At 50.4% G+C, this 105,995-nt stretch overlaps 5 protein-coding genes across 18 annotated transcripts; 2 read left to right on the top strand and 3 right to left on the bottom strand.

Annotated features, from left to right (window-relative positions):
- Positions 1–8,482: 8,482 nt before the first annotated feature.
- Positions 8,483–26,733, top strand: SLC16A5 (solute carrier family 16 member 5). 7 transcript variants are annotated; one of them, XM_055388986.2, is made up of 7 exons: positions 8,483–8,672; positions 9,927–10,080; positions 14,331–14,577; positions 18,799–18,942; positions 20,772–21,581; positions 24,566–24,776; positions 26,452–26,733. In XM_055388986.2, exons 3-7 carry the CDS (start codon positions 14,379–14,381, stop codon positions 26,603–26,605), a joined length of 1,518 nt encoding a protein of 505 aa, XP_055244961.1. In that variant the 5' UTR covers positions 8,483–8,672; positions 9,927–10,080; positions 14,331–14,378; the 3' UTR covers positions 26,606–26,733. The 7 variants fall into 7 exon arrangements, with proteins under 7 accessions (XP_055244961.1, XP_055244965.1, XP_055244963.1 ...); XM_055388990.2 differs by having other exon boundaries at positions 20,722–21,581; XM_055388988.2 differs by having other exon boundaries at positions 9,890–10,080.
- A 3,578-nt stretch (positions 26,734–30,311) lies between these two features.
- Positions 30,312–50,161, top strand: ARMC7 (armadillo repeat containing 7). Of its 5 annotated transcripts, XM_055388997.2 has the most exons (4): positions 30,312–30,979; positions 31,063–31,206; positions 34,741–34,745; positions 34,999–40,101. In XM_055388997.2, exons 1-4 carry the CDS (start codon positions 30,889–30,891, stop codon positions 35,062–35,064), a joined length of 306 nt encoding a protein of 101 aa, XP_055244972.1. In that variant the 5' UTR covers positions 30,312–30,888; the 3' UTR covers positions 35,065–40,101. The 5 variants fall into 5 exon arrangements, with proteins under 5 accessions (XP_055244972.1, XP_055244968.1, XP_055244973.1 ...); XM_055388993.2 differs by lacking the exons at positions 34,741–34,745; positions 34,999–40,101 and adding an exon at positions 48,555–50,161; XM_055388998.1 differs by lacking the exons at positions 34,741–34,745; positions 34,999–40,101 and adding an exon at positions 48,555–48,695 and having other exon boundaries at positions 30,467–30,979; positions 31,063–31,142.
- NT5C (5', 3'-nucleotidase, cytosolic) lies at positions 50,156–51,962 on the bottom strand. The gene is made up of 5 exons (XM_004040963.5): positions 51,462–51,962; positions 51,109–51,209; positions 50,972–51,032; positions 50,680–50,794; positions 50,156–50,570 (listed from the first exon to the last, which is right to left on the bottom strand). Exons 1-5 carry the CDS (start codon positions 51,633–51,635, stop codon positions 50,416–50,418), a joined length of 606 nt encoding a protein of 201 aa, XP_004041011.3. The 5' UTR covers positions 51,636–51,962; the 3' UTR covers positions 50,156–50,415.
- A 3,965-nt stretch (positions 51,963–55,927) lies between these two features.
- JPT1 (Jupiter microtubule associated homolog 1) lies at positions 55,928–74,688 on the bottom strand. Of its 4 annotated transcripts, none has more exons than XM_004040966.5 (5): positions 74,370–74,688; positions 68,555–68,697; positions 67,577–67,674; positions 66,687–66,705; positions 55,928–56,190 (listed from the first exon to the last, which is right to left on the bottom strand). In XM_004040966.5, the coding sequence occupies exons 1-5, from the start codon at positions 74,423–74,425 to the stop codon at positions 56,042–56,044; spliced, it is 465 nt and encodes a 154-aa protein (XP_004041014.1). In that variant the 5' UTR covers positions 74,426–74,688; the 3' UTR covers positions 55,928–56,041. The 4 variants fall into 4 exon arrangements, with proteins under 4 accessions (XP_004041014.1, XP_004041022.4, XP_063562180.1 ...); XM_004040974.5 differs by lacking the exon at positions 74,370–74,688 and adding an exon at positions 73,798–74,209; XM_063706110.1 differs by lacking the exon at positions 74,370–74,688 and adding an exon at positions 73,857–73,876.
- A 14,928-nt stretch (positions 74,689–89,616) lies between these two features.
- Positions 89,617–104,900, bottom strand: SUMO2 (small ubiquitin like modifier 2). The gene is made up of 4 exons (XM_004040976.5): positions 104,597–104,900; positions 102,846–102,977; positions 96,662–96,733; positions 89,617–90,291 (listed from the first exon to the last, which is right to left on the bottom strand). Exons 1-4 carry the CDS (start codon positions 104,810–104,812, stop codon positions 90,229–90,231), a joined length of 483 nt encoding a protein of 160 aa, XP_004041024.2. The 5' UTR covers positions 104,813–104,900; the 3' UTR covers positions 89,617–90,228.
- Between the last annotated feature and the right edge of the window lie 1,095 nt (positions 104,901–105,995).

Raw genomic sequence — 105,995 nt, 5'->3', positions numbered from 1 at the left:
GCTCTGAAAGACACTTGGTGGCAGGATGGTGTGTGACACCCTCAGGCACACATCCAAATGTCCCGGGGATGATACTTGCTCTCAAACAGCTGTTCCTTATTTGGGGGAGTCCTGGGCCCCCCTAGGTCCACAATGGTGGTCCTGAGGGTCCTGAAACTCTTTTCAGTATTTCCACGAGCCATATGGCAAGCAGGCCTGTGCTTTCAAGGAGGCAGGTTAGCAAACCGAATGTCAGGGTGTCTGGTCTCTGCCTGGCCTGTTCCTGGAGAAATTAGTGACCCAGGTTTCAGCCTGTGCTTCATGGGGGAAAACATCAGAGGGCAGCCAGGCGTGGTGGCGCATGCCTCTAATCTCAGCATTTTGGGAAGCTGAAGCAAGAGGATCACTTGAGCCTAGGAGTTCCAGACCAGCCTGGGCAATTAGCTGGGTGTGATCACACATCTGTGACCAGGCCAGGCTGGTCTTGAACTCCTGACGTCGTGATCCACCCGCCTCGGCCTCCCAAAGTGCTGGGATTACAGGTGTAAGCCATCACACCCGGCCGGAAACGTTTTTCAAATAATCCTTGGAGGCAGATTTGTTTACAGCCTGTTTGGATTTAGCCTGAGTGCTAAAGCAGGACCGGAAGAGTGAGTGGGTGGCATTCAGGGACAGTCCCTGCCCTGGGCCCCACAGTGGGGGAAAAGGGAGGGGCAGGGTCCACTGATGTGGGTTATTCATGAGCACTGGCTGAACTTGCTGCCCCCAAAGAGCCCTTCTGTGATTTTTTTTTTTTTTTTAAGCAGGCTCTCCCTCTGTCACCCAGGCTGGAGTGCAGTGGCATGATTACAGCTCACTGCAGTCTCAACCTCCCGGGCTCAAGCGATCCTCCCACCTCAGCCTCCTGAGTAGCTGGGACCACAGGCGCAGGTCACCATGCCAGGCTAATTTTTCATTTGTTGTAGAGATGGGGTATCACTGTGTTACCCAGGCTGGTCTACACTTTCTGACTATAAAAGTAATTCTGCATTTATGTAATGTACTTCCATAGTGCCTACAATGTGCCAGCCACTGTTCGTAGCAAATAGAATGTTAATAAGTATGAACTTGCCAGGCAAGGTGGTTCACGCCTATAATCCCAGCACTTTGGGAGGCCAAGGCGGGCAGATCACCTGAGGTCAGGAGTTCAAGACCACCCTGGCCAACATGGTGAAACCATATCCCTACTAAAAATACAAAAATTACCCGGGCGTGGTGGCGTGCGCCTGTAATTCCAGCTACTCGGGAGGCTGAGGTAGGAGAATCGCTTGAACCCAGGAGGTGGAGGTTGCAGTGAGCCAAGATCACGCCACTGTACTCCAGCCTGGGGATAGAGGGAGACTCCAGCTCAAAAAAAAAAAAAAAGTACGAACTCATTCAATTCTCATAACCCTACGAATATGTATCATTAATTATCCCCATTTGTATGGATGAGGAAACTGAGGGATGAGAGGATAAAGGACTTGCCCGGGGTCATGAAGGTATGCAAGTTAGGAAGCCAGGATTCAAACCCAGGCAGTCTGCTTTTTTAATCACCGTACTACACCACTTCTCTTATAATGCATACATTGTAGAAAATCTACACAACATAGAAACACATAAAATAAAACCTGCTGGGCATGGTGGCTCATGCCTGTGACCCCAGCACTTTGGGAGGCCGAGGCAAGTGGATCACTTGAGGCCAGGAGTTCAAGACCATCCTGGCCAACATGACAAAACCCCATCTCTACTAAAAATACAAAAAATTAGCTGGGTGTGGTGATGTGCACCTGTAGTCCCAGCTACTCAGGAGGCTGAGGCAGGAGAATGGCGTCAACCCGGAAGGCAGAGGTTGCAGTGAGCAGAGATTACAACACTGCACTCCAGCTTGCGCAACAGAGTGAGACTCCCGTCTCAAAAAAGGAAAAAAAACACTCATAATCCTACCCCCAAAAGATAGCCTCTCCTGCAGTATTTCCTTCCAGTCTATAATAGACAGAGCAATGTATCAGCTGCAAATGTAGGAAGCTAGAAGACAGAGTAACAGGTCATATGGTACTTTTTTTTTTTTTTAAAGAGATGAAGTCTCACTATGTTGCCTAGGCTGGTCTCGAACTCCTGAGCTCAAGTGATCCCCCTCAGCCTCCCTAAGTACTAGGATTACAGGCATGAGCCGCCATACCCAGCCTGAGCCACCACACCATATGGTACATTTTCACCAGTATCCATACTGTGCATATTTTCCCAAATTACTGTCAAAATAGAAAAAGGCCTTGTTTATTTTAATCATGAGACAAAAACGGGCTTGTTCACTGGCAGCATATTATTAATACATCCTACAAATCTGTCCAATAGCTTTGTTTTGTCCTTAATTTCTTCCCTGGTTCCCACTACAAGTGGGTGACAAGAGGCAACCCAGTCAAAGCCATATATGTTGCTTCCTAGATGTTACTCCAAGTTTGACCCAGACTCGGGAGGGTCCAAGTAGAGCCAAAGAACCTGGAGGCATCCCATCATCCCATTTTCACAGGCGGGAGGAAGCAGGGAGCAAGACCAGATGGCAGGAGACTGGGGAAGGAGCCTTTAACCCTTCCCTCCCCACAAGGGCAGTGTGCTCAGGGCTGGGCTGGAAGGGAGAGGGTGTCTGTGGGAACCTCAACAGAGGCCCTGCCTGGCATACCATGGGTACCCTATGACTGTCAGGAGCATCTTTCCCAAGAGAACATAAGCTCACCTCTGCACTTTTCCTGGGATGGAAGGCAGCTGATGGCAACCCGGACCAGGCTCCACCAGCTAAGGAGAGGTGGGCCATCTTCAGCCCGCCCTGCCAGCCCAGTCCTTCCCCCATTTCTTTCCAGCTCCCTACCATGAACACCTGTCTCCATAACTCCCATTGTCCTCATCACCAGCCCCCTTCATCCCCACTCTTACCCCACTCCATTCCACCCCCAAAGCATCCCACCTCCTGGCCTTTTTGCTCATGCCGTCCTCTCTGCCTGAAGCACCCTTCACACCCACCCCCTGCTTGTGTTATTCCCACTCATTCCCTAAGACTCAGCTAAGTGTTCCAGGAAGTCTCAGTCTCCACTCTCCAAGCCAGGCGGGTTTCCCTCGCATCTGCTCCATAATACCCTTTGCACATGTGCCCCCTGACACCCACGTTGTCCTGTTTCATGTGTGAATTCACCATCAGACTCAGGGGTCAGCTGGGTATGTCATGCCTATGACTCCAATGCTTCACGCGTGCCTGACACACAGCAGATGCTTAATAGTAGTGGACCCGAGAACTAAGGAACCCTTCCAGAGGTTGGAGGTTGGGGACCACTGCAGATCCCTTCCTGGGCCAGGCTGGGTGTGGATGGCCCAGGCATGCTTGCTTCCCTCCTTCCTTCCCCTCTCGTGCCATCCCCGTCGTCCCTTCTGAAGCTGAGTCCCTGTACCCACTGCATCTAGGCAGGACAAAGAAACTGCCTGTCTCCTTCTGTGTCCATTTTGACCTCCCTGTAGCCTGAAGATTCTTGAGCCTGAGGACCCTCCTGAGCAGGTGGGTCAGGGGAGAGACACGTGCCTCTCCCAGCCTGTTGCCTGATGTGTAAAACGGCATGCATAGGGATGCCATTCATATTGACTGAGGCTTATATGACTCCAGGGCTTCTCAGATGACTAGGGGGTTGGGAAACACAGGGCGTTGTGAGCGGGGCAGTGACCAGAGTGAGGGAAGTGAGACAGTCACCTGGAGTGCAACATTTAAGGGAAGGCATCAAAAACTTAGCAATCAAGATAAATTAAATAATATTGGCCAGGCGTGGTGGCTCATGCCTGTAATCCCAGCACTTTGGGAGGCCGAGGCAGGCAGATCTCCTGAGGTCAGGAGTTTGAGACCAGCCTGGCCAACATGGTGAAACCCTGTCTCTACTAAAAATACAAAAATTAGGGAGGCTGAGACAGGAGACTCACTTGAACCCGGAAGGCAGAGGTTGCAGTGAGCCAAGATCACGTCATTGCACTCCAGCCTGGGCAACAGGAGTGAAACTCCCTCTAAGAAAAAAAAAGAAAAAATTAGCCAGATGTGGTGGCGCATGCCTGTAATTCCAGCTACTGGGGAGGTTGAGACAGGAGAATTGCTTGAATCCAGGAGGCAGAGGTTGCAGTGAGCCAAGATCATGCCACTTCACTCCAGCCAGGGCAACGGAGCAAAACTCGGTCTCAAAAACATAAATAAAAAAATAAAATAAAATAAAATAAAATAAGAACAGATCGCCGGGCGCAGTGGCTCACGCCTGTAATCCCAGCACTTTGGGAGGCTGAGGCGGGTGGATCACAAGGTCAGGAGATCGAGACCATCCTGGCTAACACACTGAAACCCCGTCTCTACTAAAAAATACAAAAAATTAGCCGGGCGTGGTGGTGGGTGCTTGTAGTCCCAGCTACTCGGGAGGCTGAGGCAGGAGAATGGCGTGAACCTGGGAGGCGGAGCTTGCAGTGAGCGGAGATCGCGCCACTGCACTCCAGCCTGGGCGACAGAGCGAGAATCTGTCTCAAAAAAAAAAAAAGAACAGATCTGACCTGACCTGACCTGACCTGACACTTGCACTCCCTGCCAAACTCCTCTCAAAGGAATTCTCTCGCTGGTTCCAATGAAATTTTATTCACAAAGCCAGGTAACTGCCCCAAGGCCCATGGATTGCTGATGGGATTTTCTATCAATATTGCATTAACTTTTTGTCTTAATTACTGAGCTTTTTTGGTGTCCCCTAATATTCTGAGCCGGAGGTGAGTGGCTCAGTCACCTCATCCTAGCAGGGGATGTCACAGACAAGGAGGGGGTGTCAGGGATGCCAAATGTTCTGCAATGCTCAAGTCCTGCCCCCAACACAGATAGCGCCCCTGTTGTTGGTAATGTGTAGGTATAGCAACACTGCGTGAAAAGTGATGAAAAGTGAAATAACATTCCTGGAGCCAGTTGCTCACTCTTGCCAAAGTAAATTAGAATCAAAGTGTCAGAAGTCAGTGTCAGGGGCACTGGTTAAAAGGCTTTTGGGTCCTTGCCAAGTGTTTCTGGAAGCTGCATCTTTCTCGTTGACATTTCCTGTCTGGAGGTCAAAGGCCTTGTTGCCTTTGAGTTTCACACAGCGAACCACACAGCTGGAGATGGTTCGATTTCTGCCCGGTTTGCTTCAGTGCTCTGTTAAGTGTCCCATGAGTGGCTCCTGTGGGCCAGGCACAAGGCTCCGCAGGGTGGGTGCGGTGGGGAGCAACGTAGATCCATTCCCTGCCCCCACCGCAGCTCAGGGGTTTGGGGGAACAGACCCTAAGGCTGGTCACAGTGGTGCCCACACTAAGCTACACACTGAGATACAGGCTTTTCCGGGCTGGGCGTGGTGGCTCACACCTGCAATCTCAGCACTTTGGGAGGCCGATGCAGGCGGATCACTTGAGGCCTGGAGTTTGAGACCAGACTGACCAACATGGTGAAACCCTGTCTCTACTAAAAATACAAAAATTAGCCAGGTGTGGAGGCGGGCGCCTGTAATTCCAGCTACTTGGGAGGCTGAGGCTGGAGAATTGCTTGAACCTGGGAGGTAGAGGTTGCAGTGAGCTGAGATTGTGTGGTTCCACTCCAGCCTGGGCGACTGACCGAGACTCCGTCTCAAAAAAAAAAAAAAAAAAAAAAAATCTTTCCAACCTTAAAGTAAACAAAGATAGGACACAAAAAGAACGAACTGTAGAAAAAAATATATAAACTGGACTTCATCAAAACTAAAAACTTTTGCTCTTCAAAAGATACTGTTAAGAAAATTGTGCTGATGCGGTGGCTCACACCTGTAATCCCAGCACTCTGGGAGTCCAAGGCAGGCGGATCATGAGGTCAAGAGATCGAGACCATCCTGGCCAACATGGTGAAACCCTGTCTCTACTAAAAATACAAACATTAGCTGGGCATGGTGGCACGCACCTGTAGTCCCAGCTACTCAGGAGGCTGAGGCAGGAGAATCGCTTGAACCTTGGAGGCGGAGGTTGCAGTGAGCCGAGATTGTGCCACTGCACTCCAGCCTGGTGACGGAGCAAGACTCCATCTCAAAAAAAAAAAAAAAAAAAATTGGTTGGGCGCAGTGGCTCACACCTGTAATCCCAGCACTTTGGGAGGCTGAGGTGGGTGGATCACTTGAGGTCAGGAGTTCAAGATCAGCCTGGCCAACACGGTGAAACCCTGTCTCTACTAAAAATACAAAAATTAGCCGGGCGTGGTGGCATGAGCCTGTAATCCCAGCTACTCAGGAGGCTGAGGCAGGAGAATCGCTTGAACCTGGGACACGAAGGTTGCAGTGAGCTGAGATTGTGCCACGGCACTCCAGCCTGAGGGACAGAGTGAGACTCTGTCTCAAAAAAAAAAAAGAAAGAAAGAAATTGCGGTTTAGGGGTCATGCAGCCCCTGGCTGCAGGAGTCTGAATCTTCCCAGATTGCTCCTGGGGATAACATCACTATTGCAAAATCTAAGATCAGTGCTTGAGATATTTTGTAGACTCTGAACTTCATGGATCAGCTGACACCACCCAGACTGGTAATCTGGCTCAGCCACTTCTGCCATCCAACCCAGGAACAGAGGACAGCAAGAAAACCTCACTTCAACCCCTTATGATTCCATCTCCAACCTGACCAATCAGCACTCCCCACTTCCCCAGCACCTACCCACCAAATTATCTTTAAAAACTCTGATCCCCAAATACTCAGGGAGACTGATTTGAGTAGTAATAAAACTCCCGTCTTCCACACAGCCAGCTCTGCGTGAATTAGTCTTTCTCTATTGCAATCCCCGTTTTGATAAATCGGGTTTGTCTAGGCAGTGGGCAAGGTGAACCCACTGGGTGGTTACAGTGGCTGAGGTCAGTGAGTGAGGAAGAATGATTTGAGGCCAGAAAGATGGGTAAGCGCCAGGCTTGGAAGGGCCCTGTAGCCACCCCAGGGACTCACCTTCATCTCCAGGGCCTGCAGGGTTTCAGTTTTTTGTTTTTTTTTTTTGAGACCAAGTTTCGCTCTCATCACCCAGGCTAGAGTGCAATGGCGCAATCTCAGCTCACTGCAACCTCCACCTCCTGGGTTCAAGTGATTCTCTTGCCTCAGTCTCCCGAGTAGCTGGGATTACAGGCATGCGCCACCACACCCGGCTAATTTTTGTATTTTTGGTAGAGACCGAGTTTCACCATGTTAGCCAGGCTGGTCTCGAACTTCTGACCTCAGATGCTCCTCCCGCCTCAGCCTCCCAAAGTGCTGGGATTACAGGCATGAGCCACCGCGCCCGGCCAAGGCCTGCAGGGTTTTAAGCAGGGTTGGCAGTAGGGCAAGATCAGGCTTAATGGATCTGAAAGATCAGTCACCTACAGTGTTGAAAAGGAATCTGAGGTCTGAGCTGGACAACAGGTGGCGGTGGATGGTGTGGGGATGGAGATGAGGGTAAAGGGTCAGGTTTGAGAAACAGTAAGGGGTAAAGTGAGCGGGACTTGGTTGTGGATTGGTTGTGAAAGAGGCGAAGGTCAAAGAGACTCATGGGATTTGTCCCAGGCACCTAAGTAGATGTGGTGCTGTAATTTGCTCAAGCATGGAGCACATAAGGTATCCCAGGTTTAGCAGGGGGCGGCAGAGGACAGTGTCAATGGCAAGTTCCGGTCATTGTTGAGTTTTAAAGGCCTTTGAGGCACACAAGGATAGGTTCCAGTTTGAATATCTGGACTGGACATAAAAGGCACCGGATCGTGAGTATACAGGGTGTGGTTGGAGTCACCATGTGGAGTGAGAAGAGGGAGGGGGAAGGTCTGAGGCTGTGAAACTCCACCGTCCACAGATCAAAAATAAACAAGGCCGGGTGCGGTGCTCATGCCTGTAATCCCAGCACTTTGAGAAGCCGAGGCGAGTGGATCACCTGAGGTCAGGAGTTCAAGACCAGCCTGGCCAACATGGTGAAACCCCATCTCTACTAAAAATACAAAAATTACCCGGGTGCCGTGGTGTGCACTTGCAATCCTAGCTACTCAGGAGGCTGAGGCAGGAGAATTGCTTGAACCCAGAAGGCGGAGGCTGCAGTGAGCTGAGATCGCGCCGCTGCACTCCAGCGTGGGCAACCGAGCGAGACTCCCGGCCAACTGAGTACATTTCAACTAATGCACATCAAGGGCTACCCAGGTAGGGGAAGAGGGAAAAACCTGAAAAGGGCCTGTAGTTCTGAGGGCCACATGCAGAAGTGGTGGGTGTCCTCTCACCTGCTCCCAGGGCTGAGGGGTCTGCCTGCTCCCCTACAAGGGACTGCCTGGACTCCCACCCGCAGGCGCAGCCCTCAAAGCTCGAGGCTTTCATTGGAAGGGCTCCCGGGCAGGGAAAACGCAGAAAGAAGGGATCCTCAACCTCGGGCTCTGCGCCTTCCCCACCCCACTTCCTGGGAGGTGTGGTCTCTTTATGGCATGTTATCTCCGCCCCAAGCCCGGGGCCCTAGACCCTGAGCCGGGAAAACCAGAAGCTAGAAAGAGGGCATCCGGGTTGTGCAAATTTCAGACACACGGATATCCCGCGGCGCCTGCGTCCGGAGCCCGGCCCTGCTGCTGGACTGTCCTCGGCCACGCCCGCCGCCCCTCCCGCGTCCTGGCCCCTTCCCCACCCGACGGAATCCCGGGGAGGCTGGAAGGTGGGTCCCCGCCCACGCCGCCCTGGGCCCGCCCTGCCTGGCCGCGGCGCTTGGCCCAGTCCCGTGGTCCTCGTCGCGACCGGCCCGGGCCGCAGGACGCCGCGCTCGGGGGAGCTGAGCCACCTCTCCGCCAGGCCCGTGCGAGCGGGTGAGCGGGCTCCCCGGGCCCCACTGCCTCGGACGCGTCCCCTCCTCGCCCAGTCCCCTCTAGCGCTGTCGCAGACCTCCTGCCAGGGCCCCAGGTCTCTTCCCGCCTGGGCGGGCTCAGTGGCGGTGAGGATCTAGAAAAGTCTTCCTGTCCTGGTTCTGAGCAGCCCTGGGGCCTGGGGTGATGACCCGCAAGCCCGAGGGCGCTCGGACTCCTGGCCCGAAATTCCAGGGCGGACACAGCCCGGGATCCCAGCAGCCCCAACTCGGAGGAGCTCTGCCCCGGGGAGGGAGGGACAGCGGAGTGGAAACCAGATTCCGGGGCAGCACTGCGGGGATGGGCAGGCCGAGAGTACGGCATGAGGTCCCAGTTGCCTGTCCCAAACCCTTGCTGGTTTTGCAGTGAATATGGGGGGATAAAGGGAAGGGAGAGAGTGATTTGCCCCAGCCACCCCACCTCTGGGGCTGCCTCCCTCCTCCCTAGGCCAACCACAGGGTTGAGGGTTCCTCAGCCCCAAGCTCAAGCCTGCCCTTGCTGCTCTCTGCTGGACGGGAGCCCTTCTGCTGCCTGCCTGGGTCCTGGGCTACAGCCCAGGAGCCTACTTAATATGGGAAGGAGGGAGGGGTCCCCAGGGCCTGCCTCATTTCCAGCCCGGGGCTCTGCCACCATGGGAGGAGAGCTGGGAAGAAGAAGAGGAGGCCCCCTCGACTCTGGACACCAAGCCCCTAACACGAGACCCCTGGATGAGAGCATCCGCTCTCCCGTGACCAGGCGTTCGAGCTCCAGGGGCAGGGAAAGGATTCCCAGGGCCTAGTGAGGCCCCTGTTATCAGATGAGGCGCCCTGAAAACATAGGCTGGGCTTGTGTGAGATGGGAGAAAGACCAGAAGTGTCATCTAAACTTCTCCCTGCCCACACATCCAGCTTCATGGCACTGGGCTACGAAGCTGGTCTCATTGGGCCTAGGGGTCTTTGACAGCTGAGCTTGGCAGCCCCTGGGGCCCAACCTCACCCCTAGTCCCAGCAAGTGAGAGCGAAGCATCTTGCCCTGTCTACCTCCTTGCCCAAAGCACACACCTGGCAGTGACCATGACTCATGGTTCCCAGTACAAAGAAAAGAGCACTTCCCTGCTGGGGCAGAGGCCAAGCCAGAGCCCTGGCGCCATCACCTCTCTGCCCTGCTTGAGTCTGGAATGGACCTCCCTGCCTGGAAGCTGCATTGCCCTTGGTCCTGGGCCTGCCTGCCCCCTGGGGAACACAGGTGGGTCACATTCATCTCTTTTGTGCTCAGCCAGAGGCTGGGTGAGGGTTCATGAACAGGTTCTTGCTTATAGTGTGGAAGGGGGTAGCAGGGTGGGAGGTGATAATAAAGAAGGGGGTGATCCACTCCAGTGTGGTGTGAAGACCACTATTAAGGTGAGAAAACAGGCCAGGTGCGGTGTCTCACAACTGTAATCCCAGCACTTTGGGAGGCTGAGGCAGGCGGATCACTTGAGGTCAAGAGTTCGAGACCACCTGGCCGATACCGTGAAACCCCGTCTCTACTAAAAATACAAAAATTAGCCAGGCATAGTGGCGTGGGCCTGTAATCCCAGCTACTTCGGAGGCTGAGGCAGGAGAATTGCTTGAACCCAGGAGGCAGAGATTGCAGTGAGCTGAGATTGTACCACTGCACTCCAGCCTGGGAGACAGAGCGAGACTTCATCTCAGAAAAAAAAAAAAAAAAGGCGAGAAAACAGGAAGGAGGTGTAGCCCAGCCTGGGGTGGGAGTCAGGTTAGTTCCCAGGGATGCTGCTAGGGCTGAATCTTCTTTTAAGACTACTCAGGAGCGGTAGTAAGAAGGAGGGAAAGAGTAGAACAAGGAGATCGATCTGTATCTGCCTGTGAACAATTAACTGAAATTACTCACTACCTTTGCACCAGCCTAAGGGGTGAATTTTTTCTTTTTTTTTTCTTTTGAGACAGAGTCTCACCGTCACCCAGGCTGGAGTGCAGTGACGTGATCTCAGCTCAGTGCAAACTCCGCCTCCTGGGTTCAAGCGATTCTCCTGCCTCAGCCTAGTTTTTTATTTGTAGTAGAGACAGGGTGTCACCATGTTGGCCAGGCTAGTCTTGAACTCCTGACCCCAGGTGAGCCGCCTGCCTCGGCCTCCCAAAATGCTGGGATTACAGGTGTGAGCCACCGTGCCTGGCAGGGCTGAATTTTGAAAGACCAGTTGACTGGAGAAACCGCTCGATGGGAGGGGAGGCTGGAGAGCCGACTGGGCATCCACACGGTGTATGTGACCTGGGACTTACTGGGAGTGGGAGAGGAGACAGGGAAGGCCATGTCTGCAGTGGGAGTCCCAGAGAGGCGGGGGAAGGGGGTCCTCAGACCTTGGTGGCAGGGTTTCTTTTTTTTTTTTTTTTTTTTTGAGACGGGAGTCTCACTCTGTTGCCCAGGCTGGAGTGTAGTGACGCGATCTTGACTCACCACAACCTCCAACCTCCGCCTCCCGGGTTCAAGCGATTCTCCTGCCTCAACCTCCCGAGTAGCTGCGACTACAGGCGAGCCCCACCACGCCCGGCTAATTATTGTATTTTTAGTAGAGACGGGGTTTCACTATGTTGGCCAGGCTGGTCTCGAACTCCTGACCTCGTGATCCGCCTGCCTCAGTCTCCCAAAGTGCTGGGATTGCAGGTGTGAGCCACCGCACCCGGCCTGGCAGCAGAGCTTCTAGTGTGCAAAGGTGCATAAGGGTTCCTGGGCTCGGATTGGCCTGGGGCCTGGAGAGAGGATATGTTCAGGAACAGCCAGCTCCACTGAAAGGTTCCGGAGGGAAGGTGGGATTCAGAGTGAAGGTCACAGGAGCCTGGGCAAAGTCCCCAAAAACACTGCCCCAAAAAGTGGATGCTGAGAGCTCTTCTCATAGAAAGAGACTTCTCCATAGACTTCTTCCTGGCAGAGCAAGAAGGGACCAGAGCCAGGCAGTGGGGAGAGGGAGCAGGGCTGGGGTCCAGCCTCCAGGCCTCCCAAATGCCACCAGGGCCTCGGGGCCTGGGAGTGCCAGGGCTAGGTGGCAGGGAACAGGGAAAGGCAGGAGGAAGCCAGGAAGGCTGTAGCCTTCCCGGGAGGAAGAGGTGAGAGTATCAAGTGGGAGAGCAGAAGAGCTGGGGAGGAGAGGCGAGCTATGGAGCAGGGCTGGAACCTTGACATTGGGGCAACACAGAGGATCAGGTGGCGCCTGTGGCCTTTCCGTTTGCTGAGGGAACAGAAATCCTGGGAGAGGCCAGGGCTAGTTTGCTGGAGAAGCCTCATCTGCGATATTGCCTGGCCTGGAGCTGGGCCAGGAGGAGGGCCAGGCTGGGAGGATCTCTAGCCAGAGGTCGCATTCAGAGGGCACGAGGGCAGGCAGTGCTCCGCCCTGCACATGGGTCACACACCCTCACACCCTGAGGCTGCGATGAATGGGACGGTCACCTTGGTGGGGCTCCCAGGGTCCTCTGGGAGGGCGGAGGATTGGAGACAGCAAAGGAGGCAGTTCAGAGTGGAGCCGGCTTAGGTGCTGCTTTAAAACTCCTAGGCCTGGAGGGAAGCAGTGGGGTGCTGGGCTTGGCAGGAAGAGGGGGTTTCATATTTCTGGTAGTTGTCTGAGTTTCCCCAGAGCTTCCCAGGACCTGGGGTGAAAGGGAGGGAGGCTGTGGGAACAGCAGCTCCGGGATGCGTGGGCTTCACTGAGGTGGAGGCTGCTCCCTCGCAGTGCCTGCTGCAGCCTAGAGCCCCCAGGCGGTGAGGTCTGAGGGGGTTGGGGGGCCAGGGCGCAGGAGGCAGGACAGGAGGGGGTTGAAAAAGGGGTCCAAACTTGGTGAGGGGACCTTGGGACTTTGGAGGCCTGGTTATGGCAGCTTCTGTGATGAGGGGAGTGGCCTGGGTGGTGTTGAATTAAGATAGGACTGGCTGCACCTTGCTAAGCCAAAGATGTGAGGGGGGTGTGTGTGTGCATGCATGCGCACACGCAGATGTGCATGTCTGCACTGTGTGTGTCCGTATGTCTGTAGCATGTGTGACTCTGGGCATGTATGCATGTGTGTACCTATGTGTGTGTCTCTCTGTGTTTGTGTGTAACTGTGTGTCTGCTAGTGTGTCTTGTGTACCTGTTTGTATGCCTCTGTGTGTGTTTGTATGTTTGCATTGTGTGTGACGGTACATATCTCTGTGTTTGTGTGAGTGTCTACGCATCTGTGTAGTATGTGTCTGTCAGTGTCCCTTCGTGTCTCTGGACTTTTTTGGGTATCTAAGTGTGTGTCTTTTTTTTTTTTTTTTGAGACAGAGTCTTGCTATGTCACTAGGCTGGAGTGCAGTGGCACGATCTCAGCTCACTGCAACCTCCGCCTCCTGGGTTCAAGCGATTCTCCTGCCTCAGCCTCCCGAGTAGCTGGGATTTTTGTATGTTTAGTAGAGACGGGGTTTCACCACGTTGGCCAGGATGGTCTCGATCTTCTGACCTCATGATCTGCCTGCCTCGGCCTCCCAAAGTGCTGGGATTACAGGCGTGAGCCATCGTGCCTGGCCAAGTGTGTGTCTTTATATGAGTTTGTGTGCCCATGTGGTCTTTGTGTGGGTCAGTGGATCTCTGTGTGTGTGACTATCCAAGTGTGTGTCTCCGTGTGTGTGCGTGTGTCTGTATGTTTCTGTGCTTGTCTGTGTGAGTGTGCGCTGTGACTGTGTTCGTGTGCGACTGGGTATGTGTGTGTGTGTGCCGCTGCGTGTGTGTGTGTGTGTGTGTGTGTGTGTGTTTATTATTCAGTGTGATTGCGGAACTTGAGTCTTGGCCTTGAGCTCTGTTTGAAAGGAGTGTTGCAGGGTGACTGCAAAGGGGCCGATGGGAAAGGCCTGGGGGCATGGGGGTGGATGAGGCCCATGCTTTCTCCAAAGCTGCTGGTTGGGTGCTTGTGAAACTCTTTTGTGTATGCTCTGTGGCTGCTCCTAGCACCGGCCTGCTCACTCGGGCCTTCACAACAGCACCAATAGTAACTTTGCTGCTTCTGAGGCATTGCGAAAGTCTGTGTTTGTATGCAGGAACCCTGGGCAGGAGTGTCTGAAATGTATCCTTGGGTGCATTTGGGGGGCGTTGGGACCACACTGACCCCAGAGGTCTGCTGCATTCTACAAGCAGTGACTGAGTGGGCTAGGAGGTCCCCCTGTTGACTTCTAAGTGATGTAACAATTAGAGACAATTGTACCCCATTGCCTGGTGCCACGTGCCCTGCCCCGTCCTGTCCCTCCTATCCCTCCTGTCCCTCCTGTCCTTCCTGCCACCTCCTGCCAGGCTGGCTCTGGGAAGTGGGTGAAAGGAGATGCCAAGGCCAACGCGTGGGCCTCTGGCCACCTCCCAGGGGCGGTGCCCCTCTGTGACACCTGGTACTTGGGTATGAGGAAGGGATGGCTTAGCTGCCCAGAGAAGGTGACAGGTGGGCCAGGAGAGACGGACAGCCTGCTGACCACCAGGCTCCATTCTGTCCCCTCCCCAGGCAGCAGCCACATTGGCAGTGAGGCCGTGGCAGCGTTGGCAGCAGAGGATGCCCCAGGCCCTGGAGCGTGCAGATGGCAGCTGGGCCTGGGTGGTGCTGCTGGCCACCATGGTGACCCAGGGCCTCACCCTGGGCTTCCCCACGTGTATCGGCATCTTCTTCACTGAACTGCAATGGGAGTTCCAGGCCAGCAACAGCGAGACCTCTTGGTTCCCCTCCATCCTCACGGCTGTGCTCCACATGGCAGGTGAGCGGCCTAGGGAGGGGCCGATGAGAAAGTCCTAGGGGTTGCGGGGAAGCCACAACCTCCCTGGCCTTCTGATTCCCTCTCTCTGAGGCCACAGTCTTTGCCTCCTGGGTGAATTCCTAAGGTTTCACCAGATTTCACCAGGGGCCCCTGGCTGGAATCCAGCTGGACTGGGCTGGAGCCGGGGAGAGAGTGGGGAGGTGCCTGGGTTGCAAAGCCAGGCGGAGCCTTGCGTCCTTTCTGTGGAATCCATTCCGACACAGGCATAGGTGTGCTGGGGCGCTCAGTGCCAGGCTGGGAAGAGCGCTGGGGCCAGGCCACCAAGACTCTCCTGCTTTCCAGCTGGCCGGTCTCTCTGAACCTTGGTTGCTTCCTCTGCAATCTGAGGGTGATGCCCGGCATCCTGCCCAGCTCCCACATGGAATAGCAGGGAAGACCACTGTCTTCCCTGGAGGTGCTGGGAGCTGGGAAATGTATGCGGCTGTGAATTATTAATATTTTGGAGACCCTCACTAGGGCAGGGAGTGGCTTCAGGATAGGAAAGGGGATGCAAGGAAGACACCAGGAATGGCCGGGCGCGATGGCTCACGCCTGTAATCCCAGCACTTTGGGAGGCCGAGGCGGGCAGATCACCTGAGGTCGGGAGTTTGAGACCAGCCTGACCAACATGGAGAAACCCTGTCTCTACTAAAAATACAAAATTAGCTGGGCGTGGTGGCGGGTGCCTGTAATCCCAGCTACTCGGGAGGCTGAGGCAGGAGAATCTCTTGAACCCAGGAGGCAGAGGTTGCGGTGAGCCAAGATGGTGCCATTGTACTCCAGCCTGGGCAACAAGAGTGAAACTGTCTCAAAAAAAAAAAAAAAAAAGACACCAGGAACAAGAGGGGGACAAGGCAGGAGCCCCAGCTCTCCCGGGACTCCCTGCAGAGAGGAGGTTGCTAAGTGGGGATGAGGGAGGAAGGCAGCCCCTGTCTGCCCCTTCTCCTGGCTCTGTCACCATAGGCCTCAGAGGCCCGTGTTCCTGGCTGGCTTTTCCAGGAGTGTGACTGCCTCACCCTGACCCCAGCGTTGGGAGCAGGGCAGAGGGAGGGTTCTCTGCAGTCGCCGTGGACACAGGGACCTGCCCTCGGCTCCTGGGAGCTCTCCAGGGAGACTGCATAGACCCCGGCCTTGGAGGGGCCCGGTGGACAGGAGCCTGAGCTGATGGCCCACAGGCCTCTGCAGGCGTGTGTCTGCTGGCCGCAGCTGCCCATCTCCCCGGCTACCTCCTGGCTACTCCCTCCACTTGCCACCAGCAGCCTGCCTATTATTCCAGGTCCTGCCCTCAAACTGGGAGGGAGGTGAGGCTCGGAGAAAGCGCCACCCTCCTGGGTGAGCTCTGAATCTGCCACATGGCCTCTGGCCTGCAGGGTTGGGGCAGGGAGTGGGAATCCCAGAGGGCTGCTTCTCACACAAGCAGAGCAGGGTTCCTGGGCCAGGGGCTAGGAACCGGGCACCCGGTGGGGAACCTACTCCCCAGCTGACTTGTGGCTCACCACCCCCAGCAGGCATCTCAGCGTCTCCATCAGCATGGGATTCCTGTCTGGCCATCTCTATCACGTACACATACACGTGTATGAGCCTGTGCTCATTCAGAGTACTGTAGACATTTTATTTTGTTTATGTTTATTTATTTATTTGCTTATTTTTGAGACAGAGTCTCACTCTGTCACCTGGGCTGGAGTGCAGTGGCATGATCACAGCCTGTTGCAGCCTTGACCTCTCAAGCTCAAGTGATCCTCCCACCTCAGTCTCCCGAGTAGCTGGGACCACAGGTGTGCACCACCACACCCAGCTAATTTTTTTTTTTTTTTGAGATGGAGTCTCGCTCTGTTGCCCAGGCTGGAGTGCAGTGGTGCAATCTCAGCTTGCTGCAACCTCCGCCTCCCAGGTTCAAGCGATTCTCCTGCCTCAGCCTCCTGAGTAGCTGGGACTACAGGTGCGCACCACCACGCCTGGCTAATTTTTTGTATTTTTAGTAGAGACGGGGTTTCACCGTGTTAGCCAGGATGGTCTCGATCTCCTGACCTCATGATCTGCCGGCCTTGGCCTCCCAAAGTGCTGGGATTACAGGTGTGAGCCACCGCGCCCAGCCCATACCCAGCTAATTTTTTTACTTTTTGTAGAGACGGGGTCTCACTATGTTGCTCAGGCTGGTCTCAAACTCCTGGGCTCAAGTGATCTACCTGCCTGGGCCTCTCAAAGTGCTGGGATTACAGACATGAGCCACGGCACCTGACCACAGTATTATAGAAATTTTTAAACACGATGAATCATGGATACTTTCACTGATCCTTTCAAGTGCCCCTGCCCCTACCTACGCCTTTTAGAGGTAAGGAAAGCAAGCAGGCACAGAACACAAGACCTGCCCAAGGCTGAAGAGTGAGTTCACGGCAGAGGAAACACCCTGCGTCCCGCCCGGCCACACCACCCTCAGCTATGCAGCTCTGGCCTGCAGCCCAGTCCCCACCCCCAACCCTGTGACTCAGGGCTTTCCCCAATGTCACCTTCCTTAAGTCAGGCCAGAGTCTCTGGCGTGAGGAAGATCTGTGGGTCAGTCCTCTCCAGAGCCACCTCCCCCTCTACAGGGGCAGAGACGCCGGGCCACCAGCCTCTGCTTGATTATGTCTGCGACGGGCTGCTCACTTAGTCTGTCACTCTCTTTTTTCTTTTTTTTTTTTTTGGAGACGGAGCCTCCCTCTCTCACCCAGGCTGGAGTGTAGTGGCACAATCTCGGCTCACTGCAACCTCCACCTCCCGGGTTCAAGCGATTCTCCTGCCTCAGCCTCCCTAGTAGCTGGGAATTACAGGCATGTGCCACCACACCCAGCTAATTTTTGTATTTTTAGTAGAGACGGGGTTTTACAATGTTACCCAGGCTGGTCTCGAACTCCTGACTTCAGGCGATCCACCTGCCTCGGCCTCCCAAAGTGCTGGGATTACAGGCGTGAGCCACCACGCATGGCCACTCCATCACTTTTTTTTTTTTTTTTTTTTTGAGATGTAGTTTCACTCTGTCGCCCAGGATGGAGCGCATCGGGTTCTGCCTCCCAGGTTCAAGCGATTCTCCTGCCTCAGCCTCCCAAGTAGCTGGGATTACAGGCACGCACCACCACGCCTGGCTAATTTTTGTATTTTTAGTAGAGATGGGGTTTCACCATGTTGGCCAGGCTGGTCTTGAACTCCTGACCTTAAGTGATCCACCCACCTCAGCCTCCCAAAGTACTGGGATTACAGGCGTGAGCCACCACACCCGGCCTACTCTGTCACTTTTATACTTACACTGGCTCACACCACACATCCCCCCTCCACCGCAGGCACACACAAGCACCTCATGCGCACACACTTCCCTGTCCCTTTAGTTGCACTCTCGGAGAGTAAGTTAGAGAAGCTCCACATGTGCTTGGGTGAATGGGGCCCCTGTGAGGTGCCAAGGAGCAGTCTGCAGCTCTTTTCTATTTTTGGGGGGTGTGGATTGGTGAGAAAGCAGCTGGGAGCCAGGCAAGGAACAGGCCCCCCTCCACATTGAGCCAAACCTCTCGGTGCAGACTTTGGTGGTGCTGGAGGTGGTGTGGGAGGGGAGAACCTACCCTGCCTGATTGTCTGCAGAACACTCTAGAGGCCAGTGCAAGGAGGCGCAGAGGGGCCCAGGGTTCCCCTCAGCTGTAGGGCTGGGAAGGTGGTGGAAGGGTGGGAGGGATCTAGCCAGTCTTCCTGAGGATGTTGGGGGTGGGGGCGGGGCAGGTAAAACAGGATCTGAAGGTGCACACTGTAGTCTAGATGTCCTGGAACACTGCCCCGACTCCTCCCACCAACAGACCCCCAGTGAAGTGGAGGAGGTAAACTCATGAACCAATCCTGTTTCACCCGGATAGAATGAGTAGCCTCAGGTCTGTGTAGTTCAGGGTCTTGCTCCACCTTTCAGGGAATCCTCATCAGGGTCAAACATCGCCCAGTCTGAATCCTCACTTTGCAGGGGAAAAAATTGAGGCACGGAGAGGGATCAGGCTTTGCTCAGGCCACATGGCCAGTCCGTGGCAGGTGGGTATCAGAATCCAGGCCTGCTCGTGCCCTTGAAACCACCTGGCTAGTTCCAGCTGGAACTGCCCTCTCCCAGCCACTCTCCTCCTCTCCCGCCACCTCCTCATTCAGCTGCTACCTGCTGGCTGTCTTCTCCCACAGGGCCCCTGTGCAGCATCCTGGTGGGACGCTTCGGCTGCAGAGTGACCGTGATGCTGGGGGGCGTGCTGGCCAGCCTGGGCATGGTGGCCAGCTCCTTCTCTCACAACCTCAGCCAGCTCTACTTCACAGCAGGATTCATCACAGGTGACTATCACTTCATCTCCAGAATTTATAGGCACCCGCTAGAAAGTGCCAGGCACAAGTGTACAGGGCAGGCAGGCCTCTTAATCTTCTGGAACTGCTGGCTGGGTGTGGTGGCTCACACCTGTTATCCCAGCACTTTGGGAGGCTGAGGCGGGCAGATCACCTGAGGTCAGGGGTTCGAGACTAGCCCGGCCAACATGGTGAAACCCTGTCTATACTAAAAAAAATACAAAAATTAGCCAGGCTTGGTGGCGGGCCCCTGTAGTCCCAGCTACTCGAGGCTGAGGCAGGAGAATCGCCCGGGAAGTGGAGGTTGCAGTGAGCCATGATCACACCACTGTACTCCAGCCTGGGCAACAGAGCAAGAGCCCATCTCAAAAACACAAAAAACAAAGTGCTGGGATTACAGGTGTGAGCCCATCATGCCCAGCCCTTCCACGGCATTTTGTTTTAAGGGGACTGGAGGAACAGACTATACCCGGAAGTGGTTATGAGGTCAAGAGAGGTTTTTTTGTTTGTTTGTTTGTTTGTTGTTTGTTTTTAATGGGAGAAATAACGAAGGAGAAGGATCTAGGAAAGAAGAGAAAAAGGATGATGCAGGCGAGAGGGGACTTGCTAGAGGGGTGCCTCTGAGTGGAGAGGATGCAGGGCAGAAGGGAGGGACAGCCACTGGGGGAATGGGCAAGCCATTGTCACTGGCTAGCAGGCATGTGGGCAGCTGAGCATAAGGATGGGGAGGAGGTGTTGGGGTGCACAGAGGAAGACACCGGTAGTTACCTAGCAGGGCAGGCAAGGCATGACTGAGGGAGCTGTAGTGGCATCACAGGCAGCCTGAGGGCCCGCCTGAGGCCACGGTCACACATGATGGAGAACTTTTTCTCCAGCATGCTCAGGTGTGCAGGTGCAGACACTGAGTGGGTGGGGAGCTGGGAAGGCCCCTCTGGAGAGGTGGCGTCTGAACTGAGAGGAGAGTGGAAAGTCTGGAGGAAGCAGATTCCAAGAAGAAGGAACAGCAGCTACAAATAACCCAAGGTAGGGGCAGCTTCATGTCCAGAGGCAGAGAAAGAAGCTCCTGTGGCTTGATCCTAGTGAGTGACAGGGAGCAGCCTGAGATGGCATCTGAGAGGCGGGCTGCAGCCAGCCCACAGAGAGCCTTCCAGGGCATTGTGGAGACTGGATTTTTTGTCAAGTGTGATGGGAAGTCTTTGGAAGGTGTTAAGCCAAGAGAGACTTAATCCAATTTGGGGTTTGTTTGTTTGTTTCTGAGACAGAGTCTCGCTCTGTTGCCCAGGCTGGAGTGCAGTGGCACAATCTCAGCTCACTGCAACCTCCTCAGCTCACTGCAACCTCCACTTCCCGGGTTCAAGTGATTCTCCTGACTCAGCCTCCTAGGTAGCTATTACAGACTACAGGCGCCTGCCACTAAGCCTGGCTAATTTTTTGTATTTTTAGTAGAGATGGGGTTTCACCATGTTGGTCTCAAACTCCTGACCTCAAGTGATCCGCCAACCTTGGCCTCCCAAAGTGCTGGGATTACAGGCGTGAGCCACCGCGCCTGGCCCAATTTGGGTTTTTAAAAGATAACTCTTGTGCTACACCTAGGGGAACAGGGATGCCCTGGCAGCCTTGGGAGGGCAGATCTGGGGTGGGGTGCCTACAGGGAGGTGGCAAGGCCAGCTGATTCCATGGTCAGTCCCCGGGGACTTGGAGCTGGGTATGGACTAGAACCAGAGGAGGGCAGGTGTGTGAAATGACCGCCGACCCCACCCCCGGGTGCAGGTGGAAGGCCCCAGTGCGCCTCCAGGCTGGTTTCCCCTCTTGCCCCGCAGGCCTGGGCATGTGCTTCAGCTTCCAGTCAAGCATCACGGTGCTGGGCTTCTACTTTGTCCGCCGGCGGGTGCTGGCCAACGCGCTGGCCTCGATGGGCGTCTCCCTGGGCATCACCCTCTGGCCGCTGCTCTCCCGCTACCTTCTGGAGAACCTGGGCTGGAGGGGTACCTTCCTTGTCTTCGGCGGGGTCTTTCTCCACTGCTGCATCTGCGGGGCCATCATAAGGCCTGTGGCCACCAGTGTGGCCCCTGAGACCAAAGAATGTCCCCCGCCACCTCCCGAGACACCTGCACTCGGCTGCCTGGCCACATGCGGCCGGACCATCCAGCGCCACCTGGCCTTCGACATCCTGCAGCACAACACAGGCTACTGCGTGTACATACTGGGTGTGATGTGGTCCGTCCTGGGCTTCCCACTGCCACAAGTCTTCCTCGTGCCATATGCCATGTGGCACAGCGTGGACGAGCAGCAGGCAGCCCTCCTCATCTCCATCATCGGCTTCAGCAACATCTTCCTGAGGCCGCTAGCCGGGCTGATGGCAGGACGGCCGGCCTTTGCTAGCCACCGCAAGTACCTGTTCAGCCTGGCACTCCTGCTCAACGGGCTCACTAACCTGGTGTGTGCGGCATCAGGTGACTTCTGGGTGCTCGTGGGCTACTGCCTGGCGTACAGCGTGTCCATGAGTGGCATCGGCGCCCTCATCTTCCAGGTTCTCATGGACATCATCCCCATGGATCAGTTCCCCAGAGCCCTGGGACTCTTCACTGTCCTGGACGGCCTTGCTTTCCTCATCTCCCCGCCACTGGCCGGTGAGGAGCTGGGAGGGAGGGCAGCCAGATAGTGTGGTAAAAGGGGAACAGTTTAGACAGATCTGGGCCCAGTCCAGCATCTCCAGAGGTTGTGCTACAGCTGGTTTCCAACCTGGCACTCAGAGTATGAACAGTTAAAAACACAGGTTTGGCCGGGCGCGGTGGCTCATGCCTGTAATCCCAGCACTTTGGGAGGCCGGGGCGGGCAGATCATGAGGTCAGGAGATCAAGACCATCCTGGCCAACATGGTGAAACCCCGTCTCTACTAAAAATACAAAAAAATTAGTTGGGCGTTGTGGCGGGCGCCTGTAGTCCCAGCTACTCGGGAGGCTGAGGCAGGAGAATGGCATGAACACAGGAGGCAGAGCTTGCAGTGAGCTGAGATCACACCACTGCACTCCAGGCTGGGCAACAAAGCGAGACTCCGCCTCAAAAAAAAAAAAAAAAGCATGGGTTTGTGACCAGGTGTGGTGGCTCACGCCTGTAATCCCAGCACTTTGGGAGGCTGAGGCGGGTGGATCACGAGGTCAGGAGATCGAGACCAACATGGCTAACGTGGTGAAACCCCATCTCTATTAAAAATACAAAAAAATTAGCTGGGTGTGGTGGCGGGCACCTGTAAGTCCCAGCTACTCGGGAGGCTGACACCAGAGAATCGTTTGAACCCAGGAGGCAGAGGTTGCAGTGAGCTGAGATCACGCCACTGCACTCCAGCCTGGGTGACAGAGTGAGACTCCATCTGAAAAAAAAAAAAAAAAGCATGGGTTTGTGTACCAAACCTCAGTCCTCCATCATCCTCCCTGTACCTCCTTTTTCCTTTTTGTTGAGACAAGGTCTTGCTCTGTCACCCAGGCTGGAGTGCAGTGGTGCAATCACAGCTCACTGCAGCCTCAACCTGCCAGACTCAAGTGATCTTCCCACCTCAGCCCCCCAAGTAGCTGGGACTGCAGGCACATGCCACCACACCCAGCTAATTTTTATATTTTTTATAGAAATGGGGTTTCACCATGTTGCTCAGGCTGCTCTCAAACTCCTAGGCTCAAGTGATCTGCCTCCCTCAGCCTCCCAAAATGCTGGGATTACAGGTGTGAGCCATTGCGCCTGGCCACCTCCTTTTTCCTATCAGTAAAGTGGGGATAAATAGAATCTACCTCCAAGGAAAGAGCTTAGGAGAGAGTCTGGTGTGCAGTCAGCATCCTGCAGAGTTTCCTGTAATGATCATCCCAGTTCTCCTGCTTCCTGCCTGTGGGACCCAGGCAAGTCTTTTTCCTTTTTTGAGCCACAGTGCCATCTGCAAAATGCGGACGAGAGCACCTGCCCTAACCATTTATTCACCTCTGCCAGCCTCTGGGTGTGCATGGGGATCAAAAGGTCTCCATTCCCAGCCTGACCAACATGGTGAAACCCCATCTCTACTAAAAATACAAAAAATTAGCCAGGTGTGGTGGTGTGCGTCTATAATCCCAGTTACTTGGGAGGCTGAGGCAGGAGAATTGCTTAAACCCGGGAGGTGGAGGTTACAGTGAGCCAAGATCACACCACTGCACTCCAGCCTGGGCGACAGAGTGAAACTCCAACTCGAAAAAAATGAAAGGTCCCCATCCCCTGGGGGATTACCTTCTAGGGCAGAAGTCAGGAGTGAAAACAAAGAGACACATCCGCAACCATCGTGGTGATTTATGATGCGAGGGAAACCAAATAGGGAAGTAGAGGTGCACGTGAGAGGCAGCTGAGAGTGTGAGATTCTGAGCAAATGAGGGCAGGTTTGTAAAGCCCTTGGTACTGGGGAGCAGTCAGACAACACAAAGCGGCGGTTATTAGAGTAGATCCGGGAGGTTGAGTTCAGCCCAATGGGGACTCCGTCCAAGTGTGGCGTTGGAAGGCCCAGTTTCCAAGGGAATTCTTTTTTCTTTTTTTTTTTTTGAGGCAGAGTCTCGCTCTGTCATCCAGGCTGGAGTGCAATGGTGTGATCTCAGCTCACTACAACCTCTGCCTCCTGGGTTCAAGCAATCCTCCTGCCTCAGCCTCCTGAGTAGCTGGGACTACAGGTGCGTGCCACCACACTCGGCTAATTTTTGTATTTTTAGTAGAGATGGGGTTTCACTGTATTGGCCAGGCTGGTCTCGAACTCCTGACCTCGTGATCTGCTGGCCTCGGCCTCCCAGAGTGCTGGGATTACAGGTGTGAGCCACCGCTCCCTGCCTTAGTTTTTGTATTTTTAGTGGAGACAGGGTTTCACCATGTTGGCCAGGCTGGTCTCGAACTCCTGACCTCGTGATCCACCTGCCTCAGCCTCCTAAAGTGCTGGGATTACAGGCGTGAGCCACTGTGCCCATCCAAGGGAATTCTTTGTTTTTTTTTTTTTTTAATGGAGTCTCACTCTGTTGCCCAGACTGGAGTGCAGTGGTACGATCTTGGTTCACTGCAACCTCTGCCGTCCAGGTTCAAGTGATTCTCCTACCTCAGCCTCTCAAGTAGCTGGGATTACAGGCACCTGCCCCCGCGCCTAATTTTTGTAGTTTTGGTAGGAACAGGGTTTCACCATCTTGGCCAGGCTGGTCTTGAACTCCTGACCTTGTGATCTACCCACCTCAGCCTCCCAAAGTGCTGGGATTACAGGCGTGAGCCACCGTGTCAGGCCCCAAGGGAATTCTTTAAGCAAACAAGTGGGGAGAGCTCTTCAGAAGGAGGCATAGGTGAGACCTGGAGGGTGGGTGAGCAAATATCCCAGACTCCACTAGTTCCCTGCCACCACATGCCCTTAAGTTCTCTTGCAGCCTGAGGACTCTTCCTGCCCAGGCCAGAGGAGGTTGTGTTTCTTCCCCTCCTTTCATTCTTCAAGTATCTGTTGAGTGTCTACTGGGTGTCAGCCACAATTCCTAGTACAGCAGAGACAAAAATAAAATACCTGCTGTCAGGGAACACACAGTTGAGTTGGGGGGAGGCCTGGTAGCACTGGCCTAACTTGATCTCTGTTCCCCAGGGCTGCTCCTGGATGCCACCAACAACTTTAGCTATGTTTTCTACATGTCCAGCTTCTTCCTCATCTCAGCTGCCCTCTTCATGGGTGGCAGCTTCTATGCCCTGCAGAAGAAGGAGCAAGGCAAGCAGGCTGTCGCAGCGGATGCCCTGGAGCGGGATCTTTTCTTGGAAGCCAAAGACGGTCCTGGGAAGCAACGGTCCCCTGAGATCATGTATGTAACCAGCGTCTAAGACCCAGGGGTCACCTGTGTGACCAGTGTCTGAGTCCTGGGATCACTGAGTGAACACTGTCTCAGCCCAGCCCAGGATGGGGACCTCTAGCTCCTTCACCAGGGGCTTGGGTGAAGAGTAGCCCAGGAAGCCCGGGCTGTCCAGGCTCTGCAAGCTGGGACTCTGCCAGGAGCTGGGACTTTGGAGGCTGGCCTCTGAAGATGCCCTGAGAAACTCTTTTTTTTTTTTTTTTTCTTTTTTTTGGAGGCGGAGTTTCACTCTTGTTGCCCAGGCTGGAGTGCAGTGGCACCATCTTGGCTCACTGCAACCTCTGCCTCCCAAGTTCAAGCGATTCTCCTGCCTCTGCCCCCCAAGTAGCTGAGATTACAGGCATGCACCACCACACCCGGCTAATTTTGTCTTTTAGTAGAGACGGGGTTTCTCCATGTTGGTCAGGCTCGTCTCCAACTTCCAACCTCAGGTGATCCGCCCACCTCAGCCTCCCAAAGTGCTGGGATTACAGGCGTGAGCCACCGCGCCCAGCCAGAGGAACCCTTTTCTAACAACTAGCGGAATCCAGGAGCAGGCCCTCCAGACTTTTTCCCTTGGGTACCAGGGTACTCGGGGCCCAGGAAGCTGGGTCTGAGCCCTGCTCAGGTTTGTCCCGGCCGGCTCAGCGCAGCTGGCTGTGTGTTGCTGCTCCTACAGCTCAATGCACTGGACCTTCTCGTCCAGCCTGGATGCCTCCATCGTTTCTCTTTGTCTTTCTCTGGCCTCCATACAGTTCTGAAGAGCTCACCTTCCTCTAGGTTCCTCCTGCCCTGCTCTTCCCAAGTGACCCAGCCCTCACCTGTAGGGCAGCCAAGGCTGGTGGTGCAGCTGCCCCCACCGAAGGTCATTGGGCCTCGCACTGGGCAGTGCAGAGGTCCAGGCTGAGGAGTTGAGTGGCGCGCCCATCCTGGCGCCTGTGCAGAGAATGGGAGGGGGGCCCCTGGCTTGGATCCTAGAATCGGTGAAGTCTGAGGGCCCCCCTGCAGTCTCAGCAGGACCTGCTCTATCTAGGGGCTTCCTCCTTCCTTTCCCCACCCTGTCTCCTTGGCGGGGAGGATTAGTGCCAGGTGGGGGAAGCCAGACATTTGACTGACGGGAGAGGAAGGCTTGCCAGGCAGCCCGAAGACTGTTGTGAAAATGGGGCTGCTTTTGCAAGGGAAGCTCTTTTACTCCCCATTCCTGTCCTCCAGAGGCCCCCCTTTTCCCTGCCGTGTTATTGGTGTCAACTCTGGGGTAAGTGGCTGGCTGGACTCACCCCTGCTCCCTGTACACCTGTGCCTGTGACCTGGCGGTCCGAGCTCCCCACACACACATTTTGCTGGTGCCTTTCCCTGAAGTCACCACCCAGGGGCTGGCTGTCATCAGCCCATTCTTGTCCCAGCAGGGTACCGAGGGAATGAGAAAACAGAATGTGTTTGAATTACACATAAAAATGTTCCCTGCAGCAGGTCATAAACTTTGTGAACTAATGAAGCTGAAAAACAGAGCTGGAGTACGTTTCCCCTCACCCTTCCTTTCCTCCCAGCTCAGCAAGGGGTGCTCGGGTTCAGGATGTTGTTTGTTGATTCAGGCTCAACCAGGCTCCGGCAAGAAAACCTTATCAGGAGATTTTATTTTCATGAACAGGTGCCAGTCTTCCCGCCAGCCACGTCCAGCTGGCGTCAATAAGCATCTTTGGGGATGTCCTGCCTCCTCCAGGACCAGCCATGAGTGGCTCTTACGGCCAAAGGCGGTACTGCAGGCCAAGCAAAGGGCTCTGGGCTGGAATAGCCGTACCTGAGTGCCTGTTTGACTCCGCCACTATCTGCCATGTCAGTTGGGCAAATTGTTGACCACCTCTGAGCCTTGAAAAAGTAGGAGGTTACTTTGTTAGAGCAAAATAATAAAATTTAATTTTAAAAAAGAAAACGTAGGAGGTTTGTTTGGATGAGCTAGTCTCTTCCGGTTGAAAAGTCTGACTCGGTGAGCATCCTGACGACTCCATTTCCTTCTGGCTCCCCACCCAGTCTTACACTTGGCTGCCATCAATACCACATGCTCTGAAGGGAGAGTGCTTGCAGGTACTTTGCCAAATCCTGTCTGCTCCATCTCAGTTGAATGGAAAAGGAGGGAGGTGGGGCTGGTAGATAGGTGCTTTTGGTGCTAGTATCCACCAGGTTTTGTGTGCATCCCGTAATGAGCCCACTTCCTGAAAACATTTAAAGAAAAAAGATATCAGCTGGAGATGGCAGTGCGCACATGTAATCCCAGCTACTCGGGAGGTTGAGGTGGGAGGATCACTCAAACCTGGGAGTTTGAGGCCAGCCTGGGCAACACAGCAAGACCCTGTCTCTTTAAAAAAAAAATAAAAAATAAAAAAGGCTGGGTGTGGTGGCTCACGCCTGTAATCCCAGCACTTTGAGAGGCCAAGACGGGTGGGTCACTAGAGGTCAGGAGTTCAAGACCAGCCTGGCCAACATGGCAAAACCCCATCTCTACTAAAAATACAAAAATTAGCCAGGCGTGGTAGCAGGTGCCTGTAATCCCAGCTACTTGGGAGGCTGAGGCAGGAAATTTGCTTGAACTGGAGAGGAAGAGGTTGTCGTGAGCTGGGATCACGCCACTGCACTACAGCCTGGGTGATGGAATGAGACTCTGTCTCAAAAAAAAAACAAACAAACAAAAAAAACACTTTGGGAGGTCAGAGCAGGAGGATCGCTTGAGACCAGGACTTCAAGACCAGCCTGGGCAACATAGAGACCCTGTCTCTACAGAAAAATTAAGGAAAGGGAAAAAAAAAAGCCAAGTGTGGTGGATCATGCCTGTAATCCCAACACTTTGGAAGGCCAAGATGGGAGAATCACTTGAGAGGCCACCCTGGGCCACATAAGGAGAACTCCATCTCTACAAAAAATTTAAAACTTAGCTGGACATGGTGGCACAGGCCTGTAGTCCAAGCCACTCAGGAGGCAGAGGTGGGAGGATCCCTTGAGCCAAGAAGTTCAAGGTTGCAGTAAGCTGTGATCACACCACTGCACTCCAGCCTGGGTGACAAAGACCTTGTCCCCCCTTCCCCCCAAAAAAAAGGTATCAATGAATGTTCTGCATAGGAAACTTTCATCTCACCTGCTCCTAGGCAAGAATAGCAATCATCTCTGGGCAGAATTCCTTCAATAAATATTTACTGCGTATCTACTGTGTGCCAGAGACTGGGCAGAGGTAAGACCTACCAAGGGCTGAGAATTCCACCCCAAGGAGGGCCCCTCCCTGAGGCCTTAAGAAGGGAGAAGACTGGCTGGGTGCGGTGGCTCATGCCTGTAATCCCAGCACTTTGGGAGGCTGAGACAGGTGGATCACGAGGTCAAGATATCGAGACCATCCTGGCCAACATGGTGAAACCCCGTCTCCGCTAAAAATACAAAAATTAGGCCGGCGCGGTGGCTCACGCCTGTAATCCCAGCACTTTGGGAGGCCAAGGCTGGTGGGTCACGAGGTCAGGAGATCGAGACCATCCTGGCTAACACGGTGAAACCTCGTCTCTATTAAAAATACAAAACATTAGTCGGGCATCGTGGCGGGTGCCTGTAGTCCCAGCTATTCAGGAGGCTGAGGCAGGAGAATGGCGTGAACCTGGGAGGCGGAGCTTTCAGTGAGCCGAGATCGCACCACTGCACTCCAACCCGGATGACAGAGCAAGACACTGTCTCAGAAAAAAAATACAAAAATTAGCTGGGTGCAGTGGTGCGTGCCTGTAATCCCAGCTACTCTGGAGGCTGAGGCAGGAGAATCACTTGAATCTGGGAGGCTGAGGTTGTAGTGAGCCGAGATCGCACCACTGTACTCCAGCCTGGCGACAGAGCGAGACTCCATCTCAAAAAGAAAAAAAGGGAGAAGACCAATGAGGGAAGATGGGGTAGCCCATCTGATTCTGCAATCCCCATCTAGCTGATTGCCTGCGAACCTCTAGAGAAGGTCTGGGGCAGTTCCTGGGCAGGGAGGGATGGAGCTTACTTCCATCCTCCCTGTTTCTGGGCTCCTATTTGCTGCTCTGTCCAGCAAGAGGCAGAGAAACCCCTTGGGCACCTCGGGGTAAGATGCACTTCCCAGGCTGCAGAGGCTCCCAACAGAAGCCAAAGGGCTTTGGTGAGGGTCCTGGGGCCTAGGTACCCAGACTAAGTTAGAAACTCCTGCGTCAGAGGGTGTACATAGGGCAGGGGCTGACCACAAGGACCTGAAACCTCAGAGGTGAGGCCTGCTTCCAATGGGGCTGCAGCTGGCTGGAGTGTGACAGCCACTCTGCCTTCATCCGGGCCCAGGGTTTAAGATTATGGTCCTTGCCTTTGTCAACCTAAATAACAGAGAGGATCTCTCAAAGAAAATGATATCTATTTGGGCATAGGGCATTGCAATGGTAGTATCCATGCCATAGTAAACTATATGGGTATTCAGGGAGGTAAAGGAAGACAGGCTTTAAGGGAAAAAATAGGATTACATAATTGTTTTGAAATATTTATCCTTAGGTAGAAGGATTAATAACAAGGGTGACCGCTCAAGGTTGGACAAGCGGTTGCTGGGCAGATGGCCATTCAAAAGTACGTTTTGTGCAAGGTTGTGACGCCCTTTGTGCAAGGTTGTGGTTTTTGCAGAGTCTTTGTGATAGTTTTCATTATCAGGTATTTATGCACGAGAACCCTCTTGTCATGGGTTTCTTGGGCTGTGTCCGGGTTTTTTTGTTCTGTTTTTTAACATAAGTGACTCCATTTAGATTAACAACTTTTGCACTCTCAGGACACTCACAGCCTAAGCCACCTCTACCCCTACGTTGTCAAATGCGATGGGAGTGTGGCTAGACCACCTCCTTCCCTGGTGCTTTGTTCCCTGTAACCACGAGCAATCTATCACACACCCACTTCCTGATAATCTCCGAGAAGGAATCGGCCGAAGGGCTTCAGCATCCGGAAAGCCCCGAAAGCGCCGCAATCAAGGCTCCTCCTCGGGCTCCCTCGTGCTGCCCCGGGCGCGCGCCATCCACCCGGCTGACAAAAAGCACCAGGACATGACCCAATACCCTTTGATTTCTGTCCAGAGGTGGCGGACCCACCTCGGGGCTGGGATGGAGGGCGGGTCGGGGTCGCTAGGCTTTTTGCAAAAGGGGCAAAGGACTGATGGGGGGCGTAAGGAGCTGACGCCCGCGCTCCAAAAGGGCATCCTGGTCAAGGAGGATGGGCCGCGCCCCCGCCAGCCGTGGGGACCCTGGAGGTGCTTCTGCCTCGACGTCCTCCAACATGGGTGCTGCCAGACTCTGCTGCGCTCCTGAGTTGCTCCTCGCGGAATTCCAGCCACCCGACATGGGTGTCTCATTTTCGGCTTCTGGGCCATGTCGGGACGGCGGAGGACCCCGGGGGACCGGCGGGAGAGTGGGAAAGGTGGGGCGGGAAAGCCGAGCGAGGCCCTCACCCGCCCATCTGTTGGCGGGGGCGGCAAGTGGGTTTCTTTCTTGCATTCAGATTTTGCAGTAATTTGCAGCTGGACATGGGATACGGGAGGCCAGGCTGCTCCTCGCAGTACACCCACCCACGCCTGCACCTGCCTCAGCGAAGCCGCTCGCTGCTTGTTCCAGCACAGGCTAAAGAGCTTCAGCATCCAGAAAAACCAGAAGCGTGCCGCGCACGCGCGCCAAGGAGTTCGGCGACGGCCCCGCCCCTCGCCTGCCTCGTCCCGCCCCTTTGGGGGTAGGGACAGCGCGGCTTCCGCCGGGAGCCCGGAACCGAGCCCGGGAGCCGGTGGCGGTGCGCCAGTGCCACCTCCGCGAGCCCCAACCCGCAGACGGTTCCCTGTCTCCCGCGCCCCAATTTCGATTTTCAAACGCAACTCCTACAGGATTCTGAGATCCCGTCCCATCTCCCATATCCCATTTCCAGCTGCAAATTACTGCAGAATCTGAACCCAGGAAAGAAACCCATCTGCCGACCCCCGTCTTCCCTCTCTAGACAGGTGGAGAGCGGGTGAGGGTCTCGCTCGGCTTTCCCCCTGCACCTTTCCCACCCTCCCGCCCGTCCCTGGGGGTCCTCCGTCACCGCGGCCATGGCCCAGAAGCCGAAGGTGGACCCCCACGTCGGGCGGCTGGGATACCTGCAGGCGCTGGTCACGGAATTCCAGGAGACCCAAAGCCAAGGTGAGAGCCACGGTGCGATCAGGTGGCAGGGTCCGCTGTGACCGCCGCCCGGAGCTGGCTTCAGTGCCGCTTTCCCGTTGCAGACGCCAAGGAGCAAGTCCTCGCCAACCTCGCCAACTTCGCTTATGACCCCAGCAACTACGAGTATCTGCGGCAGCTGCAGGTCCTGGATTTATTTCTCGATTCGCTGTCGGAGGAGAATGAGACCCTGGTGGAGTTTGCTATTGGTAAGGGCGGGGCCCGTTCCCTAGATGCCTAAGTGGGCCAGGGTGAGATAAGTGAATTAGAAGTGAGTCCTTGGGGCCGGGCGTGGTGGCTCACACCTGTAATCCCAGCAGTTTGGGAAGCTAAGGCGGGCGGATCACCTGAGGTCATGAGTTCGAGACCAGCCTGGCCCACATGGCGAAACCCCGTCTCGTACAAAAATTAGCTAGATGTGGTGGCGAGTGCCTGTAATCCCAGCTACTAGCGAGCCTGAGGCAGGAGAAGCTTGAACCCAGGAGGCGAATGTTGCAGTGAGCTGAGATCGTGCCACTGCACTACAGCCTCAGGGACAAGATTGAGACCCCGTCTCAAAAAAAAAAAAAAAAGCCGCACACAGTGGTGTGCACCTGTAGGCCCAGCTACTCTGGAGGCTGAAGTAGGAGGTATTACTTGAGTCTGGGAGGCAGAGGCCGAAGTGAGCTGAGATTGTGCTACTGCACTCCAGCCTGGGCGACAGAGTGAGACCAAGTCTCAAAAAAATATGTTTTAAAAAGAGCAGTTTTGTAGCTGGGCGCGGTGGCACACACCTGTAATACCAGCACCAGCACTTTGGGAGGCTGAGGTGGGCGGATCACCTGAGGTCAGGAGTTTGAGATCAGCCTGGCCAACATGGTGAAACCCCATCTCTAACTAAAAATACAAAAATTAGCCGGGCATGGTCGTGGGCGCCTGTAATCCCAGCTACTTGGGAGGCTGAGGCAGGAGAATCGCTTGAACCCGGTAGGCAGAGGTTGTAGTGAGCCAAGATGGCGCCACCGCACCCCAGCCTGGGCAACAGCAAGACTCTGTCTCAAAAAAAAAAAAGCAATTTCAGGCGGGTGAGGTGGCTCACACCTTTAATCTCAGCACTTTGGGAGGCCGAAGCAGGCAGATCACTTGAGTTCCGGAGTTCAAGACCAGCCTGGGCAACATGGCAAAACCCCATCTCTGCTTTAAAAAAAAAAAAAAAAAAAAATTAGTCTGGCGTGGTGTCACAGCTACTCAGGAGGCTGAGGTGGGAGGATTGCTTAAGCCTGGGAGGTCAAGGCTGCAGTGAGCTGGGATTGGGCCACTGTACTCCAGCCTGGGTGACAAAACGAGAATCTGTCTCAAAAACAAAAATAACTCATATTTAGTGTTTTCATATCAAGAGAAGCAGAGATGGCTTGCAGTCTGTAACTTATGGCTTCTGTCGTTGTTATGATCTTAAGACCTATTGACTTATTCCCTGGGTAGATACTTATTGCGCATGTACCGTATATGCAAGCTACTGCTGTAAATGCTGGAGTATGGTGGACAACTTAGGGAAAGGTCTTTGCCCCTCAGGAGCTTACATTCTAGTAGGGGGGACAAGTGGTTAGCAAACAAAAAAGATGATGCTCAGAAGGAAGTAAATGGGGTGATGAGAGACAGCAGTGGAAGGTGGGGGTTACTTCAGTTTTGGCCATCATGAGAAAGGCATTTTAGCCGGGACACAGCATGGGCAAAGGCCTTAAAAACAGGAAGGAGCCAGACGGAAGGCTGATGTGGGAGGATCGTTGCAGTGAAGTGGAGAATGGCACGAAGAGAGTTTAGAGAGTTCAGTGGCACCAGAGCTTGCAGGAGCTTAGATCTAGGCCGTGGGAAATAGTTTGAAGCAAATAAAATTTTGAGAACAAACAAAAATTCCTTTTTCAAGCAATGCACAGTGCCCACCTGTAGTCCCAGATACTCAGGAGGGTCGCTTGAGCCCAGGAATTTGAGGCTGTCATGTGCTGTGATTGCACGATTGCACCTGTGAATAGCCACTGCACTGCAGCCTGGCCAACACGCACGTAGTCACCTGGCTGAAGTCTTGTCAGGCTTCTCCACTGTAAAATTACTCTTTCTTTCCCCTCTTTACGTATTATACCCATTGGAAGGAAGTCACTACATAAATTATCTTAAATCTCTCTTTTTATTCTCTTTTTCTTTTTTTTTTTTTTTTGAGATAGGGTCTCACTCTGTCACTTAGGCTGGAGTGCAGTGGTGTGATCATAGCTCACCATAAACTTGAACTCCTGGGCTCAAGCAGTCTTCCTGCCTTAGCCTCCCAAGTAGCTGTGACTACAGGTGTGCACCACCATGCCCAGCTAATTTTTTTTTTTTTTATTTTTTGTTGTGACAGGATCTCACTGTGTTGCCCAGACTGGTCTCGAACTCCTGGCCCCAAGAAATAAATCCCTTGTAACCCTAAACAGACCCTCATTTCATAACACTGATTCTTGGAAGGCCCCAACCAGGAATGCAAATATTCCCCCTTCCGGTTTGTCTCATTGCCTCTTTGTGGTTTCTTTATCCCCTTTATTTCCTATAATCCAGAAATTGGGTTGAATGTCTTGATAGGATCAAATAACACATTTTTTATTTTATATTTTATTTTATTTTATTTTATTTTTTGAGATGGAGTCTTGCTCTGTCGCCCAGGCTGGAATGCGGTGGTGCAATCTCAGCTCACTGCAACCTCTGCCTCCTGGGTTCAAACAATTCTCCTGCTTCAGCCTCCCGGGTATGGGATTATAGGCGCCTGCCACCACGCCCGGCTAATTTTGTGTTTTTAGTAGAGACGGGGTTTCACCATGTTGGCCAGGCTGGTCTCAAACTCCTGACCTCAGGTGATCCGCCCGCCTCAGCCTCCCAAAGTGCTGGGATTACAGGCATGAGCCACCGCGCCCGGCAAAAATACATTATTATAAGTGTGATTCAAATTTTTCAAAGACCATCCAGGTCTCCTCTAAAGAGGAGAGGAGATTCCTGGGGCTAGACTACAAATGAGGGTCTTCTCTCCATGAGGGGGCTCCAGCACATGTGTGTACAGATTCACACCCCCACAGACAGCTGCCCCTTGGCCACTCCCTGGGTTTGGAAGTGCACACACCAACAGTGACATTCACTCCTGGGAGTCAGGATCCAAGAGAGAGGCCCATGCGGCCGTGGGAGCAGGTTTAGGGCCTGGAGCTCCAGGTGCAGGGGAAGGACGGCTGTGGGCTTTGGGTGAGCTCCCTGGACTTACTGCCCCACAGAGGACCAGAGTGGGGCCTGCTAAAGCCAAGCCAGGGCAGGAGCCCTAGTTGCCCAGGTCCCCGAGTGATGCCAGCTCCTCTAGAAGATTATTATGCCAAACAAATATTCTAAAAAGTTGGTCTCTAAAACGTCCTCCGTCCCGTCCCTTTTCGTGCCTCTGCCCCCACAGCTGCTGCAGTCTGAATGGTGACGGTGGCCCCTGCAGAAGCATGTGGCTAAATCTCCACCAGGGGGCAATAGAGCTCCTCCAAATCAAGCTGCTGACCCTGGAGAAAAATTGGCGGAAGTCACACAGCAGTCCCCACCAAAAGTGTTTACCAAGTGGAGTCTTTCCTGCTGGCGTTTCCTCAGGGTCAGGAAGCAACTTTCCCAGGACAGGGGCACCCTGAGGTCCGGGTCCACTGAGCTATGGGGGCGGCGTGGGCCTGGGCTGGGTTCTTGCCATCCTGGGCAGCTTCCCAGCGTGGGTGACTGAGCCCGGGTCCTGGAGTCCGTGGTCCCAGCGTCTCCACTTCTCAGCTGATTCCTAGAAGCTGAGTCCCGTCCCTTCTCCGAGCGTGGTTTCCTCTCCCGCCTTGCCTGCCTCGCAGGCAGTTGTGGGAGCAGAAGTGTGTCTGTGCATCTGTGTCTCTGTGCAGGTGTTTTAGAATTGTTAGGATCATTATCACCAGCTTTACTTTTCCCAACCATTTTTTTTCCTCCTTTTTTTCTCTTCCTTCTTCTGCCACAGCAAGACCCCCCGCCCCAAGCACAGTAGCTTTCTCAGCGTCGAATCCCTCCGTGGGACCCTCTGCAAATGAAGTTTCTCGAAATTTCTCTTGTATTTATTATGCATGACTGAGAAGGAGAGCCCCCGCGTATTTTCTTACTGCCATTGTTTCCCTTTCTCTTAGTGTCTCTGCTTGGGGATCCCCCGACAGGCACTTATTCTGCTGTTTCTGGAGAAGGCTCTGTGCTGCGCTTTGGAGCTTTGAGTCTTTTATCTGATGTGGCAGCCCTGAGATTGTGATCTCCCTGAGCCAGAGCCAGCCTTACTTCTGTCTGCATGGTTTGAGTGCTTAGGCCTTTTGGCCTAGGGAGGAGGAAAGAAGGGGAAGAAAAGGCAGGAGATCTTCACTTAATAGGTGTGGAGTCCTGGCCATGACTTGGTGCAACACCCCTGAGCAGAGTTGGTTCTGGAAGGACTGGCAGAGTGGAGAGCTGGGTCAGATTGCCCATGGCTGTGGCTCGCAGAACCAAAACCAAGCTGGGTGTGGTGGCTCACACCTGTAATCCCATTTGGGAGGCCAAGGGGGGGTGGATCACTTGAGGTCAGGAGTTCGAGACCAGCCTGGCCAACATGGCAAAACCCCGTCTCTACTAAAAATACAAAAATTAGTTGGGTGTGGTGGCGCACACCTGTAGTCCCAGCTACTCGGAGGCTGAGGCAGAAGAGTTGCTTGAACCAGGAGACAGAGGTTGCAGTGAGCCAAGATCACGCCACTGCACTCCAGCCTGGGTGACAGAGCGAGACTCTGTCTCCAAAAAAAAAAAAGGAATCAAAACCAATGTCTGCTTGGTTGAGCAGGGTGGTTCGTACCTGTAATCCCAGCATTCTGGGAGGCTGAAGCAAGAGGATCGCTTGAGCCCCCAGGAGGTCAAGAGCAGCCTGGGCAACATAGCAAAACCCTGTCCCTACAAAAACAAACAAAACAAGTATCTGCTTGTTGGCAGGCAGCACAGTGAGTTGGATGAGAGCTGGGCCCTGGGGTTAGGCAGGCATCTGGGTGTGGGCTCTCTCTCCTCCAGTCATCTGTCAGATGGGGACAGTGCCAGTAGCTGCTTCACATCAGTTGAGAGAATTAAATGAAACACCACAGTGCTCTTTTAGGGTTAGTGTCTGCAGCCATAGATAGGATTCCCTTGGTCGCCATCCAAAGACAAATACCCAAAACCCTTTGAAGGTGAGCTGTCGCCCCTTGTCCCAGAGAGGTGAGGTGCGGGATGGGATAACGTCCTATCAAGGGAATCACTCATCTGCTCCAGGAATTCTTACCTTCTGGAAAAACATCACGGAATGACAGGAACACCGATCCTCAGCCTCCCAGAGGGTGCCCAGGCAATGTCAGGTGGGGAGAGCCTGGCTGCAGGCCCGGTGCTGTTGTGCCCCCATCACGGATGGCATTAGCTCACACTTGGGGAGCACCCACTGCATGCCAGGCGCTTGCATCTTATGCGTTGGACATAGTACTAAAGTAGATGTGCTTACACCGCCTTCTTTCCAATCAGGACTCTGAGGCTTAGGGAGGTTCTGTGGGCTGGCCAAAGGTTTAAAGAGTACCAGACCTAGGCCGGGCATGGTGGCTGACGCTTGTAATCCCAGCACTTTGGGAGGCCGAAGTGGGCAGATCACCGGAGGTGTGGAGTTCGAGACCAGCCTGACCAACATGGAGAAACCCCATCTCTACTAAAAATACAATTAGCTGGGTGTGGTGGCACGCGCCTGTAATCCCAGCTACTCGGGAGGCTGAGGCAGGAGAATCGCTTGAACCCAGGAGGTGGAGGTTGAGGTGAGCCAAGATCACACCATTGCACTCCAGCCTGGGCAACAAGAGTGAAACTCTGTCTCAAAATAAATAAATAAAGAGTACCAGACCTGAGACTTAAACCCAAAGCAGTCAGAGTCTACAAGCTAGTCCCTTGGCCCTTTTCCTGCCCTTAGAGGAGTTCCGATTCCTAGGATTGTGGAGCGAAAGCGAGAAAGGAGTTTACTCCCAATTGCTCATTTTATCAATAAGGAAGCTGCGGTGCAGACAGCTGCCCCTCGTCTGGCTGTCGCAGGCCAGGCTGAGAATGCAGGCTTCCTTCCGTCTGTCCCTGCAGCCACCACACTCACAGGTACCCTTCCATGCTGGCTTTGCTGTGGCAGCTCTGAGTGAGGTCTGCTCTTTGGCCCAGCACTTCTGCCTCCTCTCTGAGGGCTGGAAGCTGGATGCTATCCAAACAAATGGATTTGCTCACCCTGCACACTAAGGCCAATTACTGACAAAAATTGCAGTGAGAAAGTGAGGCTTTGCTTTTGTTTTTGTTTTTGTTTTTTTTGAGACAGAGTCTCACTCCGTTGCCCAGGTTGGAGTGCAATGGTGCAATCTCGTCTCACTGCAACCTCCGCCTACCTGGTTCAAGCAATTCTCCTGCCTCAGCCTCCTGAGTAGCTGGGATTACAAGCACCCGCCACCACACCCAGCTAATTTTTGTATGTTTAGTAGAGACGGGGTTTCGACATGTTGGCCAGGCTGATCTCGAACTCCTCACCTCAGGTGATCCACCCGCCTCGGCCTCCCAAATGCTGGGATTACAGGCGTGAGCCACTGTGCCCAGCCAAAAGTGAGGCCTTTATTGTGGGGCGACAAGCAAGAAGAATCCGGCAGCTCATGCTTAAGACCCAAATTCCCAGATGGCTTATGGGTAAGGGTGTTCAAAGGCAGGAGGCAGAGGTTACAGACAAAGCTTTAAATCAACACCGGGAGGCTATATATTGGTTTGGCCTAAGAAGGCAGGATATCTCCAAGGGATGGGGCACAGATCATAGGTGGCTTCAAAGATTTTCTGATTTGTGAGTGGTTAAGGAGGTGAAGCTTTGTCTACAAATTTGGCATCAGCAAAAAAGAATGTTAGCTATAACCTGTGGGCATGTCCTCCAGGCCCCTCAGGGAGTCTAAAGAGTGGTCAGAGTGTAGTTTTCAGTTCCCCTTATCTGAGGTCTCAGTGCCAGGGGAACTGTTTGTTGAGGGTCCAGATTTCTGAAAAGCAACTCAAGGACAGATATTAAGATGTCATCTTTAGGCCGGGCGTGGTGGCTCACACCTGTAATCCCAGCACTTTGGGAGGCTGAGGCGGGTGGATCCCTTGAGCTCAGGAGTTCAAGACCAGCCTGGCCAACATGGTGAAACCCCGTCTCTAAAAATACAAAATCTAGCTGGGTGTGGTGGCAGGAGCCTGTAATCCCAGCTACTCTGGAAGCTGAGGCAGGGGAATCGCTTGAACCCAGGAGGCAGGCAGAGGTTACAGTGAGCCAAGATCGTGCCACTGCACTCCAGCATGGGCGACAAAGCAAGACTGTCTCAAAAAAAAAAAAAAAAGTTATCTTTAGTTTCTATGGGGAAACCAGACATCCCCTGATTCTGACTTCCTTGGCTATTGTTTTAAGCTAACTATTACCTTCTTGCTTATCAAGTTGCTCATTTGCTTCTCAGGGCTAGCTAGGTGCCTGGAATTTCATGAAGGGACGCAAGATTTTCCTTTATTTCCATGCTTGGGGGCCTGCAGGCCCCTAGAGAAGCCCCTGCTCTCTCTCCATGTCAGCCAGGGCTTCAGTCTGGCCTCAAGTGTTCCCATCAGCGGTGGCAGTGGAACTACAGTGGCAGCAACCACTCGCCAACAGGGGCCTGGCCTCACTCATCGTCGTCTCTGTGTGGCGGTCTCTTTCTCCTGTGGCTTCCTCTCAGTTGCCCGCCGTCGGCACCGCCACAGCCATGAGGAAGGATCCGGCTACAGCGACCGCGGAGAACACGCACGGGTTTTCAAGTCTCTGGCCTCTTTCGTGGCCTCTTGTGGATTTGCCCATTTAGAGCAATTGTAGAACTAGTTTATTGACCCTTTCCTGTGCTTCTGGCTGCCTTTTCTGCCCAGGGTCCAGGGCTCCTGTTTGGGTGCTGTTGGGATAAAAGCTGCCTCTCCTGGATGCCCGCCCAGTGCTCACCATGTGCTCGCCACACGCCCACCTGAACCAGCCCTGTCCACGAGGCCTCTGAATCAGTCATGAACGGCAAGGCCGATGGTTCTAACCCCTTTGTACATATCAGGAACCCCCACCACCAAGTGAGGGCAAGTCCACTGCCTGGGGCTCCCGCTGTTAGTGATAACTGGAGCCAGGACTTCGCCCCTGTCATCCAGGATCCAAATTCCGTGCCCCAGGAACCCAGCTGGCACCAGGCTCAGACTCTAGTCCCTTGTTCTGGCCTCAAACTCCTGGGCTCAAGTGATCCTCTGACCCCAGCCTCCCAAAGTGCTAGGATTACAGGCATGAGCCACTGCACCCAGCCCCAGTGGCAGTTCCTCTATGACACTGGTACACTGTGGCCCCGGACTGTGGGCACTACCAGTCGCAGCAGAAATTACTTCCCACCAGAACTCACTCAGGGATGTGGCAGAGACAGCAAGGTGCGGTAGAGACAAAGAACAAAGGAAGAGGCCAGGCAGGGTGGCTCATGCCTGTAATCCCAGCACTTTGGGAGGCCGAGGCAGGTGGATCACCTGAGGTCAGGAGCTCTAGATCAGCCTGGCCAAGATGGTGAAAACTCGTCTCTACTAAAAATACAAAAAATTAGCCGGGCATGGTGGCGGGCGTCTGTAATCTCAGCTACTCGGGGGGCTGTGGCAGGAGAATCGCTTGAACCCGGGAGGCAGAGGTTGCAGTGAGCCAGGATCACACCGTCACACTCCAGCCTGGTGGGACAAGAGTGAGACTTTGTCTCCAAAAAAAAAATATATATATATATATATATATATATATGTATATTCACAGGGGATTATTTGTTCTTGGGTTTTCCTTTAGTGTCTTGAAAATGGCTCCTTCAATTTCAAGTCTGAAGGACAGACAGTACATAGAGTAAGCTACCCTTTGTGTGAGAAGGCAGGGTGGAGATGAACACACCTCTGTGTATGCACTCACGCTGGCAAGACACGAAAGTGTAATAAGGAAATGGGTTAGTACGAGGCAGGGAACAAGGTAGAAGGGACCAGAATGGAGGTGAGACTTCTGAAAATACCCTGTAATACAGTTTTTTTTTTTTTTTTTTTTTTTTTTTTTTTTGAGACGGAGTCTCACCATGTCACCCAGGCTGGGGTGCAGTGGCGCGATCTTGGCTCACTGCAAGCTCCGCCTCCCAGGTTCACGCCATTCTCCTGCCTCAGCCTCCCCAGCAGCTGGGACTACAGGCGCCCGCCACCACGCCCAGCTAATTTTTTTTGTATTTTTTTTTTTTAGGAGAGACAGGGTTTCACTGTGTTAGCCAGGATGGTCTCGATCTCCTGACCTTGTGATCTGCCTGCCTCGGCCTCTCAAAGTGCTAGGATTACAGGCGTGAGCCACCATGCCCAGCCTGCTGTGAAGACTTTGACCCTGGGCTGCTTCAGCTCAGCATGGGCGAGTCCCCAGATGTAGCTGTATTTTGAGCTGCCCTTGCCGAGGGCCTGCCCAGCCACCAGGTGCCAGGTGCCAGCTAAGCACTTGTCAGAAGCATCACCTCGTTTTGTTTTGTTTTTGAGATGGAGTCTCACCCTGTTGACCAGGCTGGAGTGCAGTGGCATGATCTGGGCTCATTGCAACCTCCGCCTCCCAAGTTCAAGCCATTCTCCTGCCTCAGCCTCCCAAGTAGCTGGGACTACAGGTGAGTGCCACCATGCCCAGCTAATTTTTGTATTTTTAGTAGAGATGGAGTTTTGCCATGTTGGCCAGGGTGGTCTTGAACTCCTGACCTCAGGTGATCCACCCTCGGCCTCCCAAAGTGCTGGGATTACAGGCATGAGCACCCACTCCCGGCCAGCATCACCTCATTTAATCCCTGGGACCATCCTTCAACCTTCCCGTCATAGTCCAGGTTGTCCCTCCCTGCACCAGTGCCCAACATGGCGTGTGAGCTGAGGTCACCCACCTGACCTCCCTGAGTCTCCGGCTTTCTCATCTTGCTTTCATGTGGGGTTTCCTCTTTTGCCTCCCCCAGGGTTCTCGTGTAGAGTTCCTGTGTGTCCTGGTGTCTGGAAGGCCCTGCCCTTGCTTCTTGTTTTCTCTCTGTCTTGTGCAGAGCATGTTCATCAGGAAGTCGGAACTTGTTCTCCTTTCTGTTTTATAACAATTTTTAAGACTGCAGTATGGTGGCCGGGTGCGGTGGCTCAGGCCTGTAATCCCAGCACTTTGGGAGGCCGAGGCAGGCGGATCACAGGGTCAGGAGTTCAAGATAAGCCAGGCCAAGATGGTGAAACCCCATCTCTACTAAAAATACAAAAGGAAATTAGTCGGGCATGTTGACGGGCGCCTGTAATCCCAGCTACTCGGGAGGCTGAGGCAGAGAACCCCGGAGGTGGAGGATGAAGTGAGCCGAGATTGCGCCACTGCACTCCAGCCTGGGCGACAGAGCAAAACTCCGTCTGAAAACAAAAACAAAAAAGAATAATATCTTTTAAAATTATTATTATTATTATTATTTTTGACGGGGTTTCACTCTTGTTGCCCAGGCTGGAGTGCAGTGGAGTGATCTCGGCTCACCGCAACCTCCGCCTCCTGGGTTCAAGCGATTCTCCTGCCTTAGCTTCTCAAGTAGCTGGGACTACGGGCGTGTGCCACCACGCCCAGCTAATTTTTTGTATTTTTAGTAGAGACGGGGTTTCACCATGTTGGCCAGGCTAGTCTTGAACTCTTGACCTCAGGTGATCCTCCTGCCTCACCACCCAAAGTGCTGGGATTACAGGAGTGAGCCACTGCGCCTGGCCCTGGCTTTTTTAATTTTTAAAAGAATGTCTGTAGAGATAACGTTTTCCTATTTATTAAACACCTGCTAATGCGAGGCTGCTGATAGAGAATGAGACCAGGCAGAGTCCCCATTCTCACGGAGTTTATAGTTTAGTGGAGCAACAGCCAATAAACATTTTGACAAATAACTACTGTAATGTCAGTAAGTGTGAAGGAAAGAAGCAAAGCCTGGTGAGGGGGGCGTGGTGGGGGCAGGTTAGGTGCTCACAGAAAGCTCTTAGAGGAGGTGGCGTCTTAGCGGGCCTATCTTATTGTATGTACAATCTGGTGTCCTTCTTCCCTCCTTCATCTTAAATTACAGGCATTTTCTAACATGAATTATTCTTTGGAGACTTTTTTTTTTTTTTTTTTAATTTTTGAGGTGAAGTCTCACTCTGTCACCCAAGCTGGATTGCAGTGGCACGATCTCAGCTCACTGCAACCTCCACCTCCCGAGTTCAAGCAATTCTCTTGCCTCAGCCTCCCAAGTAGCTGGGACTACAGGGACACACCATCAGGCCCAGCAAATTTTTTTTTTTTTTTTTTTTACTTAGTAGAGACGGGGTTTCACTATGTTGGCTAGGCTGGTCTTGAACTCCTGACCTTGTGATCCACCCGCCTCGGCCTCCCAAAGTGCTGGGATGACAGGCATGAGCCACCACACCTGGCCTTTGAAGACATTTTTTTTTTTTTTTTTTGAGACCGAGTTTCGCTCTGTCGCCCAGGCTAGAGTGCAGCAGTGCAATCTCTGCTCACTTCAAGCTCCACCTCCCGGGTTCACGCCATTCTCCTGCCTCAGCCTCCCAAGTAGCTGGGACTACAGGCGCCCACCACTGTGCCCGGCTAATTTTTTGTATTTTCAGTAGAGAGGGAGTTTCACCGTGTTAGCCAGGACGGTCTTGATCTCCTAATTTTGTGATCCGCCCGCCTCGGCCTGAAGACATTATTTTTAAGAACTGTAAATATCGCCAGACACAGTGGCTTACGCCTGTCATCCCAGTACTTTGGGAGGCCAAGGCACGAGGTCAGGAGTTCGAGATTAGCCTGGCCAACATGGTGAAACCCCCGTCTCTACTAAAAATACAAAATTAGCTGGGCGTGGTGGTGCATGCCTGTAATCCCAGCTATTTAGGAGGCTGAGGCAGGAGAATCGCTTGAACCCGGGAGGCGGAGGTTGCAGTGAGCCGAGATCGTGCCACTGCACACCAGCGTGGGTGACAAGAGCGAGGCTCATACTCAAAAAAAAAAGTACTGTATACTGTTTCATCATAGGCATGTACCATAATTCAGCCATCTGGCTATTACCAAGCATTCTAGGAAGCTCCCAGTTTCCACGTTGCTGTTTTTCCATGGCCCTTCTCAGTTCTTCAGGGCAGGTTCACACAGGTAGACCCAGGGAGAAGCTCAAAGCAGCTGTTGCTGTGGTCTCTTGCGGGTCCTCTGGCGCCATCTTGGCTCATCTTTCTGCTCCAGCTCAGACTTCCTGCCCTGAAACTCTGTGCCCTTTTCTTTTCTGGCCCTCACCCCCTTCTTCATCTCTAAGGGACACTACCCGCCAGGCAGAGGAGCTTCAGGAGTTCCCTGCCACTGTGGAGAGGGTCCAAGCAGCTGGTGAGCTCTGGCAGGCACCCGGTCCATCCTTGGAGACTCCTAGGCCTCTGTGTGGGGAGGGAGGGAGAGGGTGGCTCTCCTGAGGCCTCCTCCTGCCCCCACCCTCTGGTTTTCCACAGTCTGGGTGGCAGTGCCCTCCCCAGGCACACCTGGGTGTGGTGATGACTCAGCTGCCAGGCAGTGACTCAGGCTTCATCTGATCACACTTTACACAGAGAGAAATCCCATCACCCCACCCGCAGTCCAGTGTGCACAGGAAGGCTGCTCCCGTCAGCTCAGGAGACATGCGCGGGTGTGTCTGAGCAGAAGAGTCCGACCACAGCACTTCCACCGCCCCTGCTCCAGACTGAGCCTGGCATCTGCCCAAGGCCAGATTCTTGTCCTTACTGCTTCCAGAGGGCCGCCATTTCCCATGGGAGGGCCGAGGGGCAGAAGGCTCCCATCTCTTTAGCGTTTTGGGCAGCTCACTCAGTCTCTCATAGCCTCGACTTCTCCCATGGAAATGGGGGTGATGTTAGCACTTGTTTCTAGGGTTCAGTCATGAGTCCAGTGCGTGCTCAGTGAAGTGTCCACAGTTCCAGGAACTTGAGCCCTGCCTTATAGCTCCTGGTGGAAGGGACAGAGCAAGGACAGAAGGCAGCCTACAGAATGCCACAGCCACGCTAGGGGCCACCCTGTGCTTTAGCAAGTGCTGAAGTGGGACTGGCAAGGGAGGCTCCAAGGGCCCCATGGGGAGAGGCACTCAGTCAGGGCCTGCTTGCCCTCTGCTGCTGCTCCTCTTTCTCAGGACTCCAGAGAGGCCAAAGAGCTCCTTCCCTCCCTCAGATGTGTCCTGCCTGTGAGCTGCAGCCCAGATCTAAGAACTACAGAAGTCCAGGGTGGGCAGGATGTCAGGGAGCCACACTGTCCAGCCCCCTGACCATCTGTGGTTCTTTGAACCCTTTCCCCCCCGGGTCAGTGCTTAAAGGACCAGGTGATGAAGGGCTGCCCTGACATGGTAGAGCGCCTAGTCGGGTATCCCAGGGAAGACGCCACTTGGAAGGAGAGCAGTGGAGGGCTTGTTACCAGCAAGAGGGTGTCAGCGTGTGACAACTGGGGGCTGAAAGGTCTCAGGGATAGACTGAGGTTGGTGACTGCAATGAGTGCCAGGGAGAGGGAAGAACAGACAGGACGGCTCAGGGGTAAGGAGCACACGGACATCTGGAATTTACTCCACATGCAGTGGGATCCTTTAATAATGTTCCCCCAGCCGGGCACGGTGGCTCACGCCCATAATCCTACACTTTGGGAGGCCAAGATGGGTGGATCACCTGAGGTCAAGAGTTTAAGACCAGCCTGGCTAACATAGCAAAACCCTGTCTCTACTAAAAATACAAAAAAAAAAGCCAGGCGTGGTGGCATGAACCTGTAATCCCAGCTACTTGGGAGGCTGAGGCAAGAGAATCACTTGAACCTGGGGGGCGGAGGTTGCAGTGAGCCGAGATCGCGCCACTTCGCTCCAGCCTGGGTGAAAGAGTGAAACTCCATCTCAAAACAAAAAAGGTTCCCTCAAGTGAGGAGCCCCTCTGCCCGGCCAGCCGCCCCGTCCAGGAGGGAGGTGGGGGGGTCAGCCCCCCGCCTGGCCAGCCGCCCCGTCCAGGAGGGAGGTGGGGGGGTCAGCCCCCCGCCCGGCCAGCTGCCCCGTCCGGGAGGTGAGGGGCGCCTCTGCCCGGCCGCCCCTACTGGGAAGTGAGGAGCCCCTCTGCCCGGCCACCACCCCGTCTGGGAGGTGTACCCAACAGCTCATTGAGAACGGGCCATGATGACAATGGCGGTTTTGTGGAATAGAAAGGGGGGAAAGGTGGGGAAAAGATTGAGAAATCGGATGGTTGCCGGGTCTGTGTAGAAAGAGGTAGACATGGGAGACTTTTCATTTTGTTCTGTACTAAGAAAAATTCTTCTGCCTTGGGATCCTGTTGATCTGTGACAACCCTGTGCTCTCTGAAACATGTGCTGTGTCCACTCAGGGTTAAATGGATTAAGGGTGGTGCAAGATGTGCTTTGTTAAACAGATGCTTGAAGGCAGCATGCTCCTTAAGAGTCATCACCACTCCCTAATCTCAAGTACCCAGGGACACAAACACTGCGGAAGGCCGCAGGGCCCTCTGCCTAGGAAAACCAGAGACCTTTGTTCACTTGTTTATCTGCTGACCTTCCCTCCACTATTGTCCTATGACCCTGCCAAATTCCCCTCTGTGAGAAACACCCAAGAATGGTCAATAAAAATAAATAAATAAATAAATAAATAAATAAATAAATAAATAAATAAATAAAAGGTTCCCTCAAAGCAGGACCAGCCTGACCCAGGTGCTGCTTGGGAGCAGGCAGCAGAGTGAAACCTTGGCAGACTCCTGCCCCAGTCAGTGGAGGAGGGTCCTTGGCAGGGGCACCATGGGCACCTGTCCCTCTGGCTGGGGAAGATGTTTTAGTTGGGTTTCAGGTTCAGGTAAGTCTTCTCTTTGTTAGTTTCCAGAAAAACAGGGGAAGTGGGTAGAGCTGTGGCCTTCACGGTTGGTCACTCAGGACACTGGGCATGTTTCGCAAATGAGCTGAGAGGTGGCTTCCTCCACTGAGCAGGAACCAAAGGGAGGGGTACCGTGATGACAGGAAGCTCAGGATGCACAGGAAGTCATCTTCCCGCAGGGAGCAGCCAGTGCTGAGCAGAGTGACCTCCAAAACAAGGTAGCATCTGTCCCCAAGGCTAAGAGGTCATTACATTGAGGGGGCCTGACTTGAGGGAATGGGAGTGGGATTCCAGCCACATTACCTGAGCACGTGAGTTCTTTGATCCAGAACCACTGATCTGTCACTGTTGCCTTTTCTGTTTTCCCCCAGAATCCTAGTAACGGTGACATGGAAATAACATTAAAATGCTCTAATCTCTTAATTACACTACATCTGTCAAATGGTACACTCCTTACCATTAATCTACAATCACTGCATAGCCATGAATGTGAATTTATTGGCATGGAAAGATGTTCACAATACATTGTCTTTTTGGTTTTTTTTTTTGAGATGGAGTTTCACTCGTTTGCTCAGGCTGGAGTGCAATGGTGCAATCTCCGCTCATTGCAACCTCAGCCTCCTGGGTTCAAGCGACTCTCCTGCCTAAGCCTCCCTAGTAGCTGGGACTATAGGCGTGCTCAACCATGCCCCGCTAATCACAATATATTGGTAAATGAAAAAAGCTGGGCAGGGCACAGTGGCTCATGCCTGTAATCCCAGCACTTTGGGAGGCCGAGGTGGGTGGAACACCTGAGGTCAGGAGTTCGAGACCAGCCTGGCCAACATGGTGAAACCCCGTCTCTACTAAAAATATAAAAATTTAGCCGGGCATGGTGGCACATGCCAGTTATCCCAGCTACTTGGGAGGCTGAGGCAGGAGAATCACTTGAACCCGGGAGGCGGAGGTTGCAGTGAGCTGCGATCACGCCACTGCACTCTAGCCTGGGCAACAGGGCAAAACTCTGTCTCAAAAAAAAAAAGCTGGCATAAGCCATGCACAGTGGTGCATGCCTGGAGTCAGTCTTAACTCCCAGGGAGGCTGAGGCAGAAGGATGGCTTAAAGCCGGAAGTTCAAGACCAGACTGGACAACATAGGGAGACCCCACCCCATCTTGGAAAACTGACCAAGCAGCAAGCAGAGTATCCCATTTTTACTAAATACTTACATGTATTCACATATTTCAAATTGTAGAATGAAAAACAAATGTTAGGTCAGCCGCCTAACATTGAGACGTAGTATTTGCTCTGTTGCCCAGGCTGGAATGCAGTGGTGCCATCTCAGCAACCTCCACCTACCGGGTTCAAGCTATTCTGCCTCAGCCTCCCAAGTAGCTGGGATTACAAGCATGTGCCACAGGCCCAGCTAATTTTTGTATTTTTAGTAGAGACAGGGTTTCACCATGTTGGCCAGGCTGGTCTGGAACTCCTGACCTCAGGGTGATCCACCCACCTCGGCCTCCCAAAGTGCTGGGATTATAGGCGTGAGCCACTGCTCCCAGCCATTTGTTTGTTTTTGAGACAGGGTCTCACTCTGTCGCCCAGGCTGGAGTGCAGTGGTGCGATCATGGCTTACTGCAGCTCCACTTCGTGGGCCCAAGCAGTCCTCCCACCTCAGCCTCTCAAGTAGCTGGGACTACAGGCGTGTACCACCATGCCTGGCTAATTTTGTGTGTTTTGGTAGAGACAGAGTTTTGCTGTGTCGCCAAGGCTGGTCTTGAATTCCTGGGCTCAAGGGATCCTCCTGCCTTGGCCTGCCAAAGCACTGGAATTACAGGTGTGAGCCACTGTGCCCAGCCCATTCTAGTATTTTAACAGTTTTATTGCTATATGATGGACATAATAAACTACATATGTAAAGGGTACAATTTGATAAATTTTGGCATAAGTATATACCCATGAAACCATCATCTTATATTTTTATAACTTTTATAAACTGTTCTAAGGTGATGATACATTACAGAGTTTTGGTTTTTTATTTATTTATTTATTTATTTATTTTTGAGACAGAGTCTAGCTCTGTTGCCCAGGCTGGAGTGCAGTGGTGCAATCTCGGCTCACTGCAACCTCCGAGTCCCAGGTTCAAGCAATTCTCCTGCCTCAGCCTCACAAGTAGCTGGGATTACAGGCACCTGCCACCATGCCCGGCTAATTTTTGTATTTTTAGTAGAGACAGTTTCACCATGTTGGCCAGGCTGGTCTTGAACTCCTGACCTCAGGTGATCCACTCACTTCAGCCTTCCAAAGTGCTGGGATTACAGGCGTGAACCACCGTGCCTGGGCCGGCCTTGTTTTAGGTTTTTACATTTAAGAAAGGGAAAAAAAAAAAAGCATATCAGCCATTGAACTTGCTGAACCGAGAGGGAAAGGGATTTGTGCCCACTTCTGGAAGGCTGGGCTGTGGCAGGCTGGAGCAGGCAGGCAGGCCTTTCTGGAACCTTGAGAAGGCAGGAGCCGGAATGGGCTTTGGATGCCTTGTGCTGGGGCCAGCTTCTCAACAGCCTGGGCCCCTACCTGGGGCTCACGGGCAGGGGAGGTGGGAGGAGGCCCGGGGCTACAGCATCCAGACCCTTCCTTGCTCTCCCACAGGAGGCCTGTGCAACCTGTGCCCAGACAGGGCCAACAAGGAGCACATCCTGCAGGCAGGAGGTGTCCCACTCATCATCAACTGCCTATCCAGCCCCAACGAGGAGACGGTGCTGTCTGCCATCACCACGCTCATGCACCTGAGCCCGCCGGGCCGCAGCTTTCTCCCAGAGCTGACCGCCACGCCCGTGGTGCAGTGCATGCTTCGCTTCTCCCTCTCGGCCAGCGCCAGGCTCCGGAACCTGGCGCAGATCTTCCTGGAGGACTTCTGCTCCCCCCACCAGGTGGTCGAGGCCCGCAGCCGGCAGGCGCACTCTGCCCTGGGTATCCCACTGCCGAGGAGCGTGGCCCCACAGCAGCGCTGATCCATGGAGACTGCGAGACCGTGGCACCCCTACTGCTGGAGACCACGGTCCTGATGTGGACGCAGGGAACAGGGGGAGCACATACTGCCCCATTGGTGCCTTTTCAGCCATCTGAAAGGCGGGTTCTTTCAGCAGGACAGGCATTTACACTGATGAAACGCCACTGGGAGTGAGGAAGCCAGACTCCGGAGACACGGAGAAGATAAAACTGGAGCTGCGTTCATAGGCTGGCACTCTCAACCCTACATCTGGTGCCACCACCACCAGGCTCAGGCCCTGGTGTAAGAAGCGGCCAAGTGCCTGGACCCAGAGGCTTTGCAGGACAGTGTTCTCAGGAGCTGGGCCTGAGGCTTAGGAGAGCTGCCTTCGCTGCAGGAAATCAGGGATTATCCCTTAACAGAAGTGTCTGGAGTAGTTTTCAGGGATAGGAATGAGATGCCTCGTGGTGAAAGGATCTCACCCTGGGAAGATGTGGTGCCCCCTCCAGGGCTCTGGAGGATGGATGCCTCCCCCAGGGGCTCTCCAAGCTGGGCATTTGGGCCTGGTGGATGCCAACCTGGATAACCTGTGGCCCAGCATTGACTGTCCACCCAGCCCTGCTGTTAGGCACCATAACTCCAAGATGAAGATGTGGTCCCTGCCCTTGAGTGACAGCCCAGGGACTTAATGTGGCCATCGGGCATCAAGCACAAGGCCATGCAGGTGATGATACGTCGGAATAGAGGCACCAGCCCTGGTAACTGCATCTTCTCCCCTTGCCACCCCATGGCCCCAACTGAAAGCTTCGGCCCTCCTCCCCCACTCGCCACGCCATGGCCCCGGCTGAAAGCTTCGGCCCTCCTCTGCTGTCACTCAATGATGGGGAGCCCTACCCCAGAAGTGTATCTCACGAGGGCATCAGGGACGCAGTGAGAGTGTTGCTCAAGGGAGTCAGGAAGAGACGGCAACGTAAAGGATGTGGCTCCATGTCCATGGTGCCCCCTGGTCAACAGAAGGAGCGTGGGATCTGATGGAAAGGTGGAGCTCAGGGAAAATGGGGGTCCTTGCCTCTTGTGTACCCCTCAAGGCTGACCCCTTAGATGGCCCAGGAATGGCAGGTGCTACAAGAATGGTACCCACGTGGGCATGGAAATGGGGCAGATTAGGGGACCACTGGACTCAGAGGGGAGGGAAGGGTTCATCAGCACCCGCTCAGGGAGCCTGTCCCTTTATGTTCCCAAATAAAGGGTCCTAGAAGACTAGAAAGCCAAGGTCTTTTATTAAAGGTCCCGACTGGTTTTCCCACTGTATTTCCATGCCAGCCAGGGTCCAGGGACAGCCTCTCGGGAGGTACCGGGTGGCTGGGCCTGGGGCCCGGTAGCACAGCGCTTAACGGTATCTGCCTGCTCCACTCCACGGGGCCAGAGGCACCAGCACGATGCCGCCCCGACTCGGCTCTGCGGTGGCCCCTGTGGGCCTGCCCTTCCTTCAGCTCCAGCTGCTGCCCGCGGCATCCCCGCTCATTCTCGCTGCGCAGCTCCTCGCTTGCTATCTAAGATCTCCCTCCAGTTGTCACTCCAGGAGAGCAGCCGTCTCCTCGTCGGGGGCAGGACCAGGTGCCGATTGTGGCAGCAGGTGAACAAGATGTGCTCCCAGCTTGGGGTCTCCTCCTGGCCTAGGACAGGAAAGACAGCGCGCTGCCATCTGTCATGGGTATTATTACTCCCTCTCCCTAATCCGGGCAGGCCAGAGGCCTGGAGGCTGCCAAGGATAACGGGTCCAACCTCGAATTGTGTCCTTGTCATCAATGAGCAGGTCCCCCAAGACCACCGTCTTGTCCCTTGTCAGGATAATTCGTTCTACGAACTGGGGCCCCAGGTGCTGCTCCACCCAGCGGTACTGTGTAGAAGACACAGTCTGTGAGTAGGGCCTGATGGAAGCCGGAATTCAGGGATAGGGAGTTGCGTCTAAGCCCTTGAGAGCCCCCCACCCCCACCTTCTGGGTTTCTGGTGGTTTCTTTTTAAAATCAGGATTTAGGCAGCTCCACGTGCGGAGTAGGGGCGGGGCAGCCACACCTTCTCACCCACACAGTGGTGGTACTTCAGCAGGGGGCTGGTGCAGATGAAGACCTGCGTGCTGCGGAGAAGGACGCGGTTACCGCCGGGAGCCAGGAGCCCGCCCAGGACTCCGCCCGCCCCCCCACTCTCCTTACTCCGGTAGGTCGTTCATCTCCCGCACAGCGTCCAAGGCTCCCGGGATGGGCTCCAGGTCCAGGAAAAAGCCCGGGGCTTCGTACACACTGGCCACTTTATCCTGAAAGACAAGAGTTCTGGGTCCCGGCTTCCCGTTCCCGCGAGGACCCGCAGGGAGGCTCCTGGGGGCTCCGGGCCCGAGCTCAGAGGGGCGGAGGGGGCGTCGGTCAGGGGCACGCGCCCAAAGGCTTCTCCCCAGGGTGCGCTGCCCGCGGGTTCCAGGGTGAGAGCTCTGCGCCCTTCACAGAGAAGGGGGAGACCCCCGGAACGGAGCGAGCGGGCCCTGCCCGGGTGGGGACCCCGCGCCCCCTACCGCCAGGTCGGGCCGCAGGGCGCGGTACTGCTCGCGGGCCAGGAAGCCGCGGCGCTGCTCCAGCGGCACGTGCGGCTCCTCAGGGAAGCGGCGGCGGAAGCCCCGCAGGAGGCCGGCCTCGAAGTCGGCCAGGACGCCGTCCATGTCCACCAGCACGCGCACGTTCCGCGCCATCGCCGCCGGGCCGGAGCTGCGGGCTCTCGAGGCCTAGGGGGCGCGGGCTCTCGGGGTCTAGGGGTCGCGGGCTCGGCCGGAAGCGCCGGAAGTGGAGGGAGCGCTGCTTCCGGAGCCCGCCGGGCTGATTTGCATAGAGCCTCCGGGCCGCCCCGCCCAGGTCGTAAACCAGTGCCGATGGCCCTGCGGTTGCGCGAGGCCTTCCTAGGGTTCGGGTGCAGGGACGGCTTTGGGGGTCACTTTTCTGACCCTGCGCTTCTTCGGGACCCAGCCTTTGTCCCCATCAGCCGCCTCCCACTTTACGGCAGACGTACCCCCGTTCACCCCACGTTACTAGTAGGGGACCGACCTTCCGGGGGCCCAACAAAGGGATGCTCTGAAATACTGGGAAGCATCTAACGAGGAGTCAAGGGTCCTAAACCTGTGGGGCTAGCTCCACATTTTTTTTCTTTTTTTTTTTTGTTTTGAGACGGAGTCTGGCTCTGTCGCCCAGGCTGCGGTGCAGTGGCGGCGGGATCTCGGCTCACTGCAGCTTCCGCTTCCCGGGTTCAACCGAATCTCTTGCTTCAGCCTCCCGAGTAGCTGGGATTACAGGCACCCGCCACCACACCTGGCTAATTTTTGTAGTTTTAGTAGAGACGGGGTTTCGCCATGTTGGTCAGGCTGGTCTCAAACTCCTGACCTCAAGTGATCTGCCTGCCTTGGCCTCCCAAAGTGTTGGGATTATAGGCTTGAGCCACCGCACCTGGCCAAAGTCTTTTACCGCAGTACCGTGGTCTCAGTGGATTGCTTTCGTCTGTGCAGTGGAGCAGGAACAATCCCTCGAGGACTACAAAGTGAAATGAATCTGTTAACTGGTTTGTGTAAGGCTAGCTCGTTAAGAGACTAATTCACACTAGAGTTGGCTAGAAACATGGGAGCTTCAAGTGTGGTTTCCCCCGGAAAGATGATTTTGATCAAGCACAGGTAATCGGGACTGTCCTCAGGACTTTATGTGGAACTGACATCGCTTACCTACTCCCGTCTAGAAAATGCTGAACAGGGCCAGGTGCGGTGGCTCACGCCTATAATCCCAGCACTTTGGGAGGCCGTGGCGGGCGGATCATCTGAGGTCGGGAGTTCAAGACCAGCCTGACCAACATGGAGAAATCCTGTCGCTACTAAAAATACAAAATTAGCGTGGTGGCACATGCTTGTAATCCCAGCTACCCGGGAGGCTGAGGCAGGAGAATCTCTTGAACCCAGGAGGCAGAGGTTGCGGTGAGCCGAGATCATGCCATTGCCCTCCAGCCTGGGCAGCAAGAACAAATCTTCTCAAAAAAAAAAAGAACATGCTGAACTGATACATTTTGTTGACTCTTCTTTTTGTGGATGTCATGAAACTTCCTGACTCCACTCAAATCTATTTGCCTACAAACTATAAAGCCAGGCGCCCTGGCTCAGGCTGGTAATCCCAGCACTTTGGGAGGCTCAGGTGGGAGACAGCTTGAGCCCAGGAGTTCAAGACCACCCTGAGCAACATAGGGAGACCCTGTCTCTACAATAAACAAATCAATAAGCTGGGTATGGTGGCGCATGCCTGTGGTCCTAGCTACTCATGAGCCTTAGGTGGGAGGAACCCTTGAGCTCAGGAAATTGAGGCTACACAGCCTTCATCCTGCCACTGCACTCCAGCCTGGGTGACAGAGGGAGTCCCTGTGGGGGGAGGGGAGAGCCAAAATTATAAACACAGATTTAAGTGGCCCATCTCGCCGTTGTTCCCCATCTGATGAACCCACTGCTTCCAAATATATGTAACAGAGGCTGGGCACGGTGGCTCACGCCTGTAATCCCAGCACTTTGGGAGGCCGAGGCGGGCGGATCATGAGGTCAGGAGATCGGGACCATCCTGGCTAACACGGTGAAACCCTGTCTCTACTAAAAATACAAAAAAAAAAATTAGCTGGGCGTGGTGGTGGGTGACTGTAGTCCCAGCTACTCGGGAGGCTGAGGTAGGAGAATGGCATGAACCCGGGAGGCGGAGATTACAGTGAGCCAAGACCACGCCACTGCACTCCAGCCTGGGCCACAGCGAGACTCCGTCTCAAACAAACAAACAAACAAAACATGTAATAGAAGCATCACACACACAAAAAAACCTGACAGGGCCGGGTGCAGTGGCTCATGCCTGTAATCCCAGCATTTTGGGAGGCCGAGGCAGGTGGATCACAAAGTCAGGAGTTCGAGACCAGCCTGACCAACATGGTGAAACCCCATCTCTACTAAAAATACAAAAATTAGCCGGGCATGGTGGGACATGCCTACAAATCCCAGCTACTCAGGAGGCCAAGGCAGGAGAATTGCTTGAACCCGGGAGACAGAGGTTGCAGTGAGCCGAGATCATGCCACTGCAGTCCAGCCTGGGTGACAGAGCGAGACTCCATCTCAGAAAAAAAAAAAAAAAAAAAAGCCTGACAAACCAGTCTAAGAGGGGCTCAAGTCAACATGCATATGACTCATAGATACGGAGACATTTTGGAGGCCCAGACTTGCGAGTTATCTCAAGGGGAAGCAGTCTTGGGGGCTGAGCCCTCAACTTGTGGAATCGAAGCTATCTCCAGGTAACTGATTGTCAGAACTGAATTGGAGGGCCAGGTGAGGTGGCTCATGCCTATAATCCCAGCACTTTGGGAAGTCGAGGTGGGCAGATTACTTGAGGTCAGGAGTTCGACACCAGCCTGGGCAACATGGCATAAACCCTGTCTCTACTAAAAATACAAAAATTAGCTGGGTGTGGTGGCACATGCCTGTAGTCCTAGCTACTCGGGAGGGTGAGGCAGGAGAATCGCTGGAACCCAGAAGGCAGAGGTTGCAGTGAGCAGATTGTGCCACTGCACTTCAGCCTGGGCGACAGACTGAGACACTGTCTTAAAAAAAAAAGAAATTGGAGGACACCTAGCTGGTATCCACTGCAGAACTGCTTGCTTGCTTGCTGGTGGGGAGAAATCCCCGCATATTTAAAGTTGGAGAACTTTTTTTGAGACAGGGTCTTGCTGTCACCCAGGCTGCAGTACAGTGGTGCGATCATGGCTCACTGCGGCCTTGATCTCACAGGGTGAAGCAATCCTCCTGCCTCAGCCTCCTGACTACAGGCGTGTGCCATCACACCCGGCTACTTTTGGTAGAGACGAGGTTTCACCATGTTGCCCAGTCTTGGAGAACACTTTAAAATGTTACTGCCCAGAACAAGGGGGAGGTAGAAGAGTCTAACCTGCTCATCTTTGGAGCCTTCTTCAGAAAGAAACCCACTTCTCTCTGGGTCTTCATCTGTTTTAAGATTTTGTTTTTTAAGGAGGTCTCGCTATGTTGCCCAGGATAGTCTCAAACCCCTGGGCTCAAGCATCCTCTTGCCTTGGCTTCCCAAGTAGCTAATTACAGGCACATCTGGCTATTTAACTTCAAATGACTCCTCCAATCAGTAGGCAGGATTTATAGTGACAAAGAGAAAAGCATCTAACCAGGAAGAACACTGAAACCATCTCAAAAAGAAGACACAGTACACAATGTTTCAAAATGTGGATATTGTTTACTTGAAGCAACAGTCCAGGATTGTGAAGTACAACACACATTTTAAGGATGAGACTTTCCTTTCATGGTCAAGCACCAGCATCATGCACACAGCATCAGGTTATTTAAAACAACACCCCTGTGGGACCCCGTTCCTGGAGGAAGACCCGCTTCAGTGTGATTGCCTCCCTTGCTTCACTGCTTTTAGTTCCAGGCAGTTTCATTGTACATCCAAGCCTTCCTCTGCGTGAGAGCAAAGGCTTTGCTCATCAGCCAGCCAGTCTTGTTACTATCTGGCTACTTTTTAAGGTTAAAAAATAAAAGGCAGTTTCTTTGCTTTGCAGGCGGCAAGGCATGAGGCGCAGGCCTCTTCATTGTTCACGTGTCACAGGAGGAGGCTCTGAGCAAAGGCCACTGGCAAGTTAGGGCAACACCAAGAAGGCTCTGCGGAGAGACTCCCTGTGGGTTGGGGCCTGGCAGGAACGGTGCCTGTGGACTGTTTATGGTCTGTCCAGTTGAGGCTTGGTAAACCCAAGTAAAGTGTTAAAAACCTCAGTACAAAAGATCCTCTAACACATCTGGAACCAAATTATTTCTTCTTAAAAACACAGTACTAAGTGTCACAAAGCTTTCCCTCCACTCTACTACTAGAAAACACTCATGCCACGGCCCACAGACCCAAGAGTCAAGGACAGAGAGAAACCTGTTCTTCAAAAGAAAAAAAAAAAAAAAAAGACAGCAGTACATAAAGTGCTTCTTTTTAATGAAACAAATCCAAGAGATGTACAGTCAGGCTCAAGTTGTGCAGTTCACAAGCATGGAGGAAACAGACAGAATGACAGCATTCAGGACAGTCAGAGCTAACCCAAGACGAGGCTGGACTTGCCGCCAGGGGGATTTCTTCTGGATGGCACTGGGGCCGGGGCCACCGGGCTGGGCACAGGCGCAGCAGGCACGGGCTTCTCTTCACTCTGCCCCAGGCTGCCAGGCAAGTCTGTGTCCACATTTTCTATGAAAACAAGGAATAGAAATAATACTCATAATGACAGCCATTTCCTGTTAAGATCAAGGATCTGTTTATCTTTTTTTTTTTCTTTTTTTGGTTTGATGGTTGGAAACATACCTAAAAGCATAAACAAAATAATCACCCGCCATGCTCCCACTCCACACAATTAACCATTGTTCATCTTTTCCCGTATTTGTTGTTTATGTTCTTTTCTAAATTACACAAATATATGAGGACATGAAGTTTTTTTCTTTTTTTTTTTTTTTTGATGGAGTCTTGCTCTGTTGCCCAGGCTGGAGTGCAATGGTGCGGTCTTGGCTCACTGCAACCTCCACTTCCCAGGTTCAAGCAATTCTCCTGCCTCAGCCTCTCTAGTAGCTGGGATTACAGGCGCCTGCCACCATGCCCGGCTAATTCTTCTATTTTTAGTACAGATGGGGTTTCACCATCCTGGCCAAGCTGGTCTTGAATTCAGGACCTTGTGATCCACCTGCCTCGGCCTCCCAAAGTGCTGGGATTACAGGCGTGAGCCACTGCGCCTGGCCCAAGGACATGAAGATTTTTAAATAAGAACAGGGAACTCTAGCTCTACGGCCCCTTCCAGCTCCGGGTGGATCCTGCTCCCCCTATTCCCAGAGGTCCCACTGCAAGTCCTGTGCAGCCTTCTAGTCCACTTGTTTTATGTATATTTATTTACATGTAGCCAGATAACATGTAACATGTTTTGGTTACATTTAACATAAATGGTATCAACTTCTTTTTTTCACTCTTGGAAATGTATCCATATTTACAAACAGGGTAGTAATTCGCCTTGCTTATTAACTGTATGTTTTCAAATCCCTCACCTCACTGTCAAGCTTCATTGCTTTATAGTAATTATCACATGATATAGGCTATTTATCCAATTCTCTGACAGCAAAAAAACTGGAACCCATCCAACTTTCCAAATGAATTGTCTCTCATTAGGGTTGTTTTTAAACTGGGAAAAAAACTGATTCAAAGTGCAAAGTGAATGCAAAAATTCTATATTTTCTATGAAAGGAAACTTTTACTAAGAGCTTAATAGTATACATATTTTTAGTTTTTTTTTTTTTTTTTTTTTTTTTTTTTTGTGGAGGGGTGGGGTGGCGGGTGGAGGATATTGAGACAGGGTCTCACTCTGTGGCCCAAGCTGGAGTGCAGTGCCTCAATCACAGCCCACTGTAGCCTCAAACTCCTGGGCTCAAGCAATCCTCCTATATCAGTCTCCCAAATAGCTGGGACTACAGGCGTGCACCACCACAACTGGCTATTTTTGTATTTTTTTTTTTTTTTTTTAAAGATGGGGTCTCCTTATGTTACCCAGGCTGGTCTCAAATTCCTGGACTCAAGTGATCCTCCCATTTCACCCTCCCTAAGTGCTGGGATTACAGGCATGAGCCACCTTCACCCTTCACACAGCCTAGTTTTCCTTTTTTTTTTTTTTTTTGAGACAGGGTCTTTAACCTCTGCCTCCTGGGTTCAAGCAATTCTCCTGCCTCAGCCTCCGGAGTAGCTGAATTACAGGCATGCACCACCATGCCTGATTAATTTTTGTATTTTTAGTAGAGACGGGGTTTTGCCATGTTGGCCAGGCTGGTCTCAAACTCCTGGCCTCAAGTGAGCCACCTACCTTGGCCTCCCAAAGTGCTGGGATTACAGGCATTAAGCCACTGCACCCGGCCTAGTTTTCCTTTTTTTCTTTAGTTGAGATGGAGTTTCACACATGTTGTCCAGGCTAGAGTGCAACAGTGCAATTTCGGCTCACTGCAACCTGCGCCTCCCGGGTTCAAGCAATTCTCCTGCCTCAGCCTCCCAAGTAAGTAGCTGGGATTATAGGTGCCCGCTACAACGCCCGACTAATTTTTTGTATTTTTAGTAGAGACAGGGTTTCACCATGTTGGCCGGGCTGGTCTTAAACTCCTGACCTCAGGTGATCCAACCTGCCTTGGCCTCCCAAGGTGCTGGGATTACAGGCGTGAGCCTCCATACTGGGCCTTAGTTTTGTTTTTAATAGCAAGTTTATTTCAGTGTTAACCAATCAAATTCAGTTGCATATTCTAAGATATTTGTAAAAATATTTCATAGAATCCCTTTTGCCTGAAAAGGCAGTAAGGGCAGTTAATAATGCTCCTATTATTAATGGATTTTTTTTTTTTTTTTTGAGACTGCGTCTCATTCCATCGCCCAGACTGGAGTAAAGTAGCGTGATCCTGGCTCACCACAACCTCCGCCTCCCAGGCTCAAGCGATTCTCCTGCCTCAGCCTCCCAATAGCTGGGGTTATAGGCGCCCGCCACCATGCCCAGCTAATTTTTTGTATTTTTGTAGAGACCAGGTTTCACCATGTTGGCCAGGCTTGTCTCAACCTCCTGACCGCAAGTGATCCACCCGCCTCAGCTGCCCAAAGTACTGAGATTACAGGCGTGAGCCACCATGCCCGGCCAAGAAGAGGTCTTTAACACTTACTCTCAATTCATGTACTTATCTCATGATAGGCTAGAAGCAAACAAACCTCCCTCTTCTGTGGCTGCAGTATTTCTGATTGGACAGACATTTATTTTATTTATTTATTTTTCATGCTTTGTTAATGTTAACATGCTACTGCTGCTTTTAACATTTCATGAATTTCTGGAACATTCTATGGAAGTAACATAAAATGTTCTATACTATTTAACTACAAGCAAAAATAGAGTATGAAGCTTTTCAGAATGACAACTGTCACAATTATGAACTAAAACTCAGAGAGGGTCACCCATTAGTTTCCTTGGTTACATCCATTGTAAAAGAAGCAAGATCAAATGCACTGGATCAGACACACAAGTCCTACAATAAGTGTCCCTGAAATAACCTAAATATAATTGTAAATATAAAAGAAAAACAAAACTCCACATTTAAAATATTCAAGATAAAGAGAATTCAGACTGAGACAACTTGTTAGTTCAAGCAGTTTCATTTCTGCTAGTGGGACATGGCCTCCTGCTATACATACAGGATCTACTGAAGTCTTCATTCTCTGTCTGAATCCAGCAGTTAATGAACATTCTAAGAACAAAAAATTATCTTGCAGTCCTGCCATGGTGGTTTATTTTCATAAAATCCTCTTCAGATGAATCAAGCTCAATACTACTAATCTTATATTTGTCTTACATTATTACTAGAACTGTTTTGTTTTTCACAAATACATAACATACTAATAAAGAAGAAGAAAAAAATAAAAAAGCACCCATGGAGACTAAACAAGCAGCAGTAGGCCTTACTTTAAATGTCTGTCCAGGCCAGGTGCAGTGGCTCACGCCTGTAATCCCAGCACTTTGGGAGGCCAAGGCAGCTGAATAACCTGAGGTCAGGAGTTTGAGACCAGCTTGGCCAACATGGTGAAACCCCGTCTCTACAAAAGTACAAAAATTAGCTGGGCGTGTGTGCGTGCCTATATTCACAGATACTCGGGAGGCTGAGGCAAGAGAATCGCTTGAACCCGGGAGGCGGAGTTTGAAGTGAGCCAAGATCGTGTCACTGCACTCCAGCCTGGGCGACAGAGTAAGACTCCGTCTCAAAAATAAATGTCTGTCCAGTCAGAAGTACTCCACCCACAGAGGAGGGAGGTTTGTTTCCAGCCCATAATGAGATAAGTACAGGAATTGAGAGTAAGTGTTCAGAAACTTTTGTTTATTTTTTCAGATGGAGTCTCTCTCTCTTGCCAGGCTGGAGTGCAGTGGCGCAATCTGTCTCCACCTCCCAGGTTCAAGCGATTCTCCTGCCTCAGCCTCCCAAGTAGCTGGGATTACAGGCGCGTGCCACCACTCCTGGCTAATTTTTGTATTTTTAGTAGAGACGGGCTTTCACCATGTTGGCCAGGATGGTCTTGATCTCTTGACCTCATGATCCGCACACCTCAGCCTCCCGAAGGGCTGGGATTACAGGCATGAGCCACTGCGCCCAGCCAAACGTTTAGAAACTTTTATGCCACTTTGACACAGAAAGCTTTTGTCTGCTGAAGATAATTTTAAAAAAAAAGGGCTTTAAATGAAATTATTTCTACCAAAATATACATTTTAGACACTCCTGGTCTCTTTTCTTTGGCACATCAATAAGATAACTGAACAAAGACATCTCTATCTGAATAGAAAATGATTCATTGTAAGCATCAAAGAATCAGAACTGGAAGAAATGTAGCCGACCATCTAACTTGCCCGCAGTCAGGGAGACTTCTCTGCCTGAACTTCCTGGACCTTCTCCCTCTTAGATTTCTCAAGATGGAAACTCCAAAGTCATTCCTGTAGCCATTCCTGCGTTTAATTGCCCAAGAGGTAAAATAAATTTCCCGTATATCCAAAGGGAATCTATCTTATTTAAACTGAATTGGGGTTGACCTTTAATCCTCCAGATATATCTTATTACTGTACCTCAGCCAGGCACAGCGGCTCACACCTGTAATCCCAGAATTTTGGGAGGCCAAGGCAGGAAGATCAACATGAACCCAGGACCAGCCGGGGGAAACATAGCAAAACCCTGTCTCTACAAAAACTACAAAAATTGGCCAAGCACGGTGGCTCACGCCTGTAATCCCGACACTTTGGGAGGCCAAGGCAGGTGGATCACGAGGTAAGGAGTTCGAGACCGGCCTGGGCAAGATGGTGAAATCCTGTCTCTACTGAAAACACAAAAATTAGCTGGACACAGTGGCGGGCACCTGTAATCCCAGCTACTCGGGAGGCTGAGGCAGGAGAATTGCTTGAATCAAAGAGGTGGAGGCTGCAGTGAGCCAAGATCATGCCACTGCATTTCTAGCCTGGGCAACAGAGCAAGACTCCATCTCAAAAACAAAACAAAAACAAAACCACAAAAATTAGCCAGGCATGGTGGCATGCAACTGTAGTCCCAACTACTCAGGAAGCTGAGGTGAGAGGATGGCTTGAACCCGGAAGTCAAGGCTGCAGTGAGTGGTGATTGTGCCACTGCACTCGTGGTTCAGGCAACAGTGAGAACCTGTCTCAGTAAAGAAAAAAATATTATTGTGCCCCTTTTCATTTTAAGACAGATGAACTAAAGTTGCAGCAGTCAGCCACACAGAATATATCAGATCAGAAACTTAAAAAGGCCGGGCACAGTAGCTTACACCTGTAATCCCAGCACTTTGGGAGGCCAAGGCAGGGGGATCACCTGAGGTCAGGAGTTTGAGACCAGCCTGGCCAACATGGTGAAATACTGTCTCTACTAAAAATACAAAAATTAGCTAGGCATGGTGGTGCATGCCTGTAGTCCCAGCTACTCGGGAGGCTGAGGCAGGAGAATCACTTGAACCCGGGAGGCGGAGGTTGCAGTGAGCCAAGATTATGCCACTGCACTCCAGCCTGGCGACAGAGTGAGACTCCGTCTCAAAAAAAACAAAAAGGAAAAAACAACAACAGGTAACCAGATAACCACTGGGGGGGAAAAGAAAGGACTTGGGAGTTTGTGACCAGCCTGGCCAACATGGCGAAAACTCCGTGTCTGCTAAAAATAAAAAAAATTAGTTGAGCGAGGCTGGGCGCAGTGGCTCATGCCTCCCAGCGCTTTGGGAGGCCAAGGCGGGTAGATCGCTTGAGGTCAGGAGTTCGAGACCAGCCTGGTGAATATGGTGAAACTCCGTCTCTACTAAAAATAAAAAAAATAGCCAGCTGTAGTGGCGCACACCTGTAGTCCCAGATACTCAGGAGGCTAAGGCGGGAGAATCGCTTGAACCTGGGAGGCGGAAGTTGCCTTGAGCTGAGATCATACCACTGCACTCCAGCCTGGGTGACAGAGCAAGACTCTGTCTCGAAAAAACAAAAACTGTGAAGGGGACTGAAAAGGGAACAGAATTATTAATTATGTGGTAGGACTATTGACACATTGTTGACATACTTCTCCAAGTTCCCCTAACTTCTAGTTGTGTTAACTGACCAAAATAATTGAATAAAGATTAGCTGATTCTTGTTAAATAAGGTCTGACAGTGAAAGTATTCAGAATATAGAAAGCAGTAGAACCAGCCGGGCCTGATGGCTCACGCCTGTAATCCTAGCATTTTGGGAGGCCAAGGCAGGTGGATCACCTGAGGTCAGGAGTTCAAGACCAGTCTGGCCAACATGTTGAAACTCTGTCTCTACTAATAAAAAAAAAAATTAGCCGGGCATGGTGGCAGGCCTTGTAATCCCAGCTACGCAGGGAGGCTGAGGCAGGAGAATCACTTGAAACCGGTAGGTGGAGTTGTAGTGTCGTGATCGTGCAACTACACTCCAGCCTGGACAACAAGAGCTAAACTCCGTCAAGGGGGGAGGGGAGGGGAGAGGGAGGGAGGGGAGGAGACACAGGGGAGGGAGGGGAGGGAGGGAGGGGAAGGGGGAGAGAGGAGGGGAGGGAGGGGGACAGAGGGAAGGGGGAGGGAGGGGGACAGAGGGAAGGGGGAGGGAGGGGGACAGAGGGAAGGGGGAGGGAGGGGAGGACGAGGGAGGGGGAGGGGGGATGGAGGGAAGGGGGGGAAGGGAACGGGAAGGGATGAGAAGGGAGGGGAGGGGAAGGGAGAGGAGGGAAGAAGGAAGGAAGCAAGAAGTGGAATCAAAAAACCTAGATTTTACCTCCAGAAGTCTTTCCAGAACAGTACAAATAGAACACAAACATTAATACATACATCTTCGGTCCAATGCAAAAGTAACTGGTCCTGTGATATTATGATATACATACATATATGAAAATACACACACACACACACACACAAAATCTGTTTTTGTCCACAGCTACTGGCTGGTAACTCCCATAGCCCTTAAAAGTCTTTTGAATGGGGTGCATTAAGCCTCAGGAGCAGCCCTCAGGAAACAGAATCTCTTTGTGACCTCCTGTCCTGCTTTTACCTGCCCAGGGCAGGACTGTAATGTGATGGCAGGTCAAAAGACCCTTAATCCAGAGGGTCCTGCTCCATACCCTGGAGGAGGGAATCCTACACGGAGAGGCCAAGAAGAATCTAACAGACGGGCCTTCTGAGTTTCCTTGTTCAGTCCATTGGTATGAAATCAAACCTTTTTTGTCTAATCGTATTTCTGTACAGTTGTCAATCATGCTTACATAATGAAGCCTCCATAAAAAACCAAAAGGGGCCAGGTGTAGCGGCTCATGCCTGTAATCCCAGCACTTTGGAAAGCCAAAGCAGGTGGATTACTGGAGGTCAGGAGTTCAGTATCAGCCCGGCCAACATGGTGAAACCTCGTCTCTACTAAAAATACAAAATTAGCCAGGTATAGTGGCGTGCACCTGTAATCTCAGCTACTCAGGAGGCTGTGGCAGGAGAATTGCTTGAACCCAGGAGGCAGAGGTTGCAGTGAGCCAAGATCATGCCATTGCACTCCAGCCTGGGCAAAAAGTGTGAAACTTGGCCAGGCACGGTGGCTCACACCCGTAATCTTAGCACTTTGGGAGGCTGAGGAGGGTGGATCACCTAAGGTCAGGAGATCAAGACCAGCCTGGCCAACATGGCGAAACCCTGTCTCTACTAAAAATAAAAAAATCACCTGGGCATGGTGGTGCATGCCTGTAATCTCAGCTACTCAGGAGGCTGAGGAAGGAGAATCGCTTGAACCTGGGAGGCAGAGGATGCAGTGAGCTGAGATGGCACCACTGCACTCCAGCCTGGGTGACAGAGAGTGAGACTCCATCTCAGAAAAAAAAAAAAAGAGCGAATCTCCATCTCAAGAAAAAAAAAGAAAAACCCAAAAGGGGCTGGGCACAGTGGCTCACTTTGGGAGGCGAAGGTGGGAAGACTGCTTGAGTCCAGGAGGTTGAGGCTATAGTGAGCAATGAGATTGCGCCACTGCACTCTAGCCTGGTTAAGAGCAAAACCCAGTCTTAAACACCCAGAAGGATGGATTCTGAGGACTTCTGGATAACTGAACATGTGGAAGCTGACAGGAAGGTGCAACAACTCATCCATGTGCCAGGAGGGTGGCACACCCCAACTCCAAGGTACAGGAGCTCCTGTACTTGGGACCTTTCCATACCGGGCCCCAAGTATCTCCTCACTGGGCTGTTTATTTGTATCCTTTCAAATATCCTTCGTAACAACCCAGGTACAGTGGCTTATGCCTATAATCTCAATACTTTTGGAGGCTGAGGTGGGAGGATCACATGACTGGCCTGTGTAACATAACATAGTGAGACCACATCTCTACAAAAAAGAAAAAAAATTAGCCAGGCATGGTGGCATACACCTGTATCCCAGCTACTCAGGAGGCTGAGGCAGGAGGATTGCTTCAGCTCAGGAGTTTGAAGTTGCAGTGAGCTGTGAGGGTGACACTGCACTCCAGTCTGGACAACAGAGCAAGATTCAGTTTAGAAAAAATTTTTAAAAAATGTATCATATATTCATAATGAACCTGTAAACATGTTTCCCTGAGTTCTTCCTGTGAACCTCTCTAGCAAATTAATCAAAACCATAGAAGGGGTCACAGGAACCCCAATTTGAAGCCAGTCGGTCAGAAGTTCCAGAGGCCCAAACTTACAACTGGTGGGAAGGAAGGGGCAGTCTTATGGGACTGACCCTCAACCTGCTGAATCTGAGGTTATCTTCAGGCAGAGGGTGTGGAAACTGGATTGGAGGACTCCCAACTGGTGTCCACTGATTGGCGTGTGGGGAGAAACCCCCCTATTTGGTCACAGGTGTCGTGTTCTGTGTTGATGATTGTTGTTGTGGTGTGAAAAAAAAGAGGAAAAACACGTTTGAGTGTTTTCCCCCTAAACACGTCCTATAAGGAAGAACCCAGGCAATGCTCCCAAAGGCTCAGGAGCTTCTCCTCTAGCCCACCAAGAAACACTGTGAGGCCGGGTGCAGTGGCTCATGCCGGGCATGGTGCCGCGTGCCTGTAATCCCAGCTATTCAGAAGGCTGAGCCAGGAGAAGTGCTTGAACCCGGGAGGCAGAGGTTGAAGTGAGCTGAGATCCTGACACTGCACTCCAGCCTGGATGACAGAGCCAGACTCCATCACAAAAAAAAAAAAAAAAACACAACCAAAAAAACAAAACACTGTGTGAGAAGGCAGGAGAGGAATCTGCTTCAACCTTTCCGTGTGTCCTTGTAAGCACACCACAAAACATAAGGGTAGGAAAAGGCCTTAAGAGGAAGCTGCTGCTTCTGTCTAGACCAGAGGGCCTTGTGACTGCTGCACTTCACTGCTACTGCCTGACACTTACAAACCTTGCATTCATCGGCAAGTCTTTAGCACTTGTTACAGAAATGCCAATAAATACCTCCAAGATTTAAGATAATTAAGTCAATGACTACAGCTCATTTGCACCTATAATTCGTAATATGGTTGGTTAGCTGAAAATTTACATCTGCCCCCTAAATCATCATTTACAAAATCACCAAGCAGGTAACCAATGTCTTGCTGAATAAGCACCTCCCTATAAAAACAAATGAACTTTGTAAAGTGGATGCTGTGAGCTGAGCTTGAAATGGTTATATTAAAAAGCTCTCTCTGGCTGGTAGTGAGTTATCTCGTTCATAGTTACAGATCAACTTCCTTGTTTTACTCTTTCCCCTCTTCTCAATACTGCACTTGGCTAGTCGTGATAAATAGCTACATAAATACAAAAAGCTCTCAGCTGGGTGCTGGGGCGCTTGCCAGTAATACCAGCACTTGGGGAGGCTGAGGTGGGAGGATCACTTAAGCTCAGGGGTTCGAGACCAGCCTGGGCAACATAGTGAGACCTCATCTCTACTAAAAATAAAAAGAAATTAGCGAGGTGTGGTGTTGTACCCCTGTAGTCCCAGTTACTCGGGAGGCTGAGGTGGGAGGATCACCTAAGCCCAAGGAGGTCGAGGCCACAGAAAGCTGTGATTGCCTACTGCACTCCAGCCTTGGCAACAGAGAGACACCTGGTCTCAAAAAAAAAAGCTCTCATTAAGTGTAACAAATACTGACCTGATTAATATGTATGTGTGTGTGTTTAGATATATTTTGGTTTAGTTTATTTTTTTCAGGCAAGGTCTCACTCTGTCACCCAGACTGGAGTATAACGGTGTGATCTCTGCTCACTGCAATCTCCACGTCCTGAGCTCAAGCAATCCTCCCACCTGAGCCTCCCGAGTAGCTGGACTACAGGCATGTGCCGCCATGCTAGGCTAATTTTTGTACTTTTTATAGAGACAGGGTTTCGCCATGTTTCCAGGCTGGTCTTGAACTCCTGGGCTCAAGCAATCCGCCTGCCTCAGCCTCCCAAAGTGTTGAGATTACAGGCGTGAGCCACCATGCCCAGCCAATATATGTAATTTTAAAGGATTCTCTGTTTTTTCCCTTCTATTATGTTTCTAGCATTGATCGCGTTACTGGCAGATTAGAGTATGGCGGCACTTGGGGCATTGCCAGGTTTCACTACCCAGTCTCTTTCCCCAAGACATGATTTAAATCAAGATTCAGATCTGTCCTAAAACCATGGACAGAGCCAGAAATTCGGTCTTCAGAAGTACTTACCATGAATATCACCTTCTCCCTAGAAAAGAAAAAAATTCAAAAATTTACTTCCTATTTTAATTTTGGAACACGCAAAACAGTCATAGTTCATAGCAGCTAACATCTACTTGAAACCGAGTGTGACATTTCGTTGTGCTGCAATCAAGCACAGGGTCAGTCTGCTACCTCTATCCAACTCAGGACAATGCTATGCAAAGATTCTGCATGATAAATTGCTCTAGTGCCAGTACCACATCTACAACAAACCCCAACATTTCCTCTGAGGACCTAACACCAATTAGCACTTCAGAGATCTTTTATTAGAATGGAAAACTGGTAAATCTCTCCTTTCATTTCTCTCTCCTTTCCCCGATAAGGGGAAACTAGATAATAGTTATGGAAGGACCCCTATCAGTTCCAAAGCCCTTCTCCAGTTCTCTCCCCACTCAGACAGGTGATGCCTCACTGTGCTCTGAGGGCTTTAGTGCTTAGTCGGGCGGGGTCTTTCCACTTTGCAGCACACACCCTGGGGGGCTTGGTGGCAGTACTCAACTGCAGACACAACTAATGGTAATGCCTGCACTAGTCTCCTGGAGTTCAACGCAAAGCAGTTCTGAACTCAGAAATGCTTCTATATATGAGACACACAGGAAGTGAGAAAGATCCACAAGTTCCAAAAATCAATAGGTGAGATAAAACAAATCCTAATGGTAAAAGAGATACAGAAACAGACTGAGACCATGTTAACACACTTCTATGATTTTACTATCAATCTTCCATTATCAATATGGCCCAGTCCCTTTCCTAACTACCTCAATGTAAAATTCCAGTGGGAGAACTGAAACTCTTAGTACAGATTTCAGAATCATATTGACCTCAAAGCCTTTCTGGCCTCATGCTGTCACACTGACCTTCAGATCTAAGAAGTCTCCGGAGCTTGCTTCAGAGGAGTTCCTTCTCTGCAGTCCAGATGACTCCAAGTCTTCCCTGCCACCACTAGACTTGGCACCTAAAAATCAAAATATACTTTCTTCAGAAATACAATAGAAAAAACCTAAAGCAAAACACTTCAGGCTGGGCACGGTGGCTCATGCCTGTAATCTCAGTGCTTTAGGAGGCCGAGGCGGGCAGATCACCTGAGGTCAGGAGTTCAAGACCAGCCTGGCCAACATGGTAAAACCCTGTCTCTACTAAAAATATAAAAATTGGCTGGACGTCGTGGTGCATGCTTGTAATCCTAGCTACTCGGGAGGCTGAGGCAGAAGAATCACTTGAACTCGGGAGGTGGAGGTTGTGGTGTGCCAAGATGGCACCACTGCACTCTGTACTCCAGCCTGGGCAACAGAATGAGACTCTTATCTCAAAAACAAAAACAAAAAACCTCAGCAATTGACGTTATGTGTTAGTCTCACATTATGAAATGAGGAAACAGTCTTAAGGAAGTTAAGCTGATCACTTAAACATTAACCCAGTCTGACTTCAGTCCTTACTCTGATCCATCACACAGCCTCTCAGTATTTCCCATTTCTTTCCTCTCAGGCTAAGTCTAAACTTTTGTAAGCTAGATTTTGTTATTAGTTCAAAACCAGCTGTAGTTGGTTTTTCTTTTGTTTGTTTTTGACACAGGGTTTCACTCTGTCACCTAGGCTGGAGGGCAGTGGCTCAATCACAGCTCACTGCAGCCTCCACCTCCCAGGCTTAGCAATCCTCCCACGTCGGCCTCCGGAGTATCAGGGAATAAATGCACACTGCCACTACCACCAGCTAATTTTTGTTTTGTTTTGTTTTGTTTTTTAGACACGGGGGCACATGCTGGTGCCCAAGCTGCATCTGTGGCTGTTGATGCTGGGCCCATCCCTTTGAACAGTGAGCACAGATAACAAGAGTACCTGCCGACTTGGCCCAAGAAGCTTGATTTTCTTCAGGTGTCCCAAAGATATTAGAAGCCATTTTGTTCTTCCTCACAGGTTGTTCTGTTGGTTCATCAAAACCTAATGAAAAATTGGATCCACCACCTGGAGGCCGCAAAACCCTGCAAATAATGGCAAAACATCAACTTCAGATCATACTGAAACATTTCTTGGCATAAATCTTTCCAGACAACTTTCATTTCACTTTCCTCACCCATTCATCTCCGTCACCCCTAAAACAGATAGCTGCTAACAGGAAAAAAGAATCAACTCCATCAGTGTCTACATTCAATGCTGGATGTTAAGATACTAAATACTGCTTTATAATACTTGTAATAAGGTCATCGATCACACAAGGCAGCTGAAACAGCGTGGAACTCATCATAAATAACAGCCTGGTTGGTGTCCCCTTTTCAGAAATGGCAAAAGATCTAATGGACCTTACTCTACTGGGCTTGGCTGAATATATTTTCAAAGAAGTTTAGAAGTATTTCTTGTTATTCATTTAAAAATCATTTCCAGGCACAGTGGCACACACCTGTAATCCCAGCACCCTAGGAGGCCAAGGCAGGATCATCACTTGAGCCTAGGAGTTCAAGACCAGCCTGGGCAACATGGCAAGACCCCGTGTCTCTATTAAAAAAAATTAAAAATTAGCCAAGCGTAGTGGCGCATGCCTGTGGTCCCAGCTACACTGGACTCTGAGACAGAAGGATCGTTTCGGCCCAGGAGGTCAAGGCTGCAGTAAGCTGTGTTCACACCGCTGAACTCCAGCCTGTGTGACAGAGCAAGACTCTGTCTCAAAATGTAAAAAGTAAATAAATTTTTTTTTTTGAGACGGAGTCTCCCTCTGTCGCCCAGGCTGGAGTGCAGTGGCGCGATCTCAGCTCACTGCAAGCTCCACCTCCCGGGTTCACGCCATTCACCTGCCTCAGCCTCCCGGATAGCTGGGACTACAGGCGCCCGCCACCACGCCCAGCTAATTTTTTGTATTTTTAGTAGAGACGGGGTTTCACTGTGTTAGCCAGGATGCTCTTGATCTCCTGACCTCATGATCCACTCAGCTCGGCCTCCCAAAGTGCTAGGATTACAGGCATGAGCCACCACGCCCAGCCAAAAAAAGTAAATAAATTTTAAAAAATCACTTCCTTCTTATTTTCAACTAGATAAATAACTTGGGCATGATCAGTAGCAGGCCCCTATAGTCCCAGCCATTCTGGAAGCTGAGGCAGGAGGATTGCTTGAGCCCAGGAGTTCAAGGCCAGCCTAGGCAACACAGTGAGATCCCCATCTCTAATCACTTACACACACACACACACACACACACATTTAAGTCAGCTTGACCAATTTAGAAGCCCAAGAAGAGCTGATAATAGTCTCTTCTATCTCAACCTCACTAAAAAGCCATTTACATACTTGTACCTCACTATTCTCACAACAAACATAAGTAACTACCCATGAGGGCAAAGTCAGTATGAGAAATTAAGTATAAGATTCCATGACATGGTCTATGTCAGTGTTCCTTTGAATATCATCTGTAGCTTTCTGTTCAACATGGTAATATATTTTTTAACATTTCCAAATCTTTCTGCCATAGGTTGACCAATTTGTCTCCTCCTTGGAAAAACTCAATTTAACTCCTCTTCCCACCTCTCAAAACAGAAAATGCAGGTGGTTTTATAGAAATACTCTCTCTTTTTTTTTTTTTTTTTTTTTTGAGGCACAATCTCGCTCGTTGCCCAGGCTAGAGTGCAGTGGTGCGACCTCGGCTCACTGCAACCTCTGCCTCCCGGGTTCAAGCGATTCTCCTGCCTCAGCCCCTGAGTAGCTGGGATTACAGGTGCCCACCACCACAAACAGCTAATTTTTGTACTTTCAGTAGAGACAGGGTTTCGCCATGTTGGCCAGGCTGGTCTCGAACTCCTGACCTCAGGTGATCCGCCCGCCTGGCCTCCCAAAGTGCTGGGATTACAGGCGTGAGACACTGCACCTGGCCTAATTGTTGTATTTTTAGTAAAGACAGTGTTTCACCATGTTGGTCAGGCTGGTCTTGAACTCCTGACCTCAGGTGATCCGCCTGCCTCAGCCTCCCAAAGTGCTGGGATTATAGGCATGAGCTACCGAGCCCAGCCAACTTTTTTTTTTTTTTTTTAACTTCTTTTTTTTGTTTTCTTACTGCCTGTGTAATTGCAGAATATGGAAAGACTTTCTAACTACTGATTCAATTCCTTTACTGGTGATATGAGTGGTCTGGTTTTGTTTCTTCATAAGGCAGTTTGAATAAGCAACATTTTTCTTTCTTTCTTTCTTTTTGTTTTTTTTTTTTTTTTTTGAGACGGAATCCTGCTCTGTTGCCCAGGCTGGACTGCAATGGTGCGATCTCGGCTCACTGCAAGCTCCGCCTCCCAGGTTTACACCTTTCTCCTGCCTTAGCCTCTCTGGGACTACAGGCGCCCGCCGCCACGCCCGGCTAACTTTTATTTTTTAGTAGAGACGGGGTTTCACCGCGTTAGCCAGGATGGTCTCCATCTCCTGACCTCATGATCTGGCCGCCTCGGCCTCCCAAAGTGCTGGGATTACAGGCGTGAGCCACCGCGCCCGGCCAAGAAACATTTTTCTAAGAATATTTAGCACTTCTATCTGGGCGTGGTGATGCGAACCTGTAATCCCAGCTACTCCGGAGGCTGAGGTAGGAGAATCGCTTGAACCCTGTAGGAGGCGGAGCCTACAGTAAGCTAAGATCGCGCCACTGCACTCCATCCTGGGCAAAAGAGTGAGACTCCGTCTCAAAATAATAATGATAATAATAATAGTAATAAAATTAAGGTCAGGAGCGGTGGCTCATGCCTGTAATCCTAGCACTTTGAGAAGCCAAGGTAGGCAGATCACAAGGTCAAGAGATCAAGACCATCCTGGCCAACATGGTGAAACTGTCTGTACTACAAATGTACAAAAATTAGCTGGGCGTGGTAGCACATGTCTGTAGTCCCGACTATTCAGGAGGCTGAGGCAGAGGCAGAAGAATCGCTTGAACCCGGGAGGCAGAGGTTGCAGTGAGCCAGAGATCATGCCACTGCACTCCAGCCTGGCAACACAGTGAGACTCTGTCTCAAAAAAATAAATTAATTAAAAAAAATAAGGCAGGGCGCAGTGGCTCACGCCTGTAATCCCAGCACTTTGGGAGGCCGAGGCGGGCGGATCACCTGAGGTCAGGAGTTCGAGACCAGCTGGACCAACATAGAGAAACCCCGTCTCTACTAAAAATATAAAATTAGCCAGGTGTGGTGGCACATGCCTGTAATCTCAGCTAGTCGGGAGGCTGAGGCAGGAGAATCGCTTGAACCTGGAAGGCAGAGGTTGCGGTGAGCAGAGATTGTGCCATTGCACTCCAGCCCGGGCAAAAAGAGCAAAACTGCATCTCAAAAAAAAAAAAAAAAAAAAAAAAATCAAGAAAAAGACACTAGTACCCGAACACCAGCTTAAGAGCAAGTCAAAACTCTAACCAGTCCCACTTTTTAAAGGTCTCTGTTCCTCCTGCAATAGCAGGTAGTAACCAACTCGGATGACGTCAGTGTTGTAGAGACCATTTGTAGTAGTGAGATATCCCCAAACAAAGGATGTAGATCATAAGGCAGAAAGTATCTCAATGTTTTAGGATCCTACTATTCTTTCAGAATCATACATGACAACTAAATCAGGATTATATATTTAAGACTGAAATGTGTCCATGTACTGTAGATAGCAATTTTTAAAAAATTGCTCCTTTTCTTTCTTCTCTCTTTAAATCCCGAAGTTTCTGTATATCTTTGCAGATCATTCCCTACCAGACTAAATTTATAACGAGTTTATGGGGCCAGGAGAACATTACTGGACAAAATTAAGTTCATGAGAATTAGGTGAGAATATAGAAAAAGGGAAGGTAGAGAGACAATAAAATGACAATGCTACTACAGTCCCTAGAGCATAATATTGGAGGGAAATTGATGACGAAAGGTGAATTAAACATTCATTTCATAGGATCAAAACTCATTTGTCTCACATTTCAAATGTACATATGAAAAAACTAAGTGTGAGGATTCATTTGACCTAATTACTGAAATTCTTTACAAAACACTAATATCAACTCAACCCCAAAGAATAAAACCCCAGATTACACATTATCATTCCGACGACTGAAGTCTAACCGGCAGAAAGTTGGCCTCGTAACACAAAATGAAAAACCAAGGCTCAATCTGTTCCTGTCCTCTGAAGAAATCATCTCATTGGAAAGAAAACAGAAAGGGAGCGACCAGTTTCCTAGGTCTGTGCTACTTAAGTACCCCATCCTCCCAGTAATCACCAATTTATTTTTTTGAATCTTACCTAGTCTTTTTGACCTTGTAAACCTTAAAGTATTGAGTTGTAAAGGAATGTCATTTCCCATGCTTTCCTCCTAAGGCTCAATTGCTGAGTGAGGCGTGCTTTTTGTTCCCAAGTTCTCTAACCCCTGTGAGATATGGCTATTTCACGTGTCTTCTTAGCCCCACAAAATGGCTCCCTTTGTGCCACTTGGCCAGGACCCCGAGGCTAGCCACACATGAATGCAGGTCATAATCGATGTAAAATACATGCTCAAAAAAGTGATTTAAGCTTCTTCCAAGCCTTGAAGAGGATCCCAGACATAACTGTGACCCACCTTAAAGAACAGTGTGCCATTAGCTGAGACAATGTGGACACCTTCTACAGAATCCAAACCCTTCCACCAAGTAAGTTAAGCAAGGACTTGGAAAAGGGTTCCTGTCCAAACACTGTACCCAGTGCCCCAAGCCCAAAAAGCAGTGGGAGGAAGGGCAAGAAAAATCCCCCGCTTCCCAGGTAGCGCTACCACGTTAGAGACAATGGATGTCTCCGGCCCCGCCCAAGAACAAGAAACCTCCTCCTGCAAGGGAACCAGGGCCAGGGATGAACTCACTGGGCAAACGTCAAAGGAGGAAGCGAAGGTGGGATGCAAAGGCCATGGTCCGAAGGTTTAAGCGCAGAAAACCCGGTCGGGTTGGCTCGTTCCCCGCCCCCGCCCCCCCGCCTTAGAAATGAGCGCAGGGATGGGGAGAAGGGGTCTTTCCTTTGTTAGGAAGGGGAGACACTTGGAAGAGGGGAGGCACTTCGAAGAGGGGAAGAACGGTTGGGTCCTCAATGGGGGGTGAAGGGTCGCGATGACCAGCCCCGCTCGACCACAAATGCACCTGTCAGGTAGGTCCGAATAAGGAGCGGGGGCACGGCGAGGGTAAGGAGCCCGCCGGACCTGATCGATCCGGTCTCCGGATCCAATGGCTGCACTCGAGAGCGAGACCAACCGCATGCCACGGGGGAGAGGCAGGAACGCGTGGCCCAGCAATGGGACAATAAGACCTGACCATGCATGGGGCCTTAAAGGCTCCCCGGGCACCTGGGGGGCCAAGCCCACCACCCTGGGGATGGACCAGCCCGGATGCACACAGGAGAAAGCGAAGCCCTCCCGGAAGGTTCCGATTAACGAAAACCGGCCGTGCTCCGAGGGGCGACCAGCCCCGGCCTCCTCAGCCCCTGATTCCGTGGAAGGAATGAATGGAGAGCAGCAGGGACCCGGGTGGGGTCGGAGCGCAGGGCTCGCCAGGCGGCACAAAGGCGGCGCAGACGGCAGAACCCCGCCACCCGCCCCGGCGCGAGCACAGCGCACGGGGCTCGTTACCCGCAACGACCGGCGCGAGGCCCCGCCGGCAGCGGCCCTCCCAGCCCCTCAGCCCCGCGCGGCTCAGGCGCGACCGGGTCGCCTCACCGGGAGCTATTCCTGCTGTTGGGGTCGACTCCCTTGAAGGTGGTGGTTGTGGTCATGGCGCCGAGGAGCGAGGTAGGCTGGCGCCGGAGCAGAACGCTCAAAGCGTCGGACCCGAGGGGCGCTGGGAAACTCCACACCCAACAGCCGACCACCGCTGCGGGAGCCGCCGCTGCCGCCTGTCCGGCCGATCGACGCCTTTATAGGATTTTCAACCCCCGCCCCCTAACCCGCCGGCATTGGTCGATTCAAATGAATTCTTTCGTTCCTATTGGCTCTCTGGAGTGCCAAGCACCATGCGGCATTACGATGGGCTGTGGCGGCCACGGCTCAGCCTAAGCCCGCCCCCTTCCTGGACTGGGAAGGCATTGGGACTCTCTCTCCCCTCTCCCACCCCAAAATCTCGGCGATGATTGGACGGAAGGCGAATCTACCTCGCGCTGGGTGGAAGTCGTGCTGGCTGTCACTTTAAAACGTTACCTGACAGAGGGGGAAGCTCTTTCTTGGGGAGTTACAACCTCGGCAAGCAGAAGGGAGATTTGTCACTGTTACTGTTCTCTCATTTGCTTTACTGATGGTGAGATAGTAAGGGCATCCTCCTTAAAGGATGAAAAGTACTGCAACAAGTTGACATTTATCTGTTGAATACCTACTGTGTGTCCCATTTAGAAACCTAATAGTCTCAAAGCAGCAGCACAATGAGTCAGCAACAGAGAGCGCACCAAGATGATCCCTTTTAAAAGGACTGGAAATTCTTTACATTTTAATGTTACTGTTTAGTTGTAATGGGTGGTGCATGTACTGGACCAAAATTACAGTCACTCCTGTTTGGGGGCCTATTCTAAGGCTGGTTAATGCCTGGCACCAGGAATGGACTCATTCCCTGCTACCAAGACTATGGGAGCAGCTCAGGCCTCTGCAGCTGTTTATAACCCTTAAGTCATGACTCTTCCACCTGTCTCGGTAAATCTATCCATGCGACAAATGCAGACACACTTGGAGGATTCAGGAATGATGGTTTACAAGATCATAATAGGAAAGCCTTGGGCAAAAGAGGGCAGGCAGTTGATAAGCCCTTCTCATGTCTTGCATATTTCCTCAAGGCAGATGTCTTTGCTTCTCTCAATATTTCCATAATAATTGAACCACATTCCTCTTTGCAAAGCCACCTTTCAGGTAGTTGGAAGTTTGTATTCTGGGCGGTCTAGGTTAACCACCCTCCCCCCCGGGCTTTCATGAAAAGCCAGTGAAAAGTTCTGTTCTAGAAAGCATGGATGATACATTTATGTGCTTACCACAACAGCACGAAGCACACCACTTGTTTGTGTTAGAATCTTCCCTTTTTTTTTCCTTTCTTTCTTTTTTTTTTGTTTTTGAAGTGGAGTTTCGCTCTTGTCACCCAGACTAGAGTGCAATGGCGCTCAGTGCAACCTCCACCTCCCAGGTTCAAGCGATTCTACTGCCTCAGCCTCCGTAATAGCTGGAACTACAGGTGTGCGCCACCACCCCTGGCTAATTTTTGTATTTTTAGTAGAGACGGCGTTTCACCATATTGGCCAGGCTGGTCTCAAACTCCTGACCTCAGGTGATCCATGCTCCTTGGCCTCCCCAAGTGCTGGGATTACAGGTGTAAGCCACCACATCTAGCCAAAATCTTAGCTTTTTTTTTTTTTTTTTTTTTTTTTTTTTTTTGAGACAGAGTCTTGCTCTATCGTCCAGGCTGGAGTGCAGTGGTGGCGCGATCTCTGCTCACTGCAGCCTCCACCTCCCGGGTTCAAGCGATTCTCCTGCCTCAGCCTCCCGAGTAGCTAGGACTACAGGTGCGTGCCATCATGCCCGGCTAATTTTTTGTAGTTTATTAGTAGAGATGGAGTTTCACCATGTTAGCCAGCATGGTCTCAATCTCCTGACCTCGTGATCCACCCACCTTGGCTTCCCAAAGTGCTGGGATTACAGGTGTGAACCACCGCACGCCCAGCCAATCTTCCCATTCTTTCTTTTTTTGTTGTTGTTGTTTTCGTTTTTTTGAGACAGAGTCTCGCTCTGTCGCCCAGGCTGGAGTGCGGTGGCATAATCTCGGTTCACTGCAAGCTCCGCCTCCCGGGTTCACGCCATTCCCCTGCCTCAGCCTCCCAAGTAGCTGGGACTACAGGCGCCCACCACCATGCCTGGCTAATTTTTGTATTTTTAGTAGAGACGGGGTTTCACCGTGTTAGCCAGGATGGTCTCGATCTCCTGACCTCGTGATCCGCCCACCTCGGCCTCCCAAAGTGCTGGGATTACAGCATGAGCCACCGCACCTGGCCAATCTTCCCATTCTTTTTTTTTTTTTTTGACATAGAGTCTCGCTCTGTCGCCCAGGCTGTAGTGCAGTGGCACAATCTCGGCTCACTGCAAGCTCCACCTCCCACGTTCACGCCATTCCCATGCCTCAGCCTCCCGAGTAGCTGGGACTACAGGCGCCTGCCACCACGCCCGGCTAATTTTTTTGTATTTTTTTAGTAGAAACGGGGTTTCACCATGTTAGCCAGGATGGTCTCGATCTCCTGACCTTGTGATCCGCCTGCCTCGGCCTCCCAAAGTGCTAGGATTACAGGCGTGAGCCACTGCGCCCGGCCCAGGATCTTCCCACTCTTAAAGGCTGAGCCTATATTTCCAAAACCTTAAAAGAAAAAAAAATCAGACCAATCTAGCCAGTGAGCACGCCCTCCTCAGAAACCATATAATTATCAACTAGGAGGTAGTGGAGTATAGTGGTTGCTAGCTCAGACTCTCATGGGATAAATTTGGATTGGAATCTCGACCCTTAGCTTTTCTAAGCACTAGTTTTCAGCTTTCTGAAATAAACACACAATAGTACCTGGGGGTCTGTGGAGTTTTGGGGACTAAGTGACCTCATGGATGTAAACGGCTTGGCTCAATATACAAGTCATCAAAGTGATAGTCCATTTTATTATCAGACTTATTTAGAAAGCAATCACATACTTGTATGTTAAACGAGGGGTTTGGACTTGACTCGCATGGTCTTTTGGCTTACATTTTCAGGTTGTACTTATTTCCTTGCAGTCTAATAGAAGATAGCTTGGTGAGGCAATGCTACAATAGACTAGAAGTCAAAAGACCTAAGTTCTGGTTTTGCCTTTTCCCAATATAAGACACTGGTACATCATTTATGCCCTTGAGCCTCAATTTTCTTATCTATAAAATGGGATTGCAGGCTGGCACGGTGGCTCACGCCTGTAATTCCAGCACTTTGGGAGGCAGAGGTGGGCGGATCAGAAGGTCAGGAGTTTGACACCAGCCTCACTAACATGAGGAAACCCCATCTCTACCAAAAATATAAAAATTAGCTGGGCGTGGTGATGCGCCTGTAATCCCAGCTACTCACAAGGCTGAGGCAGGAGAATCGCTTGAACCCAGAAGGCAGAGGTTGCAGTAGACCAAGATCGCGCCATTGCACTCCAGCCTGGACAAAACGAGTGAAACTGCTTCTCAAAAAAACAAAAAAGGGATTAATAGCACTTGTGTTACTGGAAAGGTGTCCCAGTCCAGACCCCAAGAGAGGTTTCTTGGATATTATGAAGAAGAGTTCAGAGCAAGTCCATAAAGTGAAAGCAAGTTTATTAAGAAAGTAAAAAACACGCTGGGCGAGGTGGCTCCCGCCTGTAATCCCAGCACTTTGGGAGGCCGAGGTGGGCGGATCACGAGGTCAGGAGATCGAGACCATCCTGGCTAACATGGTGAAACCCCATCTCTACTAAAAATACAAAAAATCAGTTGGGCGTGGTGGTGGGCGCCTGTAGTCCCAGCTACTTGGGAGGCTGAGGCAGGAGAATGGTGTGACCCTGGGAGGCGGAGCTGGCAGTGAGCCGAGATTTCGCCACTGCACTCTAGCCTGGGTGACAGAGCGAGACTCCGTCTCAAAAAAAAAAAAAAAAACAAGAAAGTAAAGAAACAAAAGAATAGTTACTCCACAGGTAGAGCAGCCAGGAAGGCTGCTGGTTGTCCATTTTTATGGTTTTTTTTTTTTTTTTTTGAAAGAGAGTCTTGCTCTGTCGCCCAGGATGGAGTGCAGTGGTATAATCTCAGCTCACTGCAACCTCTGCCTCCCAGGTTCACACCATTCTCCTGCCTCAGCCTCCCGAGGTAGCTGGGACTACAGGTGTCCGCCACCATGCCTGGATAATTTTTTATATTTTTAGTAGAGACGGGATTTCACCGTTAGCCAGGATGGTCTTGATCTCCTGACCTCGTGATCCACCAGCCTCAGCCTTCCAAAGTGTGGGATTACAGGCATGAGCCACCGCGCCTGGCTGGTTATTTCTTGATTATATGCTAAATAAGGGCTGGGCAATACCCAGAACTGAGGGTTTCTCCCATTTTTAGACCACATAGGGTAACTTCCTGACGTTGCCATGGCATGGAGCTGGAGAGGGTGTAGTAGTGTGGATGACTCTTTTTTTTTTTTTTGAGACGGAGTCTCGCTCTGTCACCCAGGCTGGAGTGCAGTGGCACAATCTCAGCTCACTGCAAGCTGTGCCTCCCAGGTTCACGCCATTCTCCTGCCTCAGCCTCCCGAGTAGCTGGGACTACAGGCACCCGCAACCACGCCCGGCTAATTTTTAGGATGACTCTCATTGCCATCTTGGTATTGGTGAGTTTTGGCCAACTTCTTTACTGAAAACTCTTTTATCAGCAAGGTCTTTATGACCCGTATCTTGTGCTGACTTCCTATCTCATCCTGTGACTTAGAATGCGTAATCGTCTGGGAATGCAGCCCATTAGGTCTCGGCCTTATTTTACCCAGAACTTATTCAACATGGAGTTGCTCTGGTTCAAACGTCTCTGACACCTGTTCTGAGTTGTGAGGGCTGGAATGAGATAAATATAAGAATGTACATGCTGGCCAGGCAAGGTGGCTCACGCCTGTAATCCCAGCACTTTGGGAGGCCGAGGCGGGTGGATCACCAAGTCAGGAGTTTGAGACCAGCCTGGCCAATATAGTGAAACCCCGTCTCTACTAAAAATACAAAAATTAGCTGGGCGTGGTGGCACACCCCTGTAGTCGCAGCTGCTCGGGAGGCTGAGGCACAAGAATCACTTGAACCTGGGTGGCGCAGGTTGCAGTGAGCCCAGATCATGCCACTGCACTCTAGCCTGGTCGACAGGGCAAGACTCCATCTCAAAAAATCCAGAAAACTTTCTATTAGAAATGCCCCATCCTGGCTGCACATCAGAATCACCTATGAGATTTTTGAAGAATATAAATGAATGCCAGGTCTCCACCCAAGATCTACTAAATTGCAATTTCTGGGGTGAGGGTTTAGTCATGGATATCTTTTAAATGTTAAACAGGTAATTCTCATTTACAGCTTGAGCTGAGAACCTTTGCTACAAAGGTAAGGAATCAGTCCCAGGAGAACCCTTTTAATCTGATCTGATTTATGAATCAGAGCAAATGTATGTAAAACAAACAAGTGAGTAAGGCTGTTGGCCTGTTTGGCATATTTGTTTAAGTTCTCAAGTTAACCAAAAAATCAAAGGAAACAGAAGAAAGATTAATCCTGATGACAAGGAATGGTCTAACAGCTTCTTCATGACCCATAGCAGTGTTTCTTAAACTTCATTTTTTTTTGAACAGCGTCTTGCTCTAAATAACCCAGGTTAGAGTGCAGTGGCACAATCTCAGCTCTCTGCAGCCTCCACTTCCTGGACTCAAGGAATCCTCCCACATCAGCCTCCTGAGTAGCTGGGCCTACAGGCACATGCCACCACACCTGGCTTTTTTTGTTGTTGAGACAGAGGCTTGCTATGTTACTCAGGCTGCTCTCAAACTGGCTCGAAAGGATTTTCCCACCTCTGCCTCCCAATGTGCTGAGATTACAGACATGAGTCACTGTGCCCAGCCTCTTGAACTTCTATGAAAGCAAAACCCATATATATAAAATAGATTAACAGCAAAGCAGCTGTGATTACAACTGGGCAGAGGGTCCCAGATCCTGGCCCTCTCTCCCTATGTCCTTTGTCACCTTTTTCTTGACTGTCCTCCTAAAACAATACCAGGTTTCCTTAAGATTTCATTTTAAAACCACTGCTGGCCAGGCGCGTGTTGGCTCACACCTGTAATCCCAACACTTTGGGAGGCTGAGGCAGATGGATCACCTGAGGTCAGGAGTTTGAGACCAGCCTGACCAACATGGAGAAACACTGTCTCTACTAAAAATACAAAATTACCTGTGCGTGGTGGCACATGCCTATAATCCCAGCTACTTGGGAGGCTGAGACAGGAGAACTGCTTGAACCCAGGAGGTGGAGGTTGCAGTGAGCCAAGATCATGCCATTGCACTCTAGCCTGGAAAACAAGAGCAAAAACTGTGTCTCAAAAAAAAATGCTAGTCATGTGCTTTTGAACTTGGTTAAGTGATTGAACTAACAAAATCGTCCAGGGACAAGTATTTCCCCCAAACTTTACTTCTCAGTCCCAACATCTCAGGGAGTCCCTTAAGCGTATCACTTGTGACTTAACCACATCTTCACAGACACATTCTGCATCCATTACTCCGAAGGCCAAATTTAGTATGCATCTGTCCATTCTTTTCTTAGCTGTATCCTCACAAAAAAAGACAGATCAATGTACTGGAAAAGACAGCTCAAGGAGTTTATTTCCTTTTAAAACTCATTTGCCATTAAACAAATAAGCCGAGAGTTCTCAAATGTGGAAAATGGCTTTGTCAAGTTTATGTGCTCCCTTTATTTCAAGTTAAGGTTAACAGAATGGCACACACACTTTACTAAGGTATGACATGCCCCTCTTGGGTCCTTTTTAACTGCTCTAAAGTGTAGATATGGAGAGCATGATTCCTAAATTGTCCTCCTCAAGAGGAAATTCATATTTCCTCCTCCTCAGAGTAAGGACTGAATAAAATTATGTGGTCTAAGTTTGTCCTGTTTACCCCAATACTATACTGCTATTTCTCTATTTAAAAACAAGCAGAATCCCAGCACTTTGGGAAGCGAAAGCAAAAGAACTGCTTGAGCCCAGGAGTTCAAGACCAGCCTGGGCAATGTGGCAAGATCCCATCTCTACAAAAAATACAAAAACTTTTTTTTTTTTTTTAGACAGAGTCTCGCTCTGTCTCCCAGGCTGGAGTGCAGTGGCGTGATCTCGGCTCGCTGCAACCTCCGCCTCCTAGGTTCAAGCGATCCTTCTGCCTCAGCCTCCGGAGTAGCAGGACTACAGGCGCATACCAACATGCCTGGCTAATTTTTGTATTTTTAGTAGAGATGGGGTTTCACCACATTGGCCAGGCTGGTCTCGAACTCCTGACCTCGTGATCCACCCACCTCGGCCTCCCCAAGTGCTGGGATTACTGGCGTGAGCCACCACCCCCAGACAAACTTTCTCTTTTTTTTGAGATGGAATCTCCCTCTGTTGCCCAGGCTGGAGTTCAATGGCCGAATCTCGGCTCACTGCAGCCTCTGCCTCCCGGTTTCATGAGATTCTCTTGCCTCAGCCTCCTAAGTAGCTGAGATTACATGCGCCCACCACCAGTGCCTGGCTAATTTTTGTAGTTTTAGTAGAGATGGGGTTTCGCCATGTTGGCCAGGCTTGTCTCAAACTTCCAACCTCAGGTGATCTACCTGCCTCAGCCTCCCAAAGTACTGGGGTTACAGGTGTGAGCTACCGTGCCTGGCCAATTTTTTGTTTGTTTGTTTGTTTGTTTAGAGACACGGTCTTGCTCTGTTGCCCAGACTGGAGTGCAGTGGCGTGATCTCCGTTCACTGAAACCTCCACCTCCCAGGTTCAAGCAATTGTCTTGCCTCAACCTCCCAAGTAGCTGGGATTACAGGCACCCGCCAACACGCCCGAATAATTTTTGTATTTTTAGTAGAGACGGGGTTTCACCGTGTTAGCCAGGCTGGCCTTGAACTCCTGACCTCAAGTGATCCACCTGCCTCAGCCTCCCAAAGTGTTGGGATTATAGGCGTAAGCCACCGTGCCCGGCCTACAATTTTTTGTATTTTTGTATGTATGGTGGTGTGTGCCTGTGGTCCAAACTACTCAAGAGGCTGAGGCAGGAGGATTGCTTGAGCCCAAAGGTTTAGGCTGCAGTGAGCCATGATCATGCCACTGCACTCCAGCCTGGGTGACAGAGCAAGACCCTGTTTCAAAAAAATAAAAAAAAAAACAAAAAAAAACCCCATTACCCATCTGTCCTGTTCTCCTAGAGAAGAATTTAGCCTCCTTTGCAAAGATATTTGTTAAAATTATAAATACATAACTTCAAAGGGTATCCCCAGAAAAAATGTGGAAAAATTCTTCCCTTAACATTCTAAATTCTGTAACTTGTGGCAAATTTAGCCACATAATATGCCTTTAAAATATGAACGGTAAAAATACATATATATATATATATATAATGTATATAGTTTTTGAGACGGAGTCTCACTCTGTCACCCAGGCTGGAGTGCAGCAGCGAAATCTCGGCTCACTGCAAGCTCTGCCTCCCTGGTTCATGTCATTCTCCTGCCTCAGCCTCCCAAGTAGCTGGGACTACAGGCGCCCGCCACTACACCCAGCTAATTTTTTTTATTTTTAGTAGAGACAGGGTTTCACCGTGTTAGCCAGGATGGTCTTGATCTCCTGACCTCGTGATCCACCCACCTCGGCCTCCCAAAGTGCTGGGATTACAGGCATGAGCCACTGCGCCCGGCCAAGAAAACAAATATTAGGTGATAATTCTTGGACTTTAAAGTGTTTCACAAAGCCCTCAGGGTACAAGAAATCCTAAAAGTGAGGCCAGGTGTGGTGGCTCACTCCTGTAATCTCAGCACTTTGGGAGGCGGATCTTGAGGTCAAGAGATCGAGACCATCCTGGCTAACACAGTGAAACCCCATCTCTACTAAAAATACAAAAAATTAGCCGGGCGTGGTGGCGGACGCCTGTAGTCCCAGCTACTTGGGAGGCTGAGGCAGGAGAATGGTATGAACCCGGGAGGTGGAGCTTGCAGTGAGCCGAGATCACGCCACTGCATTCCAGCCTGGGCAACAGAGTGGGACTCCATCTCAAAAAAAAAAAAAGAAAAAGAAAAGAAATCCTAAAAGTGCCTCATATAGTCACAGCACTGCTTACAGAGAAATAACAATCTACAATCCAAACAACAGATTAATTTCAAACTAGTTTATATACTCTGTTCTAATTATGTTTTACCTCGAGGAACTTTTTAAATTAGCTAACCACTATAAAAACCAAAGTCTCATTATAAAACATGCATACAGGCATGCCTCATTTTATTGCACTTTGCAGATACTGTGTTTTTTGGTTTTTTTGAGATGGAGTCTCACTCTGTTGCCCAGGCTGGAGTGCAGTAGCACAATCTCAGTTCGCTGCAACCTCGGCCTCCTGAGTTCAAGCAATTCTCTGCCTGAGCCTCCCAACTAGCTGGGATTACAGGCATCCGGGATGTCTATGCTGCACTGAACTGTGATTACACCCCTGCACTCCAGGCTGGGTGGACAAAGCAAGATCCTGTCTCCAAAACAAACAAAAAAGTACTTTAAAGTATGGGCCAGGCACAGTGGCTCATTATTCCCAACACCTTGGGAGGCTGAGGTGGGAGTATTGCTCGAGTCCAGGAGTTCGAGGCTGCAGTAAGCTATAACTGCACCACTGCACTCCAGCCTGGGCAACACAGAAAATAAGATCCTGTCACTCCCCTCCCAGAAAATAAAAATTAAAGTATGTATTTTTTTAAAGACATAATGCTACCGAATACCTGACTACAATATAAACTTTTTTTTTTCCAAGACAGGGTCTTACCCCGTCAACATAGCTGGACTGCTGTGGCGCGATCACAGCTCATTGCAGCCTCGGCCTCCCCCCGAGCTCAGGCAATCTTCTCACCTCAGCCTTCAGAGTAGCTGGAACTACAGGCATGCACCACTGCACCTGGCTTTTATTTTTTGTAGAAACAGGGTCTCACTATATTGCCAGGGCTGAACATAACTTTTATATGCACTGAAAAACCAAAAAATTTGTGTGACTCGTTTTATTGAGATGACTTCTTTATTGTAGTGCTGCAGTCTGGGACCAAGCCCGTAGTCCCTGTGAGGTATGCCTCTATTTCCTACCATAACCAGCAGTAACTTTCAAGTCACCATTTAGATAATCAGAACTCTAACTCATCCTGTAGATGGATGCTTTGCTTCTTAGGGTACCAAAGAGACAGTGAGACTCTGTCTCAGAAAAAGAAAAAAAAAAAAAAGATAAAAACAAAAAACAACTTACATGTGGGAGACACCATGCTAGGCATCTCAAACACACATTGCCTGGGCACGGTGGCTCATTCCTGTAATCCCAGCACTTTGAGTGGCTGAGGCGGGTGGGTCACTTGAGGTCAGGAGTTTGAGACCAGCCTGGCCAACATAGTAAAACCCCATCTCTACTAAAATACAAAAAATTAGCCAGGTGGTAGTGGCCCACTCCTGTAATCCAAGCTACTCCAGAGGCTGAGGCACGAGAATCATTTGAGCCTGGGAGGCAAAGGTTGCAGGGAGCTGAGATCGTGCCACTACACTCCAGTCTGGGCAACAGAGTGAGACCCTGCCTCAAAAAAAATAAAAAAGATAAAACACACATTAATATTTTCATAGCAGTGTTAAAAAAACAAATTATCTCATTTAATCTTCATCATAAGGTGATTAACTTGTGAGGATGCCTGCCAGAGGTGGTTTTCAATTACATACTGCTTTGAAAACACAGTTCTGGGGGTAGGGTACAGCCTTTTGGTATTTTTTAAAAACTTGCCAGAGGATTCTAATTCAAAACCACAATCCAGAATTAATTCATCATATATGAAATCAGCATCTTCCTAACTCAAAAATAACCCTCATGGCCATGCATGGTGGCTAGGATTACAGGCGTGAGCCACTGCGCCCGGCCAAAATAAAGTTCTGTAGCTTGAATTTGAAACTTCATTTTCTAGGACACCACAAAATTCCAGTAAATATTACCTAAAGCAACAAGAGCAATATCCTTACCTGATCCCTTCACACCGAGGATTCTTGCAGGGAAACTTCCCATTGTTTCAAAATACAATTTTTTTGCCGGGCATGGTGGCTCACGCCTATAATCTCACCACTTTGGGAGGCTGAGGCAGGTGGATCATTTGAGGTCAGGAGTTTGAGACCAGCCTGGCCAACATGGTAAAACCCCATCTCTACCAAAAATATAAAAAATTAGCCAGGTGTGATGGCACATGCCTGTAATCCCATCTACTCGGGAGGCTGAGGCAGGAGAATCACTTGAACCCAGGAGGCGGAAGTTGCAGTGAGCTGAGATCATGCCACTGCACTCCAGCCCGGGTGACAGAACAAGACTCCATTAAAAAAAAAAAAAAAAAAAAAAAAAAGTAGGCAGGGCACAGTGGCTCACGCCTGTAATCCCAGCACTTTGGGAGGCCGAGGCAGGTGGATCACAAGGTCAGGAGATCAAGACCATCCTGGCTAACACAGTGAAACCCGGTCTCTACTAAAAAAGACAAAAAAATAGCCGGGCGTGGTGGTGCGTGCCTGTAGTCCCAGCTACTCGGGAGGCTGATGCAGAAGAATGGCGTGAACCCGGGAGGCATAGCTTGCAGTGAGTCAAGATTGCGCCACTGAACTCCAGCCTGAGCAACAGAGTGAGACTCCATCTCAAAAAAAAAAGTAAAATAAACAGGGCGCGGTGGCTCCCGCCTGTAATCCTAGCACTTTGGGAGGCCAAGGTAGGCACATCACCTGAGGTCAGGAGTTTGAGACCAGCCTGGCCAACACAGTGAAACCCCATCTCTACTACAAATGCAAAAAAATCAGCCAGGCATAGTGGTGGGCGCCTGTAATTCCAGCTACTTGGGAGGCTCTGTCTCCAAAACCAAACAAACAAACAAAAAAAACCCACAAATTTAAAAAAAACAAGCTGGTGGCACTGTACATATAGGAAAATTAGTCTAGTTGATTCAAGAGTAAAATTCATACATATACAAACATAAAGAAAAATCTACTGCATTCCTGTTGTCACTGGCAATGCTCATTTGCTATAGAAACAGGGAATGTAAAGAGTGTATCAAAACAAAGGTACAGCAGCCGGGCACGGTGGCTCAAGCCTGTAATCCCAGCACTTTGGGAGGCCGAGGCGGGCAGCTCATGAGGTCAGGAGATCGAGACCATCCTGGCTAACACGGTGAAACCCCATCTCTACTAAAAATACAAAAAATTAGCCGGGCATGGTGGTGGGTGCCTGTAGTCCCAGCTACTCGGGAGGCTGAGGCAGGAGAATGGCGTGAACTCGGGAGGCAGCTTGCAGTGAGCCGAGATCACGCTACTGCACTCCAGCCTGTGCAACAGAGCAAGACTCCGTCTCAAAAAAACAAAACAAAGGTACAGCAGATTAAGAGAAATAACACATACTACTACATGGTGACTTGATGGTAGATTATACTGGTAGGTTGACAATCAGTATGGACAAAAACAATCAACAAGCATTAGGATACTATCTCTAGTCCCAGTTTTATAGTTTTGTCACCGTCTATTTCACAACTTTTCTGGAACTTGGCTTTCTCATCTATAAAATGGCAGTGAGGCCGGGCGCGGTGGATCATGCCTGTAATCCCAGCACTTTGGAAGGCGAAGGCGGGTGGATGAACTGAGGTCAGGAGTTTGAGACCAGCCTGGCCAACATGGTGAAGCCCTGTCTCTACTAAATATACAAAAAAACTAGCCAGGCGTGGTGGTGGGTGACTGTAATCCCAGCTACTCAGTAGGCTCAATTAAACCTGGCGGAGGTTGCAGTGAACTAAGATCGCGCCACTGCACTCCAGCACTGAGCAACAAAGCCAGACACTGTCTCAAAACGAAAATAGCAATGAGATAATCTGTGATTATAAAACTGCCGTCTTTTTTTTTTTTTTTTGAGACAGAGTCTCGCTCTGTCCCCCAGGCTGGAGTGCAGTGGCGCCATCTCGGCTCACTGCAAGCTCCGCCTCCTGGGTTCACGCCATTCTCCTGCCTCAGCCTCCTGAGTAGCTGGGACTACAGGCGTCGGCCACCACGTCTGGCTAATTTTTTTGTACTTTTAGTACAGACGGGGTTTCACCATGTTAGCCAGGATGGTCTGGATCTCCTGACCTCATGATCCACCCGCCTCGGCCTCCCAAAGTGCTAGGATTACAGGCTTGAGCCACCGTGCCCAGCCTAAAACTGCCATCTTTCGTTAAATATTTGAATTTAAAAACTGTAGTGGTTGGCTGGGCGCGGTGGCTCACGCCTGTAATTCCAGCACTTTGGGGAGCCAAGGTGGGCGGATCATGAGGTCAGGAGATTGAGACCATCCTGGCTAACATGGTGAAATCCTGTCTCTACTAAAAATACAAAAAAATTAGCCGGGCATGGTGGCGGGCGCCTTTAGTCCCAGCTACTGGGGAGGCTGAGGCAGGAGAATGGCGTGAACCCGGGAGGTGGAGCTTGCCGTGAGCCAAGATTGCGCCACTGCACTCCAGCCTGGGCGACAGATCAAGACTCCGTCTGAAAACAAAAACTGTGGTGGTTGGGCATGGGGTCTAACACCTGAAACCCCAACACTTTGGGAGGCCAAGACAAGGGATTGAGGCCAGAAGTTCGAGACCAAACTGGTCAACATGGTGAGACCCCACCTCTAATTTAAAAATAATAAAAATTTGGCCAGGCACAGTGGCTCAAGCCTGTAATCCCAGCACTTTGGGAGGCCAAGGCAGGCAGATCACCTGAGGTCGGGAGGTGGAGACCAGCCTGACCAACACAGAGAAACCCCTTCTCTACTAAAAATACAGAATTAGCCAGGCATGGTGGTACATGCTTGTAATCCCAGCTTTTCCGGAGGCTGAGGCAGGAGAATCAGTTGAACCCGGGAGGCGGAGGTTGCAGTGAGCTGAGATCATGTCATTGGTCTCCAGTTGGGGCAACAAGAGCAAAACTCCATCTCAAAAATAAACATTTTTAAAAAATTAAAAAGGGGCTGGGCATAGTGGCTCACGCCTGTAAACCCAGCACATTGGGAGGCTAAGGCAGATAGATCACTTAAGATCAGGGGTTTGAGCCCAGCCTGGACAATATGGCGAAACACTCTCTATAAAAAATACAAAAATTAGCTGTGGTGGCATGCACCTGTGGTTCTAGCTACTCACGAGGCTGAGCAGGGAGGATCTCTTAAGACCTGGAGGTGGAGGTTGCAGTGAGCCGAGATCACACCATTGCGCCACTCCAGACTAGGCAACAGAGGCATAACCTCTTTCAAAAAGACCTAAGACGGGAGGCTGAGGCAGGAGAATGGCGTGAACCCGGGAGGCAGAGCTTGCAGTGAGCCAAGATTGTGCCACTGCACTACAGCCTGGGAGACGGAATGATGCTCCATCTCAAAAAACCACCACCAAAAGAAACCCTAAGAAACAAAAATTAAAATAATAAAGACTATAGTGACCTGTATATTTAAGGTTCTGAGGATGGATATATATAGATATTTTCTGTCCCTCAATATTCTTGAATAGGCCAGGCGTGGTGGCTCATGCCGTAATCCCTGCACTTTGGGAGGCTGAGGCGGGTGGATCACCTGAGGTCAGGAGTTCGAGACCAGCCTGGCGTACGTGATAAAACCCTGTCTCGACTAAAAATAGAAAAAAAATTAGCTGGGCGTGGTGGCATGCACCTATGACCCCCCAGCTACTCAGGAGGCTGAGGTTGCAGTGAGCTGAAATTGCACCACTACACTCCAGCCTGGGCAACAAGAGGAAAACTCCGTCTCAAAAAAATATCCTTGAATAAGGAACAAAAACTTTATTTTAGGTTAGGGAGTATTTACTTATTATAAGTGCAGGCTAGAATGGTTCAGTGTTTTATCAGCAACAAAGGCAAAATCAGAACTTTTTCCTTGCCACATGTGCTACCCTATACCCTACGCTCTGTGCCTCACTTAATATACAGAAAATACCTGGAAATCCACAATACTATGGCCCAATTTTTCTGCTAGTATACTTGCTTATTAACATGGGACCTAGAGAAACTTTTGGAACAAGGTGATATTTATAAAACTGTTATTCTTTGTTTGGCATCAGTATCAGTCTGTCAGAAACACCAAGTAGCTTTATTTCCTTCTTGAAATGTTACTTCTAAGCAGGCCTATTTATGTTTTTTCTAAGCCTCAATTTTCTATTTAATATTTCTCAGAATAAAGAAAACAGCTCATTTTAAACAAGAAGTTTATTTAAACAACAAGACGCTTGACTTGAAGGGAAAACTATCTAGGATTCTTTTTTGTTTTAGAGTAATTTATCCCTACTTAAAGACAGATTGCCCTACATGTAACAGCTACGTACAAAAAAGTTATAAAATTGTCCTTGGTTTTACAATGATAAATGAAAAACATTAAAATTCTCCAATTGAACAAGGTATGCAAGGATTTTTATGTTGTTGTTTTTTTTTTTTTTGTTAAAACAGTGAGAGCAAAATAACTTACTGGAATATAAAGGTAAGAGCTGAATGAGCATGCCACTAATGGAGAAAGGGGGTATTTTCACAGAATCAGTATTTTTCCCCATCCCATCTCCACTTGATGTCAATCAAAACATACCATTGGCTGTTTAGTTAAAAAAAAAAAAAAATGCAATATGCTTGTGCACATATACCAGTTACTTTATGTACAATAAAGGAATGGGGAAGGGGGAAATGAAAGAATAGAGAAAACTATACGGTAGTAGTCAGGATGTGGTGGAACCAAATTGCAGTTTTCTAATTGAGAATGTAATCTTGGTCTTTAAAGAACAGAGTTCTGGAGTAAAGAAGCAGGTTCCCTTTTCAGTAGACACCTCCCGTCTGCTGTTGGAACACATCAATTGTATCTTCATCCTCCATTTCCAACTAGCATAAAAGAAAAAACAAATGTAAAAGCACTGATTAAGTTCTGAAAATTTATGATTTTCGGGTTTAAGTATGCTGAAAACATGTACATGTTACACTAAATTCCAAGTTTCATTATTTTAGATGTCTCATAGCTTAATGTATCAACACACTTGGTTTAAGTAATTTTTCACTTGGCTTCCTTTTTTATGTCTATTAGATAAAACTTGTTGTGGTTTTTTTTTTTTTTTTTTTGAGACAGGATTTCTGTCACCCAGGCTGGAGTGCAGTGGCGTGATCTCAGCTCACTGCAACGTCCACCCCTCAGGTTCAAGCAATTCTCCTGCCTCAGTCTCCCAACTAGCTGAAATTACAGGCATCCGCCACCAAGCCCAGCTAATTTTTTTGTATTTTTAGTAGAGATGGGGTTTCGTCACGTTGGCCAGGCTGGTCTCAAACTCCTGAGCTCAAGTGATCTGCCTGCCTCGGCCTCCCAAAGTGTTGGGATTACAGGCGTGAGCCACTACGCCCAGCCAAAACTTAGTTTTTGAGTAAAAAGCAGAATATTAGCCAGGTGTGGTGGCTCATGCCTGTAATCCCAGTACTACTGGAGGCCAACATTGGAGGATTGCTTGAGCCCAAGAGACCTAGACCAGCCTGGGCAACATAGGGAGACAACATCTCTACAAAAAAAAAAGGAGAAAAAAAAAAAATTAGCCAGCCATGGTGACACATGTCCATACTCCCAGCTACTCAGGAAGCCGAGGTGGGAGGATCAATTGAGCCCATAAGATCAAGGCTGCAGTGAACTGAGACCACACCAGCTCACTCCAGCCTGAGTGACAAAGCAAAAGATCCTGTATCAAAAAAAGAGAAAAAAAGGCTGGGGCCACGCACAATGGCTCACTCCTGTAATCTGAACACTTTGGGAGGCTGAAGTGGGCGGATCACCTGAGGTCAGGAGTTCAAGACCAGCCTGGCCAACCTGGTGACACCCCATCCCTATTAAAAAAATTTTTTTTTTTTTTTTTTTTTTTGAGACGGAGTCTCGCTCTGTCGCCCAGGCTGGAGTCCAGTGGCAGGATCTCAGCTCACTGCAAGCTCCGCCTCCTGGGTTCACGTCATTCTCCTGACTCAGCCTCCCCAGTAGCTGGGACTACAGGTGCCCGCCACAATGCCCGGCTAATTTTTTGTATTTTTAGTAGAGACGGGGTTTCACCGTGTTAGCCAGGATAGTCTAGATCTCCTGACCTCATGATCTACCCTCCTCGGCCTCCCAAAATGCTGGTATTACAGGCATGAACCACTGCGCCCGGCCTAAAAATATTTTTTAAATTAGCCGGGCATGGTGGCATGTGCCCGTAATCCCAGCTATTCGGGAGGCTGAGGCAGGAGAATCACTTGAACCCAGGAAGCAGAGGTTGTGGTGAGCCAAGATTGTGCCACTGGACTCCAACATGGGTGACAGAGTGAGACTTGGTCTCAAAAAAAAAAAAAAAAAAAAAAAAAAAAGGAGGGGGGGGGCCGGGTGTGGCAGCTCACACCTGTAATCCCAACACTTTGGGAGGCCGAGGCAGGCAGATCACCTGAGGTCAGGAGTTCAAGACCAGCCTGGCCAAAATGGTGAAACCCAGTCTCTACTAAAAATACAAAAAACAAAACAAAAAAATTAGCTAGGCGTGGTGGCGCACACCTGCATGCCTGTAATCCCAGCTACTTGGGAGGCTGAGGCAGGAGAATCACTTGAACCCGGGAGGTGAAGGTTGCAGTGAGCCAAAATCGTGCCATTGCATGTGACAAGAAACTGTCTCAAAAAAAAATTAAATAAATGAAAGCTGAATATGTCTGTGTCAAGGGCCCACAGAAGGGTGATATGTTTAAAGAATCTCGCTGCACTGTTTAGCAAAGACTGAAAACAAATCTCAATAAAAACCCAAATTAGGCTGGGCGTCGGGGCTCACGCCTATAATCCCAACACTTTGGGAGGCCAAGGTGGGCGGATCACCAGGTCAACAGGTCAAACCCATCCTGGCCAACATGGTGAAACCCCGTTTCTACCAAAAATACAAAAATTAGCTGGGTGTGGTTGCGCACGCCTGTAGTCCCAGCTACTCAGAAGGCTGAGGCAGGAGAATCACTTGAACCTGTGAAGTGGAGGTTACAGTGAGCTGTGATTGCCCCACTGCACTCCAGCCTGGCAACAGAGCAAGACTCTGTCTCAAAAAACAAAAACAAAAAACACCAAAACAAAAAACCCACAGCGGGCGTGATGGCTCACAAGGTCAGTCATTCGAGACCAGCCTGGACAACACAGTGAAACCCCGTCTCTACTAAAAATACAAAAAATTAGCTGGGCATGGTGGCAGGTGCCTGTAATCCCAGCCACTCGGGAGGCTGAGGCAGGAGAATCACTTGAACCTGGGAGGTGGAGGTTATAGTGAGCTGAGATCACGCCACTGCACTCCAGCCTGGGTGACAGTGCGAGACTCCAGGTCTCAAAAAAAAAAAATAAATAAATAAACCCAAATTAATAAAACATAGTATGCTCAGATATTAAATACCATATAGCCGTTAAAAAATAAGATTTTCATGTACAGAAATGAAAATATCTTTAAGATACAGTAGATACAGTGTTAGGCTAAAAACACAATTTTAAAACTAAGCAGCAGCCAACTCTGGGTGCACTGACTACATAAGTTAGCCATGCTCTGTAAGGGGCAGTTAAAAAAAAAAAAAGTACACCCCAAGGAGCAAAGCAGCTTATTGTATGACTACATTTGTGTTTTTCTATTTTTTCTTGCGACGGAGTTTCGCTGTTGTTGCCCAAGGTGGAGCGCAATGGCGCGATCTTGGCTCACTGCAACCTCTGCCTCCCGGGTCAAGCAATTCTCCTGCCTCAGCCTCCCAAGTAGCTGGGATTACAGGCATGCGCCAGCATGCCCAGCTAATTTTGTATTGACTCCGTCAATACAGAAAATAAATAAAATAAAAACAACATAAACAAATAAAATAAAAACAAAATTAGCCAGGCATCGTGGTGGGTGCCTGTAATCCCAGCTACTTGGGAAGCTGACGCAGGAGAATCGCTTGAACCCAGGAAGCGGAGGTTGCAGTGAACTGCGATCACGCCACTGCACTCCAGTCTGGGAGACAGAGCAAAACTCCGTCTCGAAAAATAAAAAAATTTAAAAAAGCTGGGGAGGCAGGAGGCCTGCTAAGATGTTTTAATTTATCACAATCCTGCTATCTAACAAATATTGGGAGAATAATTCTAAAACGAATCAATTCCAAATTCTTCAAAATGAAATAAAATGAATTGCAAATTCAACCTGAAGATTTTAAAATGCCTCAAGGTCACGGATCCAAACAAATAACTCCTTGTTTAATATTTGTAACTACTAGAGAAGATAATCCCGTTTTAGTGGTGGGTAAGGAGGGCTTAAAGACAGGAAATACATTCTAATAACTAAGAGTATAGCACAATGGATACTTTTTACTACTTCTTTTAAAACCAAACAAGCCTGTCATCTATCTACTAAAACAAAATTATCCAAATGTGAAGTTTTACAGTGAAACTAAATGCCTTTAAAATATGAGGTTCCTGTACCAGCCTCATTTATCAATAGAATTTAGCTCCTCCTTGTGGCTACATACCATAATTGCGCCTTTTTTTTTTTTTTTTGACAGGGTTTCACTCTTTCACCCAAGCTAGAGAGAAGTGGCATGACCTCCGCACTCACTGCAACCTCGACTGTCTGACACCTTTCCCCCGCCCAGATTCTCCTGGCTCAACCTCCCAAGTAGCTGGGATGGGATTACAGGTGAGCACCACCATGCCTGGCTAATTTCTGTATTTTTAGTAGAGACGGGGTAGTTTTGCCATGTTGGCCAGGCTGGTCTTGAACTGCTGACCTCAGGTGATCAACCTGCCTCGGCCTCCCAAAGTGCTAGGATTACAGTCGTTAGCTACTGTACCCAGACTTTTTTTTTTTTTTTTTTTTTTTTGAGACAGGGGCTGTTACCCAGGCTGGAGTGCAGTGGCACTATCTCTGCTGACTTTAATCTCCGCCTCTCGGGTTCAGGTGATTCTCCCACCTCAGCCTCCTGAGTAGCTGGGACTACAGGTGTGCACCATCATGCCTGGCTAATTTTTTTTTTTTTTTTTGAGTTTCGCTTGTTACCCATGCTCAAGTGCAATGGCGTGATCTCCGGCTCATTGCAACCTCTGCCTCCTGGGTTCAAGCAATTCTCCTGCCTCAGCCTCCCGAGCAGCTGGGATTACAGGCCACCACACCCAGCTAATTTTGTATTTTTAGTAGAGACGGGGTTTCTCCATGTTGGTCGGAGTGGTCTCAAACTCCCAACCTCAGGTGATCCGCCCACCTCGGCCTCCCAAAGTGCTGGGATCACAGGCATGAGCCACTGCGCCCGGCGATGCCTGGCTAATTTTTGTATTTTTTGGCAGACACGGGGTTTCACCATATTGTCCAGGCTGGTCTCAAATTCCTGACCTCAAGCAATCTGCCTGCCTCAGCCTCCCAAAGTGCTAGGATGACAGGTGTGAGCAAGTACACCTGGCCCGTAATTCCTTTTGAGAGACTGTCACCAGTTGAAATGTCTTCAAAATATTCTTCTTTTCAGTACAACTCAGGGGCTTTTCCAATTTTCAAAGATTATCAACAAAACTACAATCTGGATGTGCTGCTTCATGCCACATTTATCACTTTCTAGTTTTTACTGGGTGATAAAGTTGAAATTCAAAGGTACATGGGATCCAATTTAAATTTCTACTATCACAACATTGTAAAATATGTTTCAGAAACTGTAAGTCTTCTATTTTTGAGACAGAGTTTTGCTCTATCGCCCAGGCTGGAGTGCAGTAGTATGATCATAACTCACTGTGGCCTTAAACTCCTGGACTCAAGCACCCCTCCCACTAAACCTCCCAAGAAGCTGGGACTACAGACACATGCTACCATGCCCAGCTCTTTTTCTTTCCTGTAGAGACCAGGTCTTGCTATATTGCCCAGACTGGTCTTAAACTCCTGGCCTCAAGCAACCCTCCTGCCTGTGTCAGTTTCCTAAAGTGATAGGACTACAGGCGTGAGCCACCAAGTCAGGACAAGACTGGAAGTCATTTTTTTTTTTTTTGAGAGAGGGCCTCACTTTGTCACCCAGGCTGGTGTGCAGTGGTACCATCTTGGTTGACGGCAGCCTCCACTTCCTGGGCTCAAGCAATCCTTCCACCTCACCCTAAGTAGTAGCTGGTACTACAGGCACGTACCACTACTCCCTGGCTAATTTTTGTATTTTTTTGTAAAGAGAGGGTTTTGCCATGTTGCCCAGGCTGGTCTTGAAATCCTGGACTCAAGTGCTCCGCCCACCTTGGCGTCACAGTGCTGGCATTACAAGCACTTTGTAATCTTGAAAATGGCTCTCATGAGCCACCCTGCTAGGCCAAAACTGGAAGTATTTAATGAAACTTTGAAAGGGTAAAAAGAAACAAAGAGCTTCTGCCACAGAAGACAATCCAGCTGATCCTACAGAAAGTGACAGAACAAAATGAAGTGGTACGTAAAGAGTTAAAGGATCAGAGAGCATCACGTTTTGTAGTAAGGGTTTGGAAAATCTCCTATTATCAGCGCTCTCCCTGTCAAACAAAGCTATGGGACGTGGCAATTAGGGCTATTAGTTCCTTTTTGTTCATGAAGACACGTAAAAGAGAATTTCAATTCAGCATGTAGAACTAAAATGGTGAGGATTTGGCTAGGTGCAGTGGCTCACACCTGTCAATCCCAACACTTTGGGAGGCCAAGGCGGGCGGATTACTTGTGGTCAGCAGTTCAAGACCAGCCTGGCCAACATGGTGAAACCCCACCTCTACCAAAAATACAAAAATTAGCCAGGCATGGTGGTGCATGCCTATAATCCCAGCTACTCTGGGAGGCTGAGGCAGGAGAATTGCTTAAGCATGGCAGGCGAGGGCTGCAGTGACCCAAGATCGTGCCACTGTACTCAAGCCTGGGTGATGGAGTGAGATTCCGTCACAAAAAACAAACACAAACCACTGGTGGGGTTGGGCACATTGATTTGTGCCTATAATCCCATCACTTTGGGAGGCCAAGGCTGCAGTGAGCTATAATGAGGACACTACACTTCAACCCAGGCAACAGAGAGGCCCTGTCCCTAAAAAAATAATTAAAATGAAAATTAAAAATAAATGAATAAAAACCATTGGCATTTCCTGAGCCTATTCCTATTTTCCTTTCTGTTCCCAAAGCTCTGAACTCTATAAGAACTTATACTCCAGTGTCTAAACGTTCACATTCATAAACACAGCTGTTCAAAAAATTACAAATGGTAATTTTTCTAATTAGGAGAGATTTTTTACCTGTGCAGGTGTGTCTGTTTCATTGATTGGTTGCCCGTCGAATCGGAATCTGATCTGCCTCATTGACAATCCCTGAACGAGAATTTAAAAGCAATAAACAGCATTAAGAGAAACAGAATTCTATTTACATAAAAGTACATGCATATTTAACCATGAATACATTAAAGAAATACCTAAATAAACAATTGCCAACATGTTAACATACCCTATAGGTAAAAAGATTTGGGGTGATTTTCTTTTTTTTGAGACAGTTTTGATCTGTTGTCAAGGCTGAAGTGCAGTGGCATGATCTCAGCTCAAGGCAACCTACACCTCCTGGTTCAAGCGATTCTTCTGCCTTAGCCTCCCAAGAGTAGCTGGGACTACGGTCCCCTGCCACAACAACCGGCTAATTTTTGTAGTTTTAGTAGAGACTGGGTTTCATCATGTTGGCCAGGCTGGTCTCGAACTCCTAACCTCAGGTGCTCCGTCCGCCTCAGCCTCCCAAAGTGCTGGGATTACAGGAGTGAGCCATGGTGCCCAGCCTCTCATTTTCAGTCAACAGTAAGATGTAGTATTTTTTTTCTTTTTTTTTTTTTGAGACAGAGTCTTGCTCCGTCACTCACGCTGGAGGGCAGTGTCGCGATCTCAGCTCACTGCAACCTCCACCTTTTGGGTTCAAGCAATTTTCCTGCCTCAGCCTCCTGATTAGCTGGGACTAGGCAGGCGCCACCACACCTGGCTAATTTTTGTATTTTTTAGTAGAAACAGGGTTTCGCCATGTTGGCCAGGCTGGTCTCGAACTCCTGACCTCAGATGATCTGACCACCTCAGCCTCCCAAAGTGCTGGGATTACAGGCATAAGACACTGTGCCCGGCCTGTTTGTCGTTGTTGTTTTTGTTTGTTTGTTAAGACAGAGTTTTGCTATGTCACCCAGGCTGGAGTGCAGTGGTGTGATCTTGGCTCACTGCAACCTCCGCCTCCTGGGTTCGAGTGATTCTCCTGCCTCAGCCTCCCGAGTAGCTGGGATTACAGGCGCTTGCCATCATGCCCAGTTAATTTTTGTGTTTTTAGCAGAGACAGGGTTTCACCATGTTGGCCAGACTGATCTCGAACTCCTGACCTCAAGTGATCCACTCACCTCAGCCTCCCAAAACGCTGGGATTACAGGTGTGAGCCACTGCACCCAGCCAGTAAGTCATTCTTTTAAAAAGCTTTACTGCTTTTCAGACACAGCTACTATGTTAAACAGAACATACCTTGAGACAAATATGCATTTAAATGAGTTAGATAAGGAAATGAAATTTTTTTTTTTTAAATGGAGTCTCACTCTGTCGCCCAGGCTGGAGTGAATGGCACGATCTCAGCTCAACACAACCTCCACCACCGGAGTTCAAGTGACTTTCCTGCCTCAGCCTCCTGAGTAGCTGGGACTACAGGCTCATGCCACTATGCTGGGCTAATTTTTTGTATTTTAGTAGAGATGGGGTTTCACCGTGTTAGCCAGGATGGTCTCAATTTCCTGACCTCGTGATCCGCCTGGCCGGCCACTAACAGGAAATTTAAAGGAAAAAAAATGCCCATTTAAAGACTCCAGTCTGAGCTCGGGGGCTCACGCTGTAATTCCAACACTTTAGGAGACCAAGGCAGATCATCTGAGCTCTGGAGTTCAAGACCAGCCTGGCCAATATGGTGAAACCCCGCCTCTACTGAAAATACAAAAATTAGCCGGGTGTGGTGGCATCCGCCTGTAATCCCAGCTATTCGGGAGGCTGAGGCAGGAGGATCGCTTGAACCTGGGAGGCGGAGTTTGCAGTGAGCCGAGATCGTGCCCTAGCACTCCAGCCTGGGTGACAGACCAGATTCAATCTCAAAAACAACAACAACAACAAAACCGACCCAAAATGCCCCAACCTACACCCTTGAACTTCCTGGAATAGCTTTAAAAAAGCACTGCTTTTTAATTTCCTTTAATACTTACCCAAATCTATAATTACTTACCGTCTTACTAAAAAACACACTTCAGGAGATATAGGAACCTAGACTGTTTTAGTTACACAGTCTATCCCTTGCACATAGTAGGTGCTGCTCAGTAAGTATCAGTGGCATAAAAGGGATGAAAACCAGTACATAACCATCATCTACTTAAAAACGAAGGCCAAGTATTGTGGCTCACGCCTGTAATCCTAGCACCTTGGGAGACTGAGGTGGAAGATCACCTGAGGTCAGGAGTTCGAGACCAGCCTGTCCAACATGGTGAAACCCCGTCTCTACTAAAAATACAAAAATTGGCTGAGCACAATGGCACACGCCTGTAGTCCCAGCTACTCCAGCCGGAGGTTGAGGGGGGAAAATTGCATGGACCCGGGATGTGGAGGTTGCAATGAGCCGAGATCATGCCATTGCAAGAGCGAGACTCTTTTCTCAAAAAAAAAAAAAAAAAAAAAGAAAAAATTAAATAAATAAAAAAAAATACAAAAAATTAGCCAGGCTAGGTGGCAGGTGCTGTAATCCCAGTTATTCAAGAGGCTGAGCCAGGAGAATTGCTTGAACCCAGGAGCAGAGGTTGCAGTGACCTGAGATCATGCCACTGCACTCCAGCCTGGGCAACAGAGCAAGACTCCATCTCAAAAAAAAGAAATTAAAAAATTTGCATGGTGGCCAGGTGCAGTGGCTCACGCCTATAATCCCACCATTTTGGAAGGCCAAGGCAGGTGGATCACCTGAGGTCAGGAGTTTGAGAGCAGCCAACCTAATCAACATGGTGAAGCCCCGTCTCTACTAAAAATACAAAATTAGCCAGGCGTGGTGGTGCATGCCTGTAATCCCAGCTACTTGTGAGGCTGAGGCAGGAGAATCACTGGAACCTGGGAGGCGGAGGTTCCAGTAAGCCTAGATTGCGCCATTGCATTCAGCTTCAGCAACAAGAGGGAAACTCCATCTTAAAAAAAAAAAAAAAAAAAAAGTAAGAAAGAAAAGAAAAGCCAGGTGTAGTGCTTCATGCCTGTAATCCCAGCACTTTGGGAGGCCGAGGTGGCGAGGCGGGTGGGTCACCTGAGCTCAGGAGTTCAAGACCAGCCTGGCCAACATGGTAAAACCCCGTTTCTACGAAAAATACAAAAATTAGCCGAGCACGGTGGTAGGTGCCTATAAACCCACCTACTCAGGAGGCTGAGGCAGGAGAATTGCTTGAACCCGGGAGGTGGAGGTTGCAGTGAGCCGAGATTATGTCACTACACTCCAGTCTGACCAACAGAGCGAGACTCCGTCTCAAAAAAAAAAAAAAAAAAAAAAAAAAAGAATCGCCTCGCCCAGTGGCACAAGCCTATAGTCCCAACTACCTGGGAGCCTGAGGTGGGAGGATTGCTTGAGCCTGGGAGGCAGAGGATGCAGTGAGCCATGATCATAATCCTGCCACTGCACTTCAGCATGGGCAACAGGGCAAAAGCCTGTCTCAAAAAAAAAAAAAAAAAAAAAAAAGGCAAAATTTTGCAATTGCAGAAAAGTTAAATAAGATATGCATAAGAATAGTGTTCAAGGCCAGGCACCGGTGGCTCACACCTGTAATCCCAGCACTTTGGGAGGCCGAAGCAGGCGGAACCCAGGAGGCAGAGGTTGCAGTGAGCCAAGATGGTGCCACTGCACTCCAGCCTGGGCAACAGTGCGAGACTCTCAAAAAAAAAAGAAAAGAATACTGTTCAAAACCACCAAACTGAAGCATGATTCTGTTTGTTTGTGGTTTTGAGACAGGGTCTCATTCTGTCACCCACACTGGAGTGCAGCGATGAGATCATGGCTCACTGCAGCCTAGACCTGCCAAGCTCAAGCAATCCTCCCACCTCTGTCACTGAAATAGCCTGGACTACAGGTATGTGCCACCACAACCACCTAATTTTTTTTAAGAGATGAGGTCTGGGCCAGGTGCAGTGGCTCATGCCTGTAATCCCAGCACTTTGGGAGGCTGAGGCGGGTGGTTCACGAGGTCCTGTAATCCCAGTGACCTGGGAGGCTGAAGCAGGAGAATCGCTTAGAACTGGAAGGCGGAGGATGCAGTGAGCCGAGCTTGCGCCACTGCACTCTAGCCTGGGCAATAAGAGCAAAACTCCATCTCAAAACAAAACAAAAAAAACAGATGAGGTCTTACTATGTTGTCCAGACTGGTCTTCCAGCCTTGGCCTCCCAAAGTGCTGGATTACCACGCCCAGCCTATGATTTTCTATTTTGTATGCAGTTTTGCTAAAGAAGTTCTCCAAAAGGATTACCTTTTAAAATTCCCCTGTATCCTGAAGGGGCACTAGTGTTCAAATATAGAAGATGCCAGTGTATAAATTATTTAACACAATTCATAAGTTCATGTAGGGTGATTTCAGCAAAATTCTTCAAATAAGAGTATATGGTATCTTGCTGGGCACAGTGGCTCACGCCTGTAATCCCAGCACTTTGGGAGGATGAGGCAGGTGGATCACCTGAGGTCAGGAGTTCAAGACCAGTCTGACCAATATGGTGAAACCCCATCTTGCTGACAATACAAAAATTAGCCGGGCGTGGTGGCGTGCGCCCGTAGTCCCACCTACTCGGGAGACTGAGACAGGAGAATCGCTTGGTCTCGGGAGGCAGAGGTTGCAGTGAGTCGAGACTGCACTACTGCACTCCATCCTGGACAACAGAGCAAGACTCTGTCTCAAAAAAAAAAAAAAAAAAAAAAAGGTATCTTTATAAGGAACTACATACAAGAAGATTTACATATGAAGAATTATGAGCACAGTATTTTCTTATTACATTGTAAATACACTAGGCATAAAAATACTTCAAACATTCTAAAGTTTCTTTTTTTTTTCCTTTGAAATGCTCTTGCTCTGTCACCCAAGCTAGAGTGCAGTGGTGTGATCTTGGCTCACTGCAGCCTCCACCTCCCAGGTTCAAGGGATTCTCAGCCTCAGCCTCTGGAGTAGGTGGGATTATGGGTGTGCAACACCACGCCCAGCTAATTTGTTTTGATTTTTAGTAGAAATGGGATTTTGCCATGGTGGCCAGGCTGATGTCAACTGCCACCTGCCTCAGTCTCCCAAAGTGCTGGGATTACAGATATGAGCCACTGCATCAGGCCTAAAGGAAGTTTTTATCTTCACTGATCTTTCAAGTATAAACTCAAACTCAATTTCCCAACTTACATAGGTTTAAACCTTATTCTATTTTGAGCCTATTTAGAACAATCTGAAGGGGCCAGGCACAGTGGCCCATGCCTGTAATCCCAGCACTTTGAGAGGCCAAGGTGGGTGGATCACTTGAGGTCAGGAGTTGAGGTCAGGTCTACTAAAAATACAAAATTAGCCGGGAGTGGTGGCGCAGGCCTGAAATCCCAGCTACTCAGGAGGCTGAGGCATAAGAATACCTCAACTCAGGAGGCAGAGGTTGCAAGTGAGCCAAGATTGCACCACTGCACTCCAGCCTGGGCAACAGAGCAAGACTCCATCAAAAACAAAAACAAAAATAAAACACAATTTACAAGATAGATAAGTTCTAGCTTAAAAGAAATAGAGTGAGACTCCCATCTAAAAAAAAAAAAAAAAAGACTTCTTGGTTTGGCGAGGTGGCTCATGCTTGTAATCCCAGCACTTTGGAAGGCCGAGGCGGGCGGATCACCTGAGGTCAGGAGTTTGGAACCAGCCTAGCCAATATGGTGAAACCCCATCTCTACTAAAAATACAAAAAAAAATTGGCCAGGCCTGGTAGTGGGCACCTGTAATCCCAGATACTCGGGAGACTGAGGCAGGAAAATCGCTTCAAGTGGAGGTTGCAGTGAGCTGAGCTCAGGCCACTGTACTTCAGCTTGGGCAACAAGAATGAAACTCCATCTCAAAAAAATAAAATAAAATAATAAAAGACTGATAAGTAATTTTACCAAGTTCACTCTTATTTTCTTATAAACATAAAATTACATTTCCTTGGTAAAAAAAAATTATTGTAAATATAATTTGATGGATTTCTGGCACAGGACTGGAACCACATATAATACTAACCAAATCATCCTAAGGGTTTTCACGAGCTATCAATATACCAAATGCACGATAAAACTGACGTGCCAAGTGCATATTCATCCCATCAAAAAGTCATTGTAATATGCTAGTCTAGTTTTTGTTCCCATGAAAATAAGATTTTTAAAAATAGTTTTATTCAGTGGAAGTACACATATGAATTCCTCACCTGTCGTTCACAATAGGCTTTCATTAGTTTACTAAGTGGTGTATGCCTCTTAATCTTAAACTGCACCACAGAACCATCCTGCCCCGCCACCTTCAAATTAATATGATCGTTGTTCTCAGTCTTGACTCCTTCCTGTTAAAAGAAAAATAAAAGTATAATTTGGGAAATGTGATCAACGAACACGTTTTATAAAGCAGCAGCAGCCCTAGTTGCTTCAAAAATCAACAGGTTTCTCATACTGTATGCTCAAACGGCATACGGCTGTTTTCAGCTGCTGAAATCAATGTGAAAGAGGAGAAATCCTGCAGTAACAGTATTAGATAGCTGTCAGATACGGAAAAGCCTACATGCAATACTATCAGTAGCAACGATATGTTTAAAGTTGGGTCCTATTCAGTGTATCGCAACGTTCTCTTGAAGCTAAACTTTCTAAAATGACATATATCACTCCCAAAATACTTTACCCCCCAAAAAAGTTAAAAATAGAGTCCCTTCTCTTTTCTAAGCACTTTAAGTACAACTGCAAGAAACAAAACAATAAATCTACAGCCTGCCATTCAAAACTCATTACCGTTGTCATTAAAAAGTTACCAAACTCAGTTTAATAACCTACATCCAATCTCCATTAAAGGAAACACACAAACAAAAAAAACAATCGAAGAATATCCCGATTCCCTCCGGAACAGCGGTAATACTCAGGACCACAGTTAACGTTCTCCTCTATTAGCAGCTTCATTTTTATTTTCGGTTAAGAGCACTTATTCTCCCCTCCCCCCCTTTGTTGTCATGGGTCAAATACAGTTTTATCCTGATTTGTTTCTTGTAGATTTCGACCCAACCTAAAGTTGTCCAAAATCGAGTGCAGAAGCAATTCTGTAGCCCTAAAACGCTCCAGAAAGTAAAGGCGCGGGAGGCGGGGGGTGTCACCAAACTAAAAGCAGCAAGTCCCGTGTGCCCCGATGATGGGTGTCCCCAAGTCCTCCCAGGAAGTCTCCGGGTGCCTCAAAAGCCGCGTTCAAAAGTTAAGCCGCACAAAGTCTCTCTGCTCGTACCTGTGCCTCCAACTTCATGAAACCACATGGTGTTCGCGGATTAGGGGTTCGTTGGCACCCAGGGAAAAGCCGCTGCCCCTCCCCCTTCGGGCCCCTGAGGCCATTAAAGTGGGAAATACTCCACGGGAATCCCCCTACCCCCAGGCCCAGGACGGCGGCCCGCGGGCATCCAGGTTCCTGCACATCAGCAGCCCATTGATTCGCCCCGAACCCTCGCCCCGCCGCCGCGGCCCTAGGCAGGGGTCCCCAAATGCCCGCGGTTCCTACCCGAGAGGTGAAGCCCGAGCACAGAGGACTCCCCGCCGCCTCGGAGACTGCAACACCCGACACGGGGTCGACGGAGGGTGGAGACCCCGCGCGCCCTAACGCCCCTCCTCACGCGCGCCGGCCGGCTGGGCCAAGAATCCCCGTTCGGGGCTGGTGGGTCCGCGGGCGTCCGCTTTCTGCCCGCCCAACTCGCGCCCGGCGCGCACTCGGAGGCCGCCGGGGGCGGGAGAGAGCGGCAGGGCCTCCTTCGGCGCGGGAGGGAGGAAAAGAGGGAGGGAGGAAAATGGCGCGGAGCGCCCGGGCCTGAGCCGCGGCCGGCCCCGTGGGGGGCCCGGGAAAGCGCTGGGAGCCAGCGGCGGGCTCTGGCCGGACCCCGGCCCGCGCCATGACCCCCACCGCGCGGCGAGGCGAAGGGGCCGGCGGCGAGCTCACCTTGGGCTTTTCGTCGGCCATGGCGAGCGCCGGAGTCTCCTCAGCTGCCGCTTCACAAAAGAGGTACCAGGTCCGCACCAAACGAGCACACAAGCAGCACCAGGAGCGGCAGAAGAAGGAGGCGGCAGCGGTGGACGAGGGGAGAGGGTGCGCGCACGTCGTGCGCTCCCTCCCCCCACCCTGCGTGCGCGAGCACGAGCAGCCGAGGCCTCCCATTGGCTGGCGCCTCGCGGGAGCGCGCAACGCTTACATAACCACCCCCACCCCCCGCCCCGCGCCACCGCGTCCTGGGCCAGGCGCCCGCCCGGCCGGCGGGAAGAGGCGCGGACACGCGCACCCGGCCCGCCGCGGGGGCGCGCCTGGCTCTGGGCGGGGCTGTATTGTCCTCCTTCGTGGTGGAGCATAATCAAAATGGCTTCCAGCTGGTCCTCGGTGGGAACGATGAGGCTCGAGGCTTTAGACGTAAGCCATAGGCCAGGGAAGGCAGACTGACTAGAGGAGGAAGGGGATTCCTAAATCAAAGCCCCAACATGAGGTTCTGGAAAAATCTCTCTCATTCAGTGGACCAGCAGCCCTCCCATGGTTACTTCCTCTCAGTCAGTCTCAACCTGCTTCCCACCGGACTCTTGCCTAAAATGCAGTGTCTTCTTCTTCTTTTTTTTTTTTTTTTGAGACGGAGTCTCGCTCAGTCGCCCAGGCTGGAGTGCAGTGGCACGATCTCGGCTCACAGCAACCTCTGCCTCCCGGGTTCAAGCGATTCTCCTGCCTCAGCCTCCCGAGTAGCTGGGACTACAGGTGCCCGCCACAACGCCCGGCTAATTTTTCGTATTTTTCGTAGAGACGGGGTTTCACCGTGTTAGCCAGGATGGTCTCGATCTCCTGACCTTGTGATCCGCCTGCCTCGGCCTCCCAAAGTGCTGGGATTACAGGCGTGAGCCACCGCGCCCGGCCTACAGTGTCTTCTGTCCTTCTGGTAACCCTAGACATTGACTAGCTACGGGAAGATATTCATGTATTCATTCAACGAGATCCTTACTCATCGCCTGTCTTCCAAGAGGAAACAGTATCCATAAGCGAGAACTACCCAACAATCAAGCTCCAGCCAATTTAATCCTTTCCTCGTTGCATCCAGTTAAAACATACACATGCGTCCCTCCTGTCTGAAGAACAATCCGATGTGTGTGCACTGGATTCCATCTCGCTCCTCCCCCTGGGCTTTATTATTTCCTTTTGTCCCTGAATTTTCTTCCTCTCCTCCGTTAGTATAGAAAAAAAAAAAAAGCTCCCAATTCTATGAAGTTACCATCCTATCTCTCTCCATTCTTGGCCAAACAGCTTGAAAAAATGTCCCCGCCAGCTGTCTCCAACCCCTCCCCTCCCACTCACTCCTCAACCCACT

The sequence above is a fragment of the Gorilla gorilla genome, chromosome 4 (assembly GCF_029281585.2).
Source record: "Gorilla gorilla gorilla isolate KB3781 chromosome 4, NHGRI_mGorGor1-v2.1_pri, whole genome shotgun sequence".
NCBI lineage: Eukaryota > Metazoa > Chordata > Mammalia > Primates > Hominidae > Gorilla > Gorilla gorilla.
This window is presented reverse-complemented; position numbering and strand designations above follow the sequence as displayed.

Bases quoted from the DNA above. Each gene is read 5' to 3' on its own strand.
- SLC16A5 (XM_055388986.2), top strand. From the start codon at position 14,379: ATGCCCCAGGCCCTGGAGCGTGCAGATGGCAGCTGGGCCTGGGTGGTG. The intron at 14,578-18,798 runs GTGAGCGGCCTA...CTTCTCCCACAG, and splicing joins GGCTGTGCTCCACATGGCAG to GGCCCCTGTGCAGCATCCTG. The intron at 18,943-20,771 runs GTGACTATCACT...CTTGCCCCGCAG, and splicing joins CACAGCAGGATTCATCACAG to GCCTGGGCATGTGCTTCAGC.
- ARMC7 (XM_055388993.2), top strand. From the start codon at position 30,889: ATGGCCCAGAAGCCGAAGGTGGACCCCCACGTCGGGCGGCTGGGATAC. The intron at 30,980-31,062 runs GTGAGAGCCACG...TTCCCGTTGCAG, and splicing joins CCAGGAGACCCAAAGCCAAG to ACGCCAAGGAGCAAGTCCTC. The intron at 31,207-48,554 runs GTAAGGGCGGGG...GCTCTCCCACAG, and splicing joins CCTGGTGGAGTTTGCTATTG to GAGGCCTGTGCAACCTGTGC.
- NT5C (XM_004040963.5), bottom strand. From the start codon at position 51,635: ATGGCGCGGAACGTGCGCGTGCTGGTGGACATGGACGGCGTCCTGGCC. The intron at 51,033-51,108 runs GTAAGGAGAGTG...CCTTCTCCGCAG, and splicing joins GAGATGAACGACCTACCGGA to CACGCAGGTCTTCATCTGCA. The intron at 50,795-50,971 runs GTGTGGCTGCCC...TCTTCTACACAG, and splicing joins ACCACTGTGTGGGTGAGAAG to TACCGCTGGGTGGAGCAGCA.
- JPT1 (XM_004040975.5), bottom strand. From the start codon at position 74,425: ATGACCACAACCACCACCTTCAAGGGAGTCGACCCCAACAGCAGGAAT. The intron at 67,675-68,554 runs GTACTCTTGTTA...TTTGATTTTTAG, and splicing joins TTCTTGGGCCAAGTCGGCAG to GTGCCAAGTCTAGTGGTGGC. The intron at 56,191-67,576 runs GTCAGTGTGACA...TTGTTTTCATAG, and splicing joins GAGACTTCTTAGATCTGAAG to AAAATGTGGACACAGACTTG.
- SUMO2 (XM_004040976.5), bottom strand. From the start codon at position 104,812: ATGGGAGGCCTCGGCTGCTCGTGCTCGCGCACGCAGGGTGGGGGGAGG. The intron at 102,978-104,596 runs GTGAGCTCGCCG...TTCTTTTAACAG, and splicing joins TGGCCGACGAAAAGCCCAAG to GAAGGAGTCAAGACTGAGAA. The intron at 96,734-102,845 runs GTGAGGAATTCA...ATTCTCGTTCAG, and splicing joins AAGCCTATTGTGAACGACAG to GGATTGTCAATGAGGCAGAT.